This window comes from Rosa rugosa, chromosome 1 (genome assembly GCF_958449725.1).
Source record: "Rosa rugosa chromosome 1, drRosRugo1.1, whole genome shotgun sequence".
Taxonomy (NCBI): domain Eukaryota; kingdom Viridiplantae; phylum Streptophyta; class Magnoliopsida; order Rosales; family Rosaceae; genus Rosa; species Rosa rugosa.
The window spans coordinates 61,594,032-61,720,313 of record NC_084820.1 but is presented as its reverse complement, the minus strand read 5'-3'; the positions used below and the strand labels follow the sequence as shown (position 1 = coordinate 61,720,313).

At 38.6% G+C, this 126,282-nt stretch overlaps 7 protein-coding genes and 2 long non-coding RNA genes across 10 annotated transcripts; 7 read left to right on the top strand and 2 right to left on the bottom strand.

Moving 5' to 3' along the window:
- Window positions 1–9,272: 9,272 nt before the first annotated feature.
- On the top strand, window positions 9,273–14,437 carry LOC133725923 (transcription initiation factor TFIID subunit 6-like). Of its 2 annotated transcripts, none has more exons than XM_062153339.1 (13): window positions 9,273–9,376; window positions 9,458–9,610; window positions 9,840–9,926; window positions 10,414–10,515; window positions 10,601–10,709; window positions 11,132–11,226; window positions 11,327–11,464; window positions 11,544–11,639; window positions 11,738–11,862; window positions 12,257–12,389; window positions 12,966–13,091; window positions 13,176–13,287; window positions 13,924–14,437. In XM_062153339.1, the coding sequence occupies exons 2-13, from the start codon at window positions 9,485–9,487 to the stop codon at window positions 14,286–14,288; spliced, it is 1,614 nt and encodes a 537-aa protein (XP_062009323.1). In that variant the 5' UTR covers window positions 9,273–9,376; window positions 9,458–9,484; the 3' UTR covers window positions 14,289–14,437. The 2 variants fall into 2 exon arrangements, with proteins under 2 accessions (XP_062009323.1, XP_062009322.1); XM_062153338.1 differs by having other exon boundaries at window positions 11,123–11,226.
- Window positions 14,438–15,407: 970 nt separating this feature from the next.
- On the top strand, window positions 15,408–16,151 carry LOC133743855 (glycine-rich cell wall structural protein-like). The gene is made up of 2 exons (XM_062171915.1): window positions 15,408–15,568; window positions 15,646–16,151. The coding sequence occupies exons 1-2, from the start codon at window positions 15,463–15,465 to the stop codon at window positions 15,891–15,893; spliced, it is 354 nt and encodes a 117-aa protein (XP_062027899.1). The 5' UTR covers window positions 15,408–15,462; the 3' UTR covers window positions 15,894–16,151.
- A 23,748-nt stretch (window positions 16,152–39,899) lies between these two features.
- On the top strand, window positions 39,900–40,547 carry LOC133743849 (uncharacterized). Its single transcript, XR_009863289.1, has 2 exons — window positions 39,900–40,071; window positions 40,154–40,547. It is a non-coding gene; the product is annotated as an uncharacterized LOC133743849 (long non-coding RNA).
- A 20,783-nt stretch (window positions 40,548–61,330) lies between these two features.
- On the top strand, window positions 61,331–62,599 carry LOC133732294 (uncharacterized). Its single transcript, XM_062159820.1, has one exon. It carries the CDS (start codon window positions 61,331–61,333, stop codon window positions 62,597–62,599), a length of 1,269 nt encoding a protein of 422 aa, XP_062015804.1.
- Window positions 62,600–68,555: 5,956 nt separating this feature from the next.
- On the top strand, window positions 68,556–69,468 carry LOC133732284 (putative glycine-rich cell wall structural protein 1). The gene is made up of 2 exons (XM_062159798.1): window positions 68,556–68,731; window positions 68,876–69,468. Exons 1-2 carry the CDS (start codon window positions 68,629–68,631, stop codon window positions 69,466–69,468), a joined length of 696 nt encoding a protein of 231 aa, XP_062015782.1. The 5' UTR covers window positions 68,556–68,628.
- Window positions 69,469–77,661: 8,193 nt separating this feature from the next.
- LOC133732275 (uncharacterized) lies at window positions 77,662–81,370 on the bottom strand. Its single transcript, XM_062159791.1, has 5 exons — window positions 81,353–81,370; window positions 80,313–80,387; window positions 80,081–80,146; window positions 79,573–79,750; window positions 77,662–77,858 (listed from the first exon to the last, which is right to left on the bottom strand). The coding sequence occupies exons 1-5, from the start codon at window positions 81,368–81,370 to the stop codon at window positions 77,662–77,664; spliced, it is 534 nt and encodes a 177-aa protein (XP_062015775.1).
- Window positions 81,371–91,861: 10,491 nt separating this feature from the next.
- On the top strand, window positions 91,862–92,533 carry LOC133732262 (uncharacterized). The gene has a single exon (XM_062159776.1). It carries the CDS (start codon window positions 91,862–91,864, stop codon window positions 92,531–92,533), a length of 672 nt encoding a protein of 223 aa, XP_062015760.1.
- Window positions 92,534–92,802: 269 nt separating this feature from the next.
- On the bottom strand, window positions 92,803–93,375 carry LOC133732260 (uncharacterized). Its single transcript, XM_062159764.1, has one exon. It carries the CDS (start codon window positions 93,373–93,375, stop codon window positions 92,803–92,805), a length of 573 nt encoding a protein of 190 aa, XP_062015748.1.
- A 9,325-nt stretch (window positions 93,376–102,700) lies between these two features.
- Window positions 102,701–104,810, top strand: LOC133743843 (uncharacterized). The gene is made up of 3 exons (XR_009863285.1): window positions 102,701–103,089; window positions 103,385–103,638; window positions 103,810–104,810. It is a non-coding gene; the product is annotated as an uncharacterized LOC133743843 (long non-coding RNA).
- The last annotated feature ends 21,472 nt before the right edge of the window (window positions 104,811–126,282 follow it).

Below are 126,282 nucleotides of genomic sequence, written 5' to 3'. Positions count from 1 at the left end.
TAATTACAGACTAAAATTTCAGAGCCTCATTCTTAGGAAAACAGCTAAGAAGCTGCTTCAGCTATCCATAAGAATGATTCCAGATACAGATACTTACATGTAATGAAAGCACATTACTTCACACTAGACAGGAAGGGAGGAGCACACTGCTCTTATAGCATTCTTGAGAGAAGACTCTTCTGCTCAAGTTTCTTATCTAGCAAGGTTTTCTGATGGTAGGAGTTTTTGATGTCGGAATTCTCTCTCCTCACAAATGAAACTTAAGGCTCCTTATATAGGGAGCAGAACTCAAACTGGAATTCAAAACATTAAAATGTACAGAACAACTCCGTGATTTTTCTGCTTTCGTGAGTGCTCTTGATGATGGAGGTCGGACAGGGAAAAGCAGATTCCTTTAAGTGAAATGTTTTTCACCTTTCTTTTTGAAAAGCAAAAGCAGTCTTTTGGAAAAATCCAAAATTGCTTTCGGTGCTTTCTACACCTGCTGCTTCACATGTTCTCGTCTGTTTATGAGTTTTGGCCAAGGACAAGAGAGTTGTTATCCATCCAGGCCATTCGAGCAATAGTCTCATTGTCTTCGACATCTGTATCTACATACATCTTGTAGTGGTTGTCATTTTCAAGCTTTTCCACCCACTGTAAGCATGCCAGTGTCGAATCTATTTCCTTTCTCGTGAGAAATAGGAAAATGTCACTGCTGATTACGTCAGGATGATCGTAGGCAGTGATTATTGTTTTCTCTCCTGCTGCCAGGAATGTATTTCTTGTGTCTTCTGTGATGATCTTTTTGATATATTCTAGAGACATGGCCTTCATCCATGGGATGCTTGAGTTTGGCTGGCCATTGTATCCAACACAGGCGGGCTAAAGATATCTCATTTGAATAATTCTCACATAATGATAGGGAAAAATGTATTCAACTTCACCGTTTGCCTTTTGAATCCATTTTGGATGAGTGGATCTGAACTTCAGTCTGAGCATACAGTCATTTTTCCTGACATTTTTGACTGTGTTGACGATGATAGGGGGCAGGCCTTTGAGATCATCATTCGTTTTGGTCCATAGATTATGGACAAAACCATTTTCAACAAGCCAAAGCTTGTGTTCTTGAGGATGTTCACTCTGAACATTTACTCCGTACCTTCCAACGTAAGGTCCTGCAACAATGAAGAGGGTTGGAGGAATACACGCCTCAGAATTATGACTTCCAATCAGATTATGGAATTCAAACCAATCTGATTCTTTTAATGCTATGTGATAGGAGCATAATTATGCGATAATAATGTTGTTAATTCCCATATTTACTTTGTTAGTTTATCTTATTTTCTGGTTAATTTAGTTGTTTTTATGTTTATTAGGTTTTCCGAAGTAAGGAAAGAAATAAGAGCAAAAGGAAGGAGATATGTGCAATTGATGGAGAATTGTGGACTCTTGATGAATCAAGGAAGCTTAAGGCAATATGAAGGAAAAGATATTCAGCAATTAATTCTCTTGGCTGCTCCTATTGGATAGAAGGATGTCAATGAATCCTAAATCAATCAGAACATTAATCAAGGAGTTAGAGTCCCAAAAGAAAAGAAGGAAAGAGTACCAAACTGAATAAAATCTCTCCTTGGACGAAAAAAGGACCAGATCATCTCACATACGAAGAAGCATAGACGCACCAGAGCTGAAGGAGAACCAAGACTGCAGAATCACACCATAAACGATCGATCGTTGGAATTCCCGAGATCGATCGCTGATCCGTATTTTCCAATTTTCTGATTTTTGTTGTCTTCTTTCTCCATGAACTCCTTTGTGTTTTTGATTCCCATTATGTGTAACTAAATTTCCAGTAGCTAGGGGGCAGTTGAAGCCCCTAGACATGATCCATAACATGCTTTGACATTCAATTTGTTTTCCAATTAATAAAGTTGAGGTTTTGTTTATCGATTTCTCATTGATGAATTCTATGTTTGTATGCTTTGGAGGCCTACTTAGTATGCATGCTAGGGTTCTAATACTTTGATTGTTTGATGCCTGGATCAATAGTTGGATTCCTCAAATTATCTAGAGAAGTAATTGGTAGTTTTCACTAGCAAGTAAACAAAACCCTAGGTTTAGCAAGGCTCTAAGTTATTTGCGATGCCTAGTGATTGCTCAAACTCTTTTCAAACTTAATGATCTCTGCATGTTTAATCTAATAAACGTACCTTTAGGTTGCATTGCTTGGGAATAGTCTAGGTGTAGAGCACTTCCTGCCTAGCGTACAAAGTAAGAAAGGGTAATAGGTTGTGTTCAAGCGTACCGAGCCAATCTGAGCGTCTTCAACTAAGTTAATTGGAAGTAAATTGGACAAAGTGTGTTGTGTGTGATTGTTGGAGGTGGATACTTCCTTCCTAGCTAGTTTCATTATCTTGATATCAACCAACTTCAAATCTGCTTCAATTTCGTCTTTCTTTCTGTTATCTGTTTTTCTGTATTTTATTTCCATAGCAAATCAACTCCGAAATTCACCAAATTTTGTGTGCTGGACGCTTTGTGTGTCTAGTACGTCTCTGTAAATTTTCATATTTTTCTGGGTTGTTTTGGTTAGATTCGTAGTTTGTCTTTTGACTGCTGTTCAGTAGGAATTGCAGTCACGTTTTTGACTTTTGTTGAAGCACTTAGTTTAACTTAATCCTCTGCGGGAGACCCTTATTTCTCTATACTACGATTGACATATTTGCAGGAGAATAAGGAAAATCAATAGCTTTTAATTTAGCTATCACTATGATAGGAATTCTAGCACTTTCTGGATCTTCAAGATAGTGAATTTTTCCACTTTGAACAGCACTCTGCTGTGTATGAGTTTCTTCAAACTGTGGTCTAGCATTTTCATGGAGTTCTTCAGCTAATACGAAGAGAGCTGGGAACATCAGACCACTGCTTCTTTCTTGAAAGGCAAATAAGAGATTATCAAGGATTGCCTTCTGGTGGTAAGCTAGCCTCCTGCCAGTTCTGAACATAGGATCATCAAATGTTTGAAGTTCATAATTAAAAACATTTATTACTCCAGTTGGAGTAGGTTTGCTTTTTGGCAAAACAACAGCCTTCAACGGTCTTGATGAGCCTTTACCGTCTGCCGTTTGAGACGGGCTAGCCAATCCTAGCCTTTACCATAGGATTGATCAGTTGTGGCTAGTCCTTTTGGACTTAGCAGAAACCTTTTGAGGATTTTTTCTTTAGGATCCTCAGCAGCTTCATGTTCTTTCCCAGTTCTTCTGTTTCTAGGATTGCGACCTTCGTCGTCATCTTTTCAGCTGAACATTGCCATTTCTCTGGTTAAGGCGTCTGGAAGATAGTTCTTGTTTCCTGCAATTAATTCAACATTATAATCATATTGGTTAAGAAATAATTGCCAATTTGCTAGTCTTCCTCTATCAGCAGCTTTATCAAGTTTAAAATTTTTAAAGTTTTTTACTCTAGCACAATCGGTGCGTATAGTAAAGGGTTTTCCAAGAAAAGCTGGAGAATTTAAAATTGTTTTCTTGACAGCCAAGATTTCTTTTTCCCCTGTGGGATAATTAGTTCTGTAGGGCTGAACTTGCCGCTACAAAATTTACAGATCTTTTCGATGTTGGTTTCAGGCGTTTTTGCCAGAACTACACCGGACCAGTAATTATCACTTGCATCTGTTTGGAGGATAATTTCATCATTTTCCTCTGGTTGTTGTAGAGGAGGGAGATTTTTGCAGAGATTTTTATCTGCTTCACAATTTTTTCATCATCTTCTGTGAAGTTCCATTTTTTCTTGGAACTTGTTTTAGGAGATAACATTGCTGTTAGTCCCGAGATTTTGGGAATGAAATCTCTCCCATAATTGATAACTCCTAAGAATCTTTCTAGACTCTTAGCATCAGGAATTCTATCTGGGAATTTCCAGATTTTCTCAAGAATGTGGGGTTGGAGTTTTATTACTCCTTTCTTGATGTTTATTCCTAGGAAATCAACTTCATCGAGGATTAAAAAGATTTTCTTTTCTCCTTGGATAATTCCATGCTGGACTATCAGTTTTACAACCTCGTGGAGGTGTTTTATGTGTTCTTCTCTGTTTTTGGAGAAGACCAGGATGTCATCAATATAGACGACACAGAATTCAGCCACCTGTTTGAAGATGTTGTCCATCTTTCTTTGGAAGATTGAGGGGGCTTGCTTTAGACCAAAAGGCATTACTAGCCATTCGTAATGACCTTGTGGTGTTCCAAATGCAGTGAGAGGCACACTCTCAGGATGCATCTTGACTTACCAAAAACCCGACTTTGCATCGAATTTTGAAAAGAATTTAGCTCCTCTGAGCTGGTTGATTAGTACTCTTACTTGACCGATTTGATAACCGTCTTTCACGGTCTTCTTATTGACATCTCTGTAGTAAATTACCATTCTAGCTTTTCCTCTAAGATTTTCTGCATGATTTCTCACGTAGAAAGCTAGAGCATGATGAGGGCTAGCGGAAGGTTGAATTAATCTCTTGTTCAGGAGATCTTCAATATCTTTTCTGAATTCTTTTTTATCTTCCTCTTTGTACTGAGGAATGGCTTTGACATGACAGATAGCATTCATGTCATGTAATCTTAATTCACAGACCACTAGGTCTTTTTTCTAAAATTTCTGGGGATCTACATCGATATTCTGCTTGAGTAGTTTCTTTATTTTATCAAGAGTAGGAATTTTTTGGGACTCAAGCTTATTCTGAAAATGCTTGAGGTTATGCTCATGGATGAAACTAGCTTCTTCATCTTCACTAGTTTCTTCTTCTTCTTCAGAAGATTCTTCAACAAGTAATTCTTCTTGTTAGTATGGGCTCGAATTTGGGCTTGTAGGGGGTAAGATCACCACTATTCTGTTGCGATCTCTGATACTGAGTAGTGAAATTTGGACCTACTACACTCTTTGCCTGTGTAAGTCGGTCTGCCCAGAACGCCCGTTCTCCCTTTCTGAAGCCTATCGCTTCTTCATCCTGGATGAATCTCTGTTGGAGGATAAAATCATTTCCTAACAAGAAATCTGATCCTTGGCCTTCAGACTGTCAAACGTTGTGGATGATAAATGTTCCTCCACTAATGGTGATATGAACATTTTTTGCTACTTTGTTCATTGTAAGGTGACTTCCGTCAAACGTGACACCAGTAGCTATTCTTTTCTTTTCTTCTTTCCAGAGTTCTTCTGGAATTGCAAATCTCTTTGCAACAGTGAATCCCAATCCATTATCTACAAATGCATGTAGATGATATTTCTTGTGATCAGGGAATTTTAGTCAAATCTCTATATAGTTGCTGTATCTACTAGTAGAGACGACTTTCGATTGTTGAAGCTCATTTTCCTGAGCTTGTTCCTGTGGTATGAATGATTTGCATTCTTCTGGAACAATCCCTGGTGGTTCAACCAGTTCTATATTTTCATCGATTTTTTCTTCCTTTATTTTTGAGGAAGATGGTTCCATGATTTCTTGGAACAAAGGTTCTATTTCTTTCTCTTTTTGTTCAGAGAAATATTCTTCATATTCTTGTTCAACCAATTAGCTGATAAGGCCATGCTTGGTTTTTCTTCTTGCTTCAGCTATGAATCATTCTTTGTGATAAGTCTTTTTTGATTCTTCACAAAACATAGGAAGTCCATTCTTTTCATGACATAGGCAGTAGTCACAAACGAATGTACCATGGTTCACCTGATAAGAAGACATTATTGCTTCTGTCTTACTTTCTTCCCAGTTTTTGACTTTAAGAACATTCATCTGTCTAGATTCTAAGTACTCTATTTCAGAATCTGTTTCAGAGTCAGATGATTCTTCTTCTTCAGACCAGGCAGAGTAAACTGACCTGTCGTCTTCTTCATCATCAGAATAGGCTATTTCGTAACCCTTCATATTTGCTGTTTCTACTATATGCTCATATTTTTCAAAGAGGCCTTTAGTAGATCTTTTACCCTTTTCCGGGCATTCATTGGCATAGTGCCCTTCAGCTTTACATAACCAGCATCTACAAGCTTTCTTGTTCGGCTGTTTATTCTGATGGTTGCCTTGGTGATTCTTCTTTTTCTTGAAGAATTTCTTTTTAGGATCTTCATCCTGTTGTTTCTTGAAGTTGGAACTCTTTTTGAATTTCCAATCTCTTTTCTTATTACTCCTTTTGATTTTTTTCGAGTAATATTTTTCTTTTTTCTTTCTGTGGAACTTAGATTCATGACATCCCCAGTTGGTTGGCATATCTAGTATTCCATAACAGAAATTTTCAACTCCTTTGAGTTGTTTCTTAGCCATCTTTGCTCTAAGGTTGGCTTTGCATTGTTCTTTTAATAATTGCCTGATTCTGTCGGCAATTCCTCCAACTAAAAATCTTTCAATTGGTTTTTCAGCTATGCTTTCTCTCACAGCTGTTCTCCATGGTTCAGGGAGTTTTCTGTGCAACAGGTTGACTAGATCAGTATTTTCTAGTTCACCGATCGTACAGTAATATTCTTGAAATTCATTCAAGTATTCTTCAAAATATCTCATGTCACAAATTTTGAGAGCATAGATATTTGATTTGGCCATTTCTTTAACCTTTCACTCAGATTTGAAAGGTCTCCACAGAACTGATCGTACAGGGGTACTGCAAAATCATACGGAGATTTCGAGGTTTTGATTTCTTCTAGCCAGTCTTTTCCTCTAGCAGTCTCTTTAAAAGAGAAGTGATATTTGTTTGCTACTCTTGTGAGAGTAGTTTCGTAGTACACCTGAAGATTTGGTGCTTCAAATTTTCCAAGGGTAAGAGCAGAGGCCATCATCAGACTATCCACCCATTGGTCAAGAGTTTTCCTCTTATCTAGCGCTTTGTCTAGATTTAGCCAGATATATACCATGAGATGAAATTGGTACTCTAGGTATATTGTCATTTGGGACAAATCTTTGAGAATTTCTTTCTCCATTTTTTTCAGTAGGGGCCTTTTGTATAGGGAGTTTTATTTTTCCCTTTTCTCTTATGATGAAAGTTTTGGAGTTTTCTCCTTCTTCCATTTCAATATCTTGGTAGGGAAGGAGTTTTCTTTCCTTTCCTGGTTTGAAAATTTTCATTTCTTCGATTAGTTTTTCTAATCGTTCGGGATTTTCGCAGTATTCTGCTTCATCATAGAGGTCATAGAGCTTTTGTGTTTTAAGCATATTTACTGGCTATTTAGATCAGCTTCTAATTCTTCTTCAGTGATAGGCTCTATTGGTTATTCAACAGAGAATTTGGTACCACTAACACTAGCTTCTCTAGTGCTGTAGCTTCTTCTAAGAAGATTTTTGTTTATCCCGACATTTTCAGGACAGACGTCACTTTTTCTGTGATCGTCGAATTTTAGACTGATATCTCCAGTCTTTCTGCTTTCATAAATTGCCGCTTTGGCATTTTCTGCTGGTTTTTTCGGACAAGATAATTTCCATTCAATAGGAAAAGTTACTTCATTCCAAGTAACCTTATGAATCTGTTGTGAATGGTTCTTCTGACTGGTGAGAAATCCAGTAGTAAGACCTGGGATATTTGATATCCTTGTCTTAGGTTCTACTGTAGTACTCATCAGTTTATAGTATATTCTGTATACTATTGTGAGTTCTTGCATATTCTTTTTCATAGATATGCCATATGTCTTGACTCTTAGTCTGAGACAGTGGGTTGCATCTTTCAAGCTGGTTGAGAAATTTGGGAAGCAGTTGAAATAAAGCTGGTTAAGCCACTTGATTGCATAAAGATGCTTCAAGTGTTCCCAACAGACTAGCTTGAAAATCTGTTAGTCTATTGTCTTGTAAGACGCATAGAACTGAACAGTTTATGCCTTCTCGGGCAAGTAATTTTATGCCAACTTGGACTGCTCCAATGTGCATAAATTGATAATTTTTTGTTCTTGCTCGGGCAACTTTATCAGGAGTGATCATCAAGATATCTGTTTCTCCTATTGTAGAGGGGGTTGTAAATTCCAATAATTTGAAGTGACGGTTGTCCATCAAGTCAAACTTTCCCATTTTGTAGATTTGTTTAAAATCTAGCTTTGGAATTGAGGAGTTTTTTACCACATGTTCGATTTCATTGTATTCGAACTCTTCAGCATTTAGGAGTTGTACTCCTTTCTTTTTTCCGAAGATGCTCATCATTTTGACATCTCGTGCTTCTTTCGGGTTTTCATACCGAATACTAGTATGACTAGTAGATGGTTCCAGGAAAATCATGTTTGGAACAGGATTCTTCTCTGGTCTTTCTAATGGTTTAAATCCATTAGTTTTTTTTGTTTTTACTTTAGGCACTTTCTTGTCCTTCAGTATATTTTTCATAGAATCCAGCGTTTTTTGTTGTTCATTGATTTTTCTACTAACACTTGTTAGCTTTTCTTCTTCCGTTTTTGGAAGTTCCTTGATATTATCTATTTTGTTTTCCAATTTTTCTAATTGGTAGAGTATATCTGGTAGTTTTTCTAGATGAGTTTGACATCTAGTCAATTCTTTCTGTAAGTTCCGATGTTTCTCATCAGAGGATTTAAGTAGAGAATTCAATTCTCTAATATTAAATTAGACATTGTCCCCATTGGGGATTCCCCTTTTGAGCTCTTTGCAAGCTCTAATACCAGTGATTTGCGGATCTAACCAATGCTCATATAATCAAGAGGTTATTGTTCCTCTTTAAGAGTATATAAGAGATTTTCAATATTCTGCTCAACTTTATAGATTCTTGTTTGAATTCTAAAGATGATATTCCAGTAATCGAGAGTTTCTCTTTTAAGACTTTCTCTATAGTCTTATAATTTTCTCAAATTTTTTCTTTCTTTCTTCAATTCTTTGCTCGTAATATTAATTACAGATAGCAATTAATTCAAGTCTGTCAACGATCGAAATTATGAATAGTAAAATTTAACTGCTTTCCTTTGAATATAGAGGATGAAGTTTAATATGCAATTATAGTCTAGACAAATAAATTCAAGATGAGCCCACCACGCTTTATCAAAAACTAATTATGTAAGATAAAAGAAAACGATGATGGAGAGGGGTATTAGTGGGATGAATAGTAAGTGGTTTTGAAAAATAGGGAGAAAAAGTGGAAAGTTTTGTGTGAGTGAGAATAAAAATAAGTTTGTGGGGTGTATGGGAAGTATATTGGTGGATTTAGGGTGTATGAGAATTTTTCCGTTTAATAATACATCAGCGAATCTCTATGTCGTAGATCATCAATAAAACGACGTGTCGTGTTGTTTTGAAACAAACGGGTTACTATTCGGGTTCGATAAAATATATAACAAACCCTTTGCCGGAAAACCATTCCTTCTCCATCTGACAGTGAGCCTCTTCCCCAGCTAAAACCTTCATCTCTGTCTATTAGGGTTTCCTTTGTTTGCCCCAGAAAATTCACTCGGTAAGAAAACTAATCCTCTCTGGGTATCACATAAAGTTCCAATTTTTACTGCAAAAAGTTGAATTCTTGGCCTTGTTTCAGAGAAATTGCTGCGGGTGAGCTTCGAGAATGAGCATTGTGCCCAAAGAGAACATTGAAGTAATCTCACAGAGCATTGGGATCAACAATTTGTCTCCAGATGTCGCTCTCGCTCTCGCCCCTGACGTCGAATATCGCCTCCGTGAGATCATGCAGGTAATTCTAATACGGGTTTGTTTTGCCATCAATTAATTGGTAAAAAGAAAGAAGTTACCTTCTTTGTTACGGAGGTGGAGGTATATATATATGTGAGAGTTGGGTTAATTTTGTTTTGCTTAGTAGGTTTATGCTTGTGTTGAAGCATTGAACTTGAGAGAGATAATGTAGTTTAGTTATATTAGTGGATTGAGGGACATTGTATGATTTACTTGCAATGGAAATGCAGGAGGCTATCAAATGTATGCGTCACTCGAGGAGAACTAAATTGACAGCCGATGATGTCGATGGTGCACTCAATTTAAGAAATGTCGAGGTGAGTCCTGCAGCAAAGGAAGTGTAGGTGGATTTTTCCTATGGTTTTGCTGGTTTTGTGTCTTTTGTTAACTAGTCTTTGTAAGATATTGGATAGGGTTCTGCAGAAATAGACAGTTTGAGTTTTGAATAGGTGTTTACCTTTTGTGCTGAACTTTGTATACTTGAATCAGTGTTTGTTTCCCCATTTTATTCTAAGGAGAAAACGTCCTTACTTATCTACGAAATGGAACTGCAATTTTGTCAAATGAAGTTAGATTAGATGGTTTTGGTCCAAAATGTGGTTTGGTTGAAGAAAACTTTGTGCAAGCCTCTTTGTGTAGGTAGGTTGTGTTCACTTTAGGGCTCAATTGGAACCAGCTCAACGGTGATACTTTGCATCTTATAACTGATGATTATGTCTCTATGGGCCCTCTGCATCAGCCACTGCATTTATCTTATGTAATTTATCTTCAATCTCATTTTTGTTTTTATTCTTCTTGTACCAGCCACTATATGGTTTTGTGTCTGGAGGCCCCTTGCGTTTCAAAAAAGCAGTTGGACATAGGGATTTGTTTTACATTGATGACAAGGATGTGGATTTCAAAGATGTAAGAACTACTGAGTAAACTAATAGAACTTTGTACACGATTTGGTATGTTCTGTAGTAAATGCTCCATATTTTGTTTGATTTAGGTGATCGAAGCTCCTTTACCAAAAGCCCCACTTGATACTGGACTTGTTTGTCACTGGCTAGCAATAGAAGGTGTTCAACCTGCAATTCCGGAAAATGCACCTGTAGAAGGTTTGTCTCTTAAGTGTATTCTAAAAGATTTGCACCCCTAGCTACTGCTCAGAAATCAGACTTCCACTTTATGAGTTTTGGTAACTGCAGAATATGAAAATGTTAAGCCTTTAGCATCCCATATTGCTTAGAACAAAATAAATATTGATTGGGGTTCATAGCACTATTTAAAGTTATATTATAGCCTGAATGCTAATATCTTCATTGCTAGAGAAATGTTTTTATGTAATCTGGCAAGTATAAAATGCTCTGTAGTGTATGTCACATGCTTTTTATGTCTTATGGATTTCAATCTACAAAAGCTTTATGAAGTCCAGCTATTTTCATCTGCTTCTTTTGAACTAGAATATTTTTGATGTCTCTGTTATTGTTAGCCTAAGATTGGGTTTCTTAACTGCTGTGTTTCTTTGTAGTACTTGCAGCTCCTTCTGATGGCAAAAAGTATGAGCAAAAGGATGATGGACTTCCTGTTGAGCTTAAATTACCGGTTAAGCATGTATTGTCTAGAGAGCTTCAGGTGCATACTCCCACTGTCGACTTGTATGTTTCATTCCATTTTGCAATTTACAGCTTGTTGACATTATTATTTATTTATCTATTGTGTGTCGGCTTTGCAGCTATATTTTGACAAAATCACTGAGCTTGTCGTGAGTAGGTCCGATGTTATTCTTCTTAAAAAAGCACTATTGAGCTTGGCTACTGATTCGGGACTTCATCCATTAGTTCCTTATTTCACATGCTTTATAGCTGATGAGGTGATAAATCTTGGCATATTGCTGATAGCCAGAGGATCTTAGATGGCCATTTGGTAATAGCTGTTTTAATTAATGTCAGGTTTCTCGTGGTTTGAGTGATTTTCCACTTCTGTTTGCTCTGATGCGAGTTGTTCATAGCCTTCTCCAGAATACTCACATACACATTGAACCTTATGTAAGTGTTTCTTCTCTCTTTATTTTGCTAGGTAAACCTCATGTAAGGTTCACTCTGAGAAGGCTTTTTTTTTTTTTTAAAAAAAATTTTTTTATCAGCTACACCAATTGATGCCATCTGTAGTTACTTGCCTTGTTGCAAAAAGATTGGGCAACAGATTTGCTGACAACCATTGGGAACTTAGAGACTTCACGGCGAATCTGGTTGCTTCAATTTGTAAAAGGTGAGGTTTGCTCTGTTGCTTGATTTATATGTTCATGACTTATCTTTTGTTAGTATTTATAACCTCATAGTTTTGTCACGGTCGTGTCCCTGGTCAGTTGACTCTTAGCCTGGTACATTAGGCAACCTTACTTAATGGAGATTGAGTGCACATACTGTTCAGATTCTGGATAATCCTTTGGTATTTATCTGTGTTAGATTGTCAGACGAGATCACTTGTTTGAGTTGTTACTCTGTTCAGAAACTGAACTAGCACACTCATTGCTGTCACTCTGCCTAGCAAAATTTTAAAAATACTGCTCCACATGGCATCTCTTTCAAATTCAAACAGATATTTTGGTGTAAGATTCACATCTTACCCATGGAATTTAATTTTTTTTTTTTATGTGTTGCAGGTTTGGGCATGTCTATAATACTCTCCAGTCACGACTTACAAAAACTTTGGTCAATGCATTTTTGGACCCAAAACGCACCTTGACTCAACACTACGGTGCAATTCAAGGTTTAGCTGCTCTAGGGCCCAGTGTGGTAAAATCTCAAGCTCCTTGACTAAGAAAACCTTTCAATTATGCACCATGAAATGCTTGTAAACTTGAAAATGTTCTTGAATACAAAAGGAATAGAAATTCAACTAGAATTATATATCCATCATGTTTCTCCTATTAAGTTTCTTCTTTGGCCTTTTAGTATTTATTGCAACAATCACATGAAAGATAAAAAGTATCTAACACCTTTTAGTACTGTTAGGTTTGGCTGCAAGTATCTGCATCTCCTTTAACTTTATTAATCTTTCTTTGTCTCTTTGAAAGTTTAATATGGTGCAACAAAATTTGCAAGACCTTTTCTTCTCAGCATAGCTGCACATTTAACATGAGGAAAACTAGTATCTAAAACAAATCACGAAAAGTGGAGATCAATTAGTCAGTTCAGTATTTGAACTGTTTACCTCTAAAGTCCGGTGTCCCCCTTTTTCTAGGCTATGCTGATTTTTCAATCTCATTTTGTTAAAAATATTCACCTTTTAACTTTTCTTAGTGTGGGAAATATCATCCTAGTCATATTTGGGGTCAGGATATAACTGTTTTTGCTTCTTTTTCAATGTAGGTTCGCCTTCTGATACTGCCAAATCTGGAGTCATATCTGCGACTTCTGGAACCAGAGCTGCTTCTTGAGAAGCAAAAGAATGAGATAAAGAGGCATGAAGCTTGGCGTGTTTACGGAGCCTTGTTGGTGATTCCCTTTTTATGCCTGTATAGCATATACTAATGGAGAAATCTTAAGAAATGCTGGCTAATGATATCATTCTTATTGCAGAGTGCGGCAGGGCAATGCATATATGATAGACTGAAGATCTTCCCAACGTTGCCATCTCCTGTACCACAATCTCTCTGGAAGACCAATGAAAGAATTGTTCTCACTATGCCAAGTAAGAAATTTAGTTCCTTGTGTTTTTTTAAGTGAATTTGGGAATGTTCACTGTTAATGTATTCTTGGTTTAAAATGAATTCATTTCCAATTGATCTTGATTTGTGTAATGACGTATAATTTTGTTTTGCTGCTTAAAGAAATATACATGCATATATATGGGTTGCACACTATATTCTGCTTTGTACCTAATGCATGCCTTCTATTTACACAACATCAAAATTTAAAATTTGTAAAGATATGAATTACATTTCTGTATGAACTAGATTTTGCTTGAAAAATTTGTAAATTTCTTGAAGAAAAATGAAAGGGTACAGTCAAATGTAGAGGTTAGGCTCCTCCTACATGCCGATTGTAGGTTTTGTATGCTTTCCTTGCAACATCAGAACCGTGCTTGAATCAGCGAAGAAGTGCTTCTTTTTTTGTAATTCCCTGCCATCCTTTTCGGGCATGAAATTTAGTTCTTATATATAGTAGGTTTTTATGTAATTGAAAAGCTGATGGTTAGGATGCTTCTCCAAGACAGAGAAGAACCTCATTCATTTTTTGTATGCATGAATGATAACAGTATACACCTCAGTTTTCAAGATAATTATTTAGCAAAGTTTTAACTTTTCTTCTCTTTGTAAATCACAAGATAAACGGAAGAGAAGTGTGGAGCTCATGGAACAGCAACCAGCCATGAAGAAAATTGCAACTGATGGCCCAACTGGTTTATCGGTTACTAATTCTTCACCATCTCAAATGCAAGTAGAAGCTTCTTCAGGTGATATCAATATAGGCCCCTCATCATCATCTAGAAGTTTGTCTAATGAGAGCATTTCAAACAGCATAGGTGGAAAAGAAGGGGCTGATGCTCAGTCTCTAAAGAAATCAGCTCTCCTCAATCAGGTCTGGAAGGACGAATTGAATTCTGGGAAACTACTGGTATCATTGTTTCAGTTGTTTGGTGAAGACATTCTCCCCTTCATTCCAGCTCCGGAGATGTCTTTGTTTCTATAACAGTGTAGAATTGTGGAAACTTATGATTGTTTAGGTGTACATAGTAAAGGTAGAATGAAAGATTCAGGAAGGAACTTCTGTAAATTGTCAGTACAAACTTGTATGAACTTACCGATGCCTTTTGTTCTAATTCAGTAATTCTGGTCCCATTTCTGCCCTCTTCTTTATTATAATAGGTGCCACTGTCTCCAATACGAATGACAAACATGGTTTCCTTGGCTCCGTTGGGTTTGTTGAAGCCTTGAAGGGACTGGGGAGAACCCCATCCCATTGACCATAGCAAGCATTTTACGCTCGGTTCAGCTTTGAACTCCAGCATATCAACAGCACCATTTGAGCCACTGAGCCATGAAAAATTATTAGGTATTGAAGAGAATTATTGCAGGCTTTGCATCATTATTGAGAAATGGTTAGATGGAAAAATACTCTTGCACACGACTACTTTTATGGGCGGATGCTGCAACCCATAAAATTTTCACGTGCAATCATGTTCCGGGCTCTGAATATTGCATGTGATCTATAATATTTTTCTTTAAATGATCAAATCCATTAGAAAATTTCGAGACAATCTTAGAAAATTTATGTGATTATTTTGAGAATGAAGGCCTGAGGCTGTAATGTCTTTTTGTGAGAATTTTTAAAATAACATTTGGATAACATGTTAAATAAATAATATTTTAATTAAAATTTAAAACATTCATCTGAATGTTGATTTGAAGTCTTTGTGAAGTATACATTTTAAAATTGTTAATAGAAACTAGTTTCAATGATATCTATAATATTTTTAAAATCAATTTATATTGATAATTATCGACTTTTCAATGAATACGTGCTCAAAACTTCATATTTTTGTGTAAGGTCACAGTACCAAACTTCGAAACCTAAAGTAGGTTGAATACTTTTTAGTCAATGGTAAGAATATCATACGATTCATATCCAAGTTAGGCCACTAGCTTAGCTATAGATCTCCAACGCCCAACTATACAGTACGTGCCTCATCAATGTCAGTGGGCGTGGCCAGTAGGGTTAATCATACAGTACGTCCCCCTTATCTCTTTCTCGACCTCTTTCTCACATTCTTGAGTTCTCGATCTCCCTATAAATAGAGACGAGGAAACTCCTTCATTTCCAAGCTCGATCTCTTACTTACATTTGAAGAAACTGAGATATCAAAATGAGTTCCAACAAGGCTCTTCTTCTCTTGGCTCTTTTGGTTGCTCTTGTTCTTGTCGTGGCCGCAAGCAGAGACCTCGCTCAGACATCTACTAAGAAGGAAAATGGTAATTAATTATGCTCAGTGACTATATACAAGTAGAGTTAAACGTTCGTTCAAATGTTGATTAAGCTTTGCATGCAGAGGTGACCACTGCAAGTTCCAATGTTGGCGGCGTAGATGATGCCAAGTACGGTGGATATGGAGGCCCCGGAGGTGGCTACCAAGGTGGTAATGGCGGCCGCGGAGGCTACGGTGGAGGAAATCCTGGTTATGGAGGAGGACGAGGAGGAGGGTGTTACTATGGCTGCTGCAGGCGCCCTAACTATGGAAGAGGGTGCAGAAGGTGCTGCTCTTACTCTGGTGAGGCAGTTGATAGTGCAGAACCCTAAGCCAAACCTGGATGACAAGTCACAACTAATAATAGCGCAACCCTGTCGATCAGTATGGTTAATGTGCATGTTTAGATTCAGGCTAGTAATTAATATGCCCAAAGCTTCAAGTTTTTCTGCCCGTGTATGCTAGGGAAACTTAGCCTAGCTAGCTTGTTTTAATTAATGTTTATTTGCTTCGTCTACATGGAAGCTCAAGCTGTTGTAGCTTTCCCCTCTCTATGCAATAAAGTTATCTAGCTGCTATTTTCCTCTTGAGCGTTTTCTTTTCATCCGGCATAAGATCAATCAATTTCTCTCGCACGCACTAGGGTAAAATTGGTCTTTTACGACACACAATGTGTGCCGTAAAAGACAATTTTAAGCACAAAGAAACGTGTGGTAAAAAACCATGTCATAAAAGATAAATTTCTCTTGTGGCACACAAAATGTGCGCCGTAAAAAATATTTTTTGCACGTCGTAAAACACTCTTTTGCACTCCATGAAAGATGGTTTACAACTTTGATTTTGTGTGCTGTAAAATATCATTTTGCATTTTTGCGTGTCGTAAAAGACCTCTTTTGCATGTCGTAAAAGACCATTTTACATGTCATAAAAGATGTCTTCATTCACACTTTTAATAGACAATGTTTTTAATTAAACCCTTTCATTCAAGCATAGTGTAATCGTATCTATTCTTGTGGTGATTTTCTGTGCATATCAGAGACGCCGTTGTTTTTTGTTTTATTATTTAAGAGTTCATCTTTTTGAATTTAGAATACACATATCATAGATATAGAAATCAGCAAAACAGGATTTGGACTTTTGATAAAACTACTAGAAATGCAATGAGCTCCGATCGATTTTTCCATTCAATGCCTTGCCGGATTCAGAACCTTGATCAGCGACTTAACTTAGTTCGATCGAATCTAAGGAAGAAAACAAGTAGAGACACCACTATTGATAACACTGAATAGCTATATTCGAATAAGTCAACTCGATGGCTAACAAACGAGCTAGGAGCTATCTAGATATGGGCATTGGCCCAGGTACGTAAGTATATGCAGCAATCTTTTTAAAATACCAAAAGACCTCGCTAGTCGCTCCTTTTATTTACTTAGCTTTTTGCTGATCAGGTACTACATCTATGCATATTAATGAATAGATGGATTTTAATAATTTGCAAGAATATCTTGTAAGAATGTTTGGACTATATCTTAAGTTCACGTTCAGCGCAATAACTTGTTATTATTTGCAAAATAAGCAATTAGAGAATCATTGAGAATCTAACTCCTAGAGACTTTATTTATGTGGATTCTGAATAAATAAAGTGTAGGAAATCTAATATGACTTGGCTATTAAGTTAGTCTGTCAAAATGGATATGTAATAATAGAGGTTTAATTGGAATATGATTATGTTTCTTTTATGGGAGGATACTGAATATCCAAGCCTCTATATAAGGCTTAGGTCCCTGTACTCTCTCATCATCGGTAATATAGTTTTTCTTGCCCCATAAGAGAATATCACATGAGAGAAGCGCAGAAGACTTCGGCTTGGATTGAGTGGCCATTCAGGTTATGGTTCATGATCCATTTATCAAATTATAATTCTTCATTTTATATATGTTCATATAATTGTATCTATATTATCTCGTGAAGTCATCTATATTTATATTTAATCTAACAGTTGGTATCAGAGCCAACTTCACAAAATTATAGATCTTTTATTTATAGTCTAATTCATAAATCTTTTGTTTTCTTTTGGTGTTGGAACGAGGAACCAAGGAGTTGAAAAGTTGGAAGCTACCGATTCATTAAGAGTATAATAGGGCGATAATAGAGGTAAAGAAAATAACAATTGGGCATTCCATTCTCCTCTCTATTTCTGCGTGGCAGACCAAAAGGAAAGAGAAGTTAGGAGTGAAACGATGATGTCACCTCATAAACAAAAATGAGCCATTATCCTTGCTGCATATTTAAGTGATGGCGAACCGCTGGTGGATCAATCCCAATTCAGATGAGCAATTTCAATTACTATCACTTTTTGAATTTCTCTATCCCCAATATTTGTGTGTGTACATATAGATGTATAAGCATGCATAATTGTTATTCTCAGTGATTGGTTTTTAGACTTATTGAGTTGATATAATCTAATTGTGTACTTCAATTAAGGATGCAGCATCAGCATAGTGTTTACACCACTATGGAGGAAGAGTATGATTGAACCAAATTGCAGTCCGGTAACACAATTAAGCTTCATGTTATCTTTCTTGCACTCTTCTGTTACCATTTATACTAGCACATAAAATCATAAACTTGCATTATTACTGAAAAAATAATGATGCTTGTGTTACTATAAAATACATGCAATGATTGTGAAGACCAAAATACGTTTCACAGGCTGGGTTTTCTATTAGTATGTTATACTTTGTATACATATGTCCTGGGATTATAGTCATTATACTAATTTTATTTATTGAATATCATGGATTCATCATTATAATAAATGTTTAAGGCTCACACTACTTCTGTGAGCATGTATATTAGCTTGATAATTTGGACACCAAAATTTTTGTTTTATTGGCTCTTAAGAAACGTGCAGGTAGCATATATATATATATATATATATATATATGGAAATTGCTAAAGAATCTCCATTTTGATATTGTAAACATCAATATAGTTATAGATCCCTCTTTAATTGTCTAAGGGTCATTTTAATTGATAACTATATACATATTGTGTGTGTGTGGTATCAGTAAGTTTGGACTAAATTTTCTATATATGCTACCAATACGTGTTATATGCTAGTCATATGTTTGTTGAAACCAAATCGACTTGTTTGTTATTAACAATTTTTTATGGGATTTAACTAAAGGAAACTTGAATTGTAGGTTTCAATGGTTTTGCTATTTGTTGAAGCCTGTTATTTTGCCTATAACGTACTAGCTACTTGTACGTTTGATTCATTGATCGATGGTTATGTGTTTGCCAAGTAGTGAAAAGAAAAAAAAATATATATATATATACACACACACACACATACTATTTGAATTTTCTTTATCTTCAAATTTTTGCTTTTATGCATTTGTTTTGGCAATGTTATGACCATGGAAGTGTTTATATAGAAACTTCATATCAGTACTGACATATTTGTATTTGGCAGTTTTGCATGAACAGTACAAATTTATTATTTTGATATTGATAAACACTAGTCATCACATATATAATGTTAAAATGAGGGCATATTAATTGTCTTGGTTGCTAAAGGGTAAATGCAGTAGTTCTAGATCCATCAACCTTTATAGCTATGGTTTTCGAGACTTGTATCGTGGGACACTGGACTCAATCACCTTATGAAGAGAGAAAACACTGCTAATGTTCAAAGTTTAGATTTTGTAGTGACAATTGATCTAACTTATATATAATTGGTATATGGTGGGTCTTTTCTCCCAGTCTTCATATCATTAATTATGCCTCCAAATTTTGTGGTTTAAATTTTTTTTGCTATTAAAGATAAAGCACCTGAATATTGTGTCAATTTCGTATTTGTACATGCATATAAAGAGAAGGAAAATTTTACACAGTGACATATACATATACAATATACAATAAGGAGTTCGAGCCCCATCAAGGGTGGGAATGGGGTGGGGTTTTTTTTTTTAAAAAAAAAAAAAAAAAAACATATACAATATCAAATATGCAATAAAAATTATTGTTGATAGATAACAGGCTTGATAGCTAATTACGCGAAATATTTTGTCTTAATTTTAGCTTCATGTTTGCTAACATGTGATCACTTTATATGTTGCTAACTTGTAGCAATTGAAAGCAAAGATTTTCCTTATGCAGGATAGAGAACCTTTTATGGTATGAATGTTTTTAACTGCTCAGAGAAATTCATGCATTCTTATAACACTTGTTTTTAATCTTCAGTCAATTGTTGTGAATGCCATATGGAATCAGAGTACAACTATATTCTCCATTGAAAGTTTACTTTTGTGTTGTATGCTTATGGTAGCTAGCGTGTCTTAATTTGAACATGCGTCAACTAGGCTTTGATGAATATAGTGGAATTTCGGGGAATTTCGAAATGAATATTAAATGTTGTGATTGGTTATTGGAATTTCTTCTTTTGACCATATGTTCTTATACACATAAGAGATATTATTTAAGCAAATGAATTCGCAATGCTTTTAAATGCGTGTCATTTATTTAGTTACGAATAAGTTCTTCAAGGTTGTCTGTTCATTAACTACTTTACGCTAATGTCAGAATGTATATTAAGCTTTTGATTATGTGTCAATTATTTTGATACTCGACGTCAAGGATACACTTCTTGAAATCAGATTGCAGAGATACTTTTGTGCTGCACTTATGTTTGCTTCCGCTGATATGTTTTATGCAATACTTGGAGCGTAAGGTATGTTTTCAAGAAACTTTGGAAACTGTATATTTTAAAATTTTATATTTGATTGTCAATTATTGCTTAGAGCAGTCAAGGATGTAATTTTTAATTGAAGCATGCTGCCTTGGGTATTTAATCAGGATATTTAGTGATGATCATATGTTGATGAATACATTTTTGTCTTACTGCTCCTATATGATCTTGAATATCCTACATTGTTCTTTGCATATGTTGATAATCATTATATTAATTGCTTATGTAAAATTTTATTGACAAGAAAATATAGAAAATATCTCCCAAAGATTAAGTCTTGTTAAATTTTACTGTAAGCATAGTTGGTGTTTCATCAAGCCTTGTGCTTGATTGAGACAAAACGAACCAACTTTGATCGTAGGTCTCTGGGGTGTCTCAATGGTACATGTTGCAGACAACAAACCGCCATTGGGATCCTTCATTGATCATAGAGGTTATAAGATCAAGAAACTTGTGTCTTTGCATAGCAGGATCATGAATGTATCTCCAACAAGAGGAATGACTTCATGTTCTTAAAATGCAAAACAGCACACCACAAAATAAAGGAAAGCATATAAAGATAACTGATCTTTTCTTCTTGCCAACAGGTGTTGACTGTGTCAGGGATAACATGTTTTCTTTTATTTTGGTTCTGTGAATAAGAAACTTCAGAATGTCAAGTCTTCGTGCCAACAGGTGTTGCTTGACATTGATAAAAACACTTATGGGGCTTACTACAGTACATCATTATTTGTATAATGGTTACAAGTGTCTACTATTTTCTCATTACTTGTAAGACATAGCAAACAGTATCACCTTTATCTTCAAGTACTAAATAATCTATTCCTGAAATTATTTTTGGAATGTAATGACTATGCTAAGTATTTGAATATGAAAGAGTACAATAGCAATTTGTTTTATGCATTCACATGTTTCTGGTTTAGATGTGGTATAAATTTCTTGTTAGAAAGATGATTTGGAATCCACAATTTACAAGCTATTGTGGGCTACATGTTTGGGTAAAAGATTGCAAACATGTTTTAATGCTTCCAAATTGTTTTAAAGCAAATGATGATAGAAGGAAGATTTTCCAAAATTGCTATATATTGTGATTTATCTTTAGAAGAAAATGCCTAGTCACAAATTTATCACCACTTATTCTCTGGCTATATATTGTGATTTTATGTGCATGAGAATATCATTGAAGTTACAATAAATTTTCACCAAAAGCATGTATTGCAGATTTTCAGTTATTTTAAACAATATATTTGCATAGACAAAATGTTTTCTTGCCAAGTCAGCTGGATATGAAATTGATTCTTGTTTAAAATATATTAAAAAAAAATTTTAAAAAGGGGGAGAAAGTATTGTATTTTCTTGTTTACATTTTATTTATTTATTATTATTATAAGGATCTTTTGTATTTGATTTTGACATTGTTCTATTTATTAAATAATTGATTAAATCTGCAACTTTTGGCTTTCATTATTCTCATTGTCATAGTGGGAGTAATGGTTAAATTTAATGGCATGAAAGGATATTTTCATATAAAAAATAAATAAATAAATAAATAAAATAAAAAAATTAATGAATTGTGTATTTTGCAGCCTATAAATTTTTTAATTCTTTAGTTTCGGATATTTGAATTGTTTTTTGGCTTAATCAGTCTTATTTCAAACCGTTTGTTGAAGTTGGAGATGTCTTAAGGTTTACTTTGGATTGAACAAGTTCTTATTTTGTTTTGGATGCACTACAATGAGAATTCTTGAAACCCATTAAAAATTCTATGGGTTAGTAGGAGTAATTTTCTACAAGAATATTGTCTTACTTTGGCTATGTTCTCAGATCAGTTTTCCTTGAACTCAACTTGACTTTTTCTGCCAATATGCAATACAGTTATTCCGTTGTTATCTGCAAATTAAGTTGTACTGAATACATGTTTGTTTTGGTTTAATGTCATTGAAGTATGGCAGGTTCAGTGGGAGTAGATAGCTTCTACTTATCAATGATCTTCTTGTTATATTTTGACTTTGGACTTCTCTTTCGTTATAGTTTCTATTAAAGATCTCATGCTAACATGGTAAATTGCTATTGCAATGTTAATAAAGGCCTTTTGTGCTTTGATTATAAATTAGCTATTTGATTTTATGTTGCTCTCAGAATATTGAGGCAACAATTCAGCATCTTTTAGATGGATAAACACTTTCATTAAATTTCTTTGGAAATTTGTGTTTGAGGTTTTGGAGATCAAAACCATTAGGTAGGACCATATTCTTGTTGCATTAAGACTCAGATTCATACACAAGCACATGTATTCTTCAGTCATATCTTTGTTGATGACTCATGTGGATTGCAGTTGTGGCATTAGTAGTTTTGGAGTGCTTGTGTTTTGTTAAACATAATTCATTCCTTAGCTTTATGTCATGGTTGCAGTTTGACCGAGTCTTGAATTAGATTCATAGAACTCATGTTTCTCAGGTGCACACTTCAGAGTGATTGCTACATTTGATTTTCAATAACATTCTTGTTGAGTGAACTTACGATAGTCCAAGTGGGAGATTGTAAGAATGTTTGGACTATATCTTAAGTTCACGTTCAGCACAACAATTTGTTATTATTTGCAGAATAAGCAATTAGAGAATCATTGAGAATCTAACTCCTAGAGACTTTATTTATGTCACGCCCCGAATTTTGAATAAAGAAAATTCAAATCCGAAACGCGAGAACAAACACAAGAAAACACACATAGAAATTTTTTCAAATAAATTAAGTAACTAAACAAACTGAACTCACAATGTCAATACCGACTCGTTCTTTAGAGTCACATATTACACTACAATAGTTTACAAATTAAACTGAATATCAATTCAACGTGTAACCACTCTCACCAACTCAGTACACAGCGGAAGACTACAAGTATAAGCGCCCTTCTACACCCACGTGACGGAAAGTCCACCTCAGCTTCGATAACGATCACCCGATATTCTAACCTGCACAATAAACCCTACACCATAGAATAGTGCACCGGGATTGAACAAAACAAACCCGGTAAGTTTTGTGCGAGTTGTTTTGAGTTACTCATACGGGCTTGCAAAAGCTTACCGGGTTTGTTGTGTGACAACCCGGTGCACCATTCCAACGGTGTAGGGGTTAATCCTGCAGGGTAGGATAATCGGGGCTGAAGCCGAGGTAGCTTGTTGGCAGCAGAACAGGTAGGAAGCAAATTTGATTGGCTTTGCCATTGTTATGACTTCCGCTATGTAGTAAACTCTGAGGAGCTTTTGCATTTTATCTTGTTGTTGACAATTTAATTCGTAAGCTTATGTAATATATGACTCTGTAGGCGGGTCAATATTGACATAGTGGGTTCAGGGCATCAATATGTATGTTGTATAAAGGGAAAAAGTTTTCCAGGTATTTGGTATTGATGGCTGAACGTTCACGCATGTATAATTATGAGGTTATATATCGATTTTTAATTGTGTTAAAAATCAGGGGCGTGACACACAAGGTCAGCATAGATACCTCAGTATCACCTTAAACACATAATAGTATGTTGAAAAAGGTCCACTAAGACATCACGCAATTTAACAAGATGACTATCCCCAGATAAGCACCTTCCACCCAATACCACTGCCAATCCAACTTAGGAAGGCACAACTACACTCGATCAAACACTTGTACCGACTTTAGATACAAGCATAGGTCAAACACCATGACCCCAACAACCAAACGACTACTCCGCACAAAAGGATACGATTTTCCATGAAAACCATCCTCGACCACTCCACCAGAGTTTAATCCAGAGGATCCCATTCCTCAAAGACTACAACTCAAAGAAGCAACACAAAGCTCCACCCCTTCACCTACAAGGCAAACCTAAAGTTCCAAAGACTTATGCCCTGACTGGCACCTAACACTACGACATACCCAATGATTATATCAGTACTGTAGAGCATCAGATGGGCATCTGCTGCAGACGGGCCATCACTCGGGTAGTACTGACAATCACCAAATATGTACCTTACGCTCTGATACCAAACTTTCACGCCCCGAATTTTGAATAAAGAAAATTCAAATCCGAAACGCGAGAACAAACACAAGAAAACACACATAGAAATTTTTTCAAATAAATTAAGTAACTAAACAAACTGAACTCACAATGTCAATACCGACTCGTTCTTTAGAGTCACATATTACACTACAATAGTTTACAAATTAAACTGAATATCAATTCAACGTGTAACCACTCTCACCAACTCAGTACACAGCGGAAGACTACAAGTATAAGCGCCCTTCTACACCCACGTGACGGAAAGTCCACCTCAGCTTCGATAACGATCACCCGATATTCTAACCTGCACAATAAACCCTACACCATAGAATAGTGCACCGGGATTGAACAAAACAAACCCGGTAAGCTTTTCAGCCCGTATGAGTAAACTCAATTAAAGTGATTCACGTTACTCATGCTTATAATTTCTCAGCTCGTGAGATAATTAAAGCAACAATATTTAAGATCACAAACACAACCAAACATACAATCACACAAGATAACAATTAGTAATCCATGTATCGAAAGTTTAGTTCAGGAGATCACCAAAGTCACCCAATTCAAATTATAGTAATCCCTGCGTCGAATTTTAGTTCAGGAGATTACAATTAAAGAAAACAATAGAAATCATATAAATCCCTGCATAGAGTTTAGTTCAGGAATTTACAATTAAATCAACAATAGAATTCATAGAAATCCAAATCTCACGTAAACACAAACGAAAAACCCCAAAAACCTTCCCTGAACTACGACAGACTCGAGCTCAACTGAATGGTAACTTGTCACCTCTGCCGAGGTTCAACCTTACGACCAAACTTCAGACCCTTCGGTCCTCAGAATAGAAATCCAGGTTACCACTGTAACCTTCAAACTTCAAACCCTTCGGTCATCAGAATAGAAATCCAGGTTACCACTGTAACCTTCAAACTTCAAACCTTTCGGTCCTCAGAATAGAAATCCAGGTTACCACTGTAACCTTCAAACTTCGGACCACTTGGCCCTCAGAATAGAAATCCAGGTTACCACGTACTGTTACCTTCAAACTTCAGACCCTTCGGTCCTCAGAATAAACCCAGGTTTACCACTGAAACCTTCTGACTCACAATTGTCACATCACAACTCCAAATAACTCTTTCAACAATATAAATCAACAAAAGTCTACATATCACATGCCACACCTTCCAGATATATATTCCATGTAAATATATATATATACGTAGTCATTCACGCAGGAATGACCACTAATACCAACTATAGTTTATACGCATTAAAACCAATAAATTCATTTTATACTTAAGTTCATTTTCATTACCTGTGAGCCGTAGCCCTATGAACCGTAGTCGATCAAGTTCATATTATTTCAAACAAAACTTTATTTTGAAAACGATTTACAATTATCAATCAATTCTGACGATTAAATAACTCGGTTCGTAAATGAACCACGTGAGATTTACTCACCTCCAAATCCTGCTGCGTCTTCTTTTACAGCCGAGATCACACAATCAACAATTGTTCGCCCAAAACAATTCCATCAAACACCTAATCACATATAATCTCAACTTAGCACATAATTCACCAAAAACACAATTATACGATGATCCAACAGTTGGATCCCCATCCGAGACCACACAAAGTCATCGAAACACTTATGCGATCAACATAACAAAACTACAAGTCAAACGGACGGCCAAATCCTCACGGATCAAACATCGATCGAACCGAAAACCCTAATACTTTGAAAATTCAAAACATGCTCATACGACTTCCAAAAATTACAAACTATATATCGAAATGCTCGTATCGACGAGTAGATTGAAATCAGGAACATAAACTGTCCCTGAGGTGGCCGGAAGCCGCCGGAAAACACCACCACAGTGGCGGCACCGCCACAGGCCCAAAGTCGGAATTTGGCAAAACTTCCAACACCAAAGTTCTTCATCTCAACTCCAATTGAAACTTTCATAACTAACACAAAGCTTGAATCAAAGCCATTTGGCCAGAATTTACCTCACAAGTTCAGAAATTCGAAGAACCCTAGAATCACAATCTTCAAAATTCGAGCTCCACAGGTTGAATCGTTGCAAGCCGCTTGGAGGGAAGCATCTATGTCCTCTGGGCTTCAAAAGCCCCCAAGAATCACCGCTTGAGGTGGCCGGAAACGCCATCTCTGATCTGGGCGATTTGCAGTTCGGGTGCCAAACTTCCCGGAGTTGCTGCGTCGTGCACTGGTCTACCCACACAGTGAAACTTCACAGGGTGCTAGATGGGAGTGAGGCGAAGAAATAGGGACAAAAATCACGGCCTAAGGTGGCTGGACGACGGAGAACGAAGCCGCCGAAGTTGGCTGGGCGGAATTGAGGTCGGGGCAGAAAGTTTCCCTTTTCGGAAATTTTCGGGTTTTCTGAAAATATTTGGGATTTTTGCTATTTAACCAAAATGGAAACTTTTTCCGAAGGCCATAACTACTTCATACGAACTCCAATTTCCGCGTTCCATATGTCCACGAACTCGTATCGACGCGCTCTACAATATCCGTGAAGGAAGTTCTCACAGAATCTAAACGTATAAAAAGTCAAACTTCGTAACCCCCTAAAACGTGCACTTCGAATAATTATTCGTCCGAAAATAATTCCACTCCACCCTCGAACCACGAAATCGTACAAACGAACACCTTATTAATCCCAGTAAACATTTAGGAATTAATAACAAATTTCCGAGGTCTTACATTCTACCCTCCTTAAAGAAATTTTGTCCCGAAATTTAAGCGCATTACCCAAAAATCAGGTACGGCTAAACACATCCTCGAATCCAGTCCTTGTTCCCCAACAAGTAATGCTCTCTTCATGAAGCCTCCACCAGATATTGAGCAAGTCAATATCCCTCGATCCAAGTTGTTATGTAGTCCCGTCTGGAATACAAGCCGACACCAACAATGGTCGCATCAACATCCCTTCCAACTGTACCACGATCAAACACATTGATACCGGTACAATACCTAGTATCACCACACTAAGACATCTACCACCCCACTTGATGGTAAATCAATCATTGCATGAATCAAAACTCTGCAATTGCAGCACATCACACAGACAAAACAACAGTCCAGAATCCTGTCCTCACAACAGTATCTGCATCATTACATCAATAATGTAACCCCAGCATTACAAGAATTGAGAATGAAACCTGTCATTGTAATTACAATCAAAGTGGTATAGATCCTCTACTACCACAACAATGACCATACTCACACAAAAATCAACACATGACATTACACACATAATCGTTGTCACACAGACCACCACCCAGTACTGCCACACAAGCACTACAATTACTGCCTAAAACAACAGTCCAGAATCCTGTCCTCACAACAGTATCTGCATCATTACATCAATAATGTAACCCCAGCATTACAAGAATTGAGAATGAAACCTGTCATTGTAATTACAATCAAAGTGGTATAGATTCTCTACTACCACAACAATGACCATACTCACACAAAAATCAACACATAACATTACACACATAATCGTTGTCACACAGACCACCACCCAGTACTGCCACACAAGCACTACAATTACTGCCATAAAAGCTGCTACAAAAGCACTACTGGCACTGCCACAAAGGCTGCCACACAAGCACTGCTACAAAAGCTGCCACACAAGCACTGCTACAAAAGCTGCTACAAAAGGCACTGCCACAAAAGCATTTCACTACCTAAACAACATTATAGTGAAACCATTCCAACTCACAAGGGATTGTTTCACCAATCAAAACTACACCAAGGTCTCAATCACCATCAAAATAAGGCATGCACAATCACTCATCAATTCCTACCATCTCATAACCAAAATCACAGTAAGGTTTAGCCTCAGCTAACCTACACATAAGTCATCACAAAGCATTCCACAAACATAATCAGCATTGCCGAAATCTCTACTACAACAAAAATCAGAGAAGTAGCATTCTATAATCATTCTCAATACCTAACCAAGAACTCAAACCACACACAATGTGATGCCCCGGAAATTCATATTTATTTTCCGAGGATTTTCCGGAATTTAGATTGTGGTTATTGGATAGTTTCGTGGCTCGTGGATGGAGCGGAAGTGTTTCGGATGGATTTTTATTCGGAAAGTATGACTTTAGGGGGTCGTGTGAAGTTTGACTTTTTATTTGTTGGGATTCTCCAAAAACTTCCTTCACAAGAGTTGTAGAGCATGTCGATACGAGTTCGTGGATATGTGGAACGCGGGAATCGGAGTTCGTATGAGAAAGTTTTGGCTATTGGAAGAAGTTTCCATTTTAGTATAAATAGAAGTTTCCCAAGTGGGAAATTTACTATTTTCATTTCTTTCCTTTTCCGGAAACCCACTCTCCTCTCTCTCTTCTCTCTAGGTCGATACCTTCTGTATCGAAGATTTCCGTCTGACCCGACCCGAACCCGGCGACCCGACCCGGCTTTTCCGGCGAACTGCGGCGGTCTCCGGCGACGAAACTTTCCAGATAGGATCGTCTCCTCCTTCTGGTCGTCTCTGTGGAATCCTCTTTTGGCGATAACCACCGGGTACGGCGCAGCAAGGCGGTGCAGCTGGTGTTTTCGGACCCGACTGGAAAACACAGTTCCGGCGACGGCACGGCTTCAAGTTTCCTTCCTTGGCTTCGTAGGGGTCATCTGAGTCGATCTATGGTGTTTGTTTGGATCGATTTACGTGGAAATCGGTTCAACTCAGATTGGATTACTGTTCACGACTTGTGAGGTAGTTTTCGACCCTTTATGCTTGTTTTCTGACTTCGAGCTAGTTATGAAAGTTCATAAGCATACTTAGATGAAGAACTTTGATGTTGGGAGTTTTGTGAAATATTGAGTTTTGGCCGGCGGTGGTGCGCCACTGCCTGTGGCGGCTTTAGTTATGAAAGTTCACAAGCATACTTAGATGAAGAACTTTGATGTTGGGAGTTTTGTGAAATATTGAGTTTTGGCCGGCGATGGTGCGCCACTGCCTGTGGCGGCTTTAGTTATGAAAGTTAACAAGGCATACTTAGATGAAGAACTTTGATGTTGGGAGTTTTGTGAAATATTGAGTTTTGGCCGGCGGTGGTGCGCCACTGCCTGTGGCGGCTTTCTGGCGGCGTTCCAGCCATGTATGGGATTTTTTCTGGTATTATATGTCTTCTACTCGTCGATACGAGTGTTTTGATATATAATACGCATATTTTGGAGTTCGTATGAAATTGTTATGATTTTTACGGTTTCATACCGGTTGATTTATTCGATCCGTGAGGATCCGAGCATCCGATTGACTTGAGGTTTGGCCATATCGATCGTGGACGTATTCCAGAGGCTTTGGGAGGTCTCGGATGTGGTTTTGCCTCTATTGGCGCCACTTTGGGAATTTTGGTTCGATTTAGGGTTTCGAACGTTATTCCTTGTGATTCGTTGACTGAATCAAAGCTGTGCTTCCTTAGGTACTTGGCGAAGTATTTGGACGGTTATTTTGTGGATTGGCTGCTTTGTTCTATATTGAAGACGCAGCGGGAGTTTCGAGGTGAGTAATCTCACAAGGTTCATTTACGAACGGAATACCTTTATCGTTTTGAGAGTTATTTAGTAACTGTAAACTATAGTTGGTATTAGTAGTCATTCCTGAGCGGATGACTACGTATATATATATTTACGTGAAATATATATGTTTTGGTGGTTTGTGGATTTATGAAAACAATAGGCATGAATGATGCGTTTTATTGTTTTGGGTTGTGGCTTTTGGAAAACAAATTATTTTGGAAATGTTGATTTCGATTGTTTTCAAAAGCGTTGCGATTTGTGTAATGATTTTGAGTCCTGTGCGACTGTTTTGATGATTTGCTCCAAGGGACTGTGCGGCCCGAGGAACGAAGGTCTATGACCTTGGGCAGAATATCAGGTAATCACGTCTTTGGCCGGACGAGTGGTTACGTTTCAGTTAGAGCTCTAGTCTGTCTGCCATATAGGTAATTCATGGGGTAACGGGAATTGGTTATTGATAACTCATGACATTACGTGTTTTTAGGGAACAAAGTGTGAGTTGCTTCCTTATTAACAGTTTTTAAAGGGACAATGTGCAAGTTGTTTTCCTTATTAACGATTTGGTACGATTGATAGAAATCAAGGTGTGAGTTGCTTTCTATGTTATTTTGATAGAATTCAAGTGTGAGTTGTTTTCTATGGTACGATTTGGTACGATTGATAGAAATCAAGGTGTGAGTTGCTTTTTATGTTATATTCGATAGAAACCAAGGAGTGTGTTGCTTTCTATGTTTCGTTTTAAAAGAAACCAAGGTGTAAGTTGTTTTCTTTTATTTCGTTTTGAATGGGAATTGAAGTGTGAGTAAATCTCGCGATATGTGTTATGAGACTAGTTACCATATTGTCTTGGAGTTATGGGATTAACTGTGACTATAGATGGTATTAGTGGCATTTCTGAATGGATGACTATGTGTGTACATATATATATTATGGGATATATATATATATATATATATATATATATATATATATACATATGTATTCATGTATTAGTGGCATTTCTGAAGGGATGACTATGTGTGTACATATATATATTATGGGATATATATATATATACATATGTATTCATGTATTAATGGCTTCGGGGTAAATCTTTGTATTGATTTAAACGTGATTTGTGTGAGTTGTTTCCTCGATCGAAACGTGCGGGCTTTTATCCCGTAGTTTTGTGCGAGTTGTTTTGAGTTACTCATACGGGCTTGCAAAAGCTTACCGGGTTTGTTGTGTGACAACCCGGTGCACCATTCCAACGGTGTAGGGGTTAATCCTGCAGGGTAGGATAATCGGGGCTGAAGCCGAGGTAGCTTGTTGGCAGCAGAACAGGTAGGAAGCAAATTTGATTGGCTTTGCCATTGTTATGACTTCCGCTATGTAGTAAACTCTGAGGAGCTTTTGCATTTTATCTTGTTGTTGACAATTTAATTCGTAAGCTTATGTAATATATGACTCTGTAGGCGGGTCAATATTGACATAGTGGGTTCAGGGCATCAATATGTATGTTGTATAAAGGGAAAAAGTTTTCCAGGTATTTGGTATTGATGGCTGAACGTTCACGCATGTATAATTATGAGGTTATATATCGATTTTTAATTGTGTTAAAAATCAGGGGCGTGACACACAAGGTCAGCATAGATACCTCAGTATCACCTTAAACACATAATAGTATGTTGAAAAAGGTCCACTAAGACATCACGCAATTTAACAAGATGACTATCCCCAGATAAGCACCTTCCACCCAATACCACTGCCAATCCAACTTAGGAAGGCACAACTACACTCGATCAAACACTTGTACCGACTTTAGATACAAGCATAGGTCAAACACCATGACCCCAACAACCAAACGACTACTCCGCACAAAAGGATACGATTTTCCATGAAAACCATCCTCGACCACTCCACCAGAGTTTAATCCAGAGGATCCCATTCCTCAAAGACTACAACTCAAAGAAGCAACACAAAGCTCCACCCCTTCACCTACAAGGCAAACCTAAAGTTCCAAAGACTTATGCCCTGACTGGCACCTAACACTACGACATACCCAATGATTATATCAGTACTGTAGAGCATCAGATGGGCATCTGCTGCAGATGGGCCATCACTCGGGTAGTACTGACAATCACCAAATATGTACCTTACGCTCTGATACCAAACTTTCACGCCCCGAATTTTGAATAAAGAAAATTCAAATCCGAAACGCGAGAACAAACACAAGAAAACACACATAGAAATTTTTTCAAATAAATTAAGTAACTATACAAACTGAACTCACAATGTCAATACCGACTCGTTCTTTAGAGTCACATATTACACTACAATAGTTTACAAATTAAACTGAATATCAATTCAACGTGTAACCACTCTCACCAACTCAGTACACAGCGGAAGACTACAAGTATAAGCGCCCTTCTACACCCACGTGACGGAAAGTCCACCTCAGCTTCGATAACGATCACCCGATATTCTAACCTGCACAATAAACCCTACACCATAGAATAGTGCACCGGGATTGAACAAAACAAACCCGGTAAGCTTTTCAGCCCGTATGAGTAAACTCAATTAAAGTGATTCACGTTACTCATGCTTATAATTTCTCAGCTCGTGAGATAATTAAAGCAACAATATTTAAGATCACAAACACAACCAAACATACAATCACACAAGATAACAATTAGTAATCCATGTATCGAAAGTTTAGTTCAGGAGATCACCAAAGTCACCCAATTCAAATTATAGTAATCCCTGCGTCGAATTTTAGTTCAGGAGATTACAATTAAAGAAAACAATAGAAATCATATAAATCCCTGCATAGAGTTTAGTTCAGGAATTTACAATTAAATCAACAATAGAATTCATAGAAATCCAAATCTCACGTAAACACAAACGAAAAACCCCAAAAACCTTCCCTGAACTACGACAGACTCGAGCTCAACTGAATGGTAACTTGTCACCTCTGCCGAGGTTCAACCTTACGACCAAACTTCAGACCCTTCGGTCCTCAGAATAGAAATCCAGGTTACCACTGTAACCTTCAAACTTCAAACCCTTCGGTCATCAGAATAGAAATCCAGGTTACCACTGTAACCTTCAAACTTCAAACCTTTCGGTCCTCAGAATAGAAATCCAGGTTACCACTGTAACCTTCAAACTTCGGACCACTTGGCCCTCAGAATAGAAATCCAGGTTACCACGTACTGTTACCTTCAAACTTCAGACCCTTCGGTCCTCAGAATAAACCCAGGTTTACCACTGAAACCTTCTGACTCACAATTGTCACATCACAACTCCAAATAACTCTTTCAACAATATAAATCAACAAAAGTCTACATATCACATGCCACACCTTCCAGATATATATTCCATGTAAATATATATATACGTAGTCATTCACGCAGGAATGACCACTAATACCAACTATAGTTTATACGCATTAAAACCAAGAAATTCATTTTATACTTAAGTTCATTTTCATTACCTGTGAGCCGTAGCCCTATGAACCGTAGTCGATCAAGTTCATATTATTTCAAACAAAACTTTATTTTGAAAACGATTTACAATTATCAATCAATTCTGACGATTAAATAACTCGGTTCGTAAATGAACCACGTGAGATTTACTCACCTCCAAATCCAGCTGCGTCTTCTCTTACAGCCGAGATCACACAATCAACAATTGTTCGCCCAAAACAATTCCATCAAACACCTAATCACATACAATCTCAACTTAGCACATAATTCACCAAAAACACAATTATACGATGATCCAACGGTTGGATCCCCATACTAGACCACACAAAGTCATTGGAACACTTATGCGATCAACATAACAAAACTACAAGTCAAACGGACGGCCAAATCCTCACGGATCGAACATCGATCGAACCGAAAACCCTAAGACTTTGAAAATTCAAAACATGCTCATACGACTTCCAAAAATTACAAACTATATATCGAAATGCTCGTATCGACGAGTAGATCGAAATCAGGAACAGAAACTGTCCCTGAGGTGGCCGGAAGACACCGGAAAACACCACCACAGTGGCGGCACCGCCACCGGCCCAAAGTCGGAATTTGGCAAAACTTCCAACACCAAAGTTCTTCATCTCAACTCCAATTGAAATTTTCATAACTAACACAAAGCTTGAATCAAAGCCATTTGGCCGGAATTTACCTCGCAAGTTCAGAAATTCGAAGAACCCTAGAATCACAATCTTCAAAATTCGAGCTCCACAGGTTGAATCGTTGCAAGCCGCTTGGAGGGAAGCATCTATGTCCTCTGGGCTTCAAAAGCCCCCAAGAATCACCGCTTGAGGTGGCCGGAAACGCCATATCCGATCTGGGCGATTTGCAGTTCGGGTGCCAAACTTCCCGGAGTTGCTGCGTCGTGCACAGGTCTACCCACACAGTGAAACTTCACAGGGTGCTAGATGGGAGTGAGGCGAAGAAATAGGGACAAAAATCACGGCCTAAGGTGGCCGGACGGCGGAGAACGAAGTCGCCGAAGTTGGCTGGGCGGAACTGAGGTCGGGGGAGAAAGTTTCCCTTTTTGGAAATTTTCGGGGTTTCTGAAAATATTTGGGATTTTTGCTATTTAACCAAAATGGAAACTTTTTCCGAAGGCCATAACTACTTCATATGAACTCCGATTTCCGCGTTCCATATGTCTATGAACTCGTATCGACACGCTCTACAATATCCGTGAAGGAAGTTCTCACAGAATCTAAACGTATAAAAAGTCAAACTTCGTAACCCCCTAAAACGTGCACTTCGAATAATTATTCGTTCGAAAATAATTCCACTCCACCCTCGAACCACGAAATCGTACAAACGAACACCTTATTAATCCCAGGAAACATTTAGGAATTAATAACAAATTTTCGAGGTCTTACAATTTATGTGGATTCTGAATAAATAAAGTGTAGGAAATCTAATATGACTTGGCTATTAAGTTAGTCTGTCAAAATGGATATGTATTAATCAGCCGTTTTCCCCTGGTCAGCAGCTGACCATGGGGAATTTGGTCACTCACCGTCCGATTGAAATCGGACGGTTGACAGCTAAGTGATGAAATCTGAGATGAGAGCTGTCAACCGTCCGATTGAAATCGGACGGTGAGTGACCAAATTTTCCATGGTCAGCTGCTGACCAGGGGAACACTAATGATGTATTAATAGAGGTTTAATTGGAATATGATTATGTTTCTTTTATGGGAGGATACTGAATATCCAAGCCTCTATATAAGGCTTAGGTCCCTGTACTCTCTCATCATCGGTAATATAGTTTTTCTTGCCCCATAAGAGAATATCACATGAGAGAAGCGCAGAAGACTTCGGCTTGGATTGAGTGGCCATTCAGGTTATGGTTCATGATCCATTTATCAAATTATAATTCTTCGTTTTATATATGTTCATATAATTGTATCTATATTATCTCGTGAAGTCATCTAATATTTATATTTAATCTAACATATCTTTAGGCAACTATTATCTCCATCGCCCAAATATTATCTCCAACGCCCAACTACATAGTGTCCGCATCAAGAGTGTTATGTCCAGTGGGGTTATGAAATTTTGACTAACTGCACAAATATATGTCCAAGTCTCTTCTATTAATAGAGACTAGTCTTGCCCACATATGCTATGCATATGTAAAACAGATTTTTCGTTTTAAATTTTCTTTTTGTAATATTTATGTCTTGATAATTATTGAAGTTAGATAAATATGGGGAGTTATCTGCAAATGAAGGTAGTGGGAAGTTATCTGCATAATAGGGTAGTGGGAAGTTATCCACGTACAAAATGGGTTAGTGGGAACCTATTTTTTTCTTTTAAAAACTGATAATCAGTTTTTTATTATTTACTATAATACCCTTCAAATATTATAAATTATTTAAAAATAATATATGGTATGGGGGTCTTCGTGCCTTTTCACGTCCACTTTGACTAACAAAGTGGGTTCTCTTAATAATAGTATAGATAAGCTAGGGAAACCCCCTTGGTCTCCAAGCAAGCACTCCTCCACAAAATGGGTTCCAACAAGGCTTTTCTTTTATTTGCTCTTGTTCTTCTCATCAACTCCTCTGAGGTAGCAGCACGAGACCTCCTCGAGCACACTTCTACTCATGCCAAGCTCATGCCAAGCTGAAAGGTACGTGAGCCTCGCCATTTTGTACACACTGAACATGCATGCGTGTTTATGTTGTGCTGAGCCACTTTGCCTGCAGAGAATGGTGGATATGAAAGAAAGCCTAGTGGTGGGGGTGTAAAGCCCGTTGTGCGTCATGTTAATCCTATTAACGGTAAGCGTATTCCCGCCCCAGAACCACGATGCACCTCATTTAGGAACTGTCCTCCCGCATGAAAGAAGTTGCTTGCGCTCATCTATTCAAATCATGATTGAAGTTATTGATTCCTCTCTTTTGTTGCTTCCCTTAAATTAATAGGACATGCAATACGTACATGCTGTAACTTTCATCAAATAAAAACTTATTATGTAATTAAACCTCTCCAAATCTTCGATCTGGAGAATCTGGCCAGGCTAATATTTCTGTAAAATCGCATGGTAAAGCAGTAGTTGTTCATGTTCTCTCATTTCACAACATCAAATAATATCCTAAATACTTGAATTTCTAAAATGGAAAAAATTATATGGAATAAAAAAAGTCGAGATTTTTGAATTCCATCAAGTAGATTACTTATTCTAAAATTATGTTATATTTTGATCAGTGAAATAATGATATGGAATAATTTGAAGAAAAAGTGGTTTTGACATGTTTGGACGTGGGGGTACAGTGGCAAACCACATTGTAGACAACACTTTTTTTTTTTTTTTTAAAAAGGGCTGGTGCAGCTGCCCTCAAGCCTTGATTAATGAAACTGTTGAATACAAATAGGGGACATTGAGCCTAAATCCCTGATTACAATAAGCATCTAGAGTATTTCCTGAAATAATATCAATAATCTCTACAGAAAACATGTATTCTAACAAGCACCAACTAGTAAAGAGTGCACTACTGGCTACTCCATTTGCTTTAACATTGCGGTGACATAACGGAAAGATAACTCGATATGTAACCCGATTACAAAGTAGCATAACTATCATAAGCATAGCTTTCCTACTATGTTGCGGCTGGAGGATAGACCCGACGACACTTTGCGTGCTTCATCCTACCACTAAGCCGGAGCGACCATTGGAGAAGCAAAGAACTCGCCGCCTACCTAGAGCAGACAAGACATTTAGAGTGCACACACAGGAATTAAGCTCGACTAGCCCTACACAACTAATGTATGGACTTATTACTTGTATAAAGCGCAATTAAACTAAACAACATAAAAAAGTAAAACTCTTAATGAAACAACCAGCCTGGCAAGGCCCAAGAAATGGGCCCAAACCTAGTCACCAACCCAAGCAAGAAGATTGCAGCCACCAAACCAAGCCCAGCCCAACTTTAGCTCAACCCCTACCAGCCATCCACCGTCACTGTCGCACCTGTGACAAGGTGCCACCATCAGTGCACCATCAACCCTGGATTCCACCGCCGGCGTTCCGTCACCCCAATCACTCCACCACAAGCGCTTCCCGGCCTGCGCTCCACCAGTCCAAGCATCCTCCCTCCCAGATCGAATCTGGGTGCACCACAGCTATAACCCAAAAACAATCCTCCAAACACCAAACCCGACCCAGCTCGCCGGACTCCAACCAGGGACTCAAACCCCACCGCAGCAGCTAACCTTGCCCGCGACAACACCACGCCATAGCTCATTCAGCAACCAATCCAGCCAACTATAGTCGAACCTCCACCCGATGGCAGCCATGATCTCCTCATCCACCTTCTTCCAATAACGGCGGTCTAGGTCGGACCCCTACAAGGCTACAAGCTACAAAGCCTAATGCCTGCCCTACGACAACGTCCCTAGGACGCGCCGCCGAACAGAGAGAGAAATTATTTTGTTCGAAACCCTAGAGCGCATGCAGCGCGTTCCTGTCCTGTGTATAAACTTTAGATATTTTATAGACAACACATTTTCTTGAGATCTTCATGTGTCAGAAACATACTAGTTGTAGAGCATAAGTTCTAAAAAGTGTCTGAACTCGCGGAACAACGAAATCTCAAACAAATTTTCTTTTTACGATTTTTTCAATTTTTGACTTGAGAAAATCATAAATAACAAGGGGGTCAAGATTTTTGCATTTTGTCAAGTGGAGCGTGACATAAGAATTATGCTCCACTACGAAACAAGAAAAGTTTTAGAAAAAATGGAGCTTGACATGGGTGGTACCTCCAATATGGGTGCCGGCCGGTGGCATAACGAAACATGTCAAAACTTTTTTTTATATTTAAACTTGCTATGCCAAGAGGCTTCATTGGTAAATATAATTTTTAGAAGCTGCTTTAAGTGAAACTCAATAATCTTGACCCGATCTTTTTACGGTCTTTAAATGTCAAAAAAACTAAAAATGTCCTAAAAAATCTAGTCATGTTTGAGTTCGGTCACTTTGAAATTGCTTAAAAGCATAATTTGGGGCTACAAAAATTTTGGTGAGAAAATTGGAACATGGTTGTAGAAAAAAAAAACGTATAAAATAGTCCACAATTTTGAGTAAGAAATCATGCATTTGGATAAAATAAAATAAAAAATAAGTACAATTCTAGGGTCGATTCTTATAGAATTGATTTATCATTTTAGAGTGAAACTACATGAAAATTCTTCTATATACCGGCGGTGTAAGTAAACCACTGGCGGATGCAGAATTTTTTCTATAGGGGGCGAAAAAAATTTGAAAGATAACAAAACAAAATTTCGATGAATGAGACAAAGTTTCAATCTGCATATTTCCTAGCAAATAAAAATATTGTTTTTCAATCAATGGATTTCTCAATACGTAAAACTTTTTGTAATCAGTTATAAGAAAACTTTTAATAAATTTTCTTAGAAAAACAAGCATCAAACAAAAATAAACTAGAAAATCTATAGAGATGTGGCTTACTCTTCATTAATTCAATCTATAGAAATGACAAAATAGAAGTTTCTTGTAATTGGGTAATTGGGTTACGAACCAGGGCCGGTCCTGAGGTTCTTGATGCCCAGGGCGAAATTTTTTTTGGTGCCTAGGGCTGGTCCGAAGGTTTTTTCGATACGATTATGAGATTAATTTGGCTTTGAAAAGTTATGAATTAACAAGTTTTTAGAATAATCAACAGAACCACTATAAACAAGCAACAAAATTTCTAATATTTATAATTTCAAAATTAAAGAACACCCAATACATATTTTGATATGTACCTCAACCTGCATCATGGAATGTCAAAAAATTTGTCTAATCACCGTAAAAGAACAAAAAATTAGAGAGAAGAAAGATTGGGAGATGAAAAACAGATAGGAGAAAGATCCAAGGGACATATGATGAAAATGAATTGAGGGATGAATAAACATTGAAACCTCAAATTTAAAGAGAAATTTGTTTGATTTCAACATTTTGGAGAGAGTGAGAGACTCTACTATAATGATGCTTGACTTTTTGCAGTTTGCGATGACTAGAAGAGTCGAAGAAAACATATAGCTAGTGCGTCTAGGATTTGAAATTTTATTTTTTTGTTTACATTTTGTAGCATATTATTGCAAATTATATATATATATATATATATATATATATATGGTGCCCCACCTTCCCTTGGGCCCTGGGCTGTCGCCAAGGCTGCCTTTGGGCAAGGCCGGGCCTGTTACGGACTAACGATTTTGGTTAACCGTGGTGGGAGTTGCAGATTTTTTGTTTTTTTTGTTTTGTTTTTTTTTTTCTATGGTCAAGATAAATGTATGGTGTATAACGTATTTTTGATTTTTAATAATTTGCAAGAATATCTCTAGGCAACTATTATTTCACCCAAGTCTCGACGACATGGTGTCTGCATCAAGCCATCAAGTGTGCGTGTTTATGTCTAGTGGGGTCATGTAATCTTGACTAACTGGAAAAATATCTGTCCAAGTCCACTACTAATAGAAAGGAGCAAAACCCCCTCGTCTCCAAGCAAACAATCCTCCTCGCGATCAAATGGGTTCCAACAAGGCGTTTTTTATATTTGCTCTTGTTCTTCTCATCATCTCCTCTGAGATAGCAGCACGAGACCTCCTCGACCACACTTCTACTCATGCCAAGAAGAAAGGTACGTGAGCCTCGCTATTTTGTACACTGAACATGCATGTGTATTTATGTTATGCTGAGCCACTTTGCCTGTACTCCTGTAGAGTATGGTGGATATGAAAGAAAGCTTACTAGTGGTAAGGGTGAGCCCACTACAAGATGCGCCCTAAATCCAAACCAGCCTTGCTACCCACCACCAAGATGCCCACCATATATCAGAACCTGTCGTCACCCATGAAAGAAGCTGCGCTCCTTCAGATCATGATCAACAACCAATACTTATAGGCCGATCGATGCTTGAAGTTATTGATTCCTCTCTTTTGTTGCTTCCCTTGCCTTAAATAGAACATGTAGTACGTACGTGCTGTAACTTTCATCGAATAAAAGCTCGATCAATATGTAAAAACCTCTCCAAATCTTCGATCTGGAGACTCTGGTCGGGCTAATATTTCTGTAAAATCGCATGGTAAAAAGCAGTAGTTGTTCATGTTCTTTCCATTCACAATAATAAATCAGATTTAAATATTTGAATATTTAAAATAAAAAAATATGTGAAAAAAGAAAAAAGAAAAAAAAATGTCAAGATTTTTTTGAGTCCCTTCAATTAGAACACGTTTTTCAAAATCATGTATTATTACGATTAATGAGATAATGGCACGTGACAATTTGAACAAAAAGTGGTATTTGACATAATTTGACACGTTTAGACATCTCGCGGGTGCACCGTTGCATGCAACATTGTAGACCACAGTTTTTGCTTGACATCCTCATGTGTCATAAGCTTGCTATATGAAGAGCATAATTTATGAAATATGTCTGAACTTGCGGAATAGCGAAATTTCAAATGAATTTCTTTTTACGATTTTTCTGGTTTGTAACTTGAAAAAATCATAAATAACAATCGGGTCGAGATTTTGCATTGTGTCAAATGGAGTGTGACATAAGAATTATGCTCCACTAAGGAACAAGAAATCTTTTTGAAAAAATGGAGTTGACATGGTTGGCACCTCCCATATGGATGCCAATGGCTTAACAAAACATGTCAATTTTTTTTTCAAAATCTTCCTCTGCCAAGAGCCATCATTGGGGAATTTTTAGAAGTTGCTCCAAGTGACAAAACTTAATAATCTTGACCTAGTTTTTCAATATAAAAAAACTAGGAATATCATAAAAAAAATCGGGTCAAGCATATTTAAGGCTATCAATGAGTCGTGTCGTGTGAGGTCAAAAATTTTGTCGTGTTATAAGAGATAAACTCAAACTATTTAATAATCGTGTTGAAAATTTAAATCCAAACTCAACCTATTTATTAAAAAGGTTGCCCATTTCCAATAACCCGCTTAATTCATTTAATAAATATGTCGTGTCGTGTCATGTTGGACAAAATGAACTATTTATGGATTGATTCAAAAAAATGACATATTTAACTAAAAATGACGAAATGGTGTTACCTCAGTTGTTAGAGCACCCACTACCTAAAATCGAGGTCATGGGTTCGAGTCACCATAGGGGTAGGAGTGAAATCCTTTGATCATCTTTCAAAAAAAATTTAAAAAAAAAAAACTAAAAAAATCCATAAATTGATTATATTTACTGAAGAATTTATAGTATTAATGGTGCAGTGGTAACCCTAGTTTAACTTTAAAGTGAAGAAAAGACTTATTCGACCTTTATATACATATTATATTCCTTTTTTCTAAATAGAAGACCTATTTAGAAGATAAAATTCAGATTAACGAACCTGAACATAAATTTAATAACACAAACGACTAAGCTTAACTTTCCTGAAACTCATGGTAACAAAAATAACCACCAAACCGACAAAAGACCATAAACTAGTTAGAAACCAACATCGGCGAACCGGCGGAGTCATAATTCAAACCCATGCCACGAAGTAACCATATATGCACCAGCCGTGTCGACCCCTCAACCAGTAAAATAGTCGCATTGGATGAGATTGTTTCAAACTCGGCTCATCGCTGACGTGATCGGGGTGCTATCATCAAAACACACTGACGGGATCAACTTATTACCACCGAAAGAAAACAAAACGGACTAGAGCACAACAAACAACAAAACAAACTGGGATGCAACACCCTTAGGCCCAGGCCCTGTCCTTCCCCAAGTCAAGCCCAATTCAAACAACCCCGCCAAAAGAGGCCCAGTCTAAGCTATCCCCAATCTCAAGCCCCTTCTGCAACTAGACCTACTCTTACATTGTCATTCTTCTTCGAAGGATAAATGGGCAACTCCAACAGCTTCCCTATAATTTTTGTATTATAGGGAAGCAAAAGTCAAAGCTTTAGCCTCTTTTTCTTCTCCAACTCCAACAGATTCCTTATTTTCCAACAATCTTTAAAATCTCCATATTCTTCCTTAAAATTTTAGAGTTTGCTGTAAATATAGGGAATTTGGTTTTCTCTTTCCTCACTTTCCCTAAAATAGGGATAGTTATAGAGAATCTGTTGGAGCAAAAGAGACTTATTTTTCCCTAAAGTAGAGAAAAATAAAAATATAGGGAATCTGTTGGAGTTGCTCTAAACCCAATAGAACTAAACGAATCACTGATTTGGTCTGCTTCCGACACAAGAAAAGCAATTGATAAGCTAACGTCAAAGTTCAAACTACAAAACAAGCAAGAGAAAACAAGAAAGACTCGGATTTTTCAATTTATGGAATGATCAATTCAATCAGGAAAAGTTGGGTTCATATACATAAACAAACACCAAAACGTCATAAGCAATTTTAAAAGCTCTACTTAGCACGAAACCAAACCAAATCCTAAAAATAAATTACTAATACTGTTGTAAAAACTCTGACTTCAGTTTTGACGGTTTAAAAGACAATTTTTTTTTTTTTTTTTTTATTAAAGGCAAAGCTCTTGAGTTTGAATCGTCTTGTCTTCGCTTTTATTTTAAAACGTATTCCAGTGACGAATAGACACTCCGGCCTAAATTAAATGACAGAATTCCCGAGAGGAACTTCCCGCATAATCCCTTTCTAGCTTACATAATTAGGTTGGCAACTCGTTAATAAAATGTAAAAATATCATATTCAAGTTGGGCACAAATTAATTGCTTAGCTAGCTAGCTGGATCTCCAACGCCCAACCACACAGTGTGTAGTGGGGTTAATTATATATTATCATCTTATACTGTACTTGCCCCTTATCTCTTTCTCACATTCTCCGTTCTCGATCTGCCTATAAATAGAAACAATGAACCTCCTTCATTTCCAAGCTCTCTTACTTACATTTGAAGAAACTGATATATCAATCAAATGGGTTCCAACAAGGCATTTCTTCTCTTGGCCTTTTAGTTGCTGTTGTTCTTGTAGTGGCCGCAAGCAGAGACCTCGCTCAGACTTCTACTGAGAAGGAAAATGGTAATTAATAAAGCTTAGTGAATATCTACAAGTAGCGTTAAATGTTCATTCAAATGTTGATTAAGCTTTGCATGCAGGGGTGACCACTGAAAGTTCCAACGTTGGCGGCGTAGATGATGCCAAGTACGGTGGATATGGAGGCCCCGGAGGTGGATATCAAGGCGGTAATGGTGGATATATATGGAGGCAACGGCGGAGGGTACCAAGGTGGTAATGGTGGCCGTGGAGGCTACGGTGGTGGAAACCCTCGTTATGGAGGAGGCGGAGGAGGGTGTTACTATGGCTGCTGCAGGCGCAATAACTATGGAAGAGGGTGCAGAAGGTGCTGCTCTTATGCTGGTCAGGGTGTTGATAGTACAGCCAAACCTGGATCGTACGACTAATAAAAGAGCAATGTCAATGGTCAATGTGCATGTTTAGAAATTATCTAAGCGCGCAAGTGATATGCCCAATGCTTGAAGTTTTTCTGGCAATAAAATCTAGGGCTAGCTTCCTGTATTAATGTTTGTACTGATTGCTTTGTTGCTTCCTTTGTATGGAAGCTCAAGCTGTTGTAGCTCTCCCTTTTACATGCAATAAAATATATAGCTAATACTTTCCTTCGAGGTTTTTCTTTTTCTTCCGGCATAGACGACGGTGGTCATCTTTTTAAACTTAACACCATAAACAATAAATTAACCAAATCAGCATCTTTTTCCTAAAGGAAAAAGTACATGCATGGTGCTATCCTCTTAATTATTTGGTCATATTCACATACTTGTCTAATTTTGTGTGGAACACATATATGATTGGTGATATATGAAACCAATTGACTAATTTTAATAAAAGCTTATATGACTTCTAAATTTTATTGTTGGCTCTCTCAAAGAGAAATTTCTACGATATATTAAAGTAACTACTCTTAAAAATTAGGTCAACTCCCAAGGCATAGAATTAGTCTACGTGACGTATCAGTGCATTAATGTACCGTAAACGAACTCTCTGTCAAAAAGCCATTATGAATATAGACATTTAAAGTACTAATTAAACATTGCTGTAGATATAAACATCTATGTATAATGTATTGCTCACATTAAGTCATACATGCGATATGGGATGCCGGATATCATGATTGAAGAGTTCACATGCACCATACTGAAAAGTGTTAGCAATTTTTATTTTATTTTATTATTTTTTGAAATAAAGGCTAATGCAGCTGCCCTCAAGTTTTCATTAATAAAACTGCTGAATACAAAGGGGGGATGTAAAGCCTAAACCCCGAACAACTAGTAACAAGAGAACATCCCGAATAGTAATAGGAGCTCCCACTAACACCTCCTCTCTAGGACAGACAAGACATTTTGAGTGCACACACAGGCATTAAGCCCAACTCTCCCTACAAAGACTGGATAGGGATTTATTGTAATAAAACACCAAATAACTAAAAAAATAAGCAAAGCAATTGAAACAAAATAATGCCCAAACAAACAAAAAAAGCCCATACACCCAATTGGGTCTAACAACAATGCCCAACAAGCCAAGGCAATAGAGAGAAGCCTCCCTCCATCTCCACACCAGACCGCAACTGCACCACCACCACTGCCCCGCCACCATACTTGTCGCTCCACCACAGGCCTCTAGCCCCCACCAAACTCGCATCTACGTCACCGTCAGACCACCAGCAATCCATAACCACCAACAATGAACCGCCATCATCCCTTCCATTGAACCCGCGATCCGGCACGTCTGGCCACCGAACCCGGCTGACTTCCTCTTACTGCCACGAGACGCCTTTCCACTCTGGCCAAGCTGCCACCTCTCTCCGATAGATGTATAATTATTTGAAATAATTTCCTCAAAAAAAAAAAATTATTTGAGATAATATTACGTAAAAAATTATATATAACCATGAGTAATCTCTTAAACAATCATCATGCACATATTTGTAAGCGTTTGAAAGTCACAAAATATTGAACGTACTTTGCAAAGTGTATAGCAACAATTCGTAAGAGTGAACATGAAATTAATCACTCTATTCTTGCCATCCATATAGGCATCTATATAGGTTGGCATCATATGGTGAAAGAATAGGGACGTCTTGAAAACTCAACCATCTTGGGTAAAGCTATAGGTTTAATTTGTACGTGCTTAATTAATGTTAAAAATGATGATGAAGCAATCAAATGATTTTCACTTGTAGGCACAAAAGAAGAAAACAAAGAGTCGGGTATATAATCAAAAGCTAAACGTTTCCAAGTCAGCTTGTTAGGTCGTATACCTAAAATTAAGATAGACATTGTGAAGCTAAATCTTGAATGTATACGTGCTTATCATAAACTCGTTTACATGATTATGTGGTCTACATGCAGGCATAAAGTACGTTTCTATAAGATCAGCACAAGTTGATCGACTCATCGACATATAGAAATGGGGAAGAAATCTGCTGTCTCTAATACCCTGTGCCAAACCTGTCCCCATGCATTCATTGGTCCATAAAGATTAAGAAAATATTTTCTTAATCTTTTGTTCCATATTTTATTCTTTGTGGACCAATGAATGCATGGGGACTGGTTTGGCACAGTATTTTTGGAGACAGCAGATTTCATCCCATAGAAATGCAATGCCGATTGACCTTTTCATTCAATGCTTTGCCGGATTCAGACCCTAGCTAGCCTTCAGCTACTAAACTTAATTCGATCGTATCCAAGGGGAGAACAAGTAGGCCTACTATAGCTAAATTCGAATAGCTAGGGCAACCACTATAGTTAAGATCGAATAGCTAAATTCGAAAAAGTCAACTTGATGATCAACAAACTAGCTGCTAGATATGGCCAGGTACGTAAGATTTTATAAACGATCACCAATGCATGTCTTAAACTCCCAACTGTATAGTGTCTAATCAATGTCAGATTGTCTGGCCAGTAGAGTTGTTGTCATCATCTTAATCACGCAGTAGTTCTTGATCTCGCCCCGATCTCTCTCTCTCTCTCTCTCTCTCTCTCTCTCTCTCTCTCGCTCGGTTCTCGATCTCAATGAATAAAGACAATGAAGCCCCTTCATTTCAAGCTTCTCTTGCTTACGTAGATTAATATTTGAAGAAACTGATATATCAAATGGGTTCCAACAAGGTTCTTCTTCTCTTGCCTAATGTTTGAAGTTTTTCTGGCAATGTATGATGTATGCTAGCTAGGGAAGCATGTTTCGATCCAATATTTGTACTACGTACAGTTTGATTTTGTTGCTTCCTTAATTTACATGGAAGCTCAAACCGCTGCAGCTTTCACCTCTTCACCTTCATCTTCTTCTGCCAGGGGAAAGAGGATCTGGTGACAAGAGATAGAAATTGGGCTGTGAGGATGGAGGAATATGAAGAGGGGTAGGATGATGAGAGCCACTGGCGGAGTCAGAAATTGATCTCAACTGAAGCACTCAAAAGTTTTTTTTTTTTTTTTTTTTTTAAATAATTGAAACATAAAATATATCAAAATTGTAATAAAAATAAAAATTAGAATAAGGTTACGGAAAGATCAATATTTTTTTTTCCTCAGCAAAAAATAATATTATTGTTAGAAAAAGAAAGAAATATAAAAAATATTAGCACATCACTAAGAAGAAATAATAGTATTCATGTTAAAAAGAGGATCTGGTGACATGAGATAGAAATTGGGCTGTGAGGATGGAGGAATATGAAGAGGGGGAGGATGATGAGAGCCAGTGGCGGAGCCAGAAATTGATCTCAATTGGAGCACTCACAAGTTTTTTTTTTTTTTTTTAAATAATTGAAACAAAAAATATATCAAAATTGTAATAAAAATAAAAATTAGAATAAGGTTACGGAAACATCAATATTTTTTTTTTCTCAGCAAAAAATAATATTATTGTTAGAAAAAGAAAAAAATGTTCAAGTAAATCCAGAATATGTGTCTGGCCCAAACTCTAGGTTACTTGACCTAGTTGTAATAGGGTTTAGAATTAGAGATATTCTCGGAAATATTCATAAATATCCGATTAATTGTACGATTATCTTTCCTTGTACAACTATGATTCTATGTCCTGTAATCATCTATATAAAGAGGCCCCTATTATCAATGAAAGCACGACTCAATTCTCTCCCAATTTCAGTTTTCCTTAAACACGTTATCAGCACGACGTCCTAACCCTGAAACAAATAGCCAAACCCTAAATCCGAATACAAAACCTTGAAACCTTTCTGCCTCCGCTAGATATCTTGAAGCCCTCGACCCCAAGAATCCAGAACCGGCAGCAGAACCACCAGAATCGGCCGGAAACCTACCGAACCGGTCACCGGAATTTCCAAACCACCCGCAGCAAATACTTTACCGATTCACCACTTTTCGGACCTCCTATTTCTACCAAATTTTTCCAGCAGCAGCTCTTCGATCCAAGGATTCAGGAACCGGAAGAAAAATTCCAAAAACCGGCCTAAAACTTGCTGAACCGACCGACTGATCTTCCAGCAGAAAAGAAAAGACAAAAAAAAAAAAAAAAAAGGAGGAAGGAGAAGCCCACTGCAACAGGCCCAAGCCGCAGCCCAGAAGCCCAAGCTGCAGCCGTAGCCCAAGCCACTGCCGCGTCAACACTGCCACGTCAGCAACCGGACCCCACTACCACGTCAGCACTGGTCAACTCCGGTTGACCATTTCCGGTCAACTTTCCGGCGACTTTTCCGGGCACTTTTCTGGCCACTTTTTCCAGCGATTTTGTCCGGTCAAATTTTCCGGCGACCTATTTGGAGGTTTTTTTTTTTCTGAAAGTTCCCCTTTTTTTAGAGTTTTTTTAATTCAATTTATCTTCTTTTTCTCAGGGACTTGCAACCTCCCTTCTTCTACCCCCCTTTCTTCTTCATAGGGGAGACCAAAAGCCGAACTGTAGGGGTTCGTGCTCACTCCAAACTTGGAGCTTGTTGAGATCTCCAAACTTAGAGTTTATAGAGAATTTATAATCAACCACTTACGTCATTGTTTCGATCTAATCCAATACCTCTTGGAATTGAATTTCTTGGAAGCGATTACGCTCATAAATTTTATATGTTTTCGTGGTAGCTTTTTCCGCTCCGAAACTAACCATTTTTCATGTTCTCTTTCAGGATGAGTACCCTGAACAAATTGGACTTTGCTTCATTGGGAACAACTGGCTCTGGATATCACAGGTGGGTTCATGATGTCCGCCAGCATCTCAAAGCCGATGGAATCCTGGATACGATTCTCTAGCCTAGCCAGGACGTGCTAACTGTTGAGCAAGTTCAAGCTTTGGAAGCAAATAGAGCAGCCTTAGAGGCAAATAAGGCTAAAGCCCAGTGGCGGAACTGCTACAGGGCCTGAGGGGGTTCACACCCCCCCAACATTTGTCCAAATCCTCACCAGATCACCTAAACGTCATACAATTAAGCTACAATTAAATAGAACTTGGCTTAATTGAATCACTGGACCCCCCCCCCCCCAACACACCAATCAGGCAATCAGCGACACAACTTACAAAATTATAATGAGAATAATTCAAAATTAATAGTATTTACAGTGTAATAACTATCCAAATTTATAATGAGGAAATATGGAAATGCTTCTTAGAAGATTTTGCAATTTATTGTAATTGATGTCTAGTTTCTTCAATTATTTTATTATAGAGAAAGTTAACAAGGTGTGTATTTTTGGTTAATAAAGTCAACAGAGTGTGTTGATTAATATGGAAAATGAGTTTTTTTTTTTATAATTTTTTTTATATTAAAGTTCATGTTTTATGTCTCGACCCCCCTAGTTTCAGATCCTGCTTCCGCCACTGCGAAAGCCATCATCCTAATGACTCGTCATATGGATGATTCGCTCCAGTATGAGTGTATGAATGAAGAAGACCCCAGAAGGTTGTGGGTCTCACTCGAAGAAAGATTTGGCAACGTCCGTGACTCCCTGCTTCCTGAACTAGAAGTGAGATGGCATAGCCTCCGCTTCTGTGATTTCAAGTCAGTTCTTGACTACAACTCGGAAGCACTTCGCATTAAATCCTTAATGGAATTCTGTGGTAAAGAGATCACAAATGTGATGTTGATTGAGAAGACTCTCTCTACCTTCCCCGTCTCTACATTGATGGTTGCTAAGAACTATCGTATCGATGTTACCGCAGGACGGATCACAAGGTTTCATGAGCTTATTGGAGCTATGAATGTCGCTGAAAAGTATGACAACATCCTTGTGAAGAACTATAATTCGAGATCCGTGGAAACAGAGCATATTCCGGAATCCAATTATAGTCGCGCCCCTAAGAGAAAGCTCCAAGAGCGAAACCCTAATCTTAGGGATACTTCTGGACGTTCTGGTCCATATAATCGCTCTACTTGGTAAGGTAACCGCCAAAATAGGCGAAAACGGAACCGAAGAGGTGAACGTAGAAAGAGAGAGGGAGGCAACGCCTCTGGCCATGTTGGTGGTGCCACCAACACTAGGAGCCATCTAAATGACGCTTTCAAAGCGCCTCAATCAATGGAGTCTGAGCGAAGAGATGTATGTTCTCGATGTGGAGTATTCAGTCATTGGGCACACATTTGTAGAGCTCGTGAAGAAATTGTCACCGCTTACAAAGCATATTGTGAAGCAAGAAAAGTTCACTATGTGGAACAAGAAGATGATCTAGAGTGAAGGGTTGAAGCCTACAAATCTGGCTGGGATGAATAGATCGCCAATTCTGTTTAAGTCTTTATTTTTTCAAGAGATGTAATAGGCAATTGCCATATACTTTGTATTAAATGCCATTGGTTTAGTTTTTCATCACATAGACTCATCCAAAATGAGTATGATGTCTAGGAAGGTTTTGAGATAAGTGGTACTTAAGCGAGCTTTGCTCCACCGACATTTCTCTACTCACCTGGTCATATTTATTTTGGAGTTACCAAAAGAAGTCAAACGACTACCTTTGTTTTGCATTAGCTAGCATTTGGATTAATTAGATTCTCCTAATGGTTAAGAGACAATGATGTACTCCATTGGCTTATGAATAAAATTTCGAGTTCTTTTCATTATGACTCCATTTTGATTCTGAGCATATTACTTTTGTGACTACGATGGCTGAGCCATCAGTATTAATTCAAGGACATGGAATAGCCTAAGTTCCCCTTGCCAAATGGCACCTTGATTACTGTCACTGAAACTCTCTACGCTCCTAGAGCAAATCACACTTGTACGATTTACCAAAGTTCAATTCCAATTGCTTCTCTGTTTTTTTTTTCTTTCTGCTTTTCCTTCGTCTTCTTCCTCCTCTCTCTGGTTCTAGGGTTTTCAATCGCATCATCACTACTCCATAATTTCCAACATGGTATCAAAGCCCATGGCGTCCTGATCATCAAGCTATCCACTGCAAGCTCTCCGCTCAAACTCGTCGTCAAGCTATCCACTGCAATTTCGATCCGATCCGCCATCGAAAGCCTAAGTTCCTTTTCTTCTATCTTTGTTCTTCCAGTTCTTTGCTCAAATTACCAATAGAAAATCATTACTGTTCAAGATATTACTCAAGAATCAAGCAAAGTTAACAAGAAAAATATCATATATCGATGAAAGAAATCAGATTCTCTACTCATAGATCTACTATTCTGTTCTTGGTTTGTGGAAATTGGTTCATGAATCAAGATTTGGGGCTATTTTCATAGCAATTTGTGTGGCTCATACCTATTGAGCGTTTTGTGGCTATCCTCTGTAGCTGTTTGTCGAGGTTCAAGATTCAGTCTTTTAGATCATTCTTCTCTCAGATCAAGGGTTGAAACATCATGGCGTTTCCCACTCAGACCTGCAACACTATCTCCGTCAGATTGGATGAGACAAATTACCCAACTTGGGTATTTCAGATGAAACATTATCTAAGGGGGCATGGTCTACTGAAATGGGTGGATGGATCTCATCCATGTCCTCCAAAATTCATTGTTGGTACTGATGGTTCTCTCATAGCAAATACCGAAGCTTATGAAAAATGGCTGCAACAAGATAGTTTCATTATCTCTATGATTACCAACGCTCTCTCTGCTGAGGCTCTTACATTGGTAATTGGTTGTGAAACTTCAATGGAGGTATGGATCACTCATAAAAAACATTATGCAACAAATTCTGAATTTCACATTATGCGATTGAAGTCTACTTTGCAAAATATCAGAAAAGGTGCAGATTCAATAGACAAGTATTTGTTGCGCTTCAAAAGTGTTAGAGATCATTTAGTTGTTGTTGGTATTATAATATCAGATCAAGATATTAAAAGTTTGATTCTTGCTGGTCTCCCTAGTGAGTATGGTCACACTAGACAAATTATAAGAGGGAAAAGTTCCATAAGTATGGAGGAAGTGAGATCATTGCTCTTATCCGCTGAATTTGAGATTGAATTAAAGCATAGGGCAATGTCTTTAGCACTCTTAACAGCTATGATGGCTCACAACCACATTTTTGGTGGAAATTCTTCTTTACCATGTGCACCACAATGGACTGATTCTTATATTACTACACCGTATAATTGTTCCATTGCTACTGGAATGTCCAATCCTAATGTATATAATGCGCCTACCATGCCTAGTGGTGTCACTCAGCTCGGTGTATATAATGCCTTTCCTGGCAATGCAAAATCTCAAATTGGGTATGCAATTCCATCTACTACAATGACATCTGGTATGGGTTCTTTTAGTGGTTATCAAGCTCAAAGTGGTGGTGGGCCATCTATGCCATATATTGGTTATCAGCAGCAAGTTTTCTCTCATAATAACAACAACTACAGTGTTGTGTCACAAAACCAAAAGGGGAATCACCCTCAGACTCGTGCACCAAAATTCAGGCCTCAGCAAAATGAGTTCAACAATTCAAACTCTTATGGTGGATACACTGAAGACAATGTTACATATCCTAGCTTTCCAGTCAACAGAGGCATAAGTAACAACAACAGAGCTAATGGTAACATGAATGACAGTGCAAAGCCGAGAAATGCAGGTTCTTCCCTCAGCAATCCTAATGTATGCCAAATTTGTGAAAAACCAGGGCACAGTGCTTTGAAATGTTATTATAAGAATGGTATTGAGGCTTCCAGCTCTACTGTTGTTTGTCAAATCTGCAAGGGATCTGACCACATTGCCAAAAGCTGTTTTTACAGGCAACAGAACCAACAGTTGTCAGGAATAGAGAGACCCATAGTATCTAAAATGGCAGGCTCAGCTGTTTCTAAAAGTTCTGCAATTGACACAGAGAAGAGTCAAGTTGGTGCACTACCTAAAGCTTTGTCTGCTTCCATCTGCAATCAACCAAAGCCGTCCTCCATTGTTACTCAGCTAAATAACAATGCTTTTCAATCACAAGTCAAGCCTCTCCCATTTGCAGACGCATCTCCATTATTAGTTCCATGCACATCCAATAACGGGTACAAGCCCCACAAGGGGAATGATGTAAGATGGGAAGCTATCCAAGCTGTTCGAGATCATGATGGGATGCTGGGTTTGACTAATTTCAAGTTGTTGAACGGACATCTAATGAATCGCAGACAAGCTTGTGAGTCTATGAATTTGTGGCAATCACTTCCTCTCATTCCTCCTAGCTGAAAACACATTCTCTGTTGTTCAACCATTCTCTGCTGCAACCTAGTGCTTGGGGATCCCAGCACTAGTTTGAGGGGGGATGTTAAGAGTATAGGAGAGAAAGGAGAGTGGAGCATGATGAACACGTGTCGTGATCTGCTGCAGTTTGTTACACCAGTAATAGAGATCGAGTGGTATAAATAATCATGCTTAGCTACTTTCAGTTGGTTGACAAATGTACGATTTACCAAAGTTCAATTCCAATTGCTTCTCTGTTTTTTTTCTCTCTGCTTTTCCTTCGTCTTCTTCCTCCTCTCTCTGGTTCTAGGGTTTTCAATCGCATCATCACTACTCCATAATTTCCAACACTCCCTCTGCTGTTGGTTTTGTGAATCTCTCTTATGGTGCTTCTCAGCCTACTATAGCTCAACAACAAAGTGGTAATCATGTGTCTTCTGCAAGTGGCTTTGTGGCTCAGTACAACAATGGGAATGGAGACAACAACAATAGAAACACTAACTCAGGGAACTACTCCAAACTAAGGTTCAATTCACCTCAGCCGTTTGGTGCTTCTTCATAAGGCAGCAATACATCTCAGTCTCAGAATTACAATGGGGAACGTTCATATAGCAATAGAGGATACTCAGATGTCAATACTCAGGGCAATTGCACTCAATTTCCAAGTAGCAACACCAAGACATACGCAAATAGTAACAAACATGCAACCTTCAAGCCCAAGTTGAATACAAATCATCACTATGGAGGGACACTCATTTGTCAGATCTGTGAGACATCTGGACATGGAGCTTATCAATGCTATCAGAGAAACCCACAACAGCAACGTGAAGCTTCTAGCTCTACTGTTCAATGTCAGATTTACAAGAAACAAAGCCATACTACAAAAAGGTGCAGGTACATAATCAATAGTCAAAATGGTAACACTGCAATGGTTTCCTGTACTGACAATGCATCAGATGACTGCAACCTAGTGCTTGGCCCTCCAAGCACTAGTTTGAGGGGGGCTGTTAAGATGGTGGCTAATGCTAAGCTTAATGATGATAAGTTTAAAGCAAAAGCAAAAGCAAAAGCTGAGGCTAGTCCTATCACATCACCTGCAATTAAAGATAAGCCAAATAGTGAAGCTAGTGCTCGTGCAAATACAAGTGTGACTAGTATGACTCCTACTGAGACTAATTCCAGCTTGAGCAACACTGCTGCACATGGACTCGATGGACTTAACCGTATCACAGCCAATTCTCTCACGATAGAAGCATGACTCAACGTCTATTTGACCAATGTTAGTGAGGTGCATGAGACTTCAATCCTGGCCGCTTCATGCTATCCACGCGTCATAATCTTGTTAGCTGATTAGAAGAATCCAGATTAATTAGTTTGTTATTTCTGTTTACTGGCCTAGTATAAATTGCTAGCGTCTGTTACTTTTCGATTAGTTGAGATCATTTTGTAAAAATTACTCTGTATCAAATATCATTTGCTTTTCTCTTTTCTCTCTGTGAGCTTCGTCTTCCTCAGGTTAGGGTTTTATCTTTTCGCCATTGTCGCTTAGCTTGAAGCTTATATGATAATATACATGAATTTTAGCATGGTATCAGCTAGTGAATCTCCCTGAATCATCCTATTCCGTCAATTGGACTTGACAATGCTAGAGAGTTTACATCGAAGACTTTCGATGGTTATTGCGTTAGGGACTGATGTTGGACATCATATCCTCATGAACACACCCAAATGGTCTCGCTGAAATGACTACGATGGTAGTCAGGACATTGGTAATGCGCACCACTCTCCTTATATCCGCTTGGGGTGATGCAATATCGCATGCAGGTATGCTAATTCGTCTACGACCTACCGCCACTCAATGTATCTCTACGTTACAGCTAGTGACTGGGTATAAGTATTTTGTTTGGCTCCAGTTTTGTTGCAGCTGGTCAACAATCTCTATTCTGTACGGGCGTGCCAGCCCCGTTCGGGTGCGGTCGTCGGGGGTGTCCCTTGACCTGACTTCTTTAGAGCGATTGTGGACGAGGAGAGCACCAACCTCGTCGCGGAATTCTTTGAGCCTCGTGGTGAGGACTTTTGCTAAGCTTCTTCAAAATCACACAATCGATTGGCTTAAGGGAAATTCGAGTGAGGAGAAATCTTCTCAAGGAAGATCCGAGTGAGGAGAAATCCCTTTGAGCTTAATGAAAATGTTCTTTGCGAAATGTTCCTCGCGAAGGCTTCGCTGGCTTTCTCCTTGGCAAGAATCCTATCTTCTTGTTCAAAATCACACAATCGATACTCGACGTCGTAGATCGAGCAGAGCGAAAATCACTGGGAAGTGGGGAGAACTTGCTAAAGCGTGACTTTAGCTTGGCTGGTTTGCGAGGGTGTTACCCTTGCTTGGCTAGTTCCGTAACCGTTGTGGTCGCGGTACCACAGTCGGCTCCCGAGGAGACTAGGACCGAAGCACATTGACAGAGGGTTTGGTGGCACTGACAGTCGGCTCCTGAGGAGTCTGTGACTGGAGTGTGGTCATCGGTAAGAGAAGGAGAGGGGTTGCTTTGGAAAGGCTTGGATGATCATAGAGATTAATTGATGAATTGTGTCTTGTTACTTCGTCGTAGCCTCTATATATAGGCTACCAGGCCACAGTGGTTGGCCTTAAACAAATCATGATGGGTTTTCCAATTAAGCACTAATGGAATCATGATTGGTTTTCCCTGTTGGCCACCATGAAATGTAGTTGAATGCTTCCCCACGTGCATGCCATATTCCTTAATTGAATTGAGTATGAATATTCGCATGGGCGTGCCTTTTCTTGCAGCTTGCATAATCTTCAATAATTCTGCAAGTAGGCTTTATTTAGCTTCTAATTAATATATTTCGAACTTGTCGACAATATATAGCTTGAGCCACTGACTGGCTCAATTTCTCCAAGACACGCCTTGTCAGGCCAAAATGCTCATTTTGGGTTTAAACATATTTTGTACTTACACATATTTGAGTGAGTCATTTATGTGCCAATTGCGCCGCCACAGCGCACTATGCAGGTCCTTGCAGACGAACGGGCAACTACGTTAGATTTGAGATTCCAACAATCGTCCGCCACTTAATGCCCTTGCTAGGCGATCTCGTTACCGCTAGATTTGCGGGTTGTCACTTTGATGAGACAATTTTCCCGTCATTAAGGGGAGATAAGAACACGGATGTTCAGCAGGAACGACAGGAATTGTTGTGGTCCGTCCCCACTGTGTCTCATCTCAATCCTCGTTAAAGTGACGAGATCACACAAATATGCTGTAAACATGCCTGCAATGATGGACGTCCCTAGGAGAGGACGTACCGCCACCCTACACGGAGGCAGGTATGGCGCCAACGCCAAAGAAAGTGGCACTCTGGCGTTACAGGCCATGGCCCCAGCTAGGATGCGTGGGAGGCCCGTGGGTTCGAAGGATACTTTGGCACATTCGAATCCTTTGGTCATCAAGACTCAAAATCAGTCTCATGAGAATCTTCTAGATTAAGGTTACCATTGGGGGACGCCTCAACATCAGAACCTATTCCTGAGAATATAGAGCTCTATGAAAATTACACAAGTGTACATGAGACGTGGGATAGAAACTCCATCATAATTGATGATGTAGTTGCACATTTCGTTGCACATGAGTTTGTTGAGTCCAATGATATCGAACCACGCTCCGTTGATAAATGAATGTCAATGTAGAAAAATTTGGCCTAAATGGAAAGATGCGATCCAGGTTAAGTTGGATTCTCTAACGAAGAGGAAGGTTTCTGAGCCAATGATGCCAACACCTCCTAACATAAAACCTGTTGACTAATGGGTCTTCGTTAGAAAGCGTGGTGAGAAAAAGAGATGGTAATCTCGCCTTTTGGTGCAAGGCTTCTCACAAAACGCCCTGGAATCGACTACGATGAGACATATTCTCTCGTAATGGATGTCGCTGCACTCCACTACCCTGTCATTTTGGTAGTTTCCAAATAACTGAACATGCAGCTTACAAATATGGTCACTACGTATCTCTATGGGGATCTAGATACGGAATGTACATGAAGGTTTATGGTGAACTTCATTTACCCAAGTCAAGTGGCTCTAGACCACGGAGCGCGTTTACAATAAGGTTGAAACACTCACTAAAGTGACTACTTGATTGGGAAGGGATATGCCCGTTCATTTCCATAACAAGTTTTGGATTCTATCGCGGTTCATGTTGGACATGATCTTCATTGGAAGCCCTTAAAGAGTTAAGGAAAACCATTGAACACTTGAAATTCGATTTTGAAATGAACGATTTTGGGAGAACACGATTATGTCTTAGTAGGCCTGGGATTTTAGACCCAAAAAACAGAAGAACCGGACCGAACCGAACCGAAATAGGCGGTTCGGTTCGGTTTCTTGTGTGAAAAACGTCCATTTTTTGAAGACCCGAACCGTTTTACATGAAACGGTTCAGTTACAGTTTTGTGATCCTCTGACACTTAGGAACCGAAGGAATCTGTCCCATGCCTTTAATGCACCCATGACCCATTATATTATATATAATTGCAGCCAAAATAATACTTTAATATACCCATGACCCATTATATCATATATAATTGCAGCCAAAGTAATGTGCTTGGACCCACAAACCATAAAACGTGACCTCTCCCAAAAAGCTTTCTTCAGTTCACTTCCCCATCCCATTTTTTAAACGCAATTGGCAGCCCCATCCCCTACCCTCGTAAGTTGTAACTGTTCTTCTTTCTTCCTTCTTTTTTAAAAAGCTGCAAACCCATAAATCCCAGTTCATCTTAGACTCGGTGCTTCGAAATCTCATTCCCGATCTCTACCATTCCTAGTCCCAGCTTCTTAGTTCATATCTTCTCCAATTTCTCAAGCGTAGCCGGAAGCCTTAAGCCCTATCCCCTACCATCGTAACTGTTCTTCCTTCTTCTTTCTATTTGAAAAGTTGCAAAACCCAGAAAACTCAGTTTATCTGTGGGTCTGTGCTTCGAACCCCATTCATGATCTCCACCATTCCTTCATCTGTGGTTCTGTGTATAGGAACCGAAAACAGTACAAAACCGACCCGAAAAAAACGGTTCGGCTCCAATACGGTTCTGGGTATGCAAAGCTGTAATAACCGAACCGGAAAATGTTACCGGTTCCGGTTCTGGTTCCTGAAAAAAAAAAACACAAAAATAGAACCGATCCCAGCCCTATGTCTTAGTTTGGAACTTGAGCATCGTGTTGATAGATGCTTAGGCATTTTGACAAGGTCAAACCTTCAAGCACCCCCATGATCGTCCGTAGTCTTGATCCTGAAAATGATCCTCTTCATCTGAGGGATGATGACGAAGATGTGCTAGGGGCAGAAGTGACTTACTTAAGTACAATAAGCGCATTATTGTACTTAGCTCAATGCACAAGACCGGACATCTCATTTGCAGTGAACTTGTTAGCTAGATATAGCTTTGCGCCAACACGACGCCATTGGATTGGTGTAAAAGATATCTTTCGGTACTTGAGATGTACGATTGATATGGGCTTGTTCTATACCTACAGAGAGACGATGGATTCAGACCCATCACACACTAAGAACGCTGCCAGCACTGGCCTGCGTCCTCTATCCCCATCCCAAAACGACATGTGTTTTGGAAGGTTTTACTGATATTGGGTATCTCTCTAACCCACACAAAGGTCATTCCTAGACTGGTTAAGTGTTCACCATGGGTAAAGACCATGATATCTTGGAGGTCTACAGAATAGACCCTAGTCGTTATATCTTCGGACAATGCAGAGATTATTGCTCTTCACGAAGTGGTTCGTGAATATATATGGATTAGATCCATAGTTACGCATGTTCGAACAATTGTGGTTTGAAGTCTACCACATATGAGCCTACAAGCATTTAGGATAATACTGCTTATTTTGAATAAGTGAAGCAATGCTACATCAAAAGCGACAACACCAAATATAATCAGCAACAACAACAAACTCTCCTCAAGATTAAAGTGAACTAGGTTCAATTTGAGGCCAGTGCGGCACGCTTGCTCACTAAGTTATTGCCTAAATTCCACTTTCAAGAAACATGTTGGTAGCATCATTTGAGGAAGTTATCCGAACTCCCATGATCGTAGTCATCAAGAGGAGATGCAGACATCAGGGGGAGATATCTACATGTATGGTCTCGAAACGTGAAGGGTGTGTTGTGCTCTTTTTCCCCTTCGACCGAGGTTATTTTTGTCTCACTAGGTTTTTGTTACTCGGCATGGTTTTTAATGAGGCAACGAGAGGAGCACCATGTTTGGGCGACACAAGGGGGAGTGTTCAAGTAAATCCATAATATGTGTCTGGCCCAAATTCTAGGTTACTTGACCTAGTTGTAATAGGGTTTAAAATTAGAGATATTCTCGGAAATATTCATAGATATCCGATTAATTGTACGATTATATTTTCTTGTACAACTCTGATTCCATGTCTTATAATCCTCTATATAAAGAGGCCCCTATTATCAATGAAAGCATGACTCAATTCTCTCTCAATTTCAGTTTTCCTGAAACAAGAAATATAAAATATATTAGCACATCACTGAGAAGAAATATATAATAGTACTAATGTTTAAAAAATAAATAAAAAAACACATTGCTACTACCAGCATTCGAACCAGGGACCAACCTCACATACAAATATGCTTACCAATACAACAAGACAACATTCAGTGTTATAATGAAACCATATATATATATATATATCTATAGACACACACACACACACACACAAAATATCACTGGGGCACGGGATCCACCGTGCCCCAACTTAGCTCCGCCCCTAATGAGAGCCCGTCCCCATCATGAAAAAGCGCACAGTGGAAGCAAGGGGTGGGTAATTGGAGAAATTAGAAATGGAAGAGGTAGAGGAGGGAGAAGAAAAAAGAAGATGGTCTATAGGTTAAACAACTAATATTTGGTCAAATGGATCAAAAAATTGTCATCATTTTTTGAATCCCTTGCTTTCTGATAATAAATAAATAAATAAATAAAAGAAAACAAATAATGAGTCGGCCTTAATCATTGCATGTGATGTGATGCACATGCAATGACCAATGCCGACTCATTGTTTGATACATATGTAATGTTTTCAGTATATGTATCAATCTTGAGCATTTATGCACAAACAAAAAAGAGTTTAATGCTTACATTTCATGTGATGTACATCTATTTAATTTTTTATGGAGAACATTTAATATAAACTATGGAAAAAAAATGAAAAAAAATTGCAATTGTTGGCACATGAATACCAAGCCAGATCATGCATATTGATATTACGTACACGATATTGCTAGTCTATTAATTGCGACCTACAACCCTTGTCGCAGTAGTGTTCTATAAAAGATTGCCACAACAGTTCACTATTATGTAGCACATCACTTCCCATTGATCACTAAGCATTTCCCATTTCCCATTTTTCAGTGGTCAATTGATCACGCATGGCTTCTTTCAGATCAGATCATCATGGCGATTCAGAGATTCTGGTATGAAAGAATAATCGATTCGTGAAGACGTTGACACTCAACAGACCTCGAAAATTGAATGTGATAAAATAATCTGGGGTTCACATCCAAAACCAATTGGCAATGGATGGAGTGGCCCAAACCCTTATAAACCCATAGGCAAGGTCCCATTTTTCCCATGTGGGATGTATATATTCTCAACACGCCCCCGCACGTGTGGCGAATTTTCAAGCCATACACGTGGACAACTTTGGGTGACGTGGAGCCCGTGTGGCCAGGCATGCACACGTGGGTAACCCGCTCTGATACCATGATCAAGTAATCTGGGGTTCACATCCAAAACCAATTGGCAATGGATGGAGTGGCCCAAACCCTTATAAACCCATAGGCAATGTCTCATTTTTCCCATGTGGGATGTATATATTCTCAACAGAATGTACTCTATCATATACTATAAAATATCTCCTTGCTAAAGTACTACTTATGCCTACAGTGATTTTACCACTCTATAAAAATAGTTAAAGAATAATATACTGCGTGTTAGTAGTACTTTAAAGGCTCGTGGTGCATTAATACAAGTATCATGAGAATTTATAATAAATTAACTTCAAATACCAAAAACTACAATTTGGAATTATTCATATATCATTTGAAGTTTTTATCCTAATTACAAATCATTGATACTAGTCACAAATCCCGTGTGGTGCTGCGGGTTTGTTTCTTCCTGAATTTTATGCATAATAGAGTAGCAATTATAACTCAAGAAATGTTGGCTTACTTTCATGCTGGATATGTAATATAACTAAATCTGTTATGAGTTCCTTCAAGTTATGTTATTAAAGATAGAAGAGAGGAAGTAGGATGGCTTCTGATAGCCCTAAAACACCAAAACCTTCTTACGCCGCCGCACTGAATGCAGATTCCCCAATCCCTTTTGCCATCGCTGATCTGCCATCCCCTTTTCTGGAGGAAGGTTTAATCTCAATTCGCATCTCTGAGGAACCTTTTCTTCGTGGCCTGGAGAGATGCAAAAGTAACTTGATTGGTCGAGTTAATTCCCAAATCAAGACCCCAGACCTAGTTCAGCAACTGAAACATCTATGGTCCGGCTTGGAGCAATGGACTGTGGCTCCTCTTGGCAGAGGATTCTTTATGCTGCAGTTCAAAACTTTGAGCGACATGCAGCGCGTCTGGTCGTCGGGGACGGTGCGTTTGAATTCCGGAATGCTTCGTCTGATCAAATGGTCACCTGAGTTCTCACCATCCACCTACAAAAACACTTTCGCGCAGGTTTGGGTGCGCTTCTGGGACTTAGGGTTTGCTTACTGGGATCAGCAAACTCTATTTGAAATTGCATCAGGTCTTGGTACACCTTTAAAACTTGACACTCGAACCAAGAACCGAACAATTGGGTTGTTTGCTAGAGTTCTAGTCGACATCGACCTCTCTCAATCTCTTCATGATAAAATCAGAATCACCAGAGCAAATGGTGAGGTCGTTGTGGTCGGGGTTGAATATGAGTCACCTCCTGATATTTGTAGCAGATGTGGGATTGTAGGGCATATCGCGGCAAACTGCCATGCTGCGCCCTCTGAGAGCCCTGAGGATGCCGGTGTCCCAACTGAGCGTGGCAGGTCCGTCGCGCGCTCTACGCAGAAACGAAGGAAGAAGAATAAGTCGCGCTCCCAGCGACGTTCAAAATTAGACCCTACATCGGGTCTGGCACCAACCAGGAACATCACCTCTACTGTTAGGGCAGAGGCCGTAACAAATACGGTGGAAGAGGCTCCTTTGATTCCTGAGAACACTATAGTTTCCAGTGATAGTGTTCCTCCAGGCTTCCAAAGACTGGTTCCGGAAATTGAAGCGCAAGACTCAAGCTCCACATCAACTCCCGTGGTGTCGGCAGTGGCTCCTCCAATTGTTATCGCAGACTGTAATCAAACCTCAGAGGATTGCCCGTTGGAGGAGAGTACTGAGGTGCTAGAAGAAGGTGAATTCACACCAGTCCTTTCTAAGAAATCAAAGAAACTGCTGAAGCAGAATGACAAAACGAAAAAGAAAGTTGTCTCCCGCAAGCCCTCTGGACGTGCTCTCCTTAACAAGGGAGCTAATCTCAAGTGTTTTTAATGAAATTTCTCTACTGGAACGCCCGCGGCATCGCAAATGATGACACGCAACGGGCTCTACGCAAAATGGTTCGTACTCACAAACCGGTAATTGTATGTCTCTCTGAGCCCTTTGTTTCAATTCAGTCAATTCCTGTTTCTTTCTGGAACTCCATGGGGCTTGTCCTCATGGCTACTAATGATCGGGGAACACAAGAACCCAATCTGTGGTTTCTTTGTCACAGGGATATCAACCCCGTAGTGGTCTCTTCTACTGCTCAACAGATCACAGTTTCAGTTACCCTTGATGGTATACAATGTATGCTGACAGCAGTTTATGCTAAGACAACTATTGTTGGCCGCAGAGATCTTTGGCAGGATCTTATCAATGTCCACTCCAACTTTGTTGTCGGTCCGTGGATAGTCTTTGGTGATTTTAATTGTGTTATGGGAGCTCATGAAAAAAGAGGTGGAAGCCCCCCCAGTGCTGCATCATGCCTTGCCTTTCAGCAGATGTGTTCAGCCTGTCAGCTTATTGATGTGCATACAAGAGGTCTATCTTACACTTGGACAAACCGGAGAACATATGAAAGGCTGGACCGGGCTATTTGTAACTCGGGTTGGATGGATGCATGGAGTGTTTTTGATTGCCGTACTCTAACTAAAGTAGCTTCTGATCATTGTCCCTTGTTATTAACATGCTCTCGACTCCCAATTTTTTCTAAACCTCAGTTCCGATTCCAAAATATGTGGCTGCAGCACCCTGATTTCCATAGTACGGTTAGTAATTTCTGGTCTTCCCTAAGCTTTGTGGGTTGCCCAATGTTTGTGCTTTCTTCCAAACTCCGAGCGCTGAAATTTATGCTCAAAGGTTGGAATGTTAACGCTTTTGGGAATATACATCAACTAGTGGGCTCCTCCGAAGCTGCATTAGATCTAATTCCGCATGAGATTTCCAACTTGGGCCCTTCCGAAGACCGGTTACAGAGAGAGACGTTGGCTCATGTGCAGTTTCAACAGGCTTTGGCAATGCAAGATATTCTTCTTAGGGACAAAGCTAGAATCAGATGGCTATGTGAGGGGGATCGAAATACTTCATTCCTGCATAATATGGTCAAGATTCGAAGGTTGCACAAGTCTCTAGTCTCCCTCCGTGCTGGTAGCACAATCTTGCAGACTCATGAATTAATTGCGGGTCATATTGTCAACTATTTTGAGACAGCTTTCACTAAAGATCATGCTCTTGAGGACACTGGCCTTGTGGAACGAGTAATTCCAAGATTGGTAACAGACTCAGAGAATATTGCTCTCACTTCTTTGCCTTCCTCTGATGAAATACGTAAAGCAGTTTTTTCTATGGATGAGTTCAGTGCACCAGGGCCAGATGGGTATAGTGGAAATTTTTTCAAAAAATGTTGGAGTGTTGTAGCTTCTGATGTAATTTATGCAGTTCAGAGCTTCTTTACTACCGGGTTCATCCTCCCGCACTTTAACTCCAATGTGATAATCTTGATTCCAAAAAAGCCCGAAGCTGACGGTGTTGCTGATTTCAGACCCATAGCTCTTGCTAACTTTGTTTTTAAAATTATCACTAAAATTATTGCCATACGTCTCTCTCCTATTGCAGCTAGAATCTTATCCCCAAATCAGAGCGCCTTCACCACAGGGCGGTCCATTGCTGACCCTATTATCTTAACCTCTGAATGTATAAATTTGTTAGACAATCGATGCAAGAGAGGAAACATTGCTCTTAAATTGGATATCAGAAAAGCCTTTGACACCTTGGATTGGGATTTTCTGCTTAGGGTCCTCACTTCTTTCGGCTTCGACCCTATTTTTATTAATTGGATTCATGGTATTCTGAGGTCTGCTTACTTATCAGTGTTGGTGAATGGACAGCAGTGTGGTTTTTTCACTTGTTCTAGGGGTGTGCGGCAAGGCGATCCCTTGTCTCCGCTCTTATTTTGCCTTGCGGAAGAGGTTCTTAGTCGGGGTTTGAGTAATCTGGTTGACAGAGGAAAAATTGATCGGATGGCCTGCCCAGGTAAATTAACTCCCCCCTCACATGTATTATTCACGGATGATGTTATGATTTTCATGCAGGGGAGTTCCCGAGGTATCCGTGCCTTAATGGGTTTTTTAGATGAATATGCCATGAATTCTGGCCAAGTTATCAATAAAGCAAAGTCTTCTGTTTTTATTGGTAAGCATGCACGGCATAGAGCAATTATTATCCAGCGTCTACTTGGGTTCAGAGAAGGTGCGGTACCCTTCAACTATCTTGGGGTGCCAGTATTTCAAGGTAGACCAAAAGCAGCTTATTTCAGAATTATTGCTGATAAGGTTAGGTGTAAGCTAACATCCTGGAAGGGCCTGCAACTTTCTCAAGCAGCAAGACTACAACTTATTTCTGCTACCATACAAAGTCTTTTGATTTATAGTTTCCAAGTGTATGAGTGGCCTCATTCTTTGCTTCTTAAGGTTCAAGGGTGGACTCGGAATTTTTTCTGGACAGGAGACCCATTAAAAAAGGGTTCCAACCTTATAGCTTGGTCTAAATGTTGCACGCCAATTGATCAGGGTGGTCTTGGGTTGAAAAATCTCTTTCATCTAAATAGTGCTTTATTGCTCAAGCGTTGTTGGGAGGTGGTTGAAGGTTTGTCCCCATCTGCATGTTTTCTGAGGAGTAGATTCTTGAGAGCAGGTTTGTCCCCTTGTTCCTACTACAAAAAATCATCAGTTTGGTTAGGTTTGAAGAAGTTATGGCCTTCTATTGTTTCTAATGCTCGGTGGCTAATTGGCGATGGTGAGAAGGTGTCTTTTTGGAAAGATAATTGGTTGGGTGTTCCTTTATGTGCAATGTCTAATGTGGACCCAGAGATCATGAAGTTTCTCAATGATCAAGTAAGTAAGTTTATTGTTGATAATGAATGGGTGTTGCCTCCTATATTCTCTTCTTTTTTCAAGGAGGCTTCTGCACTGATTCTAGACACTGCTATACCTTTGGTCGATGCTCAGCCGGATACAGCAGTTTGGTCTGGCAGTTCATCTGGAAAGTTAACTGCTAAAGCGGCTTATAAATATTTGTCTCCTCCTGGAGCGATTGTTGATTGGGGAAAACTAATTTGGCATAAATCAATTCAGCCAAGGAAGAGTCTAGTTGCATGGAAAGTTTTTAATGGAAGGGCCAAGACTGATAATTATCTGCAAAAAGTTGGTGTGCATCTTTGCTCGCAATGCTCCTTTTGCATGGTACACAACGAAACCCTTGTTCATTTATTTTTGGATTGTGCTGTTATGAAAGAGGTTTGGGCTTGGCTCTTCTCCCTTTTTCGGCTCCAACCTTGGCAAGAACCAAATATAAGCTTTTTGTTTTCTACTGAGTTGCTTAAGCGGCTTTCCCCTGCATCAAAGCTGCTGTGGAGGATGGCTGTGTGCAGCCTTCTCTGGTTCACATGGACTGAACGTAATAGAATCAGAAACAATGGCTGTAAGTTTAATTTGGGGCGCTTTACACAGTGTTTCATCCTAGTTCTGAAGGAAGCTGCTCAGCTAGTCTTTAAACCTTATTCCAATTCTACTTCTGCTCTTCCAATCTTTCTATTGCTGGAATTATCATCGTTGCGGTGCAGTGCACAATCTTTCAAGCCTGTGACTTGGATGGCTCCTCCTGCATCTTGGTTGAAAGTGAACACAGATGGGTCCTTTAGAGATGTTACAAGCGCTGGATATGGTGGTATTTTTAGGGATGCAGATGGTAATTTTGTGGGTGCTTTTTCAGCCAGAGTTGACGTCCCTAGTGCCATGGATGCTGAGGTACTTGCTGTTATTGAGGCCATTCAGGTGGCTTGGGTTCGGCGTTGGACTCATATATGGCTTGAGACGGACTCAATGCTTGTGTTACATTATTTTCGAAACCCAGGTCTTATTCCTTGGAGACTTAGAACCCGATGGCATAATTGTTTGTTTCAAGCTCGTCAACTTACTTTTCATGTCTCACATATATATCGAGAAGGCAATAGTGTTGCAGATAAGCTAGCAAATTATGGAGCTTTGAATGCGGGATCTGTCTGGTGGGCTTCCCTTCCTTCGTTCATCAGTACTCAATTCAGTCATGATTTTAATTCACGTACTAGTTATCGATTCCTTTAGAGTTGTTTCTTTTTGTTTAAGCAATGGTGTAGCAGATTGTCTTGTGCACTTTGCTCGTTCTTTGTCTTCTGTTCATTGTATTGGTTCTTATGTTGCTCGGGGTTCAGGTTTTATGTCCCCCCCCCCCCCCCCGATGCAAAGTTTTATTTTAATAAATGGAACCGGGCGTGGGGCTGAGCCTCCCAGCTTGGCTGGGTTCCAAACCCTTTAAAAAAAAAAAAAAAAAAAAAAAAACTAAATCTATTATTATTTTACAAATTGGAAAAGTTAGTGTTCTAAACAGGATTGTGTATTTACATTATTACAATAGACGAAGATTAAAAAAGGTGGTTCGATATGGTACATCGATGGCGATTTCCCTTCAAGCGGTGACATGAGCATTACGGCAAATTTTCTTCACGGCTAGTGCTGGGGTTTCCAATTTTTATTTTTTGGCATCTGTCTTGTATTTGGGCCAAGCATACCTATAATAATTTGCCTCTTATGCTTGCCTGTGTGGCTCTTATGTGCTATGTTTTCCGATGAAGACTTCAATTTGTTCTCAAACTCTATTATGGAATCGAAACAAACAATCCACGAGTTACTGTCTCCAGTTCACATTGTTAAGTTGTATGTGCATGAGATATGATTTCAAATTCTATCAAAACCAATTTCAATGCGACCAATGGACAATCAACTACTTGGTATATACTCTCATCGAAAAAAAATAAAATAAAGCTCGGTGTATATCCTCTGATTGTAGTTTCCACAAGCTTTTTCCAAACCAGTCTTCAGCAGCCAGACGTTATTCTAATCGATCTAAGCATATCATCATCTGGAATTTTATGTAAATGAGGTATATTCAAATTTATGCAGAAAACAGAAGTGATTTGAAAATAATTTTTATAATTTCGAGTTGTGAGTGATAAGTCGAACAGCTATCATCATACAAGAATTATCCTCTATATATATATCTCTTACCTCACATCTTATATATAATTTATTGTTCATTGAAGAGAAAATTAACCAAACCAAAAATGGGGGCTCAAATAGAGCTAAACAATCACCAATTTTGTTTTGGTACTAGATATCACAGTAAAATTGATATAAGGTGTTACCAACATCAGATTCTAATTTAGCTCTCGATTAATATCCTGATGATTTTGGAAAGCTGAGTTTTTGTCCTAATCGTACTATAATGAGGAACTTAATTCGAAAGCTTTACTCTATCAAAAAGCAAACCAAATATTATTTTGTCAAAATTCCCCTTGCATCATGAGTAAAGCGGATGAGTTTAAGTTCTCGTCCTCCTTACTTTTTAAACGACGAGTCCCAAACAGATAACCCCAACACATTAAGTTGCAGAGTGTCTAAGAGTAGACCTCTTACTCCCATCTAATTGGTCAACCTCACTTGCCATCATCAGGTGCATCATGCAGTGCTTTGATCATACATTTGTGTGTGTGTTTTTATTTTTTAATTTTATTGTGTTTCTTTTCAATTTTGGATTGAAATTGAAAATGTAGGGTTGGCTGGTTCGGAAAATTGATATGCAGGCATATCCAAATTCACATGCAAGCCAGTGGCCACCGCATGCATCAGTTGCATGCAATGCTCAGCTCAACCTAGCTAAAACACATGTCGTTCCTCAAACAGGTACATGTGTTTCTTTAAAGAGGATCAAGTGATAAGAATTAAAAAAAAAAATGCATGCATATCTAACCTAGTCAAAGATGTACTACGTTCTTCTCACTACTGCCGAACTAATTTCTGACTCTTTTAAGACTGGCTAATAAATTCAAGGATCGGTATGTCCTCGTCTTTTCTCGACCCCATGCACTATAAATTGACAAGTCGTGGAGGAAACCTAGCATTCCATCCTGAGTTTGTAAAGAGTAGTGTCGAAGTTTCAGAGAAACCATGAAGAATTTGAAGGCTTTCAATTTGCTAGGGCTTCTGTTTGCCCTTGTTCTCATCTCTTCCGCTGTCACAGCTGATGAGAAATCCAAAGAGGAGAATAAAGGTAATTAATGAAATAACGAATTGAGAAATTTACATATAGGTTCTCTAATGCAATTGAGTTTATATATACATTTATATTTATATTTATATGTACATTGATAAATACACCACGGACTAATCGATGTTATCTTTTATATACATGCAGCTGTAGTGGATGGGGCAACAAAGGAGACGAATCCGGTGCCAGTTGATGACGTAAAACAAGGTCCAGGGGGAGGATATTGCGGGCGCTGCTGCTGGAAACATGGCTACCATTATTGTGGTAGTCAGTGTTGTTGGCCTGAGAAAGAAGAAACAGAAGCTGTAGGCGAGGCCGCCGCTGATGCCAACCCTGATGGATATGGCTGGGGAGGCGGACGAGGTGGCGGTGGCTGGGGAGGCGGAAGAGGAGGCGGTGGCTGGGGAGGGGGACGAGGAGGCGGAAGAGGTGGCGGTGGCGGACGAGGAGGAGGTGGTGGCTGGGGAGGAGGAGGCAGTGCAGCAGCTTATGAAGCCAACCCTGATGGATATGGCTGGGGAGGGGGACGAGGAGGCGGAAGAGGTGGCGGTGGCTGGGGAGGTGGAAGAGGTGGCGGTGGCGGACGAGGAGGAGGTGGTGGCTGGGGAGGAGGAGGCAGTGCAGCAGCTTATGAAGCCAACCCTGATGGATATGGCTGGGGAGGGGGACGAGGAGGCGGACGAGGTGGAGGTGGCTGGGGAGGCGGACGAGGTGGAGGTGGTTGGGGAGGGGGTAACTGATCGAAGCCATTGTAGTAGGCTTTTGGAAAAACTATGTACATAAATAATATGTTCGATCATAAAGTATGTATGGTAGAGACTAAAAGAAAGTATGTACGTAATTAAGAGAAAAATATGAGTGAGCTCCGTGACAAGCATGCAAGAGAGCATGAAGGTCGGGTTAAATATCACCTGAAATAATTTGACCCTAGCAAAGCTAGCGAGCTCCAAACTATAGAGGACAGACCCTTGTCGTCCGTGAAATATGTAAGGTTCTTTATGTGTAGCACTATCTACACTTTGGAAGCATGATACGTACTTGCAATGTTGATGTATGAAGCATATCCTATAAAGGCTATAATCTGGTCTTTCGATGTCTTTACATTTAAGAACTTAATTTTTCTAACCAATAAACCCCCACCGCTTGCTTTCTGCGACTTAACCCTGGACACATGTCTTAGCTAGCTGTCTATGTGACTATGTACTTGATCTATCCTCAGGATGTGATGAAGTGGTACAAATTATTTTTCTTCTTTCTCGATCGGGTTCAAGGAGGGCTGAAGCCCAAAATCCTACCTATTAATAGAGAAATAGGATCAAAAATTTGATGACTCAACTCTAAAGTAGTCTATTTCAAGGTTTTGATCTGTAGACATTGTCGATTCTGCGATCCTAGTGTCTGCTTGCAACTAATTCTAAAGACATTTGGATTTTAAATAACAAACATAATACAATGTATGTTTTGCTTATCGAGTTGAAAGCTACACCAAATTAATAAAAGATGATATCGATCAACATCCAAAAGGAGGGATTACAAGAGATAATCAACACCTTTTTCTGTTATTCAACAGATTAGTTGTATCATAGATCGAGGTGACATTGGATAAGACATCCCACACCCTCGCTATTCTTGTAAATTCCAAATTGAAATTTTGGTTATAACAGAGTTATTACCATTAGTTGTATCATAGAACTGGTATTGGATAAGACATCCCACACCCTGGCTATTCTTACCAAAATTTCAAATTAGTGTCAGATCAGCATGCAGGTTGAATTGAATAAAACAGTTTGGTCGATCTGATGTGGGAAAAACATACCCCTAGCCAGAAGAATGGATTGTTCAGGTCGCATTGAGGGAGCAGATACAACATGTTAGATCTCCTAAATGCATGGTAAATTAGGTCCACTTAATCATTAGGTTTCTATATGTGTAAAGAACTATTATTCCGAAAAATACTTAGAATATCAAACGCCGGAAAATTCTAAGGTACATACATGTATATTATATACATATTTATAGATGTGACAAAAAAATTGTAGACATTGTGATAACGTTAGTCCCGTATGTTTTTTGTAATCTTAGTCCTATCGAGGTAATTACTCCATATACAACCATATCACAATTTTGTAGACAAATTTGTTGTCAATGTAGTAACTTGGTTCAATTATATGTAAATAATGTAAAACAAACGTGATAAATATGTTGTCAATGTAGTAAATTTTGTTCAATTAGATATAAAGTGATGAATATTTGATAAACATCCTAGTATTATAAACAACTCATCGAATGGCTATGTGCGTAATCCATTTGGGTGATAAATTTTTACACAAGGCAGGTATACTGGTTACTGAGATGAAGCTTTTGTGAATTATATCATTTACATGCCAGAACAACGAACTCACAAAAAGAGTTCACCAAAATTATGATTTTGTTAACATCCGTCACACAGGTGTCGAATAAATCCACATGAAAACCATTGGCCACCGGCCACCACCGCAACCACTTATTCATTGCATGCATGCTGAGCTCGGCGTAGAGACATGTCACTCCTTAAACCAGTACGTGTTTTTCGATCAAGAGGATCAAAGTGATAAGAACTCAAGTAGTTTTACCAAGTCAAACGTATACTACGTCTTCTTCACTACAACCATACTAAAATAGTAAAATATGACTCCCTAGTCTTGACTTTTGAATCAAGTAATGGTGCACCCACCATAGTATCCGGGTTCTTATCGTATTTTAGTGCTACTGCAGTTGACCTCCATGCACTATAAATTGGCAAATTTTCGAGGAACCTTAGCATTCCATCCCTAGATTTCAAGTACTAACAAAGTTTACAGGTATTATGAATTTCAAGGCTTTCATTTTGCTAGGGCTTCTGTTTGGGCTTGTTCTTATTTCTTCCACTGCCACAGCTGATCAGAAATCCAAATATGAGAATACAGGTATAACTCATCCAAAAATGAAGTCTCATAAATTCTTATCGTATTTGAAGTCTCATAAATTCACGTATAGCTAAGCTCAATTCTGTAATGTTCTGAATTCTGATGTAGGTGAATATACATTCATACGTACGAAATGACTGATATTATGTTGTATTATGTATATGCAGCTGTAGTGAATGAGGCGAAAAAGGAAACGAATCCAGAGCAAGTAGTTGGCACTAAGCAAGGTGGTGGAGGATATTGCGGCCGCTGCTGCTGGCTTCATGGCTACCATTATTGTGGTAATCAGTGCTGTTGGCCGGAGAAAGAAGAATCAAAAGTGGTAAACGAAGCCGCTCCTTATGAAGCTAACCCTGATGGATATGGCGGAGGCTCGGGAGGAGGCGGTCGTGGAGGTGGATGAGGAGGAGGTGGTGGTGGATATGGAAGAGGTGGCGGATGGGGAAGAGGCGGCCGAGGTGGAGGCTGGGGAGGAGGCGGTCGTGGTGGTGGATGGGGAGGAGGTGGTCGTGGATATGGAAGAGGTGGTGGATGGGGAAGAGGCGGAGGCTGGGGAGGAGGTGGTGGTGGATATGGAAGAGGTGGCGGCTGGGGTGGTGGAGGGGGAAACTGATTGAAGTTGAAGTACTAGGTTTACGAAGAATGAACATATCCGAATAATATGTTCATCATGTAGTCTGTGACTAAGAGTACGTAGGTATGTAGAAGAAAGATATGAATAATAAGCTCCATGACAAGCATGCATCAGAGCATAACATAGGGTCAAATATCGCCTAGCCTGAAGTTAATTTGACCCTAGTCTAGAGGCTAGAGCTAACTCCGGAGGACAGACTGACAAGGTCGTCCATGATATGTGAACTCTTTTATATATGTGTAGTTCTTTTTTTTTTCTTTTTTTTTTCCGATACATATATATATCAATATATGTGTAGTTCTTTGTGTGAAAAATGTGCAATGTTAGTGTCATGAAGCAACATATTATAATACTATATAGTAGTACTTCTTTTAATCTGGGTCTACCTCAAGACTTTGTGTTACTGTTAGGGCTGTCAATTCTGACACGATCCGATAACACGGCTTGAAATCTGCACGAAATAAAACGGGTTGAACCCGCATGATTAAAAAGCGGGTCGGCCGCGGGTCAGCATGCCAACACGAAGTGAACCCGTATAACCCATTTATTAAATGAGTCGACCCATTTGTTAAATGAGTTGGGTTATATATTATACATAACCCGCGTAGACAACCCATTTATAAAAAAGTAATATTATATGTATACAAAGGTCGAATAAGTCCTTAAACTAGAGTTACCACTTCACCGTTAACGCTATTTATAGTGAATTTAATCCATTTATGCATTTTTTTAGTTAAATGGGTGGCAATGTTAATCCTTAAATGAGTTATTTTGTCTAATACGAAACGACCTGTTTATTAAATGGGTTAAGCGGGTTGGAGACGGGTAACCCGTTTAATAAATAGGTTGGGTTTGAGTTTAAATTTTCGACACGATTATTAAATGGGTTGAGTTTGGGTTTGTCTTTTCTGACCCGACACGGCCCATTGACAGCCCTAATTTACTGTAGCCCTTTGATGGAAACTAGCTAGTAGTGCTTTAATTTCTAATATGTGGTTAAATTAAGAGCCGTACTTAGCCAGGTCTCCAATTTCAGAATAAATTAATATCACAAACAGTTTCTGAAGTTTGGGTCATTTGACAATTTGATGCCTAACATTCTAAAACTATCACATTGGTACCTTAAAATTAATCTCCGACATACTTTTAGTATCTCCATTAATAACACCGTTAACTCCTCTTTTTTGTTTGGGGCACTTTTGTCTTACCCTTTCTCTTTCTTCCCGCGCCACAAAACTCAACACCGTCTTGATCAAGATAATTAGTCACCGAGAGTTTCTATTGGGACCTCTAAATTTACTCACTTGACCTCACTCTATTATGAATTATTAAATGACATATATAACCTACTATAAAATTACTATTAAGGACAATAATTATACCCAAAAAATATTATATTTATTTTATGTAGACTTTCCAATTCAATAATATTAGATTGTATTCCTTATTATTTTCCTTATCTATTTTCATTTTCCAATTTCACTACATACTCATTAAAGCATTCATATATATTTAATAAGAATTAAAAATATGATTAAGATCATGTGACATAAAAATGTATGATATATATGTTGAACGCATATTGGTGAGGGAAAACAAAATAAATCCTCTTATGATTTATGACCTAAATCTAAGTCAATCCATTTTATTTGCAAAAAAAAAAAAAACTAAAAAAGTTTAAATAATTAATCATGTGGTACAAAAAATACAGAAAAAAAAAACATTAAAAAACGAATGATTTTTTTTTTAGAATAAAAACAAATGATTTCTTCATTTTTTTTTTTGCACAGCTAAAATAGAAAAAAAAACATAATAATTCATGGCATTTTCTTATTGATTAGACATTAATTTTTGAAACTCAAGTTTGATTAAGAAATGTATATCTAGTTAAGATTTATAGAGTGATTAAATCATTGAAATGACTAAATTTTTTATTTTAAAGATAATAATTTGTTTGCAAATTATATGAGTGAGGTTATTTGAGGAAGTTTAGTGGGGTTTAATGAGTAAATTTAGTATTTGAAAATTTGATAAGAGGTGTAAAAAGCATAGAGGTCAAGAGAGTAAATTTGGAGGTTCCAATGATGAACTCTCTCTCCGTAGAGCACTAGGGTTTTCAAAACTTTTCTCTCTCTCCGTCTGGCGGCCCGTCCTGTGATATGCTGTCGTCAAAATGGAATTGTTGGCCCTTTGGGCTGTTGGTCTGTGGTTTGCACCTTCGATCTGATCGCTAGTGTGCAGAGGAGATGGAGGGGAAGATCAAGGCTGCTGGCGCGGGGTCTTGTTCTCGCTGGCTGGGTTTGGGAGCGGAGCGGGCTGGAACGGCGGCTGGACTACCATGGATGCAGGGTCGGCGGCTTGGTGGGGTAGCACGGGCTAGGTGGCAGACTGGAGGTGATGAGGTTGTGGCGGTCGGGCTTGACTCGGATCGGATTAACCCGACCTGGGTTGGGCTGCCGATGTACGATCTGGGGAAGGGGACGGTGGAATGGGGTGGTGTCTCTCCAAGGCGTGCTAGGGAGGACGGAAGGCTGACTGCGGCGGTCCTGAGTCGGTGGCGGAGCGGCGCTGTGGGTGGTTCGGCGGTGGTCGTAGCGGGATCAGGCTAATATTGGCTGGCGCCTTTTCACCTTCTTGACTCTATGGTTGTTGTTTGGGCTTGGGTTTGGGTTCAATTTTTGGGCCCTGCCCTAGCTCTCTTTTTATTTAAAGCTATTTTTACTTTCTATTGCTTAGTTTATTTGCACATTTTGCGAGTAATAAGTCCCTATACTTATGGTGTAGGGTTAGTCGGGCTTTGTGCCTGTGTGTGCACTCAAAGTGTCTTGTCTACTCTAGGTAGGCAGCAAGTTCCTTGCTTTGTCAAATGGTCGCTACCGCCTAGTGATAGGGTGAAGCTACGTGTCGTCGGATTTATCCTCCGGCGGCAACATAGTAGGAAAACTGTGCTTATGGTAATTATGCTACGTTGTAATCGAGTTACATATCGAGTTATCTTTCCGTTATGTCACTGTTTGGGCCCAAAATGAGCATTTTGGCCTGACAAGGCGTGTCTTGGAGAAATGAGCCAATGTCAGTGGCTCAAGCTATATATTGTCGACAAGTTCGAAATATATTATTTAGAGGCTAAATAAAGCTTACCTACATAATTATGGAAAGAAAAGGAAATGATGGAAGCATGGAAATGAAAAGTCAACTTTAGCATATTTTCCTACTTCGGCTAAGAGAAACCAAGCTAAACAAGGAAGGAAGGGCGGCAGACTAACCAAACGAAATCCAAATGAGCTAAAACTTTCCAGATAAATTCTATACATCCCAAGGATAATTTCTTATGAAGAGTGCCAGAGCTATTTTTGAGTGGAAAGCCTTCAAACAATCAGTCCAATTTTCTGCAGAAGCAAAACTGGAAAACTGGACCTGTAAGGAGTCCAGCAGCATTTCCGGACCAACCACATGGAAGAAAGCTCTGAAAATTTGTCACAATGATCTACACTCATTGTGGATCATTTGATATGAAGAAGTCGAAGGCCTATTTTGAGTTCTTGGTGGAGATATAGCTGCAGAAAAATTGGAGCAGTAAGTGCTTAAACCTAACATTCCATTAGTGTTTAAGTGCTTAAACCTAACAATTCCATTAGTGTTTAAGTCCTCAAACCTAATCCATCATGATTTGTTTAAGGTCAACCACTATGGCTTGGTAGCCTATATATAGAGGCTACAACAAGTAACAATAGACAACACAATTCATCAATACAATCTCTAAGATTATCCAAGCCTCTCTAGAGCAACCCTCTCTAAGAGCAACTCCTTTCCTTCTCTTACCGGTGATCACACTCCAGTCCTAGTCTTCTCAAGAGCCGACTGTCAGTGCCACCAAACCCTCTGTCAATGTGCTTCGGTCCTAGTCTCCTCGGGAGCCGACTGTAGTACCACGACCACAACGGTTACTGAACCAGCTAAGCAAGGGTAACGCCCTCGCAAACCAGCCAAGCTAAAGTCACGCTTTAGCAAGTTCTCCCTACTTCCCGGTGATTTCGCTCTGCTCGACCTACAACGTTGAGTATCGACTTGGTGATACAAGACAAAGTCCTCACCACGAGGCACAGAAGAATCCCGCGACGAGGTTGGTCCTCTCCTCGTCTACAGTCGCTCGAAAGAAGTCAGGTCAAGGGACACCCCCGATGACCGCACCCGAACGGTGCTGGCACGGCCGCACAAGAAAAGAGATTGTTGACCAGCTCAAGCAAAATTGGAGCCAAACAGTCACCGCTGTGTTAAAGCAAATAGAGTAGCCGATAGAGCACTTTTTGCTAGTTGGTGCCTTGTTGAATACATTTATTTAGTAGAGACCCTTGATATCATTTCAGGACGTTCTGTAGGTGCGTATTGTAATCAGGGGTTTAGGCTCAATATCCCCCCTCGTATTCAGCAGTTTCATTAATCAAGGCTTGAGGGCAGCTGCACCAGCCCTTATTTCTTTCAAAAAAAAAAATTTGGAGGTTCCAATAGAAAAACTCTTAGGACTAGTTTGGGATTGCTGTGACTTTTAAAAAAAACTACCGCTGCTATGTTGTGAGAATAATCAACTGTGAATTAAAACAGTTTCGTGTTTGGTAAATAATATTTTTAAAGGTGCTGTCAGTACATAAAACAACTGCAGAGTGTGTTTTGATCCACAACAGCTTCTAAAAGCAACCTCTAGGCTGCTTCTAAAATCTGCTGCCACTGACCTATAACTTTCGATTAAAGCTGTTTTTTATTTATTTACCAAACACAATAAAATCTAAAATTTTGAACAAAAGCTGATTTTTTTAAAAGCGAAGCAATCCCAAACGGGGCCTTAGTCACCAATCACTAACTAAAAAAAAAAAAAAAAGGGTATTTGACTCAAAGCACCGAAATGAGCCAAAATTGGGTGTGTTTGGTATGACTGTGTTTTTCAGAAAAGCTGGCTTCTGCTTATTTCTGAGAATAAGTGGCTGAAAAGCAAAGCAGCTGAGTGTTTGGTAAACTAGCTTTTTATAAGTGCTGTCAGTGGCAAAAGCAGTGGCAAAGTGTTTGGCAAACTCAAAACTGGTTTGTGCTTTTGTTTGTGGAATGGCCGATTTGGACATGAAAGATTATTTTACCTTGATTGTTTGGTAATATAATGTTGTTCAAATACTCTTGTTATCATTTTTAATCTTTATTATGTCCTTATAAATTTTTGTTAACTTTCAATTTTTATAAATCATGGTGACCATATGATTAATATTGGACAATTTTTAAAATAATTTATACAAATATATTAGTAACATTACTAACAATTGGTTTCTGATTGACATCAAGTAACCACAAAAAATATCATAACATATTCAAATGTCCACATTATTACACGCACTCATCAAACTTTGAGTAATGTTATTTGTTATTGTTTCCATTTCTTGTGCACCATGACCATGATATTTTTCTTCTACATCATCATCCATCTCTATCCCACCACTTGACCCATCACCCGAACTTTGAGCAAAATTACTGTCTTCGCTATCAAATGTAGTCCAAGCTCTAGTACCTATGACAAACATATGAATGCAAACTTCTAGTTTAAAAGAGCAGGAAAGAAAACTTGACAAAGGGTATAATAATAGCTATATGACAGCAACACACTAAATTAGCAAGGACCTAAAGGTATTGTATACTTCTAAACTATCAATCAGGAAAGCTAGGACACAAGGAAAAAAATAAAAATAAAAAAACCCGACATAAGAAAGCAAAAGAAGAAAGATTTTGGTCTGTGGTCATCCAAGTATGAATGTTTAATTAATCAATCATGCCTTCCCTTTGTGCAAAGTGTGCTGTGTGCAACAACACCACAAAGAAGAAAAGACAAAAGAAGCAAATTTTATCAAAACTAGTTTTGTTTCTTTGCAAATAAAGGAGAAGTCTTCATATTCAGACCAAATGCACCAGAACAAAAGCAATATTAGAGTCCAGAGACTTTGAAACCGGACCACGAGGAGATGCAAAGTTCCTTCAGTGGCATCCTTGTCTAAATATAAAACTTTAATCCAAGTGTCACTATGCCAAAAAAGTCTTCAGACGACAGACCATATCTGTCGTCTGATGAAGTAAAAATCTGTCGTCTAGGTGCCTGTCGTCTCTTAGCCACTCAGACGACAGATATTCTCCGTCGTTGATAATGCACTCAGACGACAGATTTAGTTTAAGGTACTGTCGTCTGAAGTACCTAATATTGAAGAATCGGGGTCTTTCTGTCGTCTGAAACACCATACCACTACATATTTATGTTGTTTCTGTCGTCTGATTTGAAGAACAATGACAATTATATGTCGACTGATTTCGTATGTAACAACATTTATATCGTGAGTTATGTTGTTTGAGATTTCTTTGGACTACAGATAATTGTGATTCTTGTGGTTAGATTTGATTTCTAACTACAGTTTTAGTTTTTTTATGTTGTTTGAATGTCACTTGGAGTATAGTCTTACCCAAATTTCTGTTGTTTGAATTAGTATTCAATCTCATTTTTCTGTTGTTTGTTTGGACTTTAAACCATTGTTTTAGTTATGTTCTGTTGTTTGAGAATGATTAGAAATATACTTTTATGTTGTTTGAAGTAGGTAGAAACAACATATGAACCACCTACTTCTGTTGTCTGAGAGCTCTTTGAACTCCACTTTTCTGTTGTTTGAAGTAGGTAAAAACAACATATCAACCACCTAGTTCTGTTGTCTGAGAGCTCTTTGTACTCTACTTTTCTATTGTTTGAACGTGGTAGAAACAACAGATGATCATTTGTTTATGTTGTTTCTATTTTCTTGATACAACATAAATTGTGAAACCTGCATATATATACATATGTTGCCTTTCAACCATTTCAACATCATTCATTTACAATCATCAAAACCATAAAATTGGACTAAAATCAGCATTCAAAATGATGCCTACGTTTCATTGCATCAACATCATCCAAAATACAATTCATAGTTACAACCATTTCAATATCTGTTTTAAAGTAAAAAATCATGTCTGCAAATCCATTTCTCTGAGCTCTGCTTCCATGTCAATTAAGATAAAGTATTAAGCTTATCTCTTGTTCATAAAGACAACAGTTGAACTATTTAGACATTGTGGACAAGGCAAAACTTGAATCTTAGGAGATAAAAGATACTAGTTACGACTTTGACCACACTAGACTTTAACATGCTTCAAACCTTTATCTGCAGCAATCTTTCCTCCTATGTAGCCCTTACTCTACATAATACCTGCAACCAAAAGCAGAAGCAGAAGTGCTGCTGTTAATATTCCGATTGATGTTATGGCTTTCTTCTTTTTGCCATCATCTGAAGGAACTTCAAAGTCTGCGCAGACTTTAAAGTCATCTTCTAATGATCTTTTGATATATTTTTGAAAATTAAATTTGCTTCCAGGTGCTAAATGAACCTATAATAACAGACTGTTGTCATTTACTGAGCATTCTCATCCTGCACTTCAAGTCTTTCATATTATCTCATTTACTGAGCATTCTCATTCTCTTCTGAGGTGAATTGATCCCATCATCCTATGAATACTAAAGCTTAAAGCCAAACAAGGCCAGAGGGCAATAAATATTGATCAAGCCAAAAGAAAGAAAAAAGTCACAGAAAAGTAAAAAAAAGACTTATAAGGATTATATTATATGTAATGAGAAGTGACAGATGCATATGGGCTTACAGAACTAGCAGAAAGGATTTCTGAATCAGACATTTACCAAGCCCCACAACTTCAACCAACCAAGTAAATGTCTTTTACATAGTTACAAAGGATCAAGTTTTCAGCTTTTTCCTGCTGCATTAAACACTGTACAAGCCAGAAAGAATTACAAATTATTTTTAAAGCTTTTCCAGAACTTCTTCTTCCTATGCTAAAAATGATTGAAAAACTTTCAGTCTGCTCTTTGTACTGTGGTCTTAAACAAGAGGATGTACAACTTTTGATCCATTGAGAAATACATAAAGCCACTTACTGAGTGTGTCACAAAAGACCCAAAATTTATTCCTACAATGCAGTGCCATGCTGGTCCATATACCCCATCAAATTCCTGCACAAGAAAAAGTAGCACAACCCCACAAAACCACACTAATCAATCATAATCTCACATACCCAATTCAAATCCGAACTCAAACAATTAAACCATAATCAACAACAAATCAATTTTACCTTTACACTACAAGAAAAATGGCCTTTTGCAAGGAATTTTTTCTTTGATGATCTTTGAGTCACATATTCAAGCGTTTGTACCTCATATGAACATAAGGTTCAGAGAGTTTCTGAAATGCTATAATTGAAATACATAAGATACTTAACTTGCCAGAAGATAACAAAAAGAAAAACAAGCATAGAGAAAGCTTTACGTGATGTGCCAGGAACTATATGAAGTGAATGACGCTCATGATGGTGCTAACTATGAAGCTTAAAGGAAATAGATAATGAGCATAACATAAGCAGAAGTTGCCACATTAATTTAAGAACAATGCTCAAACGTTACCACATCATTCTCAACCTATTATTTACTATAGTTCCCCAGTATGTCTTGGGACATTCTCCTACAGAGCTGCTGCACGCTAAGTTCTTGTGTTTATATTTTAGTCTGTTCCAGAAAGACCCTTGATCAGATCCATGACCCCTAGGAAAATAGGATCTGCCCTGCTCCACCCCGTGGAAGCAAACATGTTATTATTGATCCCATTAGTCATTCATAGTTATGACTGACGAATATACAAGCTAGAAATATAATTGAATATTGAGTTACTAAAGAAGAGTATTTTCACTGTTTGTTAAAACATATGGCCACATTATTATACCTACAGAGCTGCTACACACTAATGCTTCACATTTGTTCTTTTTTTTTTTCATTTAAAATGAAGAAAGGAAAAATAAAAGAATCTAAAAGTTGCTTTTACGTTGGGCTGCATAGGGATGGGTCCAAACTGTGGGAAACAATGTGGAACTCCTCCACTATCCGAAGAGAGATATAGTTAGTATTTGATGAAACTCAACAGGTACCTTTAGATTCAAGCTCATTGCCACTCAAGACTCAAAATTGAAACCAAAAAGAACCCAAATTATTTCTAAAAATTCAAAACCAAGTAGAATGGGTTACTTTTTTTATTCAATGGGTCATTGAATTAGCAGAAAAAGCCCTAACATCTCAAAACAAAAGAAAAATTGCAGAAAAAAGAGGAAGGAGGTAGCCAGGGCTTCGGCAAGTTATGTCATGAAACAAAACTAATAAATGATAATTGGTGAATCTTCACAATCCGAACAACTATCAAGACTAGATATTAAATCCCGTCGGAGACTTACCACTGAATCGAACGATATGCTGGTTGCTGGTTACAGCCTTGCTCGTTGTGTTCCGTGTTCGGGACTCGGGAGTGCTCCAAGTCTCCAACCCTGAGTTCGGTGGTGGCCGCTGGGGCTTGAAAGGCTGGAGGCGGAGCTCGGAGACATGCAGGAGATGGGTTGTTGGTTACAGCCTTGCAGGTTGCTGCGTTCTGTGAAATGGACCAGAGATGGGTTAGATCAAAAATGGAGAGAGAGAGAGAAAGAAGAGAAAATTTCAGAAAACCCAAACATCCAATCAATAAACCCAAACATAGATTTCATATACCCAATGTCCCAATCAATAAGAAGAGAAAATTTTAGAAAACCCAATAGAAAAAACGAGGAACTGAATCTTAGGCATCAGATATAGAGTCATGGAGGTTGAAGATTGAGAGGGAGGAGCACTATTGGAGAGGAATCCGAGCCTTAGATTCTGAATAACCATAAACCATCCCAAATCGAAATGAACCATAAACCATCCCCAAATCCATAAACCAGAATAAAACCCAATTCTATTTCAATCACCCCATCTCTAAATCGTTACCAATTCGATATCCCAAAGAAACCCTAAAACCCCAAATCAATATCCCAAGGAAGCACTAAAACCCAACACAAATCAAGGTCGAAACCCTAAGACGAAGAATAAGACTTACCGTGAAATCGAAGAACTCCACCAACAGTGTCTTCTTGACCTAGATCGGGGAGAGGTTGATGAGACTCTTCTGTGTAGAAAACCTAGATCAGGGAGAGAATAACCATAATTGGGAAAGGGAAAGAATGTCTCTGATTAGGGGAGAAGAACCAAAAGGGGAGCTGAAGTTGCTCGGGGTCTAGCTCAGGGAGAAGGAAAGAAGGTTTCTGTTTTTTTGACCGAGTGTTGAGAAAACTCGGGGTATATAGGCATTTAGTTCACATTAAGTTTTAGTTCAACCAAAAATATTTTTTTGTCCAGATAAGGATAAATAATTTTTCCATTTACTTAGACAACAGAATCTGTTGTCTGAATTTTCTAAATTATAACAAACTTGAAAAAGTTGAATTGGTGTTGATTTTGATACCATTTAGACGACATAAATAGTTAAATATGTTGTCTGAAGACGTTCAAAAAAATCAGACAACAGAAAAAACGTCTTCTGTCGTCTGAGGGGTATGGTATAAAGCATTTTTTGACATAGTGTGTATTCACAAAAGCACAAAGCAATTTTTTGGAAGGATCCTATAAATGCGAAAGAACTTTTACTTAAATTATCAAATAAGTTGTCCGGGTGGAAGAAAGGAACACTCTCAAGGGCAGGCAGGTTAACCCTTATTAAATCTAACATTGCTGGTATGCCTAATCACATTATGTCTTGTTTCAAATGTCCAAAGAAGTTGACCAACAACATTGATAAACAAGCCAGATCCTTTTTCTGGGGCTCAGACATGAAATGTGCTCCTGTTGCTTGGGAGGAGGTGTGCCATCCCAAGTCAACAGGTGGCTTGGGCATTAGACGTTTAGCTTATTTTAATAATGCAGCTATAGCTAAACTAGCTTGGAAAATAATTAATGATAAGGATAACTGGTGGTCACAAATTATGAGAAGAAAGTATCTAAGAAAGGTTTCTTCTTCTTTTTTCTGGCCAAGAAGAAACAGAAGAACTCTATTGCTTGGAATGGTGTCTTGGATGCAAGAGACCTGATCATGAAAGGAATGAGGTGGATTATAGGTAATGGTAAGAATATTAAATTTTGGACTTTTAATTGGGCCTTTGATTGTCATTTACTTGATTTCATTCCTGATGATAGAAGGAATATGATTAACCTAGAAGAATCAATGGTTGAGTATATTATTAATGGTAAATGGGACAAGGGAAAGCTTGCTTCTGTTCTAGACCCTAATATTGTGAAGCAAATTCTTGGCATTCCTTTACCTGTATGTGAACAAGAAGATGAATATATTTGGGGTCCCTCCTCAAATGGTAGATTTTCTATTAAATCTGCTACGTGGTTGCAATATGATCATCTTCGTAAGCATAGCCACTACAAGTTGATTAATAAGCTCCGGAAGCTTAATGTTCAACCAAAAATTAAAATCTTTGGCTGGCTGTTGCTTAGAGGAAGACTCAAAACGAGGGACAGACTTTCCAGGTTTGGGATTATTAATGATAACTCGTGTCTTCTCTGTAATAGAGATAATGAGACTGCTGATCATTTGTTTGGCTATTGCGAATTCACTAAGGAAGTGTGGAGGTTGGAAAACATTAACACCCCAGTAGACTGGGAGGAAGGATATCTCAAAGTTTTTTAGGAACTTTTTTTACTACAACCTTACAATGCTGACCTGTTTGCAAAGATTATTACTTTATGCTGGCAGGTTTGGAAGACTAGAAATGATGTTATTTTCAGAACAGCTTCTGTCAATCCTATGTCAATTGTTATGTCAGTTGAAGCAATAATGAAAAGCTTTGCAAATCTTAACACTAGTACTAGTGGAGCAAAAACTTCAAACCTTTCAACCACAATTAAGTGGTCTGCTCCTCCTAGTTCTTTCGTTAAAATCAATTTTGATGGCTCAGTTAGAAAAGATTCAGCAGCTAGTGGTTTCGTTATCAGAGACCATAATGGAAGACCAGTTATTGCTGCAACCAAGTGTGTTGGCAATTCTTCTACTCCTGTTGCAGAAGCTACTGCACTCAGGGATAGTCTAATTGCGGCCAAAGACAAAGGTTTTACAAGAGTTGAAGTTGAAAGAGACTCAAAGCTGGTTATTGATGCAGTTACAGGAAGGGTGATTCCACCGTGGAGGCTACTCAAATTGATTGAAGACATTAGAACCATTGCAACTTCCTTTTCTCAAATTACCTTTAAGCATATCTATAGGGAAGCAAAATTTGTAGCTGATGCTATTGCAAATTTAGGACATAATGCTGCTTCTCCTATGTCTTGGAGTGATAGGGTCCCAAGTGAGGCTTCTAGAGCCTTAATTTTGACGTTGTAAACTTTGGTTGCCCAAGAGGCTTCCTTCTTTAAATTATTTTTCTTTTCTTATAAAAAAAAATGGAAAAGCAAAGTTGAAAGCTTCTTTCCAGGTTTATGAACACGAAGGCAGAAAGCAAAAAAATTACAATTGAATACTCACCCAATGCACACCACCGCAAGCCTCGGCTAATACTCTTGTAAAAATCACTGTGAAATACCAAAGGAAGGTTGTCAGGACCTGTGTTCTTGGATTACAAAGCCGTTATACAACATAATGTATGAGACTATGAGTAAATAAACACATGCCAGACAACAATTCAACACAGGTTTAACTTTTGGTCAACACAGGTTTAACTGAGGTAACCAGTGATGTATTGATTACCATGCCATCACCTGGACATGTTGATCAGATTTAAGGATCGATAGAAATTACAAGTACTTAAAAAGACTGTTCTTAATGGTTTTGTGACTTTTCAGTGTATAAACATTGATCTGCAGTTTATATATACAAGAGAGCTAAACGCTCTGATACCATAGAAGTTCGGTGAATTTTCAGTGTGATACATTTCTCATGATAGTTCTAAACACAGAGATTACATCATAGGACAAGGATAGACAAAATTGGCAGAACTGTCCTGCTTACTAGTTTTCGTCCAAGTTGTTCAAGAAATCTAAATTTTGGTTCCAAGTATTTTGCGATGATAGACAGGTGCATTAATTACATTTCTTCTGATGTCGCCCACCATTATTGTGAATTAGAAGTTAAAATAGGTAGCTTAAACATTGAAAACAAACTATGTAATCAGTCCCTTACTTAAGTAATGCACGGTTGCTACTACCTCTTAGTCCCTTTTCTATTAACATGCCAGTTAAATAGCATAACATTCAACTCATGTGGAATCAGTTTATAAAACTAACTTCTATTTTAAAGAAGTTCAAACTTCAACAGACTAAGACATGGAACTCACTTGGCAATCACCAGCACCCACCCGAGCAAAAATGCAATCAGAAAAAAATAATAATAATCTAAAATTCAAAGCAATTCAAGCGTATTCCCATACCTTAACTTTAATTCAAGCACACAGAACCCGGCTTTAATCATTACCCTTTAACCTTGAGAGAAAGCTCTTCAGAAATCAAAGCCCCAAATTAATATTTTTGTTGTACATCACTAACACCCAGTGTATACATGGGTGTGGAGATTGAACCGAATACAGAGATAGGTAGGTAACAAGATAGAAAGAAGTCGAGAGAGAATACCCAAACTATCAACCATCTCAAAGAACAGCTAACTGATAATCCATAAAGAATCAATAAAAACTCCAAACAGCTGCTTAATTACAATCCAAAAACTCCTCTTTTTCGACAAAAACAATCAACCCGAACAAAAAGCAAAGTTCTTTTCAGTCAAACCGAGCTGAATTACACAAAATTAGACCACAAAACATAGAAAGAGCGCAACAACAGAGCCGAAGCAATACGATTAGGCAATTCACCCCAGAAAACGTTACCTCCAGATTTCGTTTTGGGGTCAATTTGTTCGGAGGTGTGAGCTAGGGCGTCTGTATGTGAAGAGTGCGAGCTATGGCTAATGATCCAAAAGGAGAGAGAGAGTGTGATGACCTGGATTTCTGTTATTTAATTTTGGTAATTAATAATGGACCAGTTGTACGAATAATTGTTATTGTGCTTTATTCGTAGATTGTATGTGAAGTGGAATGGTTTTCGTCCGTATAATTACTTGAATTTCACAGTTTAGGGGGTCGTGTGAAGTTTGACTTTTTGTACGTTGGGATTCTTGGGAAACTTCCTTCACGAAAGTTGTAGAGCGCATCGATACGAGTTCGTGGACATGCGGAACGTGGGAATCGGAGTTCGTATGAGAAAGTTATGGCTAGCGGAAGAAGTTTCCATTTTAGTATAAATAGAGAAAAAATCAGAATTATTTCCATTTCCATTTCCGGAAATCAGTTTTCTCTCTCTTTTCTCTCTCGGTCGACTCATTCAGAAACAAAACTTTCTGTCTGACCCGACCCGAACCCGGCGATCCGACCCGGCCGGAACTCGCAGCTCCGGCGACCTCTGGCCGTGAATTTGGACAGCTGGTTTGCCTCCTCCGTGCACTCCTCCCTGTGGTGTCCTCTAGCGGCGATAGCCACCGTGTACGGCGCAGCTAGGCGGTGTAGCTTGGCGTTTTCTGACCCGACCGGAAAACACAGCTCCGACGATTGCACGGCTTCAAGTTTCTTGTTGTGAGCTCAGAACAGCCTCCTTGATTGATTTATGGTCTTTGTTTCGATCGATTTACGTGGAAATCGGTTCAACTCAGTTTGATCAAAAATCCAAAGCTTGTGAGGTAGTTTTTGATCCCTTATGGTTGTTTTCTGACTTCGAGCTAGTTATGAGATTTCACAAGCATGCTTAGATGAAGTTTTTTGATGTTAATTGGGAGTTTTGTGAAATATTGTGTTTTTGGCCGGCCGCAGTGCGCCACCGCCTATGGCGGCGTTCTGGCGGCGTTCCGGCCATGTATGGGACTGTTTCTGGTATTATATGTCTTCTACTTGTCGATACGAGCGTTTCGATATATAATATGCAAATTTTGGAGTTCGTATGGATTTGTTATGATTTTTACGGTTTCATATTGATCGATTTATTCGATCCGTGAGGATTCGAGCGTCCGATCGACTTGTGTTTGGGTCATATCGATCGTGGGCGTATTCCGGAGACTTTGGGAGGTCTCGGATGTGGTTTTGCCTCGATTGGCGCCACTTTGGGGATTTTAGTTCAAAACAGGGGTTTCAGACTTAAATCAAATGTGAATCGTTACTAAGTGGAAACCGTTTGTGATTAGATACTTGACGAAGTATTTGGACGGTTAATTGGCGGATTGGCCGCTTTGTTCTTGGTTGAAGACGCATCGGGAATTCGAGGTGAGTAAATCTCACAAGGATCTTTATGAACAGAAGTACCATTATTGTTTTGGCGTTAATTATTTAACTGCAAACTATAGTTGGTATTAGTAGGCATTCCTGAGCAAATGACTACGTATATATATATTTACGTGAAATATATATATTCTTGTGGATGGTATTTGATGAATAATATGCATGATGATGCTTATATTATTGTTGAATGTGACTTTTCATGGAAACAATATTGTGAAAAAAGATGTTTTCTATTGTTGAAATGTATTGAGTTTGATGTTACATTTTTGAGTCAAGCGTGACTCATTTAAATGTATTGGTCTTTGTACCAAGGGTCACAGATGGTGAGTAGGGATAAGGAAAGCCGAAATTAGATGTTAGTAACGTTTTAGGTCAGGTGTGACTTACTTAACGTTCGACTTTGAGACCGGACGGGGTCTGAAGTCATATGTCACAGATGGTGACAGGTCGCAGATGGTGACCAAGGCAGGAAATATGTAATCACGTCCTTGGTAGGACGAGTGATTACGATTTCAATAGAGCTCTAGTCTGTCTGCCATGATAGCTTATGAGAGTAACGGTCGAGATTGCTGGAGACTCATAGGTATGTAGTTTAAAGGAGAGTTCCGATAGTATTCTTCTTTGATTGTCTAGATGAGGCTTGAATTGCTACTTGATGGTTAAGTTAGCAAATAAAACATTGTCACGGCAGGTGACTCATGTTGTCCTTTCTGTGGAAAGGATATGGAATGTTAGAAGGAATCATGGTTGCATGTGCTCCTTAAGTAGATTGATGTGAGTTGTTGATTGATGTTCATGAGTTACTCATACGGGCTTGCAAAAGCTTACCGGGTTTGTTGTTTGGCAACCCCGGTGCACCATTCAAATGGTGTAGGGGTTAATCCTGCAGGTCAGGAAAATCGTGGCTGAAGCTGAGGCAGCTTATTGGCAGCAGAACGGGTAGGAAGCAAATTTTGTTGGCTTTGCCAGTGTATGACTTCCGCTATGTAGTAAGCTCTGAGGAGCATTTACGTTTTATTTTGTGATGACAATTTAATTCGTAAATTTGTGTAATATATAACTCTGTGGAGCGAGTGTATATTAACTTGGATTGGTTCAGGGCATCAGTATATACTTGTTTTAAGGGAAAGATATTCCAAGTATTTGTATTGATGAGTGAATGTTCACGCATGTATAATTATGGGATTATATATATCGATTTTTATTTTTGTAAAAAATAAGGGGCGTGACATAGAGAGAGAGAGAGAGAGAGTTGAGGGAGAAGCAAGAAGAGTGCGTCTAGTTGTGTGTAATTTCTTCAAGGAATGAAGGATAAGAATTGATATTTTAAAAGAATTATTAATCTACGATGATCTCCGCTATAGTGAATATCGCGGCTTCTGCTTCTAAAAGTAAGGGATGCTAGACTTCTGCTTTTGCTCTGAAAAAGTCGTTGCTTTTCAGCAAAGCTGTCATTTCATGCTTTACCAAACACCTTATGGTTCTTTGCATATAAGCACAGGAGCATAAAGGCTCCTCCAAACGCACTCATTATCCCACTTATCCTAGTAAGAGATTTTATTCTCACTAACCCAATTTAAAGAAAAATGACTATTCTGCCCTCAACCTAATTAATCATGAGTTACATGTCACTGCCACTCTCTCTCTCTCTCTCTCTCTCTCCAGAAGGCGCCAACCCTTGGAACTCCATACTCCATCATCACCGGGGAAGCCACCGGCGGCTTCCTCCATGGGATAGGGCCTCGGTGCCACCGCTAGGAGAATGGCGTGTTTTGGACACCGACCGCTCCATCCCCAAGCTCAATCACGAAGGCGCCCGAAAAATCAACAAGCGATTCACCCCCAATCAACGTCGAAACGGAGCGTTGTCATCAATAAGGGAGTTTCTCCGAAAGGCAGGAGACGTGGTCGTCGTCAACGGTGGTTTGGCAACAGAGCTCAAGCTGCACGACGCTGACCTCAACGATTCTCTCTGGAGATCTTGATTACCTTAAAGCTGGTACAGATATCATAATCACAGCTTCGTGTTTCAGCTCAACCTCTGCTTATGGCGATGTACGTCATTTCACGGCGAGTAACTGCAGGATCAAGGCAGTTAACGGCGTTCCGTTACGCCACTACTTGCTGGAGGAACTATTTGACATTGTTTCGCGAGGAAAATGACACCTTTGGGCCCATTCTCGTCCCCTCAAACAAGTAAGTAGCTACTCTCACCACCTCCTTGTTCATTTTATCGTTTACTTCTGACGTGATTCGATTTGTTCAAACACAGATTATGGAGAGCTCAAACTCAAAGATCATTGCAGAACTTCAATATCGGCGGCGACTGCGAACGGATGCCGGAGCCTATTATTTGCGCCTTCAGCGTCCTCAAGAAATGTGCTGCCAAGGTTTAGATGATTTTTTTTTTTGGGTAAAATGGGGCAGCAGTTCTATAAGGAAAGAAAAAATAAAAAATAAAATTTTATTGTCTCCCAATAAATGTTTTGAATTGATATAATCTCCTTGTTTTTTTCTTTAATCAAAATTTTATTTGTCTAACTTTAGAGAGATTAGTTCCCATTTCGGCGACCTAAAGGTTTATTGGGGGGCAATAGAGGTTTATTGGAAGGCAATAAAGGTTTATTTTGGGGGGGGGGGGGGTAATAACCTCTCCAGCGACCTATGAAATCTCTGAACTTTTATTATCCCCCAATATATGTTTATTGGGGGGCAATAAATGTTTATTAAGGGGTAATAAACCTCTCCGGTGACCTATGAGATATCCAACGACCTTTTTGGAGACCTCCGACGAGGTTTTCAAAGAAGTCCGGCGATCGGTAACCGGACTCTGGCGAAGTCTCCTATGGTTTTTCTTTCTCTCTCTCTCTCTATGTAGTAAAAGGGTGAGGGCAAAATAGTCTCAAAAAAAAAAAACAAAAAAAAAACTTAATTGGGTATTTGGGAAGACCTTATTAGAGTCTTTATGGATAAGTGAGAAAAAAAAAATAAGTGAGTGGTGTAAGGGAGAAAAAAATCCCTAAAATTAGGGTAAGTGGTCAACCCAAAAAAAAAAAAAAAAGCAAAGCATAAGTTGTTTTACTATATGTAAAATGAGAATTAATTAGGATAACTGCTAATTAACTAACATGAGAAAGTGAAAGACAAAAATGTTGGATACCAAACTTTGAGAACAATTTGTACTAATAACTCTTCTCAATTTTTTTTTTCTCTGCAATATAACTGATCCAATCCCTTCAAGTTAGTTGTAATTTACAAAATTTTATCTTTTGAGAAAAGAAAAGGCCGGTTATAAATTTTGCTTTATATGTTATTTGTACTGTTTTTAGCACATTGAGACTATAATTATCAGTTAAGTCTCATTTAAGTTTCTGCACAGGCCTTCTCAAACTCAAGACCCATCCTAGACACTTGTCTTGGCCCTCACTTTTCTTTCACCAGGAAGTAGTGAAGTGATAAGAATTCAAAATGCAAATATATCCTCCATATCTCAAGTCTTAACTGAGAAAAACATATATAGTACACGTATGTACAATTTCTGTGCTAAACATAATGAAAATTAAAGGTGCCCGAAAAACTAAAAGAATCACACCTGAAAAACTCAATTAATGAGCCTGCAATGAATGAGTTGTGTCAACGATAGAGATATTATAACTGATATATAATACAATATTAGGACTTCCTAGTCGGTCCGAAGCACTATAAAATTACACGCAGAGAGGAATCTAACGTAGTACTCATCTATCTTTCTCGTAGCCAGCTAGATAAGCCTTTCATAATAGAAATAGTCGAAATGAAATTCAAGGGTTTCATTTTGCTAGGGCTTCTGTTTGCAGTAGTTCTCATCTCTGGGAACAAATCTGCTGTCCCTAATATGTCCCTAATACCCTGTGTCAAACCTGTCCCCATGCATTCATTGGTCCATAAAGATTAAGAAAATATTTTCTTAATCTTTTGTTCCATATTTTATTCTTTGTGGACCAATGAATGCATGAGGACTGGTTTGGCACAGTATTTTTGGGGACAGCAGATTTCATCCCCTCATCTCTTCCATTGACGCAGCGGCTGAGACATCCAAACATGAGAATAAAGGTAACTATAATAGAAAATAGTATTCTCCTTTTTTTCATTGATTTATGTCCTATTTAAATAGCTTCGAGGCTGCTAACATTGAAATTATTAGTGGAAGCCAGGGTAGCCCCAAAAGAAAAGAAATCGAGCCAAGTAGAGGATTCAAAGCCGGTCGAAATTGGCCGATGCGGGTGCTGCTGTCGTCATAATATGTGGGGATGCGGTTTGCACTGTTGTGATGGTAGAGGACCTGGCACTGGCTGTCCACCTGGAGGCAGCACTACAGGTGTTGGCGCTATTCCAGGTATTGGAGGAGGCATTCCGGGCGTTGGAGGCGGCATTCCGGGTGTTGGAGGCATTCCGGGCGTTGGAGGAGGCATTCCGGGCGTTGGAGGCGGCATTCCGGGTGTTGGAGGCATTCCGGGCGTTGGAGGAGGCATTCCGGGCGTTGGAGGCGGCATTCCGGGCGTTGGAGGAGGCATTCCGGGCGTTGGAGGCCGCATTCCGGGCGTTGGAGGCATTCCGGGCGTTGGAGGAGGCATTCCGGGCGTTGGAGGCGGCATTCCGGGTGTTGGAGGCATTCCGGGCGTTGGAGGCGGCATTCCCGGCGTTGGAGGCATTCCGGGTGTTGGAGGCATTCCGGGCGTTGGAGGAGGTGGCATTCCTGGCGTTGGAGGAGGCAGCATTCCGGGCGTTGGAGGAGGCGTTCCTGGTGTTGGAGGCATTCCGGGGGTTGGCGGTGGCGTTCCAGGGATTGGCGGCATTCCAGGCGTTGGACGCAGTGTTCCACGGGTTGGTGGAGGAATAGGAGGCGGCATTCCAGGCGTGCCCGGCCGTGGAGGAATTGGTGGCGGCGGCCGAGTCGGTGGGCGAGGAAACTGAAGGCGGACGCAGCTTATGAAGATTATGTACCTACAGGATTTACTTCGTGTATATAAATAATATGCCTTTCCACAAAAGATTTTTTTTTTTTTTGGTAATGAAATGACTTCATTGAGGGACAACACCCAAGACGGCCCAGCAAAAGCTTAAAAGACCATAGAAATTACAACCACAAAGGAAAAGGTCAATTTCCACCTAATACCAGTCCAGATAATAGGAATAGGAAAAGACCCACAAAAATACAGAGAAGTACACAGTATCAACTCCGATCACATCTCCGTTGCCGGGGGGCATGGGAGACCATCATTTCTTAGTACCAAGGTGAGGGATGGTGGTGGCTGGTTAGCCCATCGCTGAGGACCCACCGTCCCGCAGGCAAGCGACGCTGCACAGTGAGCAGCCTTGTTCGCTTCACGGGGAACCCAGTCCCAATTGCATTCTTCAAAACCAGTTGCTAGCCTTCGGATGTGGTCCAGTATTGGGTAGGTCTTCCAGTTCTTTCCCCGACCTAACCCATTTAGATCCAGGACTACCTCTTTTGCATCTGATTCGATGTGAACCTTTCTCAGATTCAGGGTACTTGCCAGGGAGATGCCATGGAGAATAGCAGATGCTTCCGCTTCCGCAACTGTTCCGCAAGTGGTTTTAATGGCTAATCCACTGATGCTCCTCCCGGTAGAGTCTCTTACAACGACTCCCAGTCCTGCTGTTGACGGTGGCCCCCAGGCTGCATCACAGTTTACTTTGAAAAATCCACGAGGAGGGGGCATCCAATGAGTCTGGGGACGCACCACCCGATTGCTGGTAGCAGACGGAATCATTCCCAACTCGTGATTTGGCATCAGCGTTGCTGCTTGGAATTCCGATGCTAAGGATACCGCAGAGGAGATGGTCAAGTAAGGTGATAAGGGTTTGGATTGATACACAAACAGGCATCTGGCCTTCCAAATAGCCCAGCATAAGAAGCTCATCAATGTAAGTACTCTGTTCCGATTGCTATCATTATGTTGTGATCTTGCTATCTTTAAGAACCAAACATCCAGAGTTGTAAAGTTCTGCTTATCAACACGTAATCCCAGTGGTGAGCCAAACCAAACCCCCTCCACCCACGGGCAAAGGAAAAGTAAATGTTCAAAAGTTTCCTCTGTCTCCCCACAGATGGGGCATAGGGGAGACAGGGTAACTCGCCTTTTGAACAAATGGTACATAGTTGGGGCTGCACCAATTAGGACCCTCCACAGGAATAGTCTAACTTTAGGCAGGGTTTTGATTTTCCAAAGGCACTTCCAGATCATTGGGTCATAAATGTGGGATGAGCTACAGCTTGTTTGGTGTGGATTAAAGCTATTCTTGTGCCCCCAATGATAACCTGACTTCACTGTGTATCTTCCATCCTTGTTCCACGGCCAGACTAAAATATCATCTTCCCCTTCCAGACCAATGGGTACTTTTAGAATACAGTTCGCCTCCTCTGAATTTATTAAATGGATAATACTGTTCAGTTCCCAGTTCCTTGTCTCCCAGTTAATGAGTGAACTGACAAGAGTGGGCGTGGGGGGGGGCCTATCCTGTGGTATAAGGATCCCATTGTGGGGAGGGGGTACCCACTGATCCTCCCAAATTCTTATTTTTGAGCCAGAGATGACTTGCCACCTACTTCCCTTTAGTATACTGTCCCTAGTGATAGCTTTACAGAGAAACTTGAAGAAATTTGAAGAAGAAGGAAAAGTGAGAAGAGGAAGGGAGAAGAAAACAGAGCTATATTACCAAAAGTGAATCTGTCGAATACAAAATGTGCCTATAGCTACAGTATTCTTTGTGTTTATACCTATTTGTCTAATTACACTTTTAACCCTTAACACCCCCCCTCAAGCTGATGGGAGGGAAGCTAACATCAGGTTGCTACAGAATTAAATGACTTCAAGGCTATACAGGAACCTTGAGTTAGACTCTTGGCATTGAACTCAGCTAGAGGACAAGTATCAGCCGGCCAAAATTCTTGTTGAGATTGATAGGATGATGCTGGCATAGTTTGAGTTGAGAAGGAAGTAACCACAGCTTGAGGTGTTGGTTGATAGGCATATTTATGCTTACAAAGACATTCAGCTGCACTATGACCTGTCTTGGAACAAAAACGACACTGCATATAAGATCCATAAGCAATAACTTGCCTAGGGGCAGATCTTTGAGGACAAGTTTTAGCAAAGTGACCAAACTGTGAGCATATTTGACAAATATCACAAGGAAAGTAAACACTCTGAGAGTTGCTATTAAATCCAGCTTTAGTAACTTTATCATTGGGATAGGATGGCTGCTGCATATAGCTATTGGTTCCAGATGCATTTAATAAACGCTTTTCACTGATTACTTCGTTTATCAATTCTTTGGCTGCCTCAATTTGCTCTTTACCTCCATTTATATATATTGATCTCTCAGTTGACTTATCACCAGGAGGAAGGTGCAATGGTACAATCCGAATACGAGATCCTGACTTGGTTTGCATATTCTTAATAGTCTCAAACCCCTTGCCAATTATCAAAGCAATCATATTGTTTGAAACTTTCATTACAAACTGTTCATCTCCAGGTTGCATTGAGTTAAATTCCTGAGACAAACTGCTTCCATTGTTGGTACCAAAGTTACCATGTAGACCTCCATTTTGAGTCACAAATCCAGATGGGGGAATAAATGATCCATTGAAATTATGAGCAGGATATTGAGGGTACTCAAGATTGTGGACCGCAAGACTGGTTGTAAATGTTGACTGATATGCATTTGTAGCAGGTACGTCAGGAGGTTTCACAAATCCAAAGTTGGTTGACATAGTGGTTGGTGGTGAAGCATATCCAACTTGACTTGTGCTAACAGGAGACATATTATATGCATTGTAGTGTGTAGGCATATTATATGTGTTTGTGCTACCAGGAGTAGAGCAATTAAAATGAATAGCTACACTAGCAGGATTAAAGTCACCAAGATGTTGAGAAAAACCAGTAGGCAAATATGGTGAGGTGTGAACAAAATTTCCATCAGGATTAAGAAGTGTACCAAGAGATTGGTTCACATGATTAACAACAGATGTAGTCACGGGAGTAGAAGCAAGGGAGCTTGATTCTCGAACAATGTCAGACTCAAAATCCAATAATAGTGTGCGAAGCTGGCTTAGAGTGATCGGCGTCTTACTAGCTCTGATGACAATCTTTATGGTTAAGAAATCAATAGGCAATCCATTCAAGATCAGAGTAACTATATCTTCATCAGAAATATAAACTCCAGCTAATGAAAGTTTGTCTCGAATAGTTTTAAACCGCTCCATATACTTGTCAATGCTATCATTACCTTTCTGAATTTTCTGCATAGAGTTCTGAAGGTCGAAAGCTTTGAACTTTGAAAGTTTAGCATATCTCTCCTCAAGCAAAAACCAAACTTCTTTTGAGGTTTTACTCCCAACAATGAATGAAAGAGCATCTGATGACAAAGTAGCAGCTAGTAAAGTAATCAAGGCAGAGTCAGTCTTCCTCCAATCCTCATACTCTTGTGTAAACTCAGGAGTAGTACCAGCCTCTGTGCTTTTGTATTTTGGAGGACAAGGCACAGACCCATCAATATATCCCATTAGATCACACCCTACCAACATTGACTCTAGCATGAATCTCCATGTGACATAGTTAGTATCATCTAACTGTAGAGTGATGAGATTGCAGAAGTTGGAAAGGAGACAATCATCCAATCGACTAGTATTCATGATATGAGAGCAAGAAAACCAAACAGAGAAAATCTGGATATACTCAATTTCCAAGCCTTCAACTTCTTCACAAGAAAACCAATAAAACTGAGTTGCTTCAATTATCCCCAAAATCTCAAGAGTTCAGAGATGCTCTTTTAAATTTTCACACTACTAATCAAACTCCCCAAATTTCTGAAGATCAGAGTACACAAGAGTAAGTAGAGATTGAAAGTGAACCAAAAGACTGTATGCTAAGATGAGTAGCTTCAAGTAAACACAAAATCGAACACAGGTAATAAAATGATGGCTTGAATAGTATGTAATATCGACTATCTTTCACACAGAGAAGAGAGCAACAAATCTGAGTCTTGAATTTCCTCAATCGAAAAAGCTAGGGTTTCAATTCTTCACTTTCAACTTTCCAGATCAAATAACTAGAAATAACTTGCTTCAATCACTAAAAGTATGCTTTTGTACTAGAATTCTTCAACAAATCATTGATATATCTCACCAAATCTTGACAAAACCAAATCGCAGAACTATGAAATTGAGCTTATCTCAAGAACGATCACACAAAATCTACAGACACCAAAAAAGTAAGCTTTGCTTGAGTAGCTAGAGCTCCAACAAAGATTCCGGTGCTTCGATAATGAAACCCGGTCCCGATCAGAACCTGGCTCTTGATGCCATGATAGCTTTACAGAGAAACTTGAAGAAATTTGAAGAAGAAGGAAAAGTGAGAAGAGGAAGGGAGAAGAAAACAGAGCTATATTACCAAAAGTGAATCTGTCGAATACAAAATGTGCCTATAGCTACAGTATTCTTTGTGTTTATACCTATTTGTCTAATTACACTTTTAACCCTTAACACCTAGCTGCCAGCAAGCTGGACCAATTCCAAGAGGCTCTGTAGCCTTTTACAGCTTCAAAAAAACTACAGTTAGGGAAATACCTTGCTTTTAAAACTTGAGCCCAGAGAGACTGGGGTTCATGGATAAGCCGCCAGCATTGCTTGGTCAGAAGTGCCAAATTGAATTGGTATAAATCCCTGAAGCCCATTCCCCCTTCGGACTTAGGTAAACATAAATAGTCCCAGCTTTTCCAGTGAATTTTGTTTCCATTGTGACCAGACCCCCACCAGAAGTTCCCCAGGGCTGAGTTAATTTCATTACAGAAACCTTTTGGTAGCAGAAAACAACTCATAGGATAGGCTGGAATTGCTAGGGCCACTGATTTCAGGAGTGTTTCTCTTCCTGCAAGAGATAATGTTGTTTGTTTCCAGCCCTCCAGCTTTCTATTCACCCTTTCTTTTATATAGGATAGAGCCGCTTTCTTTGACTTTCCCCACATTGTAGGCAATCCCAAATAGATCCCCGGATTTTTGACATCCATAAACCCCAATAACGCACTCATCAGCCTAGCCATTTGAGAAGGGGTATTAGGGGAAAAGTACACACTAGACTTCTCATTATTGATAGCTTGACCCGAAGCTAAGCAATAGTCCTTGAAAATCAACAAAAGCTGCCAACAATTAGAGAGAGTGGCCTTTAGAAAGAATAAGGCATCATCAGCAAAGAAAAGGTGGGAGAGAGTGGGGCAGCTCCTGCTCAACTTGATGCCCAGTAGAGAATGCTCCCTAACAGCTTTGGTAAGCCTTAGAGAAAGTACTTCACTCACCAAAAGGAAAAGATAGGGTGACAGGGGGTCCCCCTGCCGTAGGCCCCTAGTGGGGGAGAAGAATTTCCCAGGTTTGCCATTGAGTACAATAGAGAAAGAAACTGTTGTAACACAGGCCATAATCAGATTAATCCAGGACCGGTGAAATCCAAAACGAACTAGGGCAGCTTCTAAGAAATCCCACTCCACCCGATCATATGCTTTATTCATATCCAATTTCAATCCTAGTTCATGAATCTCTCCATCCCTCTTAAGCTTGAGATAATGGTAAGACTCATGAGCTAGCAAAATGTTGTCTTGGATTATTCTCTCTGGCACAAAAGCATTCTGATTTGGGGAGATGAGGTGTGGTAAGATAGCCTTCAGTCTGTTTGCAAGAAGCTTCGATAGGATCTTATATGAATTATTGCAAAGGCTGATGGGCCTAAAATGTGTTGTTTTTTCGGGGTTGGGGATTTTAGGAATCAGGACAATGTGAGTCCTATTTAAATCATGGAGTCTGACCCGACCTTCCTTAAAGTCCTTAGCTGCAGCCCACACAACCCCTTGAACAATTCTCCAGTATTTGTGGTAAAAAAAGGCCAGGGAAACCATCAGGGCCTGGAGCCTTTAGTGCCCCCAGTTGGTGTGTAGCCTCCATTACCTCATCCAAAGTTATCGGAGCAATAAGATCTTGATTCATGTCAGTGGTGACTGGGCTGGTGATCCCATCAAAAACTCCCCCCCACTGCCGAATACCCGTACCGGTAAAGACACGCTTGAATTGAGATTCAAACTCCCTCCTGATCAGGTTTTCACCTACTACCCAAACATCATCCTCATTTTGGATCTTCAAAATTCTATTTCTTTGCCTTCTGTGGATAGTGGAGAGGTGGAAAAACCTGGTGTTTGAGTCCCCCGATTTTAGCCAATTCACCCTAGATCTTTGTTGCCAGTAAACTTCTGCCCGGACCCAATGTTCTGCTAGAGTAGAGGATAATTCTTGTTGGCGAACTGAACTAGTATAAGGGCAATGAGTTTGGAGATCTTCCAACTCCAGAAGGGAGTCTTTTATCACCTTTCTATTACACTTGGGGAATCTCTTGCTACTCCAGCTTCTAAGGCGAGTTCTACATCTGTTAAGGTTGTCCGTCCAATTCTTGATACTGGAGGAGTTAGGGCAGTCCGCCCAACACTCCTGAATTAGTGGGTCCATCTCCCTTTCAGCAGTCCATGAAGCCTCAAACCTGAAGGTAGGCTTACCTCTACCGGCAGTGGGGTGCGTACTAAGGAGAATTGGGTTATGGTCCGAACCAATTCTGGTGAGATGAGTTAGTGAGGTGTCCGGCCAAGCAAGGAACCAATTTTCATCTACTAAGCCTCTATCCAACCTCTCCTGAAGCACAATGGTATCCCCTTCCTTCCTGGCCCAAGTGAAGCTTTGACCGATAAAGCCGACATCGAGTAGGGCATTAGAGTTCAAGAAAGATCTAAGGTAGTTCCTCCTGTTTGTACTCCATGGGACCCCGCCTTCTTTCTCCCACTGGCTCAACATCTCATTCATGTCCCCAATTACTACCCAAGGATTATTATCACCTCTACTTCTTGTATTCCAGGAGTGCCAAAAAGCATCCTTGTCTGCTGCATAGGGTGGCCCATACGTGAGTAAAAAGATTGTATATATGCATGGGATCTATATTGTATTTCCACAAAAGATTAGGAGGGCAATATGAGTAAAAGTATGTATATATGCATGGGATCTATATCTGCGTAGATGAACCACGATCATGAATACGTGAGACTGAGTCAAGTGCCACAAGTAGTAGCTTTAATATTTTGTGTACTTGGTTTTATGAAGCTAGCATTTTGATACGTTTCTAATTCCATCATCTGTCGGGAAACTAGTGATACTATGTTTTGGCATAGAATTATTATTCTTAAAAATAAAATAAAAATGTTGTTGCATAGAATTTTAAATTATTTTTGTTTAATTACACTGCAAGAATAGTGGAATTCAAAATTTGGTGAGTTTTTATTCCTCTGGCAATCAGGTGACTTTTAGACTGGAATGTGTAAATTCAACTTTTGAAGACCAAGAATTAAACTGAGTGTGGGGCTGAGCCTTCCAGCTGCTAGGCTGATTTACAAACTCCTTTAAAAAAAAAAAAGAATTAAACTGGGAGCAAGTTAATCTCATGCATCCACATTTCTTCTCTTTCTTTTTATTTTGTTGGTGTTCATGAGTACTTTTCTTCAAACCCATATATAGTCGTCCTAAATAAATTATATCTCTTCTTATATATAATTAGGAATATGATAACATGTTGGTAAATACACACTTCACTTAAATTTTGTGACGTGTTGCTTAAGCAGTAAACCCAAATTGTGTTGCTTGCAGACCAAATCTAATTATTTATAAAGACTAGGCAACGGAAGAGAAGTGTCCGAGATGACGCATATTCATTAGGCAGATAACTAATTTTTTTTTTTTTAATGAAGAAAGAAAATTACAAAACAGAACTAGGAAGATAGCTTCTTTTTCCCAACTAATTTAAATGAAACGTTGAGAACACATAAATGGTCAAATAGTTAAACTGTTACACCAAAGAGAAACATCTCCAGCATCATGACAAGTGCGCAAGCTTATTTGCAAAAAAGTTTGCTTTTTCTATAAATATGTTTGAAATTGGAGGGAGGATTCAATGCACCGACATACATAAATAAATGGTTAAAAAAGTTTGCTTTTTCTATAAATATAATTTCCATGATGGAATCATTGCCAAAAAGAAAGAAAAAAACCGACGAAATCGATTGCCTCAGCTATGCCTTAAAATCTTCAACTAGAGAAATGCATTAACTAATTTTGTCTGTCGTTTTCGACAAGTGTCTTAACTCTTAACGCCTCTATCTATAGCAATTTATATACTTGCAATGGAAAATGATTTGTGGCCTCAATGAGGCCTAAGATTTTTGGCCTCAATCTTAGGTGTCATGTCATGTCACCTACACACATCAACTATTTTTCAAATCATGCTATGTAACTCTTGAGAAAAATACAATTTTATCCTTCCAAAATCTGATGACTATGTTATTTTGGCTTTCTAAAAAATATTTTAGTTTTTTTTTTTTTTTTTGCATTTTTTCTTTTCATTACACTCATGCTTAGATTTCAATAACAATTTTTTTCTCCAATCAAGAATAGAAAAATTTCATGTAATTCAGTCAATGGATTTGCACATACATTCGATCACAATAGATTTGCTTAACACATGCATATGAATTCAACCTTTGTTGGATTCTTGTAAATTTTGAAAATATATATAGTGTGAAAAATACATATTCATACGATTATATATATATATATATATATATATATATATATATATATATATATATATATTCTTTTGTTCATTTTTTTCTCTTTATGTAGCTAGGGTTTAAATTATATTTGAGTTTTTTTTTTTTCCCCCATATATTTAGATTGTAGATGATAATTAATGGCTGTTACTAACATGAAATTTTTTCTTACCTCTTAATTTAGACATATGTATTTTCCAAAATCAATTTATTAATGCTAGTTTTTTGGATGAAATTAATCAATGTTTGGAAAGAAAAGTTAATGCCTATTTCTTGACACCTAATTCAATATATTAATACTATTTGGAAAGAAAAATTATAGGAAAGAATTTAATTAAATTAAGAAAAATATTGGTCAAAAAATTTGTAGACATATCTCTTAAATTAATACCGTTTCAAAAAAAAAATCTCTTAAATTAATACATAATTAATAGCTTATCTTTTTTTTTCGTCACCTAATTAAATTCATTATTGTAATTAATTCACCCCCTAACATCTAAAAGGAAGTATAAAAGGGTAGAGTTGGTGTTGCAATAGTATGATGTGGCAAGATATATTATGTGGAATTAAAAATAAAATTTATATTTGCTTACATAGCATGACACCTAGGATTTGAGGCCACAAATCTTAGGCCTCATTGAGGCCTATATCATTGCCCACTTGCAATCTGCAAAATACTGAGGTAGCTACGTGCCAGCAGTTGGTGTCATCAAAAAAATGTGCCAGCAGTTGGCCCTGTTTGCTCAGCTCAATTTCGATGCACGCGCAGGGGCGGTGATATGCACATGAACGATGGCTATGTGCCAATTCCTACAACAGCCAAGTGAGTGTTACATGCACAAAATATATGGAATCTAATATATTGTATATTATATGGCGACATGGCATCCTATATATATTTTACTACGATAGTTAATTATCTGATCCTCTCCCTATAAGGTTTAGCTTGTATACATGAACCGTGATGATGTTTATTATGAAGCATGTGTTTTCAATTCTCATTGCAAAAATAACAATTTATTGATCGTTATATGTAACCTTGGATTTGATATAAGGATCAAGGGATGAGAAAGAACTCTGGGTATCCAATCTAAACTGAGTTGATAATAGTTAAAGAATTTCAACAGTTATAGGTACTTTATTTAATTTAATACTAGTCTTTCTCCACACATGCTCCGTATGTGGCTATGTGCTAAGTATTTTTTTGTTCTTCAGAAAATAAAAAAGAAAACAGTTATTGCAGATCTCTACTATTAGAAATGGAAGCGCCTGTTTTGGTGTCAACAGCTTCACCAAAAAGTGAGCTCCTCATATTACCCATCAAGAACAGTTCAACTTAAATGAAAATTATCAACGAGGGATAACAACGTAAAATACAAATTAGAAAATATAAATATGGAATCATTGGAGAAAACAGAAATTGTCGGCAGTTATCGCGATCTCTTAGAAGAACGACTGCCAGGGCGCACGATTGGAGACTGAAGGCGGACGTGGGAGATGATCGGAGTGGATATGGCTTCCTCACTATTCACCCCACTCTCAATTTACGGTTCATATAAAAGGAGAGAAGGGAAAGAGGAGCAGAGCAAAATCAAACCCAGAAAGAGGAAAAAATTAGAATCAAAATCGATGATTTTCAGATTTTGTTTTCCATTGATTTGGGTATTCTATTTCTGTTATATTTGGTTTTCTCTATTACTCATTGGAATTGGATTATCGCTGTTAGGTATTGTGGGCAGAGCGGATTCTCAATCAAACACAAAAGGCAGAGTAAAACAGGTATCAACTCGAGCGACGGTGTTGCGGATTCAGTAGAGGTCAGCCTTGATAATTGTTTCCAGATTTTGAATTTCAACGATTTGTGTCCGTATGGTTACAAGAAGTGGTAGTACTCTAATACCAAGAAATTGTTTGCTGTCCGACTATAGAATTGGTCTAGGTGAAACCGAATTAAACTGTCAAGGCTTTTTTTAAATTCCGTCAGTTTATCTTGAGTGTCTCCTTCCTCATTTTTCAGCTGATTCTAATGTATTAATGAAAGATTGTAGCTTTTTTTTTTCTTCTTATCAAAGTTTACTATTACTGTCTTTTGATTTTCTGATCTGTTGGCAGTCTTCTTGGTTCGTCTTTCTGGGAGCACATTAAGGAGATATTGGAACCTGATACTTTTATTGCTGCAGCGCCTTGGGTGTACTACCCAATAATTGAAAATTATTCAATATATTTGACATAGTAATTCAATGTTTTGGTTGTTCTTCGGGTGAAGGTATTGTTATTGTTCTCCTTAATGTTTCTTTCATCGAAGTGTAGATGCAGGACTTTGGCATATTTTGGTGATTCTTGATACAGATGATAGTCTATAAGAGGTAACGAAGCCATTTTGTTCAGTTACTTGCTTAGTTTGATGCGCATTAGCCTTTTTTTTTCTTTTTTCTCAATTAGTTGTCCTTCTTATAGTAGTTTGTTGGTATTAAAATTGAAAGAGTTTAGGCTCTTGGTTCTTGGCTTCTAAAGAGTTTTTGGTTATTCCCGTGCAGATTATGAGGGAATGGGATGGAACAGAGGAATTGAAGACCAAAAAGGAGTATAAACTACTTTGGGGATAAATTTTGCTCCCTTTCATTAATTTCTTTTCTTTGGCTTTTTTTTTTTTTTTTACTGTGTGTTCTTTTGTCCTTGATGCTGCTCATGTCTAAGTTGCTATCAAAATTGGTGTATAATTTTCAGTGAATGTAATATCTTTCTAAAATGTATGCAATTAGCTAATATATTGGTGAGAATCCATTTACTTTTACATGGTAAAAGGTACATGTAGTTATTCATATTATCGTATACATCTATATCTTTTCTAAAGGAGTGGTTTTGCTTTCTTTTCTAATTTTCCGAATTTATAATTTTGCAGTAGTATTGAATAACAGGTGGTGAAATGGTGTTGTAAGGCTGCATAGATTATCCATTTCAAGCTTTTGTGATATGGACCCAACAATGAAATCTACTACTTGGTTGGGGTTGATGTTTTAATTTCTGTAAGCATGTGCATTTTGTTTTTTGTTTTTGATTTTTGGAATTGGGTATTGAGGAGTAAATGTGTTTTCATCACAGTTTCACGCAACCTTTTTGTTTGAGTTCTATGGTCATCTTAAGACACAACAGGATCTCAAAACAGTTTCATTCCTTCAGTTTGATGATGGGAATGTTGTCGTGGTCACTGGTGGAAGACACAAGACACGGTGGACGTATTTAAGTCATTGATATGTAGAAGCATATATTCAGGGCTATATATGATTATTTGGGCCTTCCATGGCTCAGTAATGTGTTCAGCATCTGTAAGGGTACAAGGCCTTGGAGTGTTCCTTCTCGAGTAGAAGGTATTGAGCTGTCCATTGTAGATGGGAACAAGAGAAAACTTGGCTGCTCAAAGGGCTGCCACTACGTAAAATGTTCGAAAAAAAATGTGCTGGATGTGCGATTTGTAATTTGGATCCTACTTGGGTAAACCAATTGAGCAATTGAATCTTTTTAATTAGCTTTTCTGAGAAAGATTTTCACGTTCTTTCACAGTCCTAATTTGTGAAAGATTTTTCCTTTTATCCCTATTGACATACATACCGTGTATGACTGGATACAATTTGTATTAGGTTATGAAATTGTATGTAATTTTTTATTTTGGTGTAATGATAGGCAAAAGAACAAAATTGAATAATAACCATAGACACAACTTAGAAAAAATTTATACAGGAGAGGGAGACAAAAGAAACAATTACATAATTTAAAGTGGAATGATTTTCTCTCTAACAAGTTAAAATTCTGCTAAGTACCACACTCAACTTTACGACCTATGGTTCATTCATCTTGAGCTAAAGAAAGCTGTTTGACCGTAGTTTCGTGTATGCAAATAGCATTCCACTTTGAGAGTAGCCTTCCTCAATAACATAAAATTTAATATATGGGTCGACGCAGCAAAAAAAAAAAGAGCTAAGAGATAAGTTACCGTCTTAACACGATGCAAAACAAAATTTTGGCGAATGTGTAAAAGAAAAAGAATTCTCACACACGATACACATAAATTGTTTGTTTGATTTTTGGTAAAAAAAACAAACAAATAGACTAAAAAAAATAAAACAAATACGCGCGAGCGCGGCCATTTCGCACTCACATGGCGCATGGGAAAATCAGTAAAAATGAACATTATTATCTCAGTGACCTTATTTTGAAAGAGTGGAACAAAAATAAGCATGCACAGTATGAACTCTTAAGCTCTGCATCTTTTCCTTTAAATATACCAGCGCATATTTTTGTACAAAGTTTTATGTTTTTTATTAATGGATTGCTAAAGACATATACAATATTTTATAATATCTATATGGGGTAAGAGTTAGGTAATATGCAACACAGAAATTATATTGCACTCATGAATAACATTTCAAATATGCGGAGTAAAAGAGGGACAATACGCACGCGAGAGCGCGGCCCTTCCGCACGCGCATCGCGCGTGCAGGAAGGCTAGTAAAAGATAATGGGAGAGAAAAGTGGGTTATGAATTTTTTTTTAATAAATTTTTTTTTAAAAATGTTAAAATTGTCCTTGTGATGTAATTACTTCTCAAATTTTTTTAATCTTTTAAAGTCATTTCTGTCAAAATTTTCTATTTTGACTAACAAACTCTATTATCTTAATAATAGTACAAATAAGTTATCACATTATTTTATTCTATTTAATATAAGTTATTCACGTGAGTGCGACGACTAGAAAGTCAGGATACACGTCTCGGTTTACTATGTTTCCGTTCAAGGGAGGTGGTGGTCTTCGCCTGCACAGGGGTTATGTGGCAAAGTGCTCAAGACCTGTGTCCCAAGTGCGCAAGTAACCACCTACTTATTTGCATTCGTATTTTACTACCCCCTCCTTACTATAAATAACGTCAAGCAAAGCCTCTGTATCACACAGTACTAGATCAGAAGTAGTTCGACCTCAAATATATAGGTTCAGTATGTTGCCCGGAAAAATGAGTTTCAAGCTCCTTGTTTTCCTACGTCTCCTGCTTGTGCTTGGTCTTGTCTTTTCGGCAGTGGCAGCTGGTCGGATAGTTCCCAAAGATGAGGAGCGAGGTTATTTCAATGCATTGATCAAATTTCCTTTTGGTTTAGTTATGTATAAACTGCACGCATATAATGTTAATGTGTGTATGTGTGCAGTAGACGATTGCAGTCTCAATGGTGCTCTTGGTCGCTCTCATAGCTACGCCGGTGAGCGTCGTGTGACTGCGACTGATGAAGTAGTCATCCCACAAACACGTGAGTCAGAGAAAATTAACATGCCCGTTTTCTTCTTCCTAAATCAACATCATCTTAAACAACCCTCATTTTATGCAGAAGACGAAACAAAAGAATCAAAAGCAGTAAGCCAAGGCAGCGGTGATAGCTAAGTTTAAAAGCTATTGATTTTCCTTATTCTCCTGCAAATATGTCAATCGTAGTATAGAGAAATAAGGGTCTCCCGCAGAGGACTAAGTTAAACTAAGTGCTTCAACAAAAGTCACAAAAACGTGACTGCAGTTCCTACTGAACAGAAGTCAAAAGACAAACTACGAATCTAACCAAAACAACCCAGAAAAAGATGAAAATTTACAGAGACGTACTAGACACACAAGGCGTCCAGCACACAAAATTTGGTGAATTTCGGAGTTGATTTTCTATATTAAATAAATATGGGAAAACAGAGAACAGAACGTAAAGTAAAGAAAAGCTGATTTGAAAATGGTTGAGATCAAGATAATGAAACTAGCTAGGAAGGAAGTATCCACCCCCAACAATCACACACAACACACTTTGTCCAATTTACTACCAATTAACTTAGTTGAAGACACTCAGATTGGCTCGGTACGCTTGAACACAACCTATTACTCTTTCTTACTTTGTACGCTAGGCAGGAAGTGCTCTACACCTAGACTATTCCCAAGCAATGCAACCTAAAGGTACGCTTATTAGATTAAACATGTAGAGATCATTAAGTCTAAAAAGAGTTTGAGCAATCACTAGGCATCACAAATAACTTAGAGCCTTGCTAAACCTAGGGTTTTGTTTACTTGCTAGTGAAAACTAACCATTACTTCTCTAGACAATTTGAGGAATCCAACTATTGATCCAGGCATCAAACAATCAAAGTATTAGAACCCTAGCATGCATACTAAGTAGGCCTCCAAAGCATACAAACATAGAATTCATCAATGAGAAATCGGTAAACAAAGCCTCAACTTTATTAATTGGAAAACAAATTGAATGTCAAAGCATGTTATGGATCATGTCTAGGGGCTTCAACTGCCCCCTAGCTACTGGAAATTTAGTTACACATAATGGGAATCAAAAACACAAAGGAGTTCATGGAGAAAGAAGACAACAAAAATCAGAAAATTGGAAAATACGGATCAGCGATCGATCTCGGGAATTCCAACGATCGATCGTTTATGGTGTGATTATGCAGTCTTGGTTCTCCTCCAGCTCTGGTGCGTCTATGCTTCTTCGTATGTGAGATGATCTGGTTCTTCCACACCCAAGGAGAGATTTTATTCAGTTTGTAACTATTTCCTTCTTTCCTTTTGGGACTCTCCCTCCTTGGCTTCAACGGTAATCCCCTTGTTATGTTCTGATTGATTTAGGATTCATTGACATCCTTCTATCCAATAGGAGCAACCAAGAGAATTAATTGCTGAATATATTTTCCTTCATATTGCCTTAAACTTCCTTGATTCATAAAGAGTCCACAATTCTCCATCAATTGCACATATCTCCTTCCTTTTGCTCTTATTTCTTTCCTTACTTCGGAAAACCTAATAAACATAAAAACAACTAAATTAACCAGAAAATAAGATAAACTAACAAAGTAAATATGGGAATTAACAACATTATTATCGCATAATTATGCTCCTATCAAGCGGTGCCGGTGGATACGGAGGTGGTGGTCGTGGACAAGGAGGCGGGAAAGGTGGTGGCGATGGACAAGGAAGCGGGAAAGGTGGTGGAGGTGGACAAGGACGCGGACATGGAGGGGGTAAAGGAGGAGGCGGCGGCGGACAAGGTGGAGGACATGGAGGGGGTAAAGGAGGAGGAGGCGGCGGCGGACAAGGTGGAGGACAAGGAGGGGGTAAAGGAGGAGGCGGTGGCGGACAAGGTGGCGGACATGGATGGGGTAAAGGAGGAGGCGGCGGCGGACAAGGTGGAGGACATGGAGGCAGTAAAGGAGGAGGCAGGGGTGGACAAGGTGGCGGACATGGAGGCGGTAAAGGAGGAGGCGGCGGCGGATACGGAGATGGAGGTGGCGGTCAAGGAGGAAGCCGTGGCGGACGAGGTGGTGGGGGAGGAAACTGAAGGCAGACCGATGCTTTATGAAGATTAGATTACATCGTGTATATGAATAATGTATCTTTCCACAAAAGATTAGAAGGGAAATATGAGTAAAAGTACGTATGCACGGGATCTATATATGCGTTGATGTTCCACGATCATGAGTACTTGAGATTGGGTCATCAAGTGCCAAATGTAGTAGCTTTTATATATATGTTGTGTACTTATTTGGTTTTATGAAGCTTGCAGTTTGATTTGTTCCTAATTCCATCATCTTTCAGGAAATTAGTGTTCTTATGCTGTTAATTAATTTCACTGCAAGATAAATGGAATCCAAAATTAGGTGAATTTTATTCTAGATTCTTTTTTACAATAAGGCGTGTTCTAGATTGGAATGTGTAATTCAACTTTCGATGACCTAGAATTAAATTGGGATAAGTTAATCTCATGCATCCACATTTCTCTTCTTTCTGAGTTTGTTTCCGTTCATGAGTAAATAAATTTTCTCTCTATAAAAGGGATATGATAACGTGGTGCTTAAGCAAATTCAAATGAAACGTTGAGAACATAAAAGTCGGTAAATAGTTAAACAAAAAGACAAACATCATCAGCATCATGACCCTAGTGCGCAAATTTAGCTGTAAAAAAAAAATTGTTTTCCTATAAATGTGTTTGAGACTGATGAAATCACGGGATCTCCCCAAATTCTTTATGCCGTCTTTTCCTTTTTATTGTCAGTTTGTCACCTGTCCTTGCCTTTAACTGAGCTCTAACACCGTCATATTAAAGAAACTAAAGAAGTTGCTATGTTTCCATTTCTCCCATCTATCAGTTCTCGATATTTCCTTCTTGAGGAAATCAAAGCTTTTCTGATCGATTCATCTCCCCAGCTTTCTTACCTTTACAGAGATGTGAGGTAGAATTGAAGAATTTCGGAGCAATTGCTGCGAAGCCCAGGCTGTCATCTTCTTGAAAATCATTTGTGTCTCTGTTTCCGTTCTTTTATCAGATCATGAACATTCTTTGAATTGATAATCTAATAGTCAATTAGTCATCCATAATAATTATGTGTTTACGAATAAGCAAGCAATATGGATTGATCTAGTGTGCCGCCATGTGAGTCGTATAAGAACAACTGCAAAAAAAGGTACTGTGTTGGCATATAAGGCAGAAAGAAGAAGACGGGCCTTGTAAGAATTGAAGGCTTGAAGCTATGCAAAGAAATTAGTTTTTTTTTTTAAGAAATGAAATGAGAAGGAAAGGAAATGTAGATTTCCAGATGTAGTGAGAGCATGAGATGCAGCGCGGCTGTGAAGTAGGAGAGAGACTGGGGTCCCAATATTTTTATATTTATATTTAAGAAACCGACGAAATGGATCTCTCCAGCCATGCCTTAATATCTTCAACCAGACACTAAATGAATTAACTATATAATTTTTATCGGTGGTTTTCAACAAATATCTGAACGTCTCAATGACTCGATCTATAGCAATTTCTGTACTTGCAATCTGTAAACTACTGAGGTAGCAACGTGCCAGCAGTTGGCCCTGTTTGCTCAGCTCAATTTCGATGCACGCGCAGGGGTGGTGATATGCACATGAACGATGGCTATGTGCCAATTTCATATACAGTGTGTCTGTGTGTGTTTCACCAACAGTAGTTATCTGATCCTCTCCCTCTAGTTTTAGCTTGTATACACGAACCGTGTTGATGTCTGTTATGAAGCATGTGTTCTCAATTCTCATTGCAAACATAAGAATTTATCGATTGTTATATATGACGTCCTTGGATTTGATATATGATTATAAGGATTAAGGGGTGAGATTGATAAAGAACACTAGGTACGTATCCAATCTAAATTGAGTTGGTAATAGGTAACTTACATGTACATTCCATCTAATAAATTCATGTGTTTACTTTGAATCTCGTCATTTACGAGGGACGTATGAGAATAATATGTGACCTAATACTTTGGGCTAGCTACTAAATTCACTATCCAAAATGTGAACAACAAACTCGCTATCCAAATTGCTATTTGGGTTTTGCCACTACGCTTGCTAGCTACTAGGCTCTCATCCTCCAAAGAGCAACTTGAGGCTAGGAGCGACCCGTTGGTTCCACAATAAAAGGGTCTACCGGTTGGGCCGGGTGTGTCTCTTTTATTGATCATATGTGGTATTCGTAAATATCTTGGTCATCTACGTCTAACTGCATTTTCCAATTGAAATAGAATATTACAGAAACCGGCAAGCAAAACCTAAGCAAAATTCAGAAAGAATAAAACTTCATAATGAAAACAGAGGAATGCGCAACCTTCCTCTCCAACCTTTCCCTTTCTACATTCCTCATTCATTGCATGTCATGTGGAATACAGATATCTAAAAAATTCAAATAATTAATACAATTAAAAGACAAATTTTCACTTCCCCTCTTTACCCTTATTTAATTTCACATGCATTTAATTAAGTAATTAATTTTAGTTTCTCAACTTTTTTCTTTTCTTTTGTGAATCCTTTTTATTTGCAATTTATATTACTCTTGTGGGCTTACATACGTATTTACATAAGAAATACATACATATATATTTAAGAACATACTTCAAATTTTTTACCAAAAAAAAAAATTGAAACCAAAAAAATGACCAAACGTTTGCTTTACTTATATACATATATCAAAGAGAATGTTAAATAAATAAATAAAAAGAGAAAATTTATACAATCATCTAATCTAACATAGTAACATGTGTTCTAACGAGAAGGGAAAAAAAAAAACATTTGCAGCTGCCATGTCAGTGAGCTTTACCATTTTGTTTTTTTGTTTCTTTTTGTTTTTTGTGGGTTTTATATAAAAAAAAAGATGTCAAAAAAAGACTCAGTATTATGGAACATGACCAAATAAATGAAAGAAAAATTTTCGTTGAAAAACTTAGGAAATATAAGAAATGAAAAAAATGTTAGAAAAAAAACAAAAGAGTCAAGAGTTTTTTTTTTTTTTTTTTTTATTAATAGAGAGCATTTAATAAGGTCAAACATAAATAAGGGTAAATTAGTTGATGCATATACTCTCGCAAGCGTACGAATCGTAGTCAAAATAGGGAAGTATTAAGCCAAAATTATTGTACCACGGGGATTAGTGGCTAACCCACAATCCTTGGGTAGTCGGAACTAAAGTCACTAAGCAAATAAAGGAAAATAAAACAAATAAAAATGCTAATCTAAGGCACCAAGCCTTAGCAATGCTCGGCTTTGGATTTCACCAAAGTCTAATTAAAACTAAGAGCCTAGTGGTGGATATGCACAAATGAGTGGAATAGTTTAATGTTTGGGGGTTGATTCTAACTTAACAAAAAGTAATGAAATGTAAAGCAATAAAAATAAAAATGAAATGTAAACAATAAAAATGAGAATGTCGGGTGCTAGGGAGGCTCCTTCACCCAAATTCTATGTGTCGGAAGCTAAGCTAATGTAGATGCAAATTTCCTACTTTGGCGGTAGTCGTATCCAAGGCGGTTCAAGGCTCAAGGACCGAAATTCCCTTTCATGGTATTCATACTCCGGTTCAAGGGTCGTAGGAACTCACTTGATATGAATTAGAGCAGGTTCCAGGGTCACTAATTCACATCAAGAGGCCTAGAGATTGAGGAATTAGACTACTAAGCGACCCGCCCGCGCAATCACGCAATGGATGTAAATCATCATGCTTATAACCCATCGAACACGAAATTGAAGGTTTCTAGGTTAGGAATTAGAGGGGGTCAAGCCTCTAACTCCGTCCTAGACATGCTCAAAATACACACCCTAAAGTTGACTAGGCTCCTAGACATGCATTTTAACCCAACAAAAATAGATATAAGCATCTATCATATAAAAATTGCATTATTACATTAAATTAAACATCTTTTACACAAAATTTGGGTTAGGGCATACAACTCTAACCCCCAACAAGGAAATTACTCGCAACCCATAAGCATAGACATCAAGATTACAAAATTCAAATAGCAAAGAGTAGAGAAGTGTGGGAGAAAACAATGATAGTCACAAATAGCTAAAAAGCTAGCATGACTAGCCTTGAATTACAACTCCCACAAAATACCCAAATATTGAATCTTGTAGAGATTGAGGCATTTGATGAATTCTTGAAGCTTTGAGTGAGTAAATCTTTTGATTCTCTAAAATAAAACTAACAAAAATCTAACAAAAATATGGAAAAGGGAGGAGGAGGAGAGCAGCCCAAAGGGCCGCCCTGTTTTTGTGTTGAGCGGCGCTGTCGGTGGTCTGTAGGGATAAAAGGAGAATGATGATATATATATGTGGTTGTTGTCGCATAAGAGAGGAAAGGAAAATGCTAATTGTGATCCGGTGCGTTTCGGTGGGAGGAAGGAAGAAGCAAAAAGCCAAAAAGGGCAGAAAGAAGAATGAGAGCTGCCACTTGTATGCATTCAATTGGCTCAAGGCAATTATTGTGCTGCAGCACTAGGGGTGTAAATGAGCCGAGTCGGAGCGAATACTAAGGTGATCATGTTCGGCTCATTTGTTTTTTATCGAGCTCGAGCCGGGCTAAAGCTTGAATTTTCTTTTTCATGTTCAAGCTCGGCTCGGCTTGAATATTTTTCTTAGGCCCGAGCTAGGCTCGGCTCGGCTTGATTTGTTGGACGAGCTTGAGCTTGAATAGGCTCAGCTTGGTTCATTTGACTTTAAATTTAAAAAATAAAAAAGATAGAAAGAAAATTTAAAGTAATAATCCAAATTTGATGTCTAACCATCATACAAATACCTTTTATTGTCTAGAATAAACTCAAAATGATGAATCCAACTCAAAATTGCACTTAAAGTAATTAAATAAGATCTCAATTCTTTTCTTTTTATAGTGGTTGCTAGGGTTTGATTTAATTGTTGCACAAGTATTGTTATTTATTATAATAAATTTTATTTAAATTTTCATATTCTCTTCCAATTGAAAATGAATATAATAAAAAGAATTGAAGAATTGAGATTAGAAAAATTATATTTTTATAGTATAAATGTTCATTAGTCGAGCTTTAACTAACGAGCTGAGTTTTAACAAGCTCGAGCTACTCATGGAAAATACGAGCTACTCACGAGCTAGACGAGCCGAATATATCCTTGCTCAAACTCGGCTCGTTTTTTTGTCGAGCTTAATATTGAGCTCAAGCTCGGCTCATTTATCTTACGAGCACGAGCCGAACGAGCTAAAATCGAGCCGAATACGAGTCGAACACGAGCTATATCGAGCCTACTTACAGCCCTATGCAGCACGTGAATGGCTGGAGGTGAGATTGATAATTAATCATTTGATTAATCACATTTGATTAATTAATCAATGATCGATTATTCGATTAGTACCACCCTATTTTTTTTGTCTTTCTGCAATTTTCTTCTTCTTTTCTTCTATTTTTCTTTCTTCCCCACGACACTTTCACATATGACCTCATGGGTTAGATTCCACTCTCGTCTTTCTGCAATTTTCTTCTTCTTTTCTTCTATTTTTCTTTCTTCCCCACGACACTTTCACATATGACCTCATGGGTTAGATTCCACTCTCTCACTCGAGTTGATCATGGTTGAGTAATGTTAACTTTTCGTCATTTTGTCGTAAAGTCCATTTAGCTCCAATTTCACACAACTTCTTATGAAATCCACAACTAAGCTTATTTACTACAAAATAAATAAAAATGAATTAATTACATAATAATTGACTTGAGGATTAACTTATTTCTAGTGTTTTAGATACAATTACATGCATATAATGATATAAATGCGTGTAATAAGTAAAACATGGAATGAAATTAGTTGTTTTTTAAGGTAGTAAGAGCAACTCCAACAGCTTCTCCAAATTTTAATTTTTCTCTATTTTAAGGAAAAATGAGCTTCTTTTGCTCCAACAGATTCCCTATAACTATCCCCATTTTAGGGATAGTGAGGAAAGAGAAAACCAAATTCCCTAAATTTGCAGCAATCTTTAAAATTTTAAAAGAAAAGTCAAAGCTTTAGCTTCTTTTTATTCTCCAACTCCAATAGATCCCTATTTTACAGCAATCTCTAAAATCTCCATAATTCTTCCTTAAAATTTTAGAGATTGCTGTAAATATAGGGAATTTGGTTTTCTCTTTTCTCACTTTCTCTAAAATATGGATATAAGGAATCTGTTGGAGCAAAAGAGGCTCATTTTTCCCTAAAATAGAGAAAAATTAAAATATAGGGAAACTGTTGGAGTTGCTTAGGCCTTCAAAAATCCCGCGGATCAAGTGGGCTGATAGAGGCCCGCCGGCCCGAAGGGCCAAAAGCCCAGCTCGGCCCATCAAAAAACTCGCCATAGTCCCGGCCTGGTGGGTAAAAGGTCAGGCTTGGTTTAGGGGCTTGAAACCCGGCCCACCAAAAGCCCGCTAGGCATATATGTGTGTGCAAGGACCAAAATATCGAGTTTCGAGGAAATTTCGATGGTCCCGGAAACGGAAATATCGAGGATATATCGATTTCGATAAAAAATCAAGAAAAATGATGGAAATTTGAAGAAAAATATGGAAATTTTAAGTGAAACTTTTGGATTCGTTCTCCGTGCTCCCATGCAGGATCACGTCCACTTCCGCCACTAGCCATTGTATTTTCTTATCAAAATTCCTGCACGTAAATTAAGTAAAGTTAAACCCTAAACCCAAATAAGGTATGCAATTAAGTATTGATAATTTGATATGCAATTAGGTATGCAAATTTCGGCGAAACCCTAAAGTCCTAAACCCAATTAAGTAAATTAAGGAATGTATTAAGATACCAAATATTAAAAGTAGTAAATGTCAATTAATTAGAACAATAAAATAAACAATAAGAACTAAATGGTTAGGTTAATAATATTAATTTATTACTTACCAAAATTATAGAGTGAAGAAGGAGTAAAAGAAAGAAGAAAGAAGAAAGAAACTTTGTTCTTTCGGTGCAAGGAATGGTGGAAGTGGAACCCTTTACAAGGATTTATAGAAGTTCAAAATTGAAATGTTGTTGTAAATTTTTTGAAAATTTGGTAAATAAAATTTAAAATGTAATAGATTGTTTAATGTTAGGTATTGATTGGACATGTACCTAAGTTTTCAGATTCGTAGGCTAATTGAATATATATTAGAATGGTGCAAAAATGACATGAGTGTATGTGCAACAGAGTTGGCCAAGGCTCTCAAAGAGCAATGGAGTGACCAAGGTTCGAGCCTTGGTGACTTTGGTAATATTTTTGATTTGAAATTCAGCCAATGCATGCTTTTTGGAGTGAATTTAGGCCAACTGATTGTCCCACCACGTGGTGGGCCGTGGGCCATCAGTTTGAACTTTGAAGGAAGAGTGGTGGACCGTGGACGTGCATGTGTTGTGGCAGAATGGTAGGTCAAAGTTGACCTTGCATGTGAGAGAATTCATGCAAGAATGGAGGGTTGGCGTGAGAAACTGAGAAGTTTCCGGAAATATCGCTAATTTCGGCGATATATCGAATATATCGGGAAATATCCAAAATTTCGGTCGAAAGATGATTGGTATGTTACGGATATATCGACCCCTAAAAAAAACGAAATTTTCGACGAAATTTCGCCGAAAATTTCAATTTTTCAGTCCTTGTGTGTGTGTGTGTGTGCGCGTGCGTGCGTGCGTGTGTGTTTATATATATATATACAATCCTTCTCAGGTAAGGATATCCTTATCTTAGCCTTAGGAACGGATTTTCAGTTTTTGACAACTTTTCTATCACATATTCACATCTTAACCATTCAGTTTTTAGGTCCTAATGTATAGATCACTTCTGCAAATTTTCAGCCAAATTGATTATCGTTAAGGTATCGAACTCGATTAAACCAATGAACAAACCGAATCTGTCGAACCGGAACCATTCGTGTTCATTATTGTAAATTGCAGTTTTGAATGCCCGAAAAAGCCTGCAAGGCCCGCTTTATATGGACGGGCTTGGATCCTTCGATTTACAATAAAGCCCAGCCCGGCACGGCCCGTTGAGGAAAAGCCTAGAGTTGCTCTAAGGAAGAATTATGGAGATTTTAGATATTGTTGTAAAATAGGGAAGTTTTGGAGAAGAAAAAGAGGCTAAAGCTTTAACTTTTGTTTTTCTATAATACATAAATTATAGGGAAGTTGTTAGAGTTGCTCTAAATACGTAGATTGTAATCATAAATAATTCCACATGGCACAAGATAAGTGGGAAAGGTAGAAATGAGAAGGTTGCCTCATGAAAACAACTTGCATTTATTGATCACTTACATATCCAGAGTTAGAGAGATTCCAAGGAAATTTAGCTGGATCCGGATCCTCTCCTTGGTTGAGGTTTGTCCTTGGCAGTCCTTGACTTTAATTATGAACTATAGATTGCAAATCCAAAGGCTCATACAATGACACCTCAGCAAAATAATTTTAAAACCTCATTTAATAGGAAATGCTTTGCAATTTATTTGATCTTTTACAATCTTTTCATTCGTCATTAAACCGTCCATCGTCTTCATTAATTTTTTTCATCTTTTACAATCTTTTCCTGTTTCTCTTCCCTGATTCCTATTGCAACTCCAGATTTGGATCGGGTATTTGATATGGATCACTGTGATGCCGCTCAGTCTATGCTCTCTCAATCAATAGCTTATAGCTAAGGTGATGAATGGTTGTTGGCTTTCTTATTTTCTTGAATTCAAAGACTTCCATTTTCCAGTTACATAATTATTAGGTTTTCAATTTGTACAAGATCACAAATAATACAATAGTTGGGTTCTGGAGTGTTGTGGGCTTATTTCTCAATTTCTTATAATTTCTTTGTTGTATTGATTACAATTCTATAATAAATAAAACATAAAAATGATAGTGTTCTTGTTGTGAGTTGTATCATAGCGAAAACAAACCCAGAACATTAAGTCTGCAATACTGTCTATGAACATCTAAAAATCAAGCACGAACAAAACTATGAATTCGGAAACCCAAAAAAAAAAAAAAAAACCATAGAATTGTTGTTGGAGAGGAAAAAGAAATGGAAGGATTTTTAAGAGAGAAGACAAATGAGAGTGAGATATGGAGATGAAGCTGTTTCTGTGTGAGAATACGGACCGGGAACTAAGTATGGATCATGATGGGGAGAGAGAGAGAGAGAGACAAGCATGTATAGTGGTTCACCTTGCCCTTGAGGCAAGGCTACGTCCACTTAGAGAATTCACTAGTAGTGAGGCCAAGTAGCCTTTGGTAGTGATACAAGTTGGGGATCATGGATCCCATCCTCCTCTCTAAGAAGGGGAGGACTTCCTTTTATAGCTAAATTAAGGAAGTCTCATTCTATTATATATTTCCGATGTGGGACAATAATACACATGTTTGCTTCCCTTGAAGCCTCTTGGAGAGCATCGGGAGGGTGGCCTCCTGGCAAGATACCGGCCAACCTCCACCATGGCGAGGTAGCTCGGGTGTCAGTCTACCGGATGCATATCGTAGGCGGGACGTACCATATCATGAGGACCCCGTACGAGGTCGTTGCTTATGCTTGACGGTATGTGATATAGGCGATATGTACAGAAGCATGAGGGAATAAACTGAAGAAAGGGAGATCAATTTGACGCTTCATTGTTTCATTTTGCCTTTGCTAATAAACGGTGTTAGAGAGAAGCCATCTTATTTAATGACGTTTTAAAGTTATTTTGCTGAGGTGTCACTGTATGAGCCTTTGGATTTGCAATTTATGGTTCATAATTAAAGTTAAGGGTTCATAATTAAAGTTAAGAACAACCAAGGACAAATCTCAGCCAAGAAGAGGATCCGGATCCAATTAAGCTAGCTAAAGCTTTACAATTTGCATAAAAAAATACTAAAAAAAATGTAAAACGCATTTTTTTTTTTTACTTTGTCAAGAGGAACCCAAAGGCTTCCTAGACCCAAGATAAACCCCTTCGGCGCATGTGAAATGCTCCAACTGTGCATTGCAGCACAATGCCTGACCACTTTGACAGCTTCGGGGTTCGAACCTAGGTTGGGGAGCACACCCAACTAGGCAATAACCACTAGGCCACTTGCAGTGGTTATGTAAAACGCATTTAAGCGTATTGAATGAGGGTAAACCTCTGATTTATGGATTACATTTTGTAAATATTTTTTTTTTTAAGAGGATAAATGTACTCATTTTCTTTGTAAAGTAAATGTACTACATGTGTCTGATATATATAGTACGTGCTTCAACAAAGAGGACAGTACTACATGTGTCCAACCTGAATCGTTCATGTTTATAATTATAAATTGTTATTTTGGATGCCTTAACAATCATCAATTTAGCTGAAAATTTGCAGAAGTGATCTATACATTAGGACCTAAAATCTGAACGGTTAAAATGTGAATATGTGATCGAAAAGTGGTCAAAATACGGACCTCCTTAGCAGAGCAAGCTTGTGTGTGTGTGTGTGTATATATATATTAAATATTCTTAGAGCTTCAACGTACGGTTTAATTAACCTTTACTTTTCCCGGCATGTCTATCCTCTATCAACATATGACCATAAATTATATTGATCAAATTGTTGATTCAGGTTGTTCACCTTAATGAACAATATTTATCTAATACATATATTGTTCTAAAACAATGAAGAAATGTTCAATAAGGTGGAAGCTCTACGTACGAGCATTGGAAAATTATGGAAGGATCGGGGGAAGCTAATAGTCAAACACGATATATGTATATAGGACAAGATCATGACCTCAGTTTCAATTACTATTCTCAAAGCCAGTTCACGCCAAGCATGAAATCCCGGGAGGTTCATCGTAACGGTTCCTACTCCTCGCTTATAGTTTTAACTCGGAGGCCAGATGCCACCATTTTTCCTTCTCTGCTGAGCTCAACCTGTACACACGTCTCGGTTTACTATGTTTCCGTTCAAGGGGAGGTGGTGGTCTTTGCATGCACAGGTGTTATGTGCCAGAATGCTCAGGAGCCAAGTAAGTCCTTAGGAGTCTAGATCTGTGTCCCAAGTGCATAAGTAACCACCTACTTTACTTAATTGCTTTTGTATTTTACTACTCCCTCCTTACTATAAATAACGTCAAGCAAAGCCTCTGTATCCCCCACAGAACACGAAGTAGTTCGACCTCAAATAGGTTCAGTATGTTGCCCAGGAAAATGAGTTTCAAGCTCCATGTTTTCCTATGTCTCCTGCTTGCGCTTGGTCTCGTCTTTTCGGCAGTGGCAGCTGGTCGGATAGTTCCCAAAGATGAAAAGCGAGGTTATTTCAACGCATATATTGATCAAATTTCCATTTGGTTTAGTTATGTATAAACTGCATGCATGCATGTATAGATATACTGACCAAGATAATTTTATGTGTACGTTTGCAGTAGACGATTGCAGTCTCAATGGTGCTCTTGGTCGACGCGGTAGCTGTCATAGCTACGCGGGTGAGCGTCGCGTGACTTCGACTGATGAAGTAGTCATGCCACAAACACGTGAGTCATAGAAAATTAACATGCTCGTTTTCTTCTTCAATTAGTTAATCAACATCATCTTAAACAACCCTCATTTGGTGCAGAAGACGAAACGACAAAAGAATCAAAAGCAGTAAGCCGTGGTGGTGATGATAATGGTGATGGTAATAATGCACGTGATCACCATGGTGGTGGTCATCACGGTGGTGGAAAAGGAGGCCATGGTGTTGATAGCATTACTAGTGGATATGGAGGTGGTGGATATGGTGGAGGACATGGAGGCGGCGGTGGACAAGGTGGCGGACATGGAGGAGGCGGTGAAAAAGGTGGAGGATATGGAGGCGGTGGTGGACAAGGTGGCGGACATGGAGGAGGCGGTGGACAAGGTGGAGGACATGGAGGCGGTGGTGGTCAAGGTGGCGGACAAGAAGGTGGTAAAGGCAGCGGACAAGGTGGGGGTGGACAAGGTGGTGGAGGTCAAGGAGGTAGTGGTGGATACGGAGGTGGCGGCGGACAAGGAGGCGGCGGACAAGGTGGCGGCGGACAAGGTGGGGGTGGACAAGGAGGAGGTGGACAAGGTGGTGGCGGACAAGGAGGTGGTAAAGGTGGTGGTGGAGGACATGGAGGCGGTGGCGGACAAGGTGGAGGACATGGAGGTGGTAAAGGAGGCGGCGGCAGTGGCGGACAAGGTGGTGGTGGATACGGAGGGGGTGGACAAGGAGGCGGCGGACAAAGTGGTGGTGGATACGGAGGTGGTGGTGGACAAGGTAGTGGAGGACAAGGAGGTGGTGGCGGGGGCGAACAAGGTGGTGGCGGCGGACAAGGTGGGGGTGGACAAGGTGGTGGTGGTGGAGGACATGGAGGCGGCGGCGGACAAGGTGGAGGACATGGAGGCGGTGGAGGACAAGGTGGCGGACATGGCGGCGGTGGTGGACAAGGTGGAGGACATGGCGGCGGCGGCGGACAAGGTGGTGGACATGGAGGCGGCGGTGGACAAGGTGGAGGACATGGGGGCGGTGGTGGACAAGGTGGCGGACACGGAGGTGGTAAAGGAGGCGGTGGTGGTGGTTACGGAGGCGGCAGTGGTGGACAAGGAGGTGGTAAAGGCGGAGGCGGGGGTGGCGGTTACTAAACCTAGCAAGAGACTTCCTGCCACCTTTACAAAAATAGACAATGTACGTAAATAATAACTGCTGTATGATCAAGCGTACGGAAAATATGAGTGGAGCTGCATCTACCTAGCAATATAATCCTGGGCAATAATCGATCATGTAACTCTCTTGAAGTTTTATAAATGCTTATCCTATAATATATAGCATATCGTATAATATATATATATTATATATGCACTTTTTTTTACTAACTTTATTAGTTAAGTAAACATGTATAAATATATAACAAATAATTATCGAAAAAAAAAAATTATACATATGCATGTAAATGGGGAGGGGGGGGGGGGGCGCTTCCTGATAACCCGTGAATGATTGCTCTGCACTCTGTTCCAAATCAGTGAACATTAAGTCAATAACCCCCTTAAATCAAAGTAGGATATCCTTGAAAGTAACAATAGTGGTCCTCTTACTAAAATAAGCGTAGAAAGAAATGATATCGAGCCATTCTTTTTCAAATGAGGAAACAAAAACAGATAGATAATGTAGGAAATATTACAAGATTGTAAGTAAGCCCTAACTAGAAAGGAATTGCATTACAGCTTAGCTAGATTTGCATCATATATAGAAATGATTGAGCTAGTTTGATTTGACATGCACTTTCGAATTATTACATATCTATGAGGTCAGTCAAATTTATAATTCAAGAAGCAGTACCAGAAATGACACGGGGCCGACAGAAAGAGTTGTCATTTAAGACATACAAATGACCTATTCTAACAAAAAACAGAACCTCGCACTCCCGGATACACCCACCTTTTAAGCACAATTAAGCACATTTATTCTAACAAAACCTAGAAACTCAGAAGCAAAATAAATAAATGTGACAACCGAGTAACTAGATCTTGCGACCCAAGAATTAAACATTTAAACATTACTAGTTGAGGATGATGCACCAGCATCCCCAACAGTTCCACCATCTGTATGCAGCTCCTCTTTAGCACACTTAGGCCTATTCTTGCTTCTAATTGCCTTTTGGGCCCAAAAGCCAATCCAGGTACCCATTGGGTTCCAACTTGAAAAAATCCTAGCAGCCCAATACTAGGCCCAAATAACCCAACTAGGACAAACCCTAGATGAGATACCAGCCTCCTCCACCATGCTGCCGTCTCCACTGTAGTCCATCGCCACACCTGCCATCAGACCACGTGTGACGCTATCGCCATCGCCGACACCCACAGTTGGCGACGACCCTTTGCCTATAAGAGAATAAGTTGGGTGAAAGTTTTTTTTTAATATTACTATTTTTTTTTTTTAACCCCACCCCACCCCATCTCCACATGGAGCTCGAACAAATGATCTCTCATATGAGAAATCATTGCCTTACTAGGCCACCAAACACCCGTATCCGGCAGGCACGGACACAAGGGTGGGCTGAGGTGTGCTGCAGCACACCTCAACATTTTGGGGGGAAAAAAAATTAATATATGTATACTAAGTCATAGCACCCCTTAAAAAAAAAAGTTAACATATATAATTAATGTATGTAGCAAACTAACAGACAAGTCTCTCATTTTCTCCCTTTCTCTGTCCTCTCGTCCTCACCTCTGCCCACTGCCCAGTTCTGCGTTTCTCAAGCTCATACTCTCACCTCTCTCTACCAAGTCACTCTATCTCTTCTCCTCAATAATCTGCTCTCATCTCTCAACCTTATTCAGGTATTACACTTTAACTTCTCTTCTATAATGAATTTTTTTGACGAAATTCGAATGTAATTTAGGTTAGAATTTGGGTATTTCTAGATTTCTAGAATTTGGGTATTTCTAGACGGTGCATATTGAGAGAGAAATTGTTGATACTATTGATTCAAATTCGGTTATAGATGAGTTTTATGCTTCAGGTAACCGAAGAGCACAACTTAAGTAGTTGAATTTGTATTGACATTGAATATTTAACTTTGTTTCAATTTTCTATTGTTAGATTTAGGTGACAAAATGCATCTTGTGGATGATATTTTGACAAGTGCATGTTATGCAATTGAGATATTCCATCAAAACAAAGTACGTAGACTCTGTCAAATTTTTTAGAATAATTTTTCTTGCCAGCATAAGGTAAATTTAGCCCACCTCAAATTTAATTCCTGGTTCCGTGCTTGGTATCCGGTAAAAGTTATTTGAAAGAAAAATCAATCACTTTTGCTTTTAGTTAATCTTGAATTCTTGAAACATAAAAATTGGGTTGCAATTAACTTGCTAGCTGTACCGCCTAATTCCTTATTCAAAAATAAAATTAAAATAAATGCTCAATACCACACCTTATAACAATTCTGGTTAATTTAATACTGCTTGAGTTATACAATATTTAAGTTGACTATAATGCGCCGGTGGTAGTTCTGGGACAGACCCTTAATTTATCTCCTACCAAACCCTAAAAAAAATGGCAATGAGCCAATATGTCAATGACTGCAGGGTCAATTGGCAACCTGCCCCTTTGGAGAGGGGGAGAGGTAATTGGAAATTATTCAAAAGTTTCAAAAACCAGAACATGGGGCAGGAAGCTAAGTATATATCTGAATTCATGTCCAAAAAAAAAAAAATTATATATTTGCATTGGGCTGATCGATCAGATGCTTGTATGGCACAGTACTGTTACTACTGTATCTGTAACTGTACCGTAGAAGTTCTAGATTTCTGCCCTAGCTAGGCCAGAACTTTGACATGATATACATCACTTCCCTAATTGATTAGCTAATACTCGATCGCTTTTACTGTTTTACATGTGCACCGACAAACAAGTTTGGGTTTTACTTTTTAGACTTTTAGGGTTTATGCTTGGTGAAAGAGATCGACAAAGTCAAAAGAAAAAAAAAATGTCATAAACCCTGCTTCCTGCTGGTGTTTTCTTGGTCTTTGTGTGCGCGTATATATATCCCTATATATGTATTAGTCAATGTGTGAAATGGTGTCTGTTGCAGCGGAGTAGTAGTATCCAACTATCCACAATTGTTAGTGATCACCAACTCTTTTCCTGGCTAGCTAGGTCTTTGAACTAATCTGGCTCTTTTAGTTAGTTGTAGGGTGAATTAATTGCAGAAAAGAATAAAACCCACAGACACAAGATTAAGTGGACTGAATCTCATCCTCTACGAAATCCAAGGTGAAAATAGGACCCGAGGATGAAGAGGGTCGTCGTCTTTCAGATTTGGTAAACAAAGGTCGACGTCGGATCGAATACATATATCAGGAACGATGATGAAGACAGAGTAAGACTGGAGGAAATATGCAAACTAGCAAGCCAAAGAAATGCAGGACATACGATTCAAAAAAACTAACTAACTATAGTCATCACATAACTCAATTCCCAATAATTTAAGTTAGCTTTGAAAATGTGGGAGGATGATGAACATTTCATGTAACATTGTCCTTGTACTTCTAACCTAAACGATACAATGTTTTTTTTTTTTTTTAAATCCAAATTAACCTAAAAATGATGCAGCAACATGAGTATATGACAGTTTTACATGCGACTCTTTTAGTAGAAGATTTCTCATTTATTTGTAACTGTTATATATATGTGCGTGTATCCTACACACGTGTGAACGATTGTTGAAAGCAAACCTAATAGATCTCATCCCAAATCTCATCACTTACTTGTTAACCGTCCGATTTCAATCGAACGGTGAGTGACCAAATCATCCCTGACCAGTAGCTGCATGACTAGGGGAACGCGGCTGCATTCATTAATCATATGATGATCGATGTTGGTGCTGCAGATAACAACAATATACAAGTTAATTCTTAACAAAGTTTTGACTAAATATTGAGACCAGCCAAAACATGAAGACAACGAAAACGGTGGACAGATGTCACGCTTTGTCCAATAAACAATTCCTCCAAACTTTTAACATCCAATAAATTATGCATATATTCATGCATAGCTACCTAGCTAGCTATTCTTCAGAGCATTTAATTATTGCTTGAAATCTGTTTGGATTTACATTGTTCCCTAAATCAAGCTAGTTCTGCTGATGAAAATTATACCAAATCAAAGAAAAGCTAAAACCTCAAACTGTTTTTGCAGCCGGAAGACAAAAGCAATGGCCCCAAAGTGTGAAACAAAAAGGGTTTGCAAATTGCAATAGCCCCAAAGTGTGAAACAAAAAGGGTTTGCAATAGCTATTAAAACAACAACTCCTTCCCTCCTTTGAAAACAACATCAACGGGAAATGCTCGTCATCATCTTCTTGGGAACAAAACAGACCTCCTTCTCCTTCTACTCTCTTTCTTATTTTCCCCATTCTTTATTTCCCATTAGCTGTATATATATATAATTGAGTACTCCCAATAACACTCTTCCCACTTCGTTAAAATAAATTTAGTCCATGTTTCTGGCCGGGTTTTAATTCTTTGAGCAACAGCTACTGACAAGCTAGGACCAGAAGTAGTAGTTATGAAGATGATCAAGAAGAAGAAGAAATTAAAATGGTCCCTGCAACTGAAGACTGATCATATCCCTCTCTCAAGAAGAGCTTCTTATCATGAGGAACATGCAGTGCTACTACTTTGAGTGATTTCGGTGGAAAATTCATCGAAGCAAAAGATTTAGCGGCGTACATGGGAAAGCCAGGCATTTGTTCTTCTTATTCTTCTTCCTGTTTTTTCTGTTTTATAATTATATTTGCATGTACTTTTATTTGTTGTTCAACTTGGTATATGGGAAATATATGGATAGTGAGAAAGAGTTCAAAAAGGATATGTGATTATATCACGAGCACTCCAATGGTGATTGATAGAAATAAAAGATTTGGCTGGTTTCCCTGGTCTTAATTTCTCTTTTCCTCTCTTTGATTATGAAACTATTCTCTTTCCTTAGCATATTGTATTAATCTGATAATTATATAGTTCTTGATCACAACTATGGATATAGACAGATTGCGCACTAATAAGCTTGCTTATTCCATTCCTCCAAATCTGATTAATTATTAAGATAAATGCAGACAAAATAGAAGAAGAAATTAACAGAAGAAAAAAAAAGCCAACCTGGGTGGAATTTTCTCATGTTGTCTTTTTCTGATAATCATCCATTTTTCACATATATGGCATGCTGTTTTTAACTAT

What these genes read in the sequence shown, in the direction of transcription:
- LOC133732294 (XM_062159820.1), top strand. Translation starts at nt 61,331, where the DNA reads ATGGCTTCTGATAGCCCTAAAACACCAAAACCTTCTTACGCCGCCGCA.
- LOC133732262 (XM_062159776.1), top strand. Translation starts at nt 91,862, where the DNA reads ATGTGGGGATGCGGTTTGCACTGTTGTGATGGTAGAGGACCTGGCACT.
- LOC133743855 (XM_062171915.1), top strand. Translation starts at nt 15,463, where the DNA reads ATGAGTTCCAACAAGGCTCTTCTTCTCTTGGCTCTTTTGGTTGCTCTT. An exon ending in ATCTACTAAGAAGGAAAATG is followed by an intron (nt 15,569 to 15,645) that starts GTAATTAATTAT and finishes CTTTGCATGCAG; the next exon opens with AGGTGACCACTGCAAGTTCC.
- LOC133732260 (XM_062159764.1), bottom strand. Translation starts at nt 93,375, where the DNA reads ATGCCAAATCACGAGTTGGGAATGATTCCGTCTGCTACCAGCAATCGG.
- LOC133725923 (XM_062153338.1), top strand. Translation starts at nt 9,485, where the DNA reads ATGAGCATTGTGCCCAAAGAGAACATTGAAGTAATCTCACAGAGCATT. An exon ending in GTTGCTTCAATTTGTAAAAG is followed by an intron (nt 11,863 to 12,256) that starts GTGAGGTTTGCT and finishes TATGTGTTGCAG; the next exon opens with GTTTGGGCATGTCTATAATA. An exon ending in AATTGTTCTCACTATGCCAA is followed by an intron (nt 13,288 to 13,923) that starts GTAAGAAATTTA and finishes GTAAATCACAAG; the next exon opens with ATAAACGGAAGAGAAGTGTG.
- LOC133732284 (XM_062159798.1), top strand. Translation starts at nt 68,629, where the DNA reads ATGAAGAATTTGAAGGCTTTCAATTTGCTAGGGCTTCTGTTTGCCCTT. An exon ending in ATCCAAAGAGGAGAATAAAG is followed by an intron (nt 68,732 to 68,875) that starts GTAATTAATGAA and finishes ATATACATGCAG; the next exon opens with CTGTAGTGGATGGGGCAACA.
- LOC133732275 (XM_062159791.1), bottom strand. An exon ending in GGTCTTTTGTGACACACTCA is followed by an intron (nt 80,147 to 80,312) that starts GTAAGTGGCTTT and finishes TGGCTTGTACAG; the next exon opens with TGTTTAATGCAGCAGGAAAA. An exon ending in ATGTAAAAGACATTTACTTG is followed by an intron (nt 79,751 to 80,080) that starts GTTGGTTGAAGT and finishes CTGTTATTATAG; the next exon opens with GTTCATTTAGCACCTGGAAG.